We start from the raw sequence: 144,179 nt of genomic DNA on the forward strand, positions 1-144,179 counted from the left end.
AAATTTACTATTGTACTTCCTTTTACGGCCTCTTGGTTCACATAAACTATGTCGAATTCGAAAAGTAGAATTTGTCATCGGACCATTCTTCCATTCAGAGCGGCTGACTCCATCATATACTTAAGGGGATCTAATTTTGAGATTAACCAAGTCGTATGGGACAATATGTACTGCCTCAAATGCCGAGTTGTCCAAACCAAAGCACAACATAGCTTCTCAATTGGCGAATATCTCATTTCACACTCAGTGAATTTCTTACTGAGGTAGTATATCGCCTTTTCTTTCTTTCCTGTCTTATCGTGTCGACCAAGTACACATCCCATTGAATGGTCAAATACTATCAAATACAATATCAATGGTTTACCCAGGCTAAGTGGCGTTAACACCGGGGGATTAGACAAATATTGTTTAACCCTGTCAAAGGTCTTCTGGCACTCTTCGTCCCACACACCTAGGTTGTGTTTCTTGAGAAGCCGAAATATGGGGTCACATTTCTCCGTTAGTTACAAAATGAACCAGGCGATGTAATTTAGTCTTCCTAAAAATCCTCGAACTTCCTTCTAAGAGTGTGGCAGGGCCAATTGCTATATAGCCTTGACTTTGTCAGGGTCAACCTCAATTCTTTTTTCACTGAAGATGAAACCGAGTAGCTTCCCTGATCTAGCCCCGAAAGTGTATTTTGTTGAATTGAGCTTTAGCTGGAACTTTCTCAGCCTCAAGAACAATTTCCTCAAAACTTGTATGCGCTCCTTTTCAGTTCAAGATTTTGCAATCATATCATCAACGTAAACCTCAATTTCCTTGTGCATCATATCGTGAAACAAGGTTACCATGACTCTTTGATATGTTGCTCCCGCATTCTTCAACCCGAATGGCATTACCTTATAACAAAAGGTTCCCCACAGAGTTATGAATGTGGTCTTTTCCATGTCTTCAGGATGCATCTTTATCTGATTGTACCCTGAAAAACCATCCATGAAGGAAAACACTGAGTAACCTACCGAGTTGTCCATCAAAGTGTCAATGTGAGGCAGTGGGAAGTTATCCTTTGGGCTAGCCTTGTTCAAGTCCTTATAATCTACACACATCTGTACTTTTCCATCTTTCTTAGGGACGGGGACGATGTTGGCTACCCATTCCGAGTAATTCACCACTTGTACGAACCCAGCATCAAATTGCTTCTTGACCTCTTCTCCTATTTTTACTGCGACATCGGGTCTCATCCTTCGGAGCTTTTGTTGAATTGGCCTGCACTCCTCCTTTATGGGGACGTGATGCACTGCAATATCAGCACTTAAACCAGGCATGTCTTGATACGACCATGCAAAGATATCTTTGAACTATTACAAAAGTTTAATGACGTCCTGCCTTGTTTCCTTGGTTATGCAAGTTCTGATTTTTACTTCTTTCCCCTCTCCCAAAGTCACATTTTCAGTTGTCTCTTTTTGGGCCAAGATCTGTTTCTCTTCCTATTCTACCATCTTTAACAAATCCGGAGATAACCCACAATCCTTGTCATCTTCAAAATCTTGAGATCCTTCTAAACATATATCTCGCTCAAAAGGAGGTTCAGGGTCCATAACAGTGTTGTTCGCGTCATTGATATCTGGAGACCTATTGTAACACGAAAAAAATATCTGAAGAATTAATCTAAGAATGGCTTATTTGTACTGCATGATTATGAATGTAATGAGAATATGAAAGAAGATTTGCCCAGAATGAGATATAAAAATGTATTTCTTATTGAAAATAAGGATGTTTAGACATGAGCCTATTTCACAAAAGATTCTTATTGTTTTTAGGCTTAAAACAATAAATGTGTTCTGAACACTACTCTGTATTAGCTCTAAGAACTACAGGAATTTCTTCCACAGTCCAATTGTTTAGAACACTGCCAAGCTCATAAGGGCGAATACCTGATAAGTCTCTTTCCATCACTCCCTCCTCAGGTAGGGCGTTGATGCTTAAATTGCCCATCAAATCTTCAGCTGTCCCTTCTCTTGTCATCTCTGATTCTAGATGAATAATTCCTCCTGACACGAATGTATTGGATATGTGGGGAAAGGTCATTGACTCCCACTTGACCTCTGTCCCACTCAATCGTCCCTTTCGTCTATCCTGCTTCCTCTCTAACTCTTCCCTTTTTTGTCCTGCGTCTGGCCTATACCCTAAACCAAAACGATCTGCGTACCAGCTAAACCTGACACTTCATCCCGTCCGTGGAGGTATTTTTTGAATCCCTTTCCAGGCAATGCCCTTTTTTCTACCATCAGTCGTAAGCTCATCCTCGTAGCTTCGGATATTTTTGGCATTGGGATCTTGCATCCTTCGATAATAAAAGTCGCATTGAAAAATTCCAATAACCAAAAGGAATACTCAATTGCTTCATCATCATTCTCGATGTACGGCGCGTCACTAGTAACAAATATGATAATGTCTTTCTCTGCATTTATGGTTATCAGTCGACCCTCCGTTACCAACTTCAGCTTCTGGTATAATGATGATGGTACCGCTCCCGCTGAGTGAATCCAAGGCCTCCCTAGTAAACAATTATAAGAGGGCCTGATGTCCATCACGAGAAAGTCCACCTCGTATGTGTTAGGTCCGATCAGAAGGGGGATCTCAATCCTACCCCTTACTTTCCTTTCGGTGCCATCGAACGCTCTCACTATGTTCTGGCATGTCTTTATATGGGAGTTATCTATAGGTAACCTGTTCAATGTGGGCAGTGGCAAGACATTCAGCGCTGACCCATTATCAATCAATACCCCCGGTAGTGTATACCCTTTGCACCGGGTGGTGATGTACAGAGCCTTGGTGGACCCCATGCCACCTAGCGGTATCTCATCATCGCTGAAAGAAATGAAGTTATCGGCACTTATATTGCTAACAAGACGGTCTAGCTTGTTTACTGAAATATCTTTAGCGACATAAGTTTCGTTCAACACCTTCATTAACGCATTACGGTGTACCTTTGAATTTTAGAGCAGAGCTAGTACTGATGTGCGTGCAGGCTACTTGTGCAACTGTTCCACAACACTATACTCACTATGTTTTATGAACTTCAAAAATTCTTTAGTTTCATCCTCAGTTACCGGTTTATTGACCAGTGGTTCTGACCTTTTTCCCCCTGTTTAGCCATATGGGGCTTCTCTTTTCCAAGCTCAACTTTCGTAGCTGGCATACTGACCAGACCTTCCTTTCCCAAATATGTTATATTACAAGTGTACTTTCAGGGCACCCTTTTACTATTCTTGTAAGAAAAAGTTGCGGGTTTTGAATTACAACTCTCGGTGCTGTCTTCGCTCTAGCTTCATTGATCATTGGTCATGAAATGATCACCACTGGGTAATTGACCTCACAGACCCTCTCTATCATCCCCTCCTTCGAGGCACATATATCTTCTTCTTCAGCAAACTCGATGAACTCCAACTCTTTGTTATTCATTAGACCCTGTACCAGGGCTCTGAATTCATCGCATGTTTCAATCTCATGTCCCTCCTCTCCATAGAACTCACAATAGTTTCCTTCTTATTGAGATTTGCTCCCAAAGTCTCTCATGATTAAACCTCTCTCAATCATCTTCTTCAAAACCTTCCTCATCGGGGTTTTCACTTCTGTCACATCCAACTTAATTCTTTTCCCCTCACTATCAGTTATTGCGTTTACCCTATTATCAGTACGATTGAGTAATAGATTTCCTACTCCAGGTGTATCGTCAAACTTCACAACGCCAACGTCAATGAGCCTTTCAAATAGCCTTTTGAAAGAAAGGCAATTCTCTATCGAGTGTCTCACCGTTCCCGCATGGTATTCACATGGATGCTTGCATCGTACCATTTGGGATATGAGGGTTACAACGGCTTTAAGAAGACAAGGGATACGACGTGCACATCAAATAGACTTTTGTACAGCTCCCGGTATGTTATTTGAATAGGAGTGAACCGGAGCTTCTCCGTACTTTATTTTGTACTGGACTCCTATCTTTACGAAGCTTACTGGCCCGTAACTGTCGTTCTTGGTTGATTAACTGTGATTGGTTTTACATGACCCATGCTCACATTGCCAACCTCATTTTCTCTCTTCTTCGGGGCTGACCTTCTGGCGCTCTCTCCAGCCTCTATCTTTCTACACCTTATCGCATTCTTTATCATTTCACCGGACATCACTATGTCCGTGAAACTCTTTACCGCACCTCCCAGCATGTGGTTAATAAAAGTTGCCTTCAAAGTATTAATGAAAAGCATGATTGTCTCATTTTCCAAGAGCAGCGGTTGAACTTGTGTAGCAACTTCCCTCCACCTCTGAGCATACTGCCTAAAACTTTTATTCGACTTTTTCTCTATGTTCTGCAACGTGATCCTATCAGGCGCTATATTTGTTACATGGCCATACTACTTCATGAAGGCCTGTGCTAAGTTCCTCCATTATTTGACCTTGGTACGATTCAGCTGATTGTACCATTTGGCCACAACTCCAGTCAAACTGTCTTGGAAACAGTGAACTAACAGCTGATCATTATTGACATGACCAATCATCCTCTAACAAAACGTCGTGATGTGGGCCTTAGGGTAGATGGTTCCATTGTATTTCTCAAACTCTGGCATTTTGAACTTCGGAGGGAGCACTAGATCTAGAACCAAACTTAATTCCTTAGCATCCATACCACACTGATAATCAGCGCTTTCCAGCGCCTTAAACTTCTCTTCCAGCCATTTGTATTGGACTTCCAGTTGCTTGGGAGTTCTCCCTTTCTACCTCTACCATGTCATCCAGATTAGGGATGCCGAGATTTGTCGGATTGTCTCCGGTGCCTGAGCCTGTCGGGAAGTGTGTTAATGCCAAAATGCCAGCTTGATGCTGAGGACTGATATTGACAGACACCCTTGGTAGATATGTGTTAGGCTGCACTGGGTATTTGTTGGGGCAAAACCCGGTGGGTAGACAGGGTCCTCACTGTCATCGCCAATGTTGACCATAGGACTCTTCCTTTTTCCTGGCCCTCCAAGCAGTAACTAGGTTAACTGATTCATCATGTTCTTCTGCAATTCTAGCATCTGATCTTTCATATCCTACTGAATCTTGGCCAGTTGCTCTTGCATCTATACTTGCAACCGATCCTGCATTTCTTTCTGTATTTGTTCCAGTTTTTCTAGCTTTTGATCCATAACTCTAGTTTTTCTCTGTGTGTAGTAGTGATGTTCCAGGGTAACTATAAATTAAGGTTCTTTTGTGAAGTTTAATGCACATGATGTAATACAATGAAAATGCATGAGATGCATGCAAGACTAAAGAGGCGTCGATTCTGATTCAATTTCAATTAGAAAACTTTATTAGAAAATAAAAATCTTTACATAAAACAGATCATATATACGGCTTGACCTTAATGCTCAAAGTTTTAATTCTCTTAAGGAGACAAGCCAACTCACACCCCCGGTCTGACTCTAATTCATACTTCACAGTTAACACATCAGCTTGAACCGCTAAGGTCCGTAAATGATCGGCCACTTCTCGAATCTGAGCCACAGCTTCGCCCATGATATGATCTCTATCTCTGACTTAGTCTTGCGATGATAGAACTGTTCCTTCCACTACTCATTATTCAACTCAAGGAATTCAATTCAAAGTTCACAGTTCTGTAATGGAAACTCGAGTTCTTCTACCCTTCCTTTCAAATCCTCGATCCTACTCAGGCTTGTTCGTAGCTCAATGTCAAAGTTACGACCACGACTCTGATGTAGCGCCCTTTCTAACTCTACTACCCGAGCTGCTAATATCTGATTCTCATATTGGCCTTCAACCAGTCTCTTCTTCAAGGTGTTTTCACGTGCTTAAGCATCATGGTACCTCTTCTCCCACTAATCAGCTTTAGCCTTTTCTTCTTAAACTTCTTGTCGCCATTGCTCTGACGTCTTCTATAATCCCGCTATTCTCATCAACATGCGTAATTTCTTGTAACCGGTCTTTAGACTGTCTAATTCTTCTTCGGCTTTCCTCTTTCCTTTTCTTAGCTTCTCGGCCTCGAGTTTCTGAACATCAGCATCCAACCTCAGATGCACATTTTCTTCCTCTAATTGCTCTATCTTCTTCCCTAACTCTGAAATTCTCTTTTCGGAGTCTTGTTTTATGATTTCTAACTCAGAGGGGACAACTTGCAGGTATTCTTGCATCAGTCAAATGCTTTCTTGCCTTGGTCTGGTGATATTATCATTAACTCTTCTACCCCGCCAACTGTCATATTCGAGAATTGGACCTACAGCAACTCTTTTCATTCGACGAATCTGGTTCCAAGCGCTAGAAATCTCCTTAATCTTTTTCTTGTAGTTAACTCCCCCATACGTGAATTCAAATTGAGCTAGCCCATGCGTTGCCGGTATGAACTGTCTCGATCTATATTGCCTCTGTGCGAGCAAAGGGAGCATATCCAACGGCTCTCCAAATTCCAGGTAGAGGTACCTAATCAAAACTCTCACACCGATAGAGGATCTCATCGGGAACCAACTAAAGAGCTCTCCACTCAACATCCTCCTCTTAGAGATTTCAAAGGAGTGCGATCCAATTCTCCTCTGATATGCCATCTCTCCTGGGCGTAACCACTATCTCTCTTAACGGGGAATAACTCTCGGAGAAAACCCGATAGGAAACTTTATCCACCTTCTAGAAATGGCTATGAAACCAAACTAACAATAACTGCGTGCACCCTATAAATCTGCCTTCTCCAACTCTCCTGCATGCATTCAAAAATCTAAATGTCTCAGCCAAGATTGTTGGAACAGGTGTGACTCCTTTGCCAAGTCGGTCAAAGAGTTCCGAGACTGCCTCATCTACATACCCTAATGCCCTAGGGAAAATCATTAAACCATAAATGCTCAAAGCAAAAACATCAACTCTCTTCTTCGCATCAGGATGCACTAGAATCAACTCCCTCAAACTCCTCCATGGGATGCACTTACATTCACCCTTTTGCTTGACCCTTGCTGCAATCCACTACTCACTCATCCCTGTAACATTCATCAATTTCTTTACTAACGGCAAGGCATTAGCAGCCTTAGAATAAGCTCTATCAACTTGAACCTTCGGACAATGAAGTAAAGCTATATATTCTTCTATGGTAGGTACCAAATCTACCCTCCCAAAGGTAAAGTAATTATAGGCAGGATTCCAATACTGAGCGAGGGCCCGGAATAAATGCTCGTCTACCTTGATGTCAAGTAAGTAAGGCAAATCCCCATAACTACCATAAAACAACCGCTTGGTCTTCTCATCCTACTGGTCTCATATCTCCTTTAATTCCTGAAGATCATTTTACGTCACACTAACACGGGTGTAATCACACAATTCTGATGTATACCCCTCGATCTGACTGTCCCCTTTCTCTAATTACATTTTCTCTGACCATATACGGACAACCGCATTATCTTCCACTTTATCAAGAAATTAGTTTTCCATGACAAGCTCCCTAAATTAGTAATCGAACGTGAATCGACACCTCTCTAAAATGAAATGACATGCAATAATGGCCAAAATAAAACACAACAAGTCAGTATCATATACCAAATATAAAAGTCAAAGTAAATGAAAAGAGATAAGCAAGCACCAGTTTGGGCGATTGCTAAGGTTTGGAGTGGCTCTACCTAGGGTTGGGCTCTTAAGGCTCGTTATATGCGAATTGGTTCTAAAGAAAAAGGTACCTAAACCAGCAGATTCCTCGATCCTCACCCATTATAGGCTCATATAGACCGAGTTCAGTTTAGGGGAATACATTTCCTTATGGCTGTACGGAGGTGAAAATCTCACGAAGACATAGGTACGGATGTATCCCGAAAGTGATCCACTATCCTGCACGGAGGTGAAAACCTCACGAAGGCATAGTTTCTCACTCCCACTTAAAAAGGTGCGACCACAATGGTCATACAAGATGATGCGAAGGGATATAACAAAAAAAAAAGATCACAATGCAAAACACAACAAAAACCATAAAACCCATGACATGCACTAAAAGGAACATATGTTTAAAAAAACAAACTTTTAATTTTTGACAAAATGACAGAAAATAATCAATTTTACGGCTTGACTCTCTTATGATGTCCCCAGTGAAGTCGCCAAGCTATCGAAACCATTTTTATTTTGAAAAACAGATATCGACTTTAAAACAAAAATGGAGTCGCCACCAACCCTTTTTGTTTAGGTGTGATCGGGTCACCTTGTGATCAATCATTTTAATAAAACATTTTGGTTTATTAAAATAACATTTTTGGTCTACGAAAAACTAGAAGACGGGTTCGGGAATTGGTTACGCATGAGGAAGGTTTAGCACCCTCGCAACGCATTAAATTGGTACTGTATTGATCAATTAATGTCCTAATGTTGAAAATTTGGGAAAAGATTTTAAAACGCAATTCCTTTAAAACATTTAGATATCTTGAACTGGAAATTGGGATTCTCTCGCTCAGAAGGAATAAAATATCATATCCAGCACGATAGGATACAACATTTCGAACCCTCGATACAAGATCAATTATGATTTTCAAAACTCATGCATTTGAAATTTAAAAAAGGATATTTAGCTATTTGGCCAAACGGTAAATCAAAATCCAGCACGATTGGGCACGATTTAGCAAATTTCCAAACACGAAATATTGCCTCATTTTTATTTAAGAAAACACGGATGAAATTTCAAAAGGATATTCTGTATTTTAGTCGAATGAAAAATCAAAACCCAGCACGATTGGGCACGATCTCTCAAACTTCCAAACACAAAATATTGCCTCGTTTTAATTTAGGAACATGGACGAAATTTCACAAGGATATTTCATATTTCGGTTGAATGAAAAAAGTCAAAACCCAGCACGGTTGGACACGATTTCTCAAACTTCCGAACACAAAATATTTCCTTATGTTGAGAGGTTTTTTTTTAAAATGCGAGTGGTTATAAAATGAATGGAAATAGGGAAAAATATATATATATATATAAAATAATAATCGATGAGAGTGTCAAGAAAAATGTGGTAAAATAGGATCTTTAAAAGAAGCAAGTCGTGTATAGGCAAATTCATAAGAAAATACAAATATGAAACAACATGAGACTTATAATGTACGTAGACGAAGTTAATATGAATTTTGTGTATATAATAATATATAAAGCGATCAAATTAAATATCATATAAAACTACATCATATGAAGGGTTTTTTAAAACAATAAGAATAACGAAAATAATAGTAATGAAAATAATAATGAAAATAGTAACAATAATAATAATATATAATAGTAACGACAATAGCCATAATATATAATAGTAAAAATCATAGTAATAATAGTAAAAATCATAGTAATAATAGTAATAATATTAAACTTAATTAACGTGAGAAATAGCAAAAATAACTAAAAAGGACTAAATTAGATTTAAAATAGAAGTTCTGGGGCCAACTTTAAAATAATAAAAGAATATGGCCAATCTATGGACCCAATTGGAATACGCGTCGTAGAGGAGGGACTCACTGGGAAAATATACCCTATTCCCAAACTGCGGCGTCTCAATACTTGCCTTTAAAAGACCCAATGATCAAATTAAAACTGAGGCAAAATTTTGGGCCCAAATTAGAAATAGGAAAAATTTAAATTGAAAAGCCCTAAAAAAGCGGAAAGACTAAAATGGCAAATAGCCCATTAATGAAAACACGCGGATCCTCCCTGAGTCAGGTCACGCGCGCTGGTCATTGCCCTAAACGGCACAGTTTTGAGGCTTATTGCCCTAAGCCAAAACAACGTCGTTTTGGTATTAATATATAGCCCATGTTTTGAACCAAAAAAACATTTGAGCCCTCTGTTTTAAAAAAAAAACTTCAAACTCTCTTCACTTTCTCTTCCTCCTCTCTACCTTCGACTAAGACTCCAGCTATAGACCATCGCACGCGCCGCCGGCCGCCGTCGCTGGCGCCGCCGTGAAGGTAAAAATTTTCCCTTTTTTTTTGGAAATATGTTTGTGTTTATATATATAAATGAAAGAAAGAAAAAAGTAAATAAATAAATAAATAAAATAAAAACTAAAACGCAACCCACATTTGTTTTTCTTTTCACTAAAACGTAACCCACACTTGTTTTTCTTTTCGATCTTGCTCTACTATATGATTCTCGATTTATGACTGAGATTGCTCTTGGATTTTGTTTGCATTCTGTATGTATATTTGTATTTTCGTAAAAAAAAACCATCTTTTAACATTCGTTTCGGAGGCTTTTATAGCCTTTTTTTACAACTGATTCTTGCTTGTTTGCAGGTGCGTGATCAAGCACGTTTCTGACGTGGCGTGGTGGTGTCGCGCACGTCGTGGGGTGGTGGCATCCGGCGAGCAATGCCTTTGTTGAAACGGCTCAAAAGAGGTTTGGGGGCTAGGGTTTCAAATTTGCCAAAACTGTTTTAGGCTTATGGGCCAAATGGGCCGTAGATTTAGTTTGGGTCTGGGTCTATTTTTGTTGGGTTTTGGGCTGCTTGGGTAGTGCTTTTGCTTGTGTTTGGTTTTGGTTTTTTTTAATGGTTTGGGCCGGGCAATTTTCGGCCATAACAATATGGTTATTGCTATTACCACTATGAATTGATTTCTTATTATTATTATAATTGTATTAATATTATTTACTAGCATAGCATTTTTATTTTATTTATTTATTTATTTATCATTCTAACATTATCATTTAATTTTTTACCCACTAGTATTCTACTTTATTTTGCTAATCTTCATGCCATGTATCATGTTAAAATATATTTATCCATTTTTATACTATGCCCAAATGATTTAAGTGTATATCACTTTAAATGTTACATTCGTTTTACCTAACGCATAGGAAGTATGTAAAACCGAGGCAATGTTCATTATTTTTAGGATTCGAGGAGTCGTGCTCCTAACTTACGAAGTATGACTTCTTCCTAGAACCGAAGTAATCGAATATCCTATTTAAAATTTAAAAAAAAGATTTAGGTAATGATCAAATGGCGATTATTCTGGTTTTCGAGGGTTCGAAGCATCGTATCCTAACTTACGGGGCATGATCTTTTCTCTTTGATTAGCTCAAAATAAGGCCTTTTCGTATAATTTAATTTAATTAAGCGATGTTTCAATCAAATAACAACATACGAAGAGGGATCGTACTTTAAATTATCTTCGAATTTTCAATTTTCGACATCAAAACATTAAGTAATCAACTAGGTACCAATTTTGGGCATTGTGAGAGTGCTAATCCTTCCTTATACGTAACCGACTCCCGAGCTTATTTTCTTGGACTTTGTAGGCCAAAATTTATCATTTTTGTAAATATAACCTTTTATTAAAATGATTAAATTTCGAAGGGACCCAATCACACCAAATAAAAAGGATCGGTGGCGATTTGTTGATGTGGCCAAGGAAAAGGGTGATGATTTGTTGCTCTCCACATAATTCGGTTAAAGGTGGAGTCGTGTTAGATGTCAATCATGTGCCTGATTTAAAGAAGAATCTCATCCGTTTTTGGTCTTTAGGACTCAAATGCTTCGCAGAATGTTTGAGACAGGGTTAGTCACCAAAGGCTATAATTAGATGAAGAAAGTTGATGTTTTCTCTCTTGTACTGGTATTACTGGCTGTTGTTGCATTATACAACTTTGATTTGAAGACTAGGAGTCATTCAATTTCCAAGTTCAAGCACAGTCTAGACTTGGTTGACATTCTGCACAATTCAAGTTTGGCCCATAACAGACCATGAAAAAGGAGGCATGATAAATACGAGTTAAGGTGGAAATTTGTGGGGTGTGTCTCGTATTTATCAGACACATTGCATGCACCTTAGACGATAATCGATGAGCAACTAAAAAATGCCAAAATAGGCCCGATGCCGGGACGAAGAGCGTCGGCTCTTCGGGATGACGAGATAGACAACGTCATGACGAGGTGAATGGGACATCACAACATGTTCTCATATTTGGCAACCGCATTTTAGACTTCAAACAGGATTGTTTCTCCTAGTTGGACTCTAATTATTTCAGGGATATTTTAGTATGATCAAAACTCTAATCTTAACCTATATAAAGGGGCTATTGTATCCCTATTTTGATATGTCAATGAACAAGAGCTTTTCTTAATGACGACAATATATAGTCGCATATGAATTTTGGTGAGAGTTTCATGGTAATTATGGAGAGAATTTTGTTCTTGAGTTACGACTTTATTTTTGGGATTTGGTTTGTACATTTAAGTTTATTTTCTCCATATTGTATTCTTGTTTGTTTACTTATTTAGTCAAAAGTCAAAGCCTTTTTTGCCTATTGTAAGACCCAATTTCTGCCCGGGCCTAATCAAAATAGCCCAAAGTAGCCCAATTTTCCTAGACCTAGCCTACAACCATCTTCAGCACCACCATGCACCCACGTTCTCCACCACTGTAGCTTCCATGCGTGCGTAGCCTACATGCTCTACGCCAGCACACCCACGAACGGCTTCTCTCCACGCCATACACACCTGCACTAACAACCTATAGCAATTGACAGCAAAAGAAAATGGTAGCAAGGAATTTGTGTTTTCTTTTTCATTTATTTATTTTTTCGGCTATAAAATCGAATAGAATGAAATGTACAAGGGTTTTTTTCCCCTTTTACAGACAAAAGCAAAATACAAAGAAAACATTGAAATACAGAGAAATCAAATCAATTGAGGAGGTTGAGTTTATTCCTTTTCCAATTTCTCTTGCTTTTTTCCCCTTCCTTTTTAGGTGTGGTCTTGCTTTGTGATCGCAAAAAAAGTAAAAGAATAAGGAAGGGAGAAGGGTACCAGAACACGGCCTTGAATCAGGGTGAAAAGCCCATTTTTAAGCGCTGTTGGCCTCCAAGTGTGGCAGTGTTTTGGTCTTATAGTGGGGGAGAAGAACCAATCGGCGCATGGAGATTGGAATGAAGCCCTAGCAGAGTAGAAAGGGGGAAAACCTTTTTTTTCTTCCCTTTTGACTCACGACAGATAACTTTGGGGAGAGGGAGTTTTCTTTTATGCATGAACCAAAAGAGGAATTTATGTGTTAGGTTCCTCCCCATTTGCGCTGACTTTTGATTAAGCCTTGACTGCATATTATTTATTTTTAAATCATCTCTAGAATTTATGCGCTACTTCATCTAGGTCTCCTTTAAATGCTGTGTCTCAATACCAGGGATATTTGCGTTTTAAATCCTGTTTATATGAGCATATCCCTTTTTAGCCTTTAACTTTGTTTTAGTAATTTTCTTAATTCGTAAATTGTCCTTTAAATCTTATTTTGGTTTCAATTGAGTTTTTTAGTTTATGCTTTATTCTTTGTAATTTTTTTCCCTTCTAAAAAATTTGCTATATATATTATTATTATTCGTTTTAAATTTTTTCCCTTGATATAGTATTTTAAAGCTATTTCATAGACCTTATGTTGTTTTAATTGTTATTTTTCCGTTTGTATAAACTTTTAAATTGTTTTATTATAAAATTTTATTTTTATTTTGAAGTTTTCTTTTATACATATCTCTTTATTTTGGAAATTCATATGGTATTTATTTTAAATAATTTTATGCATTGATATGTTATACATTTTGGGTATATATCGTTGTTTTGTATTCTTTTGTGTATATATATTTTCTTAAATAAATTTATTTGTGTTTCGTATTTTCTATTTTTATAATCTATATATATAATTTATCCCTTTTTAAAGACCCTATTTCATTATGTATTATTGTTTATTTTAGACCTTTTATATTATTATTTCTGCATATACATATATTTTTACGATAAATTTTTCTTCATTTTATGCAAGTTATTTATTTAAGTTGGTATATTATATAGAAGGTATTCTGGTTTCCTTTCTACCTAATATTCATTTTAAAAGTCATGCATGCATTACCCTTTGATATATTATTCATTTTCCTTATTTTTTATCTTTCTTTTCATACTACTTGTTTTTAAATTTTTACATGTAATTTGTTGGCTGTATATAGATGATTTCCAATTTCTTTTTCTTCACATGATTCATCCTTTATTTATTTATTTACTTGTTACATCTTGCTTGTATCATAATATTTCTTTTAAAATTGTCTTTTAATTCATTGACCTTGAGTATTTATATTAGTATTTATATAGTATATGATATGTTGCCATTGCATGTACCTTAATTTGTTCCTTTGTATTTCCTTATTACTTTTGATTATTCATGTAATATTATTGTCACGTATTTTTATTTCATGCTCCATATTATGCTTGTATGATTATTATTATATCAAATTTTAAATTCCAAATTTTCGCCCAACATCGATTGCTTTTTACCCTTAAGTAAACCAAACGAATATATTTTGAGCCGGTTTTATAATTGCTTTTTTGGAAACTCCTCAAAACAAGACAATGTTTCGTGTTTGGAAATTCGCGAAATTGTGCCCTAACGTTCTGGGTTTCGATTTACCGTTTGACCAAATAACTGAATACCCTTTTAAGCTTTCAATATGTGAGATTTGGAAACCATGAGGTGATTTTGATTTCGAGGGTTTAAGTTGTCGTATCCTAACGTGCTAGATGTGATATTCTATTCCTTCGGAACAAAAGAATCTTAAATGTCCAATTCGAGTTATTCAAATGTTTTAAAAGAAATTGCATTTCAAAATATCTTTTAAATTTTAGAGATAAGGACATTGTTTAATCAATTTGGTACTAATTCTGGGCTTAACGAGGTTGTTAATCCTTCATCGTACGTAACCGACTCCCGAACCCGTTTTCTCAAATTACGTAGGTCAAAATTGATATTTTAATAAAATAAAATGTTTTATTAGGTGATCCGATCGCACCTAAACAAAAAGGATTGGTGGCGACTCCAAACTTTCGTTTTAAAAAGTCGATTCCCATTTTTCAGAAAATGGTTCCGACACCTATGTTTTTCCCTATTTGAGGATTCTCCATATAAAATATGTGTTCGTTCTTCTTCATTGTTATTATTTCATTGTGTATACATGTCGATTCTTAACAATAACACTTAAAAATTACACATTTTTTTCTCAAATTCTTAAATATATCAATATTTGTCTTTAGTACTGTTTGAAAATTGGAAAAAAAAAATGAAAACGATTGGAGGAAATTGTTTGAAAAGACGAAACCCACAAAGTCATAGAATTTATATGTGTAGACTGTAGAGTTAGATTCATAAAAAATTTAACATATTAAAAAATTTTAGTCGTCATTTTCGTTAACGATTTAACATAAAATGAAATTGAAAATTTTGTAGTTCAATGGGTAAAATAGAAACACATCCAAAAATTTAATAATGTTAAGAATTAAATTTAAATTTTAAATTTTAAAAATAAGATTAAATACTAAAAATAAAAATATAAAGACTAAATTTTGAATTTACAAAAAATACAAACTACTTATATACATAACAAAGCGTAAAATAGGAGAAGATGATACCAATGTATTATATATACATAACAATGATATTTATCTTTTATTATTTTCAAATTTGACAAAAAAATTGAAATTGAAATTGAAGTGTTCTCATTTTTTTAATTATCCACGTCAACTACCAATAAATTCTTCTTTTAAATTATTTAAAAATTATATATAGAAAAATAAAAATTAAGCAATTTTATTTCAAAAGTAATTTCCAAAATTACAAGCAATTATCCTATCAAATTCTAACACATTATGATGTAACATGGAATCTAATAAAACTTAATAATACAAGTTTTAAAACAAAAAAAAAAAAAAACCCCTCAGTCATTTACCTTTTTTTTTTTTTTGAATTACCATAACAGCAATGTGATTAGACTCCAAACTACATTTAGGGCAATCAAACCATATTTGAGACAGCAAATACCTTAATTATCATGCCAATACACTAGATTAAACCGTTTAACACATTCTAAATCCTTGGTTTCGATCATCTTTTCGCAAAGGAAAAACTCGACGGACTAATATCGATCTCGTGTTGTGTTCGAGCTATCCTAGGTGACATCGATACCCTTTGTGAAGCTCTAGATTCTAGAACCCTCATGTCTGCAACTTCCCTCATTTCTAATTGCGATCCACCACGACTGACTACAGGAACATCGATATCTCGGTGACTTGAAGAGTTGGCAAACGTAACGGCCGGATCCCAGTTGTCGTTCTCGAAGTCTGAATGCGCCGGAGACGTATGACCACTTTCCTCACTTTTTCGGGGATAGTTATGCAGAAGATGGACCGGAGACATCCCACGTGTTGGAGTTCCCGGCCTGCTTGAAAATGGCGTTGTATTCTCCGAACGCTTGCCGTGTTTAGTATTTTCCTTCGCTGTGTCGCGCCAATTTTTAAGTGCATCTGCAACTCTTTCATTGAAGACTGTTGGTCTCATCTTTGTTCCCATCTGTACACAAATACAAATATATAAATTAATAATATAATATTCTTTTAAACTTATAAATAGGAGAAAATCTTTTTAATTATTTAATGATCGAAATCTCGAGTTTAGACCTTGAACTCGAGTTTAGGTTTAAGGTTCGAGATAATTAGATTCGAGTTGAAATTCGGAATTCAAGATAAAATGATTATCAAAATTATATATCAATAGATTAAAAAAATTATTACTAAATAGTAATTAAGGCTAGATCAAACTAAATTTATAATATCTTCATCCAAAATTGAACCGATCTAATTTATTACCTGGTTCACTAAAGCATAGAGTGGAAGAGTGACGTAACTGCAAAGAACCTGTATAATGACCCTGAAATTTACAAATATATATTATCAGTATTTTGCTTTCATTTTTTTTTTCAAATCATTAATATATTTATTTATTATGATCTTAGCTGAAAAAGAAAAACTCACCCCATAGAGATTCTGATGACGATATCTTCAACTTTCTCATGGTAGCAAGAATTTATGCTGAATTCATACTGAATAGGATAAAAAGAAAGTGTTAGATAAGCTAATCAAAACATTTTCTCAGGAGACAAACACGGGGTTTAGGTTTTTGCTTACCGTGCTCCACACGAAAAAGGCCAGTTGAAATGCATTCTGCACAAATGAAATCAGGATATTTATACCGTGTTGTTTTTCAAATCTGACATAAAAAGCTATGTTTGAAGCGAAAATTATTACCGTAAAAAGAACGATGTGAATGAGGAGGAGGAGGAAGCTAGGGCGACCGAACCAGAAGAGTTCATCGCCTGGTTCAACCAGTGGTGTGCCCTTCACCACACCCCCTCTCTCTTGAATCCTTAGCCCCATTTTTGTTATGATAACTTGCAGTTTAGTTCCAACCATTAGAATTATCTGAAATAAACAAAAGTAATTCCCTATTTATTATCCAAATTCAAGCATTATTGTAATCCATTATGTTTTAAAATGCATAAATTGTACTTACAATTAAGGGGATAAAAGGAAGCCACAAATAAGATCTCCATCCTGTTCAGTTTCAATTTATTTAGATCGTGATAATATTTATTACATTCGTAAATGATAGATATTATTTACGAAAATTCTTACCATGTGTATAGGCAAGAAGGAACAAGACCGCAATAAACCATATGATTGGACTGCAAATTCATATGACATTATATGTTAATATTTATGTTTGAATATATTCGAATCGAACATATATTTGTATCTAACGTTTACTCTCGAATTCAAATAAAAAATGAGCACTAACCTGATTCCAACTACAACTTTAAAATCATCTTCCAATGATCTTTCTATGTATTTCTGAAAATCGAATTTTGTTTCCCTTTCTGGTGACAAATGTGCCTAAAAACATAACAAATTTAAGTTTGAATTAGCAATGAAAACTCGACTATAACAATTGCAGCATGATATTATAATCAATATTCACCATATTCTATTACAATAAAAACAATGCTACAAATAAATAAAAACTCTGAAATTGTAATCTAAATCTAGACTTTTAACTTACCATGATAAATCCATGTCTCAATGTCAAGTAATCAACCTTTGTAACTGACCCATAAAATTGTCTAAAGAAACACACCTGACAATGAATAAATAATAAAATCTTAAAATATTATATTTAAACAGATAATAATATTAATTATCATAATTAAGGTTTGAATAATTTTTTAAATAATTAAAAATTTGATTATACTTACAATCCAGACAGATAAAGTGGAGGTACTCCAAAAGTTCAAATGTCTACGTCCAAATGAAGTGTCCCTTGCAAATCTGAACCTCTCAGGATCTACATTATCAAAAACAAGAAAAAAATACTCATTATTTATTAATAAATTAATTTTTTATTCAATTTTAATTAAAATAAAAAAATATTTTTCTAAGTAGATAAATAAGTCTGGAGGCAGTGGCATTGGACCTCCAAAATGGTAAATTGATTATATAGTCCTTTCCAATTTTATGAAATAACAAGTTAAAATAAAAAAAAGGAAATTTTCATTTTAAAATACCATTGTAATATTGATATTCAACAGTCTTGGTTTCATTTTCCCAAGTCTTCCACGTCTTCATCTGCGGTCCAAAAAAATTATTTAAAATTCCATAGATAAGATAGAGATGATCTTAAATATTTTTATATCAAAATTGTTAAAAATAAATAGTTTAAAAATACCTTATAACTTCCCAAAACATAGGTGATAATGCAATACAGAATATGAAAGATTGCCAACACAAAGATGAATATATGAAGCTGGTGGATTCCATATGACGACACAAATGCTACTTTTCCCTGCAATTTCAAATTTTAATTCAAAATTAATTTTATAATTAATATTAAAAAAAATCCAAACTCTAAAAAACAACAGTATTAATAGAGATAGTCACTAATTCTAAAACATAGAGAGTAAAACCAATGGCATGCCTTTTCTCGACATTTATCAGTTTCTTTAGGAGGGTATTTAGCCTTGGAATTCTTATCACAAGGATGCCACGTGTCCGCAACGCTTTTTGATATACAAATGTCAGCTATATGGTCTTTAAATACTGTTAGTAGGAATGATATAAATCCCATCAGCATCAGCTCTGCAACACGCAAATACAAGTCTTCATATTATCAACATATATTTAATTTAATTATATATATTAAATATGAATATTTAAAATAATTAATTACCTATTTTAACCTTGTCGAGTGCTTCGTAAAGAGCTGGTTTATTCTTTTCTTCAACCACTATGTAAAAGAGTATGCAACAATGTCATATATATGAAAAAAAACTTTTTTTTGGTAAAAATATCATGAATAAATATTAACAAATTAAATAATTAATTCAATCAAATCATATAACTACAATTAAAAGTGATATCTAATTTCGTATCATCGAATTGAAATTAGAAAACTTTCAAAATATTAAAGTAAGAATAAGATTACAAATAATAATATTTGAATTTCAAATCATCGATATCATCTTTTAAGGATGACTAAAATTTGAATTGTGAAACATGGCAAAGCAGATGCTAGTATAGAGGTATTCAAATTTTAGTTAAAACCAAATTAATAGATCGAACTAATCTAATTAGGTTAATCGGTCGATTAATTGATCTAGTTTGGTCAAGTTTGGTTAAAGTTTTTTTGAAATTTCGATTAACGGTGAATTTGGTTCAAAATCGAGTAATTAACCAAATTAACTAAACTTAATAAATAATATAATATATTATATGTATTATGCTATTACTATTTTGGTTAATTCAATTAATTTAGTTAATTCAGTCAAATGAACATTATACACAGATAAATTTCGGTTAATCAGCTAAATTAATTGAAATATTTTGGTTCAGGGTATATTTTTTAAAAGAATTTGGTTCGGTTAATAGTTGAAAGATTAAAAAGTTCGGTTAGTAGTAAATTGGTTCAATTAACCGATCGGTTAACCGTTTGAACATTCTTAAATTTGGTACAAGCCTTTAATTAAATGAGATAATTTCAATTTTAATACCTCTTAATAATTACCTTTTTGATTGATAATGAAAATTCATTTTTAATCGCCTTTTTAAGGATGATTAAATGAACTGATTGAGTTATAAAGTAAAAAACTTGAAATTTAGTTATAATTTATGAAATTAAAAAGGGTTTTTAAAAAATAAAATTAAACATACCTTGCCGAGCATGTGAATGCCATGTTCGATGAAGATTGAAACAACAACAATAAATAAACACACCACTGCAACAGCCCATGTCGGTGTCTCTTCCAATGAACGTGCTAATTTTTCGGTATCAACCACCGGGGCCGGTGGCGCCATTGTTGTGCTCATTTTTCAAGCTTTCTGCAACTCAAGTTACTTCAAAAACTCTCTCTTATCTCTCTATATATTCAAATAGAGCTAATTTTCTTCTTGGATATCTTGTGTTTATCTTTTTTATTTTAAAATATTGGATCCAAAATAATGGGTTATTTATAGAGTTTGAGTTTGCTTACAATAATGAAGAGAAAATAATTCCAAAAAGAAATGACTGACTTCGTCAAAGTGAGAGTGACCTTAGACCTCAACACCTCTTCTTCATCACCATTTCCTCTTACCTCTTAGCCCTACAACATTGACCAATTAATAATAATTTATATTAATGTTGATTATTATATTGTCTAAGGTTATGTTCACATTGAAAAGAGTTACACTAAAATGGGGTAAATTACCAATAAAAGCCCCTTTTTTTTAAATTTACCGAAATAGGCCAGGTCAGAAATTATTTATCTGAATGGGCCGTTTTACAAAACGCATACGTCGGTCGTTGTCGGGGAAAAAGAACGCTTCCTCAAGGAAACGCTTTGCCTACGTGGATAGAAAACGCTTCCTTGAGGGCGCGCTTTCTGTCCACGTAGGCAAATCGCTTCCTTGAGGAAGCGTTTTTCCCGTGTTTTTATTAGGGTTTTTTGCAATTAGGGTTAGGGTTTTGGGAATTTTGGGTTTTTAAATTTTAGGGTTTTAAGGAAAAAAAATTAAATAAATTAGGGTTTAGTGTTTGTTAATTAAATTAATTACTAATTTTAAAAATTAGATTATGGTTTAGTGTTTATGATTTTTAAGGAAAAATCAAATAAATTAAGGTTTAAGGTTACTTGAGTAAATTAATTATAAATTTCAAAAAATTAGATTAGAATTTTAGGGTTTAGGGTTTTAGGAAATTTAAGAAAAAATCAAACAAATTAGGGTTTGGGGTTTAGGATAACTTAATTAAATTATTTGTTAATCTAAAAAGCTTCTACGTGGACGCTCTTTTGCTCTGATGAGTCTCGAAAAAATAAATTTGAGAAGACGTGTTCGCTCAAATAGTGTCAAAACGCTTCAAGCGGGATGCATTGTCAACAAAAATCTTGAAAGAAGCTCCCACGTGGACGCTCTTTTGCTACAGTAGTATCTGAAAAAATAATTTTGAGAAGACGTGTCTGTGCAAATAGTGTAAAAAACGCTTCAAGCAGGATGCATTGTTAGCAAAAGTACTGAAAGAAGCTTCCACGTAGACGCTCTTTTGCTACAGTAATCTCTGAAAAAATAATTTTGAGAAAACGTGTCTGCGCAAATAGTGGTAAAAACGCTTCAAGCAGGATGCATTTTCAGCAAAATTACTAGAAGAAGCTCCCACGTGGATGCTCTTTTGCTACAGTGGTCTCTGAAAAAATAATTTTGAGAAGACGTGTCTGCATAAATAGTTTCAAAAACGCTTCAAGCAGGATGCATTTTCAGCAAAAGTACTGAAAGAATCTCCCACGTGGACGCTCTTTTGCTACAGTGGTTTTTGAAATAACTTGGGCTATAAATGAGCCAAATTTTGTTCTCAAGTTGCATAACTTACAGCAAAAAAAAAAAAATAGAGAGGCTAAGAAGGATAAAAATTAAATATGAGTGAACGCATTAGTGCTGTTATTTACTATGATGGTGAGGTTCGTCACACCGAGAACGGTGTTATTTTTTTTTCGGATAATACAATACGACTGGTTTTTAACCAGAACATAGATTTGACAGAACTTCGTAAAAGGATTAGGCATAAAATATTCGAAACGACTCTAATGAAAGTGTTGTCTATTAGGTATCGATTTTGTGCTTCTATTGATCCAGTAACATATGACTCGTTCGAGATCAAAGGTGCTCGTAGCTTGGAGGCAATGTTGCAGACTCATCTTGCTAGTGGAGCACCATATATTGAGTTATATGTATAATTTTAATCGCCAAATGATACATTTGCGGCTGCTGTTCGAGAGGAATACACGACCCCTACCCGACACTCCGTTAGTGGGTTACATAACACAGAACCACCGGTTTTTGGTAGCGGTATGGAATACACAACCCCTGCACGACACTCTATTAGTGGATGGGACATGCACCTAGGTGGGTCGATGTTTGATGCTGGAAATACGTACTGGGAAACTACATCAATTTATAGTGCTTGGCAATCTACATCTAATTGGGGACGTTATGAAACGCCCAGAATAAGGGATGATGTACTCCCCATGACGTCCACCGGTGAGGGGACCTCATACGTCGTAGATGATGGTGGGTTAGATGATGAATCCGATGTGGATCCACCTCGAGAGCCAGGCCACAATGGTACAAAAGTTGGATTATTTTCTGAACCGGAGCCTATTACAACTGAACCTGAAGATGTTGAAGGGGGTTCAGATGAAGAAGAAGATCCACGATCCAGGGCATACTCGCCTTCAGCCCACATGCATAATGTTGATCTATCTGCAGATGATGTATTGGAGTTTCCAGATCTACCACACAGAACGCGTGATCATACAAGTTCGTTATTAGATTCGAGTGAATTTAAAGTTGGTAAGGAGTTTTCCAACAAGGATAGTTTTCTTGGTGCATTGAAACAACATAGCATCAATAACGGTGTTAACTACCACGTGGTTAAATCTAAATCTGATAAGTTTGAGGGGAAGTGTGAGTGCAAGACGAAAGTTGTTCATGGAAAATCTACGCCTCGTTGAGGAAAAGGACAGGGTTGTGGGAGATAAAAAAGTATAAAGGTCCATATACATGTGCTACAGGTACAGCAGTTAAGGTTTTTGAATAATACTGTTATTATGTAATGTTACATTATTTAAAGTACTTCGTTGACAAGTATTTCACAAGATCATCCCAAGATGGATTCAGCTATGTTAGCTAGCTTAATACTACCCACGGTAAAGGCAGATCCTAGGACTTCAGTGCCAGTCTTAATTGCCAATATTCGTAACCAAATGGGGTACATGCCCTCTTACCGCAAGGCTTGGATAGCTAAGCAGAAGGCTTTGGAGAATTTGTATAGTAGGTGGGACGCTTCATATAATGAAATATGGCAGTGGTGTTAAGTGCTAGAGAGATACGTCCCAGGTTGCATAACAGACCTTCAAACAGAACCTGCATACTACAACGACCGATTACTCTGTGGATGCCAAGTATTTAAGCGTCTCTTCTGGAGCTTTAAGCAATGTCGAGATGCATTTGCATATTGTAAGCCATTGGTACAAATTGACGGTACATTTATGTATGGTAGATATATCCATCGGCTATTGCTAGCAGTCGCACAGGATAGTAGTGTAAGAATCCTTCCAATTGCGTTTGTAATAACACCGTGATGACTGGGATTTCTTTCTTTCTAGGTTAAGGATGCATGTTTGCCTCCAACCTGATATATGCGTTATATCAGATCGAGGCACCGGGATACTAGCTGCAATTGAGCGACAGGGAAGTCTATGGCATCGCACACACCATCGGTATTGCTTAAGGCACATTGCTTCCAACTACTACAGGCAATATCCATCTAAAAGTGAACGACGGCAAGTGGCCAACTTAGGTATTTAACTTTATTTCTATTAATATAATTTTGTTTGGAATATTGAATTTATTTTAAATGGAAAAGTGGTATATAATTTTCGCTATCAACTTATATTGGCAGGATATGAGATAAGTAAGGACCGTTTTCATGAGATATTGGCAGTTTTCCATTCAGTTAACGAAGAGGACCATGAATACCTATGTAATATACTTTTCAAACAGTAGACACAAGCATACGACGGTAGCTTACGATATGGTCACATTACCTCAAACCTGGCCGAATGTATAAATTCTGTTCTGAAAAAGAACACGTCATTTACCGATAACATCAGTTGTGCAAGAGACATATTTTCGTTTAGCAGTACTATTTCTGAAACGAGCAGTGAGTTATGCAGGCCAAATGTAGGGAGGCCATGTATTGTGCGCAAAGGTATTGCAAGAAATTAACAAGGCGAAGGCACGGGCGAGCACTATGCACACAGTGTGTCACGATTGAGACAACTTATGGTTTCGTGTGACAAAGTTTGACAAACAGCACCAAGGTATTACTGGCAGGCAATATCGTGTACACTTAAGAAATAGGACTTGCGATTGTAGGAGGTTTGACGCACTTCGTTATTCATGCGCTCATGTAATTGCAGCTTGTCAAAATCTTCGTCTGGATCCCATGAGCTATGTCGACGACGTGTACAAATTGGAATACATGTACAACGTGTGGAGACACATATTCCCACCGGTCCTAGATAAGCGTAAGTGGCCCTCTGTATCGCTTACTCCGTTTAAGCTGTTACCGAATAGAGAGTTACGGCGTAAACCAAAGGGTCGACCTTGCTCGACTAGAATACGCAATAATATGGATATCCGAGAAACAACCAATCAACAGAAGTTATGTGGATGGTGTAGGAACCCAGGCCATACAAGCAGATCATGTCCAAATCGCAATAGTTGATAGTTGTTGTAATTGTCAATATATTGTATTATTTATATTTTATTACATGAAATAATATAAAAATATTCAAAATATTGCTTTATTTAAAATAATTTTTATTTTATTAAAAATATAAAAGTAAATTATAACTACTTTATTTAAAACAACCTTTTATATTATCACATGAAATAATATAAAAATATTCAAAATGTTGCCTTATTTAAAATAATTTCCATTTTATTAAAAATATAAAAGTAAATTACAATTACTTTATTTAAAACAACCTTTTATTTAATTACATGAAATAATATAAAAATATTCAAAATGTTGCCTTATTTAAAATAATTTCTATTTTATTAAAAATATAAAAGTAAATTACAATTACTTTATTTAAAACAACATTTTATCTAATTAGATGAAATAATATAAAAATATTCAAAATATTGCCTTATTTAAAATAATTTCCATTTTATTAAAAATATAAAAGTAAATTATAATTACTTTATTTAAAACAACATTTTATCTAATTACATGAAATAATATAAAATATTCAAAATGTTGCCTTATTTAAAATAATTTCCATTTTATTAAAAATATAAAAGTAAATTATAATTACTTTATTTAAAACAACCTTTTATCTAATTACATGAAATAATATAAAAAGATTCAAAATGTTTGTACAAATATATTAAAATAAAAATCAATGTCCGTGTCGGTCGGATTTAGTGCCACATGGAGGTCGTCGACGGTTACGCGTTGGATTCCTCCTTTGTCCAGCTTTCGGCGGGGGTTGTGCTTGCTCCGGCGAGGATTCTGGTTGTGGGTGTTGGGAGGATGACCCGCCTTGATAGAATAGTGACTGTGGAGGTGTTCGCATCATTAATGGCGGAGGTGTTTGAAACCCATAAGATGATGGGGATTGGTAAAAAGAAGAGCTCCCAGACGGCCCCTCCTGCGATCCCTCGTGCGACGACTTCCTATAGATCAGTGGTCCACTCAGAGTAATCGGAAATGGAAATGAATCGGGCCATGCATTCCAACCTACCATAGGACCAGAAAAAGGAAACATATAAGGGCTAGGATACATAAAAGGGCTAGGATACGTACCTGGCATCATCTGAAGATGCTATGCTATGGGTGTCGACGGTTGAACTGTTGGGCCCAGTGACTGTATAGGTCCTGTTGCTGGGTCGGGTGATTGTGTGGGCGTTGTTGATGGGCCTGCGTCGTCGTCCCTTCTTCTAGGATTTAAAGGGCCATGTCGTTCCCTTTGGACACGCAATTGCCGTTGCCTCTCCTCTTTTAACAGTAAATATGACTTGCCATGGATCCTAAACCATGGTATGTATTCCGGCACGCACGCCAACTCTGGAACGATGATCGATTCCCAAGTAGGTATATAATCATACCGATCTTCCCACATTTGGATATAGTGTGACCAGAATCTCGGCCAATCCATATGCAATTACCGTAAATCGATTTTGTGATGATCATCCAACACCTCAAGTGCCACAGGAATCGGTTGTCGGAATCCAAATTGCCGTAATACTCTGTCTGATTGGTGCATCTCCACAATAGCAAAGTTGACCAATGGGACCTTCACGTGCCAAGCGTTCGAAGTTTGCAAGTATTCATCTGGAATTACTGCCCGAATTGTCGGATCCTCGTATAGTTTCCATTGAAACTATATAAAAATGATGGAAATATTAGTTAAATAAAAAATACTAAATACTAAATACGAATCCACTATTTTATTATGTATGTATATATATATTTTTAATACTTACTTGTGCTTCCGACCGTTGCTCTAATAGAAGCCGTATATCTTCAAGATAGGTAGGTAATTGAGCATAACTTGTCGAATGGTTCCACCTAATTAAATAAATTTTTAGCATACGATTATATTTTAAATCTACGTAATAATTGTAAAATCTAATATAAAATTTACCTCGTTATGAGTGGGAATGTATATGGGTGGTCCACTCGAGAACGTAAAAATAGAAAGCAAAACCGTGTCTATGATTGCAGTAGTGATAGGCAACCTCCGATTTTTTCTTTATTCGGTCGCGTAGCTCCGCACATCTCCCGGTACAGTGTTGCTAACACGGCAAACCCCCAACTAAATTCACCAGCTGCTCTAAAATCAACGAGTTTCAGCAGCCATCTCAGATGTACAAGGTTTTGTGACAAGTCCGGCATCAGATAATCTCCAATTATTTGAAGAATGTATACTCGAGCATATCGAATTTTTTCTAGTTCGGTAGAATCATCATCCGGCTCCGGAAATGTGTCTCGTAACCAGCCCATCTCGATCTGACCTCCGTTAATATTATCGGGAATAGCACCCAAAAGCTCGTAGCATACCGCTCCCCAATCAGCAGAATGAACAGACCCAGTGATTGCGTCCCCGTCCACCGGCAATCCTAATTGCAAATGCATGTCTTCCAAAGTGATAGTGCACTCTCCACATGGAAGATGAAATGTGTGCGTCTCTGGTCTCCACCTTTCTATCAACGCACTAATAAGTTTCGGGTCCAACTTGCACCCCCGGCCTATCATCGCCACGTGCCAAAAACCCACTTCCCATAGGTAATCCTATATCAACGGTGATGGAGGACCAGTCATGTTACGGATATAGCATTACAATATCCGATCTACAAACTTTTATAAGAAATAATAAAATAAAAATTATTTAAATTTGCATAAATGACAAAAATCTTAAATAATATTTAAATATTAAATTTAACACTTACCATTTGCATTTGTTCGACGGATATATGTTTATCATCGAAGCCAATTAATTCTCCGGCCATTACTAACACGATCAAATTTTTTTATTTTAAAAAATAAATTTAGAAAAAAGCCAATTAAACCTTTTTTGAAAAAATTAACGAGAGTTTTGAGAGGAATTTAAGAGAAATTTGAGAGATTTGAGAGAATTTTGAGAGAATATTGAAAGATTGAAGATTGAAAGGATTTAAGTGTGAAAAAAATGAAAGGGGTGGGGGGTGTTATAGTTTTTTTTTACCGTTGGGGGGGTTACCAACGGTCAAAAAGTAGTCGTTGCTACTGTAAAAACACAGAGAAAACGCTTCCTCAAGAAAGTGTTTTCCTGCTTTTTCCCCTGACAACGCACTGACGTGGACGCGTTTTGTAAAAACTGGCCCATTCCTGTAAATAATTTCTAACCTGGCCCATTTCGGTAAATTTAAAAAAAAAGGGGCTTTTGTTGGTAATTTGCCCTAAAATGGGATTTATATGCTTATCGAGTTGAACAAAAAAATCTAAAAATAAAAATCTACTTAAAATAAAATTTTGAATGATTTATAGGATACAAGTTAAAATATTAAAGTTACTTAAATCGAACTCAATACTATTTTATTTAATTTAAATTTAAATTTATTTTATTATGTAAAATGAACATATTATATTTAAAATAGTAAACATAACTAGTAAATTTTGTGTAAAAATATTATTTTTTAAAAATCATATAAAAGTTGTTGATTATTTTTATTTACATGAAAAATTTGAAATTTTATCAAATATTATCCAAAAATAAAATTTATTTTGTGAAAATAAATTCAAAAGAAAAAAAACTAAAAATCGAACTAAATTATAATAAATAATTTGAAAAATTCAAAAATTCAATGAAATTCAAACAATCACACCTCTATTACCAAAATATATTTGAAATAATAATTAAAACTATTAAGTGGCTAAAATTCCATTTCATCTCCCTCCCAATATAATATTAATAGAAAAAAGGGATTTGTGTGAAATTAATATCCATTTTAAAACAAAGGATTCAACTTATCTAAGATAATTTATGCTATTACTTTTAGGAAACGGATTAAATTTAGTTAATTCAGTTTAGTTAGTTTAGTTGGTTTTGAAGTCAATTAATCTTAGAATATTTTGATTGGTTATCTATTTTTAGAATCGATAATTTTTTTTAACAATCTGATTTATTCTTTTTGACATAATGCTTAGAACTACCCATAGTCCCTCCCTAATCCATAAATAGGAGAATAATTCGCTTTAATGCACTTGAACTCTTGTCCTCGACTAGAATCGATAATTAAATAGATTCAACTAGTTTTATTATTGTATATTTTATATATTATATTATAAATAAAATACACATATAATGATTTGAATTTATTATATCATATAATTTATCATTTATATTATAATATTATATCTTACATATTATACAATAATTTTAATATAAAAACTTAAATATTTTATTTTTAATATCGGTCAAATTGCTTGAACTACTCGATTTTTTATTAATTTAAATTAATTCAATAAATTTTACAAGTTAAATAAATTTGTATCGGATTTTTAATATTTTTAAACCAAACCAACTAAATATATGAAATTTTTTCAAAGGGATGACTTGGCGGAATTAATTTTTATATATTGAATTAAAAGACCATATGTATCATTTTTAAATTTATTCAATTTACATGAATCATCTAACAATTTACCTTTTTTAATGTTTTATTAGTAAGTTGACCCCAAATTATAGTCTGGTTTTCAGATTGGTCCTTAATTTTTTTTTTGTTAAAAGTGTCTCTAAACTATCAATCTTTATTATTGATTGAAATCGATTAGGGTATAATTTGATAGTTTAAGGATAAAAAGTTAAAATATTATTTAGGTAATAAAAAATGTTTTTTTTAATCAACACGAGAACAGGTTTGAAAATTACGACATACTTACGTAAACGTAACTGTTTTAGATTCATTGGTAAACGTAGTCCAGTTTGCGGAGACACTGTTGAATTTTAAAAGAGCTTACTATTTGACCTATTCATCAAATAGTTTAACCTCTCTCAACCTCTCGTGTTTATTATTATTATTATTATTATTATTATTATTATTATTATTATTATTAAATTTTATTTTTGTAAAATTAAATTTGGAAGGAAAGAAAATGTGTAAATTTAACCAATATTGTTGTTTTACTTTCGGAAGGATTAGTTTTTAAAGAAAATGTTAAAATCAATTAAAAAATGAATACAATTTAATGTCTTGGTCAATATTTTTATTTGAAAATTGCATAAAAAGCCTTAATTCTTCATTTTAAAAATTTATATAATTTTATGGTGCAGGATAAATCTCAAAACTATAAATAAATTATAGTTTAATGTGTAATTATATATATGAAATTTTGATTTGATTTAATTTTTGTGAATTATTAACACAATTATTGATATAATATCATTTTATGTTTATTTATTGTATACATAAATAACTATATTTATCCAATATAAAAATAAATTAATGTATTTACTTCTTTAAATGTGTATGCTTAAATCAAAATTAAAATTTCAAGTATACATTTGAACCACAATTAAATTTCGTGTATAATTATACCAAATTAAAATTTATATATAATTAAAAAACTTTTATATACGTTTTATTTTTCATAAAATTAACTTCTTGTTACAAATGAATTTTCCATTTATGAAAAGGGTTTATTTAACTATAAATTAAAGCTTATAAGTGTATTTAAGTAAAAATTAAATATTAAAGCCTTATTTAATTAAAAATGTAAATAATACAGTTGAATTTATTTTCATCAATTTAACTATTTTTCATTAAATCCATGAAAGAAAAATTTACTGAAAATGGCATATATCTGACAAAATTGAAGCTTTATCCCCGACACAGTTGATCAAATCAGATATTAGTATTGAAAAGTACACAATATGGTCCTTACAGTGACAGCACCCGCGAATATGACGAAGTCAGAATTTTATTTTTGAAGGGAAAATTTTAAATTTTAAAATTTTAAAAAGTCAAATTATAATTTTATTTTTATATAAATTTGTTATTTAGAATTTTAAACGGATTAAATCAATATAGTTGGTTTCACACTGATTTTTGTTGTTTTAGTTAGTGCATACCATTTCAATAATAAACCGGTACAATCAACTACTTCTTCCGCACGAGTTAAAATTTCAATACTTATCAATCGCACTGATTTATTTCACCCAATCTTAATTGCACTGGCAGGAATATTGTGCATGAATAATATTAAAAATATAGAATTTCTAACTTTTATAGAAATAGTAATAAATAATAAAAACTTTTGCCGTGATATTGTGCATCCGCTCAAGCATGAATATTTTATATTTAAAATTTATTTAATATCATTCATTTAATATTTTTAAATGTTTTTATATACATATATTAAATATTTTTTCTAAAAATATTGATAAATCCAAAAATGGTACGCATTAGTTTCTATAGAAAAGTGATGCGTCTATCAATGTAGTATTAACAATCTTGATTGAGGGCCTGGGTCCTCAAAAATTTTTATAATTATAATTAATCCTTCAAATTGTACAAATTTTCACTAGACCCTCCATAATTTTTAAAAACTCTAATTAGGTCCTACAAAAGTTTTGAAATTTTTAATTGGACTCTCTAAAGTTTTCACTAATACTCTCAAAGTTTTCAAAAATTTTAATTATGTCCCCTAAAATTTTTAAAATTTCTTATTTAACCTCTAAAATAGTTGAAATTTTTAATTAAACCTCTAAAACTTAATGTCAAGCTCCACCACCGGAAAACATGCATGGCTTACAGGTTGTCTCGTTTGCAAGTAGTTTTTTAATAGGGATAAATCTCAAAACTATACATGAATTTTGATTTAATGTGCAACTTTATATAGGAACTTTGATTTTGTGTAATTTTAAACATAAAATTTTGATTTGAATCGAATCTCACAAATTATTAACACAAGTATTGATGTAACATCATTTTATGTTTATATATTGCATACACATATAATTATATTTATCCAATATAAAAACAAATCAATGTATTTGTTCTTTAAAATGTATATGATTGAATCAAAATTAAAGTTTTATGTATATATTTGAACCACAATTAAAGTTTCATATGTCTAATTGCGTCAAATCAAATTTTATGTATCAAATTATAAATTGAATCAAAATTCATATAAAATTTTAAAATTTATCCAATTTAATATATCACCTATTCATAAAAGTCGAAGACCTCCCTAAAATTTACTTTAATAGTGTCATTTTCCTAATAAATTTCTAGCCCCTTTTTTTCTTAATTTTATTAAATCCCACCAGGTCATCAAATTAGGGTTTCCGTGTTATTGATTGCCTAGTGGAATTGACATGATAACCTCCCAACTTATCAGGTAAGAGAAGAGCCATTTAATTCCTTGAAAATAGGATCAACTATTTTGTGTATGTATATAGGTTTTATAATATTTATTTTTCATAAAAAATGTAAAAATCATTTTGTTTTCATTTTCCTTTCACTTTTTTTCCTTGACAAACAAAAAAATAAAGAAACTTTCTTTTTCCTTTTATTTGAGAAAATGAGTTCCATTACACAATAACAATTTAATGCCTCCTTTTTTCTCATTTCCTTCGTTGGATTTTCTCTTTCGAAGCTTAAATTTTTTAGCATTACCTGTACATAAATAATAATTCACTTTGGAATATAGTTGGTGCAGTTTGTCAGTTGTCTGGGATTGTTGCAGCAAGTGGTTTAATATGAGATCATCAGGGGTATGTGGTTCCGCCAAAATTTTGAGGTGTTCTTAAGGAACTCCAACTAGCATGGGATCCATGTTTAGAGAAGGTGATACTTGAGATGAATAGTATCGCTATCAAAGCGATTCAAGCAAATGAAGATTAACAAACTTATTCAGCTGTGGGGCGTGCCATCATGGACCTTCTTATGGATGGTTCATGTTAGACATGTGTTTAGAGAGGAGAATAAAGTTACAGATGGCTAGGCAAAAATGGTATTCTTAAGACCTTTTGGGGAGACATATTTACATGCAACTACCGGATGAAGTGTTGTAATTATTGCACAATGATTAAGATGGAAGAAAATCATCTTCTCTAATTTATCTTTGATTTAATACGTACCAAAAATAATAATAAGTCACTTCGTTTTCTTTTAAAGCAATGGGCTTCTTATCTATTCTATTCTCTTTGAAAGTAGTGGTAGTTTTTTTTTTTTTTTTTAGTTGTGTTATAATATATACATATGATTTATCAAGGGAAGGGCACCTTTAGATATACTGGGAATATTTTTCATAGGACCTCATTGGGATAGAGTATTGTGATGGTGTTCTCAAAATTGGATTTCAAGATGATGGAGAGGATGATACGTCATTTAAGACTTATTTTTTCATGCATCATTGATGGGGTAGGTTTCTTGGAGCTTTTAGCAATGGTTTTTTGATCGATCAGAGTTCGTCATCAAGTTATCCGATTATAATGAAGTTAGGGTCCAATTATCAAAAGTCGATTTAAGTGATGTATCTCTAGATTGTTTCTAAATCCTTCTAGTATTGCGATTAGGAACAAATTGTTTTTCTCCTCATTTGGTGGCATTTGTGCATGGCAAAGAGGATTTTAAATTTGGAGGGGACAAAAATAAAAAATTTGTATTAAAATTGTTTAGATTTTAGATTATTTATTTTTCAAAAAGGCTAAAATTCTTCTCCATTTAACCAAAGTTTAGGTCTAAATTAATTCTTTTACTTTTAGAAGGGCTTAAAGAATAATTTACCCCCAAGAGGGTAAATGATAAAATCTTTCTTTAAAAAAAGATTGAATTTAAATTTCATGAGTTAATCATCTCAAAATTATCAGTTAAATAATTGTTTTGGAGTTATATACTCACAAATTAAAATTATATAAAATTTAAATATTATATGGTTGATTGAGTTGAGTGTCGTTTATCAATGAGTTTTAACTCGGTAGAAAATTATCAAATATTCAAATCATTTTATAAGATTAAATTTAGAAAAATATATACATGATAACATTTAAACTTGAGTAGGGCGAAGTCAAAATTTTTTAAGGCAGAATTAAATTATATATTTTTATGATAGAAAAATTATAATTTTACCATTTGAATAGTCTATATATTTATAATCTTTAGAGGACTAAATCAAATTTTTTTATTTTTGAGAAAGCTAAATTACAATTTTACCATTACTAATTTAAAATTTTATAAATTATAAAATGACATAAATGAAAAATTTTCAATTTTAAAGGGGTTGAACCTACGCCCCTTTAAATCCACCCCGAACTTAAGACATTATCAACTTTATATTGTAACTTTACCATTTCAACTAAAGCCTTATTTAATTGTTATATAAAATTCTTATAAATATATTTATTACATGCATATGTGGTATGTCATACTAGTAAATATAATAATTTAAAGTAAGACAAAAAAAAAACTAGAAAAACAATTAAAAATGAAGCAAAAATATAATAAGAACATGATACAAACATATATATTTTTAATTTCAATTTTTATTTACAGTATGTTACATTTTTTTATATTATAAAGTATTTTTAAGTTGGTGTCACGGATTAATTGAATATCAATTCAGTTGGAAAAAGATTAATATATTTTTCTTTTAAATCATAATCAATATTAATTTGATGACTTTTATCTTTTATACTTTTATATAATTTTAAACAAAAAAATTAAAACCACGTATCCAAACATCGTGTTTAATAAAATTTACATATAAATTCTTTAACATTCCACCTATAATTGTTACTGAATAAATTTTAAAATAAAATGTTTATTTTACCTACATTATGAGTGGCCGCATAATCTAGTAAGGCCAAATATAGTTACATAATTATTTTTAAAATTTTATCATAAATTTAAGGGTAAATTATACAATTGATCACTTTAACCTTCATAAGTTTTTATTTTGAGACCGGAAATAAAATATAATTTAGGCATTGTTGTTATATACTTTTATCATTTTAATTACTCACCGTTAATTTCTCATTAAATACACTTATTTAAGTCACCTAATTTTAGTAAATTTTCATTTTAGTCACTTATTTTATCTTTTTAATTTTCTATATTTTTTAAAGAATATTAATTATTTTAATAAGGAAAAACTTGGAAATTTACGGGGAAAATTTGGGTTTGAAAAAGCCATTCTATCTTTTTAATTTTTTTTTTCCTTTTAGAATTAATTTCAATTTTTCATCGGTAAAAGGGAAGGGAAAGATACAAGGTTTTAGTTTTACAGGTAAAAGGGAAGCGAATTCCCTGCCAACAGCTGCACTCCCTCACTCCTATCGAAAGCCAACTTTACGATGCGATCAACTACTATGTTTTTTTTTTCTAGGAATATAAACAAATTTCTATTGAGCCATTTCTAACAAAATATGCTGAATACGATAAATAAAATAAACATAAGATACAAAGTATTACAGAAGATATTATAAGTAGTGCATAAACATAACCTGCCAAGCAATTATTACTTTAACTTAACTTTCTTTCGTGTATGTTCATTTTCTAAGTTTTATTTCATTAATTTATTAAATTTTGACATTTATAAGTTAAATTATTGTTAACTATGAAAATAAAATATTTGAAAGAATTTTTTATAAAATTATGCTTTCAAATTATCAAGATTAATATTGAATAGTAATATTTAATTAAAAAATTAAAGTTAATGAAAAATTTAGTAAAAATTTAAAGTTTAATAGTAAAATTTAATCATATAAAAATTTAATGGTAAATTAAGATATAATTACAAATACCAAAGAAACTAGAATTTATAGTAAAATTAAACCAAATATTTTGTAGGACTTCTATCCATCATTCATAATTTTAAATATCCATAAAATTTGATTACCTTCATAATTTTGATTATGATGTAATGAAAATAAAATCTCTACAACCATATATAAAGTATGTAGTTTAACTCATAATCAACACTAATTTCAAAAGATCTAAATTTATATTCAAATCCTTAAATTCTTCATAATTAAATTCACGAGTCACTCAACTTTTAGAGACTTTGACTCATCTAATCTTCCAAGCCTACCATCTTGGAAATAATTATCACTAATTTCATCCATATCCTATCACATGCTTGTTAAATTTAACTTTTGACTTCATATCTTTTGTTAATTTGGTTATTATTATCTTTTAAGCTAAATTTGATCATTAACATTTTGAAAAAAAGTAGGATTGATTTTTAATAGAAATGTTGACTAAAATGTTACATTTTAAACATAGCGACTTACATGATAATTCATATATACTTCATATTAATTTTTTGAAATTTTATGAACTTTTATAATTTTTTGAATTTATTTATTTTATATTTTTAAATTATATGTTGATGTGACTTATAAAACAAATAGTGTTGTGTTAGCATGAAGTGCATGTGAACTGTCACGCAGATTGTCAAGCCAACTTTATCAAAAATATATATTGTTTAGTCAATATTTTCACTAAGACAAAATGACTTAACACTTTTTGAAAAGTTTATGGTCAAATTTAGCTTAAAAAAAAAAGAGGCAAATTGACAAAATTATGTAAGCGTTGAAAGCTAAACTTATTATTATGCCAAATTTCTAATACAAAAATTTGGTTTAATTAACCCTAGGTCCCTACCTATTCTCTTTCTATATTTAAAATTTAGTCGCTTTAATTACTTTTCTAATTTAAAATTTAAAATCTAATTGGTAACACTATTAATGAGTTTCTATCACATTTGAATATGTAGTATTTTAATATTAAAAGTTTGATTTAAAAATCAAAATTTAATTCATAACACATTAAATTTAACGTAAATAAATTAACTATATTATCGAAAGTTTATGTTTTCAAAATTAAAATAAACATAAAATAAATTAGAAAATGTTAAGTGAAACAATGTTTATGGTGAAATTTGCAATGAGTGCGAATTCTTCGGGTTCAAAGAGCGATGTCGGTCAAGAAACTAATAAGGTCTGTACAAGATTGGATTTACAGCCAGAAATGAATGGCCAGAAGGTGGATGGAAACAGACAGAATATATAGAGTTCGAGCATACCTAGGGCGTCGTACAAATCAATATTACTGTGAGCTTCACCGGTTCCTGCGTAGAATGTGTCTATGGAGGAGGATTTTGCACTCATGGATGGTGATGTGATCACGAAGATGGTGGATGGTGTTCCATCGATAACATTCTCGAATCATGTCCATGAGTACATTGAACATAAGATGACGAGAACAATCATCGTGAAATTATTGGGAAGAAGAATAGGATTTAATGCTTTATTGAGTAGGGTTTCTTTGTTGTGGAATCCCATGTACTCGATCAAATGATAGACCTGGAGAATTACTTTTTTCTAGTTCGATTCTAGGATGAGGACGATTTTGATAAGGTTTTGGTTAGGGGGGCCGCAGGTAATTTTTGTCTATTACTTGACTATCCGACCATGGTCATCGGACTTCTTGATAGCCCAAAATGAAATTGATTCTCAGGTGGTGTGGATAAGGCTTCTGGGTTTATCGAAGAGTACTACTCAGACTGTCTCTTTAGAGCAACTAAAAATACAACTCATTTTATTTCAAATATAAAAACCTCACTTTCTTCACTTTCTAATATTAGTATTAGAAATAAAAATGAAAAAGCTTTTTGTGACTTATCCTCCCTCTCACAAGCATATGTATTTTACAAATTATCACAAACCCGTAAACTGTAACAACAGTTTTTCAGTAGTACCAAAAATTCGGAACCCGTATTCCGACGATTGAGTCCGTAAATATTATTATTTAATATTTAAGAGTTTATATTAGTGATGTATTAAATTTCAGTTTGATAATTTTGAATTCCAGAGCTCCAATTATGACCATTTTAGTGAAGACTGCGCAAGCAAAAAATTCTGGACAGGATTATTATTAAAAATTACAAATTTCGAGATTTAATTCGAATTTAAACCATATTAGTTTTTGTTTTAAAACTTAATTTTGATTGTATCTGAGTACAATATTATATTTTTAGATTTTATATTTTTATTTATTTATTTCAAATGATAGATGGTAGCATATTAATCACATTCAAGTTGTTTGGATGAAGAAAGAATTGAATCTCAAGTAACCTAACAAATCCTATAACTTTATAATTTAAAAGAGTGGGTTCAATATTTTTAAAAATCTTATAATCGTTAGATTTTAATGGGTCAATATTGTGTTTTTAATAATTTTTAATATTTTTATAATGTTTTATATATTTTTATAATTTTTTATTTTTAAATAAATTTTAAAATTTAAAAGGACTTAATTGATTTTTTTTAAAATTTGTTATTAAGAACTTTTGACCCTTCAACCTTATTAATTTTAAATATTTTAATTTGCTTCCAATAAAAAGTAGGAGTCAAATTGAATAAATGCATAAAGTTGAGGACTAAATTTATTATTATACCTTATACAAACACTAAATTTTAACAAAAGTACTATTTTAGTCACTCATGTAATGAATAGAGATATTCAAATGTAATGTATAGAGAATTAATATGTCATTTATGTAATTCAAGATATAATGGAGGGGTTTTGACTTTTACCCTCCACCGTGAGATCCCCTAACCCACCAAAATTTCTCTATACACGAACTCACCGAATCATTAGCTCCCCACTCCCGCAAAAGAGTATTTCAAAAACATTCCTTCGCATGACGATAATACCCTTATCCTTTCCCCATATTTCCCACCCCACCCAAAACAAAGAAACGCTTCTTTCTGCTGTCTGTGCTTGACTTTTACAGTTTATATATTAATCTCCAGGTACTTTGAGGTTCCTGAAAATTTCATGAGCTAAAACTACCAGTTCTTTTGATGATATTATTGCATGTATAAATGAAGAAGCTATATTTCTTGAAATCTTTCTCGAGCAATGACGACATCCATGTCGATTTTTCACCTTCAGCCAACAAGCAAGTTTACTGGGAAAATACTTCGGAAAATGGATTTGATGACCAACATGGTGGCAACGAGGCCGAACACAGTTTTTTCAGTCCTAAACATTTGTCTGGTAAATCTCAAAAGCAAATATCGGATAGCCTGAGCTTTAGTAATGATTCATGTCTTCAAAGGAGTGGTTCTTTTTCATCTGCAACATTTATTGTTGATGATCTAAACAAGCTTTCTAATGTTAATCAACATCAGCAGTATGATCACTCACTGTAAGGAATTTGATTTGCTTTTTTATTCATGGAGTACAAATCTAAATGCATGCCATTCATGTTCTTGCGGTTTTCTAGGTGGATGGCTCATAATCTGGAGAAGAAATCAAAGACTAAACTATGTGAAGGGGCAGCAATTGGTTTTGAGAAGCCATGTTCTTCGGTTTCTCTGAGGTTGCACTATGATTCATCTCGAAGCTCTTCTTCTTGTTCTGGCAATGTGTCCAGTAAAGTTATTGACTGCTATATCGATGGAGAACGGCAGCCAGAACGTTACAAGTGTAGGGACTGTTCGAAAAGAAATATTGGAAATGGAGGTGGAAGGCTTCTGCCCCGCGTTCGATATGCATCCCCTTCATCTCCAACAGGTGGTGCAGAAGAGAAAAACATGTCTGATTCGGTGGAAACCGGATTCGAGCATGAGTCACCACAGATGATAAAAAAGAATGTGATTGGGAGGCTTTCTCAGACTCATGCTATTCCAATATCAAGTTCGAAAGAATTTGACTGTTGTATTCCGATCACAACTGAAGGTCTATATGATGGATGCTTGAATAGATGTCCAGATTTCTCGAGCCTGGACTTCGCTTCTGAAACAGTAGAGGATACGGATAAGGAATTACAAAGAAGATCTAAAGAAGCTGAGGCGAGAATATTGTTTCTTTCTGAAGCTCTTGAGAAGGAAAGCTTTCTTCGTGACAGTGGGTTCGCTGTTTCGTCACTTATTCAAACTGTTAGGCACCTAATGGAGGAGAAAATAAACGTGACACTTGAAGTTTTGGAACTTCTACGGTCTAGAATAGCAGATAGAGATTGTGCCAGGCAGGAACTGAGAATGGTAAGGGCTGAATTCGAGTTGCAGACAAAGAAAATAGAGAAGGAAAAGCATGTGATAAAGTTGGGTTTGGAAAAGGAGTTAGATAGAAGGTTGAGTGATTGGTCGCTTAAGCTTGAGAAGTATCAGTCAGAAGAGCAAAGGCTTCGAGAACGAGCTCGAGAGCTAGTGGAGCATAACGTTTCACTTCAGCGAGAGGTTTCAACCTTTAATGAGAAGGAAACCAGAAACAGAAGCATTATGACTTATTCGGCAGAACAATTTAAATCACTGTCTATGAAGGTGGAAAACTTGAGTAATGAGAATGAAGATCTACGGAAAAATCTTTCTCAGTTGTGAGAGAATTATCGAGCAGAAACAAAAGATCAAGATTGCATTAGAAGAAGTTTCAAAGAGAAAGATAAAGAGTGCAAGTAACTGCAGAAGTCCATTACCAAATTGTTGCGAACCTGCAGCGAGCAAGAGAAAATGATTGAAGGGTTGCGACAAGGATATCATGATGAGATCGATAAGAAGAAATCAGGTGAAAAGAATGAAGGCAAGGTGAAAAAACTGCAAATGGAGCAAATAAGGTTAACTGGAGTAGAATTATCATTGAGAAGGGAATTGGAGTCGTGTAGGCTGGAAGTTGATTCTCTGCGACATGAGAATATCGATTTATTGAATAGCTTGAATGGTACCACAAATGACATTGGTGGTTTAACTTTCAAGCTCGACAAGGAAATCCAAAATCGCATATGCTGCTTGCAGGATCAAGGACTCTCAATGCTTAATGAAAGCACCCACTTATCTTCCAAGTTAATTGAGTTCATCAAAGGAAAAGCCAGTCACAATCAGCTTCGAGTAACTCAACAAGGTTTAGATGGCCAATTTCTTATTGAATCCGATATGAAAGTATGGGGCTTTAAATGTCGAATTCAAAACCTAGCAAGAAATCTGGAGACAATATCAACTTTGGTGCACGAAAAATCCAGTTCAGTAGCCTCAAACTCTCACCTGACATCCATGAATCCTGATGTCCCAACCAAACTCAACAAGCGATCTTCAGAGGTATATGTTTATTGAAATCTACCATTGAAGCTAGTATCTATGTTTCTCAGACTCAAGTGTGAGTGTCTAACACAAGCATGTAGAAAATAGAAGCTTTCTCATGTGTTTGGGGGGTCATATCCCTGTTCTTGTATCCGAATATGTTTTGGATCTTGATACTTCAAGCAAAAAAAGTGTCAGAGCAACATAGGCTGATGTACATTAAAATCTTTCTTTTTTTCTTTATTAAGTTTTATTCACTGCTTTTGTTACACTTTACACTTTTTTAGGAGCTTACAAGGACTGAAATTAAAACAGAAAGGTTGCTAACAAGTTTATTGAGGGAAAAGCTATATTCAAAAGAGCTTGAAGTAGAACAGTTGCAGGCTGAGGTTTCAGCAGCTGTGAGAGGAAATGATATCCTTAGATGTGAAGTTCAAAACGCAATGGGCAACATTTCATGCCTCACCCACAGATTGAAGGATCTCGAACTGCAGGTAAACTTCTAAAGTAACCAGCCTTTTCTAAAGTACCCATGTCTGATATTTTTATATTGTACATATGTGGATGTTTAAAAAAATATGATACTTCAAGTATTAGAAAAACTTGAGAAAAACTAAGTATATCCGCATTGGGCACATACATGTATCCTGCACTCACCCCGAATTATAAATATGTTATCCAGACTCTTCATTTTTTGTTAAGTATATATCTCTGCTTTATATTTATTTGCGACACATATTTGGATGTGTATGAAAGTATGATACTTCAAATACTAAAAGAACTTGAAAAAAATTGAGTATATCCATGTCAGATACATACCTGTATCTGACAGAAAGTATTTTCTTATTTTGCATGTGAATAGCAGGAATAAACAAGCAACAACCTACCGAAATAGGTTTGCTTTGGGTGTTATATGTGTTATATGGGGTAAGGGAGAGGATGACAAATTGTTTACACCTATGTTACTTATATTTTTTATTTTTCTTAACATGTCTATGTCTAATGCACATGTTATACATGTTTTTGGATATGGGTATGAGATATGATCCTCCAAATATATCAAAAACCTTAGGAAAAAAAATGAGCATACTTGTGTGAGTCTGTGAGACATACTCGTATTTTGATACATCCAAATTTAATTCATATATATATGTATATGTACATACAAATTCAATGGAAACCACATGTCTGTTAGGGGTTGATATGAGTGCACCCTTGCAGTTACTTGATGTTTATGCTGCATTTCAATCTTTATGTTTCTGATACTCCGAAGTTTGAACATATATTTTACTTAAGTTTATTTATTTATTTATCTTTTTATGAAAAAGGGAGGAGTTTGTAAAAACTGAGATTTGAATCTCAAACTTGTTGAATGTCACCTCGTTAGGATAGTTGTATGAATAGAACTAAACCCTAAGTTCTGTCAGTAACTTATTTGTTGTTCCCATGCATTACTTCTCACAAAAAGATTACGTTGCTCCAACTCTTCGTTTTTCTTAAAGTATTTGTTTCTGTCACTCGTGTTCGACGCATAGTAAGACATATCTATGTTACCTTTACCTAAAATTCATTTCCAAATCCAAGTAATATAGCAAGATGACAGCCTTGTAAAAACTTGTAGACATGGTTAACTAATCTTTTCAATTCCTTAATAACATTTCAATGGTAACAGATGCTAAAGAAAGATGAGAACGAAATCTGTATTTGGAATGACTTACAAGAATCAAACATGTCAGGGTTTGAACCCCAAACCCGCTTAATGCCACCGAACCAACCGAGTTAAACCTTGAGCTCTATTAGCCACATGTTTGATTCCTTAACTACATTTTGATGTTAACAGATGCTAAAGAAATACGAGATCGAAAGCCGTCTTCGGACTGACATTCAAGAATCACGAAAGAACTAGCCATCTTGAGAGGGGTATTGCCAATGGTTTCTCAAGAGAGAGATTTGACGTGGGAAGAGGTGAAGCAATATGCTGAGAAGAACATGGTTTTGAACTCCGAAATTAATGCATTGAAGAAGAAGATTGAAGGTTTAGATGACGATATATTATTAAAGGATGGCCAAATTACAATCTTGAAAGACACGTTGAACAACAACAACAAAAGCATTGATCTTCTTGGCAGTGTTGATTCTACAATGACCATTGGCTGAGAGGTCAGTTTTGATAATCATACAATATGTTACTTGATTTCACATGAGTGTCAGCTACGAGTATATTTGATTTATACATATATGTATGTATATGTTGGATAAAAATATTTCAACCAAAAAGAAGATTCCTATTCTTATACTCTTTTATGTGTTTTTAAGGAGATTTTTTCCAGTTTTGGAGTGTGGGGAACTCCATGATTTTTTTAAAAAAAATTTGTAATCATCTTTGTGCACAAATGTAGAAGTAATTCTTTGATTCAAGCAATAAAATTTTGGTGCTTTTATTTATTTATTCATTTTGAATTTTTGGTATTCTTAATTTACTAGTGTTTCAGCATGAATATAAAATAATCATATATTTTAATTATAAGCTCATAAAAATATGAAAATGAAATCAGTGTTTAATGAAAGTTTCTATATTGGGAATAGTGAGTTAAAAATTATGATAGGTTTATTTATTTATTTATTTTAAATATCAATTAAGAATTTATTTATAAAATTTTAAAAAATTATTACCAATGTATTGAATAATTATTTTGAATAAATCAGTAAAAGATTAATTCCAAAGATTATTGCTTGATTTCGTTTTAGATTAAAAAATATCATTAAATAAAAAATATTTTGTTTAATTATTTAATACTTATTTAAAACTATTTTTAAAAATATTTTAATAAGTTAAACTGATTAAACCAATTAAGTAAAAAAATTAAACCTTTAACCAATTTACTCCATCTTTCTTTAACCTTACTCTAAAGGGGAAGTTTTTATTTTGCTAAAAATAGATAAAGCTAAATGAGTAAAAGTTGCCTAAAATATTGGTTTGTTTAAAGGCTCGAAACCTAAAAAGTCAAAGTCAAAACCTTACAACCAATAAATTAGAAGAATAAAAAGCTGAAAAAAAATTATATATAAATTAAATAAATTAAGTTTCCGATCGTTCCAAAAATCTCAAGATTTGTTTTCATAAAAAAGAAAAAAAAAATTCATTTCTTGTTTTTCTTTCTCAAATCTCTCTCCAAATCTACCTTTCAAACTTTCTTACAACCTTTTCAATTCTCTTTTGTTTTTGTCTTTGTTTTTGTTTGTTGGCTCAACCTCCTTAAAACAAATTTCCCCCTTTTTTTTTGTTTATTTAATCTTTCGAATTAAGGGTCTTTGGGTGTGTTCCTAAACAGGGCTTGTAACCTGGAAAGATTATAAGAAATTCTTCATTGTTTTGTAAGGTATGTAAGAAGAAAATCTCTGCTTCATCTTTTTTTTTTTTAATTGATACTTATGTTTTGTTTCAGTTCTTTATTTTTGTTTGATGTTTTTAAGGTGATGGGTTTTTGTCTGAAACTTCATGGTTTTCTTCATTTTTTGCAGTTTCTAGAGATTCCCTTAATTTTGATTCTATTTTATTCCCTTTTTATTGTATGTAGAGAGGTGAAGTTCAAGTATTTAAATCTAATAGTTATCGAAATTGATTATCTGAAAAATAAATATTTTGTAGTTTTTATTTAAATCCATAATTTTTTGTCCATTTTAAATCTCTTGAAGATTGGAAATGTGGAGTTTTTAATTAGGTTTCAAGTTCATGTCTTTTATTTGATGTCTTTAAGGGATAGATATTAACACATATTTATATCCAACATTCACATGTGAGTTCGCATAAACCCGGATTAGGGACTTAGATAATGTTTATTGCAACTGTGAAATTTAATATTATCTGAATTTATCTATATATGTTTGATTTCTAAAACTTTTGCTTTTTGGAAATTTAGTTGAATTGGAGCTGGCCCTGAATCCTTCTCTTCTTCCAGGAATCTGTTTTCTCTGGACCAATCCGTAGATCAAACTCGGATTAGTGACCTAGACGATGCTTATTGCCTGCCTAAGGGTTAAAGACCGAATCATAGTAAGAAGCGTCGATAGCACCTATACTGCGCGGTAAATAAGGAGGAGAGAGCATCTCATTCCTCGAAGATAAGATCCGACTAAGCTTGACGTAGAACATTTTGTCAGACTCCTTTTAAAATCCGCATATTCGGTACGAATATGTAAGTCATGGTATCAACAACATTAAGGCGATTCGTATCGCCCTGCTGGAAGCCTTCAGTCGAGGGTGAAAATTCTAGTAGAGGTGGGGTTGGTAATGGTAGGGTTGATGGATTGTTGTGGTACGAAGACTCAGGAGAACACGTTGCGGGCGAGTTTTCGATGGCGGTAATTCAAGCAAACAATCTATTGGAAGATCACAGCCAACTCGAATCCGGTCCAATCAGCTCGTTTAAATCGGGTCCCCATGGGACACTTGTTGGAATCTATGATGGTCATGGAGGTCCGGAAACTGCTAGGTTTATAAACAAACACCTTTTCGGCCATATCAAGAGTATGCAATTCTTTCTCCTCTTTGCTGAATCATATTGGAATTTATTATTTTCTTGTTTAACAAGTGGTTTATTGGTTTATTTTCATTAGTTGAATCCGGAAACTTCATATTTTTTTAGTTATAAGATATTTAGAGGTGTATCATGTACCTTACATGACTAATGAGGATAAAGTATGCATGCTTGAGTGAGGCCAGAAACCCGGAACTTCACAAGTAAACAAGCATTTATATGTTTATTTCCTTCAAAAATTGTAGAAGCAATTTTCGGAAGAAACGAAGAGAGTTCAGTTCTTGTACAGATTCAGGAACTTAGAACTTAGATATTGGAACTATATGTTCCTTAACTGCAAAGTTCTTACGAGTTTCGAAAGTCGTCATCAATATCTCATGGTTCAATGATTTACAGGCGATGACAAATGTCAAATTCGGACTTATTCAGATCCTCGTTTCCTGCCTCCCTTAAAAACATCGTAGTTATTTCCTCCCCGAGCTTTAGTTGCTGATTTTTAATAGCTAACGCATATGTTTACTGACTTGACAGCTTTTAATGGTGCAGAGTTTACAACCGAGAATCACGGAATGTCAGCCGATGTAATCAACAAAGCGTTTTTAGCTACCGAAGAAGATTTTCTTAATCTTGTCAGGGAGCAGTTCGAAACTAAGCCACAAATTGCTTCTGTTGGTTCATGTTGTTTGGTAGGAATAATTTGTAGTGGATTGCTTTACATTGCAAATGCCGGAGATTCTCGAGTCGTTTTAGGAAGACTGGAGAAAGCCTTTAAAGAGGTCAAAGCAGTTCAGTTGTCATCCGAGCACAATGCAAGCTTCGAGTCAGTGCGGGAGGAGTTGCGATCGTTACATCCTGATGATCCGCAGATTGTGGTCCTCAGGCACAAAGTATGGCGTGTGAAGGGTATAATACAGGTATTTTTTGTGGCTTCGGGATATTATTTTCTTAGTAAACTTCATATTGCTGTACAAATTCCAGCTTTCGTATAAAGGCATACGACCTGTCGCAATCCCAAGCCTATCTAATTCCTTACCATCCAAGAAACAACCTTGAAACTTTTTATTTGATAATTATTTATTTGTATATTTGATACAGATTTTATTGGAATTTGAAATTGTTCGATGAGAACTTGTATGCATTGAATTGTGCTGCCGTGAGAACTAGTTTAAGCTTTTGATTGATAATTGCCGTAAAAACTTATTTTGGGATGTAGATGGATTTTAGAGACAATGTTGTGGATTTCTACAGAGTTCGAAATAGCATAGTGATCTATACAACAAGTATGTGCAAATTGATTGTTCCATTGACCCAACTTTTTTTATGTGATAGATTTCTAGGTCCATTGGTGATGCATATCTAAAGAAGCCAGAATTCAACAGAGAGCCTCTATTACCAAAGTTTAGAGTTCCAAATTCGTTCGAGAAGCCGATCCTACAAGCTGAGCCAGCAATATCAGTACAGAAACTGCGTCCTGAAGATCAGTTTCTTATATTCGCATCGGATGGTCTATGGGAACACCTTAGCAATCAGGAGGCTGTTAACATTGTAAACACATGTCCACGCAATGTAAGTTTTCTTTTTGTGATTTTCTTTTCGGGTGTTTGTGTCAGATATGTATTTGTGTCATGCACAGTATGTTTAAATTGTCATGTTCTTTTTTTTTTAATGTATTTTGAGGTTTTTGGAGGGTCAGGGACATACCCTCAATCTAATGTCCGGATAGGCATCGGACATGGGTGCTAGACATCGATGCTTCACGAAAATGAAAAATCAGAGCAATATAGATTAAATCTTTCTATGCATATAATGCGTTACAACTGAGAACAACTTTCATGCTATCAAAACTAGCCAACCCTTCCTGGGTTCCTTTTGCTTAGTTCCCAATACGTGATAAATGAAGGAAAGGTGATCAGTTTGGGATGGCAGTGGGTTGGATCAGATTGAAATCTGATGGGTTTGAGCATTTTTCCAACTATGGTTGAGTAGTGTTGTCTTCCTTAAATGTCAACTATGAGTTTATGTCATGCAACCCAGAAAATGGTTTCTTGTCCTTCTTATACTTGATTTTTAAAAGTTTTTGTTTTTGTTTGTTTTCCACCACGAACATGAGTTATATACTGAGTTTGTAAAGAACTGATCTTTATATTGATGATCAAGTTGCCTATGGATAAACTTATACGAGACATCCATGCAGGGTATCGCAAGGAGACTCATAAAAGCTGCTCTTCGTGAAGCTGCAAAGAAGAGAGAAATGCGATACTCAGACTTGAAAAAGATTGACCGTGGGGTGCGGAGACATTTTCACGACGATATAACGGTCATCGTTTTGTTTCTGGATTTCCATCTGATAAGCAACAGCTCGTCGTGTAGACCCCTGGTTTCGATCCGAGGCGGTGCTGGAGTCTCGGGAAATAGCAAATACTAGCCACCGAAACAGGTCGTAGACCTCTTTATCGTTTTTACTCAAACCATTCCTCTCATTTTGTATTAAGAAGATATCCATAAAAGATTTGATAGAATTATTTTAGGGAATGCATTTAGAGAATCCATTCAAGTTATAAATCTTGGGGACTTTGACGTATCATATAATTGAAAGAAAGATATAAAATTCATTTAATATCTGTGGTATTTTTCCATTTTCCTTTGAGAATTTATTCACTTTTTGCCCCTAATTTCTCTTTTCATTTTCTTGAAACATCCGTATTTTATGCTTATTCAAGGGATATTTTATTAGTATTATCAATTCGGACTAACTCCACATTTGGTTGGGAGAATGGATTCTCCCTTATCCGTTCAATGGTAAACTATTTCTTTGTTTGATTGAATGTAATACTCATGAAATGGAGTAACCATTATTTTCCTATTACTTGTCTTCTCGTAATAGCTATCAAATAATGGTTATTCCATGCAACATTGAATAACAAAAAAAAAAATAATTTTCAGATTAGTCCTTTAAAATTTAAATTTAGAAAATATAAAAATAAAATATTTGAAATATTTTAATATATTTTAATATAATTTAAAATAAAATATTTAATTTTAAAATATAATTTAAAATAAAATATTCTAAATATTTTAATATAATTTAATATAAAATGATTATATTAAAATATTATTAAATTATATATTATTTTATTAAATTATATTTAGTAATAATTATATTAAAATACAATTAAATTATTTATTATTTATTTTAAATTTATTTTAATAATAATCTTATTAAAATTTAATAACAATAATCTTTTACCTACAAAATTTACATTAAGGATATTTTGTTCATTTTAATTTTTTTCTTTGTGTTATCACAACATCATCTCATTCAATCAAACACTAAAATATTATTACAGTTCTATTTTATTCCATTCAACTAAATAGTTGTATTGATTTCAAATATGTAATAGCAAACCAAATGTAGTGTAATATTTATTGCTAAATCAACATTTTTATTTTAAATTAATAAAATATATCAATATTAATATGAAATTATATTTTCATTTTAAGTGATTGTCTTTTCTAAATATTAATTGGTTTTGAATTAAATCAAATTTAAGCAAAAGTTTTGAATTAATATTATTGGTCCATCAAATCTAATCGATTTTTTAATAAAATTTTGGTATAATGATTTATTTGGTCTTTCAATTTTATAAATAAAAAAGTCAATTTAGTTCTTTATTTAATTATTTTTGGTCATTTTAATAGTTAAACTTGTGTTTTTGTCAAACCATTCTTAAATTGATAAATAATTTTTTTACTTTGCTGATGTGGCATATATTTGGATTACCACATAGACTACATGTCAAGATTTAATTAATTTTTAAATTTAAAAATTCAAAAAATCTAAATTTTTAAAAAATTAAAAATAATTAAAATTATAAAAATGTATAAAATATTTTTCAAATATTTTTCAAATTTTAAAATTAATTATATATTGACATATTATTCACATGACAATCTATGTACATGTCACATCAATAAAGTTAACAAATGTTAAATTTTCCATTCAATGGTTAAAAGAGGTGAAATTTTAAATGGAGAGTTAAAATGACTTCTTTTGTAAACTGGAGGGTCAAAAAGGGCATTATACCTAAATTTTTCTGTTTATCTAATTAAATTAATCAATTATAAAAATTCAATTTTATTTATTAAATAAATTTAATAAATACTAAAAAAATTTGAAGCCCAATTTAAAACTTCATCAAGGCCCAAATATTGTTAGCCCAAAATTCAACCCCACAAGCGGTCTATTTTGCAATTCTTTAAAAAAAACCCCTAAAACCCTAACGTCTCTCCAAAAAACATATCAAATTTCCCAAAAAATCATGAACCAGAGATCTTCGAACCTACTGGATGAAGCCTTAGGGCTAGACCAGGTCATCGAGCCATGGCCTCTAAGGTGTCGAGTAGTGGCAATAGAAGACCAAGTCGATACCAGTGGGTCGTTCGTTCTTCACCATCTACTTAAACGCTCTCTTTCTCCAAATTCCTCTAATGTTGCCATCTTCATCGCTTTCTCTCAGCCTTTCTCTCATTACGATCGTATCCTTCGGAAACTGGTAAGTATCTTCCTCCATTGAAGCTTTACTTAATTTTCTCTCATTACGATCGTATCCTTCGGAAACTGGTTACCTTTTCTATGATTTCATAAGATTTGCACTAGCACTTAAATGCATAAGTCTTGAATTAATTATATTACGGTTTCTGTTTGACACAAGGTATAAGTTCCCGGGTCCAAATTTTCAGAGAGGATACGGAGTGAGGGATGAAAACTATGTTTTCTTGGTTATCATGCAGTGGGTTTTGTTCTTGGAAATGTTGTTAATATTATTTGGTTTTGTTGTCCATTTGTTGAAATAGGGATGCAACTTGGTATCACAAAGGGATAACAGTAGATTCTTTTTCTTTGACATGCTTAAGTTGCAGTGTCCAGGTGAGAAAAAAATCTGGTAAAATGATTCTTGCATAACTTTCTGCATGAATATTCTTTGTTAAATGAGAAATCATTTAAATGCTGATATTGATTCTGAATTTGGACAAAGTATATGAGCTGAAATTTGACAGAACATATGTCTTCGATATAAGAAATCCTTTTGTTGCTTTATTTGTCTACATGTTTGTACTGTCAGATTTTAGGATTTCAAGACTGCAATAGATGGTTTTCCATTAACGTTGTTATTAATTTTACTTGTTTGCGCTAATGTTAAGTGTATAAAGATTAAATCACTCGGTTCTATGATACATGGATTGAATTACATATTCGATCATAGTTCAGTAGTTCATGGACTGCATTAATTTATCTTTTTATGTTTGTGATTTCTGTTTATCATCTTCTTTATTGTTTTATCTTGATGAGTTTTTCAATTTTGTTTAATTAGATGGAGATGAAGGAATAACTCCAGAAGGTGGACTCATTGCATTGTATGGGAAAATACATAAAACCATTTCAGCTTTGCCTGAGATTAGTTGGAAAAACGTTTCCATTATCATTGATGATTTATCTCTTATGGAGGTGGCTGCAAATGGCTCTTCAGATTATGTCTTGGATTTCTTGCACTATTGCAGCACTTTAACATCTGAGTTTGTAAGATAATACCTTGTTTCCCCTCATTTTGTCTTATATTTTTCTTGAAGTATCCTTGTTCAATACTTGTGTCCAATGCCTATTCTGAAATGGATATGGGGATTTGATCCTCTAAGGGTGCTTAGAAAAATGAGGAACCCCTCCCCCCCCCCCGGAATATACTCGTCAGAGACACATACTTTTATCCGACACTCTCACTTGAATTTAAGTAGCATAATTTTTGTCTGCCTTTCACCCTCTATTCTTAAATTTTCTCTTGTTGAATCATTGTTGTTAGGACTGTTCATTAATCACACTCAACCATGAAGATATTTATTCGAATGAAGATAGGCCAACATTTTTGATACAAATGGAGTACCTTGCAGACATTTTGATAAAGGCAGAGCCTTTGGCTACCGGTTTAGCAACCGATGTGCATGGACAGGTACCAATATGCTATTCCTGTTTCATTGTTGGATAATTGTGTCATTTCTATTATGTATTTATGTTGTGGTTTATGGTTTAGAGTAACATAGACTACAATTGGAGATGCCATTGTTTCTTGAATATAGACGTTCCTATAAAAATGGGAAAGGTCTTGTCTGTCATTTAAACTATTGATTTACTAAATTAGAACTTAGAAGTAACGAATTAGGGTCTCATCGCAAGGTTTTTCTTAAGTTCAGTTGATGGTTTCGAGTAACAAGGTTATAATTGGAAATACAATTGTTTATTAAAAGTTCCTATAAAAATAGGAAATGTCCTACCTCTGAATGTGGTTTTTATCATGTTGCAGTTGACAGTTTCGAACAAGGGTTGGAACAAGGTTAGTAATTTCCATTTCAAGGTCAAGGAAAATGTTGTCGAATGCTTCTACCCCGGAAGAAGCCGAGGTTGATGAAACCTGAAACTAGTAACAGGCTTGAAAGTTTTGGGTTTTCGTACGATATTCGTAGATGATGAAACAAAGGAAACCTTAGATGGTAATAGAGAAGATATCAGGAAAAAGTTCCCTTTGTTGGGACAAAGAAATTCAGCCCTTTTGTTGCATCTATTATTAATGTGCACCTGTTAGTTTTGCTGAAGATGTGGGTTCCGGCTTTCATTAATCCCTATTATGTTAGTGTATTTTATTGGTTTATAATCATGTCTAAGGTATTTTATATTTGTATAAATTTTGATATATTTATAATTATGATTGAGAATAAGAAAAGAGAAAATTGAAAAGCGGTTCAAACTATAGTGATCAATTCGATTTTGATTTAATTTGTATTGAATTTGATTCAGTTTTATTTTGGTAATAATTAAAAACTTTTAAAAATAAACCATGAGATGTGATATGATGGTTCTTTATTTCATCTTTTAATTATAAGGTTGGGGGATTCGATCTTTACTTAGGAAATGGAGTATATTTCATGATTTGTTGTTTACTTCTTCAAAGAGGATACGCGGTGAAAAGATTAGTCACTACTATTAGTGGTGGATGTGTTGGTTTCGATTAAAAAATATTCTTAAAACTATGATGAATAAATAATTATTTTAATGGTTAATAAAAGATAGGAGTATTTTTAATATTTTAAAAAATTATTAAAAATAGCAAAGGACTTAAATGATTAGTAGTTGTAAAGAAGAAAAAGGTAAATATAGATTTAGTATAAATTTAATTTATTTGTAGGTATATTTTTACGGGAATGGTAGTGCTTTTAAGTGGGTATTTATTTAGAAATCCAACAAATTTTAAAATTTATAAACAATTTTGGACAAATTATTAATGTTAATAATAAAGTATAAATGAGTTTTTTATTCAGATAATACAAAAAAAAATTAAATATCAAAATGATATTCCCATAACATTATTTATCAAAATGGTATGAAATAAACAGTATCAAAGGGTGGAGGGTTGCACCACCATTTTCTTCTCCACCAACATTCGCCTATCATTAGGCTACAATTTGATTGAAAAAAAAATATTTTTAAATGGTGGAGGGACAAGGGGTGACGGCACCTGTATTTTCTTCCAACAAATAGGTGAAAACTAGGTTAAAATACAGGTTGAAGTGGTAAAGGGTATGTGTTAGGCGACACCCAAGTGGAGGGTATGTGTCCAAGCCTAGAGTGGAGGGGCATTGTCAGGCAGCACCGGACTTTATTTAAACGATGTTTTCTTGAACAATTTAGCAGTTAAGAAGAGAAGAGGAAAAAAAATTATAGAAAAAAGAGAAAATAAAGAATTTTGTAAGGTTAGTACAATATGAATTGTATTTTTTTTTTACAGAGAATTTTTTTCAAATAATTTATTGAGAAATTTATTTATTTTTACAGATTTAGTATTTAAGATGGATAATCAGTTTTTCATATACGTTTATTTTGATGGAGTAATTTTAACAACAATAGTTGGATGTATATTTGAATGTCGCCAACAAATAACAATGAACTACAGAGGTGGATAGTCACTATGCGAGAGTACGTGCTAGGGACTGCCAAAAGAAGAAATTTTCACTAGATGTTCGATCCATGTGTGCGGGTCTTTCCCCATTGCAAACCACTTATGCAGGTTGATGGAACCTGGCTATACAAAAAATATACGCAGATTCTACTTATTGTGATTGCTCAAGATGAGAACCAAAACTTACTCTTGATAGCGTTTGTCATTGTGGAGTCGAAGAACATGGAATCATGGAAATTCTTTTTGACAAACTTACGAACTTATGTTGTTAGAGACGATAATATTTGCATCATATCCGATGGATCGAAGAGACTAATTGTCGTAATTAGGAGTTCCATTATTCTGCGGAGATCCATTTATAGCATCTGACACATCACCTCTAACTTCTACCCGAACTACAAAAAATGTAGACTAACGGAAACAAGTAGTGAACATCGGTAATTTTTGGTTTCAACATATTTTTAAAATGTTCTTAATACTTCCACAAATTAATTCAAAAATATAACGTGTCTTTTTGAAATATATACGCAGCGTACGAGTTAGAACAAACCATTTCAGGCAATGATTAACCAAGCTTGAGGGTGATATGTATGGTGAAACTACTACTACTTTTCGAGAATGGTTGGGTACCATGAAGTCATGGCAATGAGCTCAAATTTTCGATGATGGGTCTCGACATGCTCATATAACCACCAACCTGGCAGAAATATTTAACTCTGTCTTGAAGAGAACACGACATCTACCAATTTCATCTATTTTCTCAACTACATTCTATATGGTAACAACCTTAATGCCAATAATGGGGCTGAAACAAGTAAACCAGGTAGAGGCGGTACATGTGTTTGTCAATGAGGTTAGGAAGGCAATGAATGCGAATCGTCAGAGAGAGATGTCGATGAATGTAGAAATATATTCTCAACAGTTAGAGACTGTAACACCCCCAAGCCCGAAAGCGTCACCAGAGTCAAGCTTGAGGTGTTACTAAACTTATCTTACATTTTAAACAACTCTAAACCACTTATTTTAATTTTCAGAATAAACTGTTTTTCTGCGTCATGGTTGCTTAAAAATTCATTTCTCGAGTTTAAAAACTCAAAATTAAGCTCCGTAAATTTTTCCTGAAACTAGACTTATATATCTATCTAATAATTTTTTTCTAGAATTTTTGACTTGGCCAATTAGTACAGTTTATTAGTTAAAGTTTCCCCTGTTTCAAAACTCGACTGCACTGACCTCTTCTTACTACGAACCATGTTTCTTCCTGTACAAAATTCATATGACTAAGCCGTTTATTTCTCTTAAAACTAGATTCAACAAGGATTCTAACCATATAAATTAAACCTTCTAATTAGTTTTTTACAATTCATGGTGAATTTCCAAAGTTAAAACAGGGGATCCAAAAATCACACTGACCCTGTTTCACTAAAACTCAGATATCTCATAAAATATAATACCTTTGCCTTTTTTTCTTATTCCATAATAAAATATACATAATAAAATTTAATTTCATATATTATTCATCTTCAAACTATGTTTCTACAATTTTTAGTGATTTTTCAAAGTTACTTCATTTCTGTTACTTGAATCTGTTTTTAGGTTACTTTCACATTTTTCATAATTTTCATGTGATAATCACCATTCAATCATACATATTAATAAACATGTATATCATCCGCTATTTTATTAGTTAATCACTAGCAAGTATTTACACATCATTCATTGTTCATATTATACCAAAAGTAGCTAAGTTTCTATACATGCCATACCCAAAACAAAACGTCTAATTATACCAAGTTATTTCTTTGATAGTGTGATCGGCCTCCGACGTTTCCTTCGATCCCCGAGTGACTAGATAAGTACTATAAGAAGAATAAAATAAAGAGATTAAGCACTAGGCTTAGTAAGCTTACAAGCAAATAAATCACAACATTCAACATAATGGATAATTATGCATAATATCATCTAACATCATAAATTTCTTTACTTCTCAATTTCTATCTTCTTCTTTATTCCCTTACCTTCTTTCTTACCTGACCTTTCCTTTTTCATAAGTATAATCTACTTTTCCTTTGCTGTTAATTCACTATAATTTAACTCGTATCCTGACCCGTTGAACCACTCGGAATACTAAGGATACTAGGGTCGTTCCTGTCTATCAATATCCTGCCAATGCCATGTCTTTGACATGGACTTACATGAATTATTCCTGTCTCCAATGCCATATATAATATGGAATTACATGGCTCAATCCTGTCTCCAAAGCCATATTTCTAATATGGACTTACATGGCTCATTTCATTCATCTGTCAACCCTAATATCCTAACATTCCTAGGGTTCAACCGGGCTTTCTAACACTTTTCCTCTGTCACTTCACCTTAAATTTGACTTTAAATATTTTCATAACATAAATATATAAATGCTGGAAATAACAATAATAATGTAAAATAAAAGAATATTGCATTTATTTACTGTAACTTACCTTGATACAAAATGTGACTAAACTTTACAATTTAGTCCTTTACTTTTTCTTTTCCCCGATCTACTCCTGAATTTCGTTCTTCTTGATCTATAATAGCAAATTTAACTTATTTAATATTCACATTTATTAAAACATTCCTTGACCCAAACTTTGGCAAAATTATATTTTTACCTCTAAACTTTCACATATTTTCACTTTTGCCCCAAGGCTCGTAAATTAAACTTCATCCTATTTTCTTATGTTTTACGACATGCTGATCATTTTTCCCTTCTATGGAAATATCAAAATCACACTCTAACATATACTTATGACTATTGGTATTTTTTTTCCAATTTAAGCCCTTTTACTCGTTTTCACTTAAAACCGAGTAGCATAAGTTGTTTAACATAATTTAAAACCTCATATTCTATCATAAAACACCAAAATACACAAATTTCAGCCATGGGTATTTTTCCAAATATGAACCCTAGGTTGAATTATTGCTAGAATAAGCTTAATCAAGTTACCGGGACACCAAAAACGTAAAGATCATTAAAAACGGGGCTTGGAATCACTTACTATGAAGCTTGAAAGTTGAAGAAACCCCAGCTATGGAGGAGAGCAAAAATTGACAGAAACTAATTGAGAAGATGACCATTTTTGTGTTATTTTTCCCTTTTTAATTCATTTAATATCCAAATGACCAAATTACCCCTCCTTACTAAACTTTCAAAAATTCCTTCCATGTCCTAATTTTTGTCCATGAACTTAAAATTGATCAAATTGTTATCTAAACCCTCCTAATTAATATTCCAAAGTAATTTCGTACTAAAAACTTCTAGAATGCAAGTTTTGCAAATTATTCGATTTAGTCCCTAACCTCAACTTAAGCACTTTATGCATAGAATTTCATCACGAAATTTTCACAAAATCATGCAATCATACCATGAACCTCAAAATAATAATAAAATAAATTTTTATACCTCGAATTTGTGGTTTCGCAACCACTATTCCGTTTAGGCCCTATTTCGGGATGTTAAATTTCTCCCCCCTTTTAGGGATTTTCGTCCCGAAAATCTTACCTGTGAAGAGATTTGGGTATTGTTTTCGTATAGCCTCTTCGGGTTCCTATGTAGCCTCATCTACCCCGTGTCTATTCCATAGTACTTTCACAAGTGTAATACTTTTGTTCCTTAATTGCTTTACCTCTCAAGCTAGAATCTTTATCGGTTCTTCACCGTAAGTCATGTCTGGCTGAATCTCAACCTCTGTCTGAGAAATCACATGTGACGGATCTGAACAATAACGACGTAGCATAGACACATGAATTTCATTATGAATCTTCTCTAACTCAATCGGCAAAGCTAACCGAAATACTAATGGTCCGACTCTCTCAATTACTTCAAACGATCCAATAAAACGTGGACTTAGTTTGCCTTTCTTGCCAAATCTGAGAACTTTCTTCCACGGGGATACTTTCAAAAAAAATTTGTCACCAACTTGATATTCGATCTCTTTTCTTTTTAAATCGCATACGACTTACGCACTCGTCAAGTCGCTTTTAAACAATTTCGATAACTTTCACTTTTCTTCTTTCTTTAACTAGATCAACCCCGTAAATCGGCTTTCTTTAAGCTCATTCAATATAAAAGTGTACGGCATTTACGTCCATACAAAGCTTCATAAGGTGTCATCTTCAAACTTGACTAGTAACTATTATTATAGGCAAACTCTACCAATGGTAAGTATTTTTCCCAACTACCTTGAAATTCTAATACACAACATCTAAGCATATCTTCAAGTACCTGAATAACTCTCTCTCGACCGTCGGTTTGAGGATGGAAAGTCAGACTAAAACTCAACTTTGTGCCCAAAGCCTCTTGTAATTTCTTCCAAAACCATGAAGTAAATCTTGGATCTCTGTCTGAAATGATCGATAATGGTACCCCGTGTAGCCTGACTATCTCTGAAATATACAACTCGGCCAACTTGTCAAGTGAATAATCCATACGAACTGGGATAAAATGAGCCGACTTCGTTAACTTATCAATCACAACCCATACTGCATCTTTCTTTCTCGGTGTAAACGGCAATCCTGTCACAAAATCCATAGTAACTCGATTCCATTTCCATTCCGGAACTAGCACAGGTTGCAATAATCCTGAGGGTACCTGATGTTCGGCCTTTACCTGTTGACAAATCAAGCATCTAGAAACAAACTCTGAAATATCTCTTTTCATTCCTACCCACCAATAAAATTTCTTCAAATTATTATACATTTTTGTACTGCCTGGATGAATAGATAAAGGACTGCTATGTGCTTCCTGTAACATCTTCCGAATAAGCTCATCATTCTTTGGTACACATATTCTGTCTCTAAACATCAAACAACCATCAGAACCAATCCAGAAATCTAATTCTATGCCTGACTCACATTGAACTCTTTTAGCTTGTAACTCATTATCATCTTTCTGAGCTTCACAAATCTCTTCAAGAAGTACCAGTTTAGCTCTCAATTCAGCTAAAATAGAACCATCATCTGACATGGCTAAATTGGTATTCAAAGTTCGCAATACAAATAAAAGTTTCCTACTTAAAGCGTCAGTAACTACATTTGCCTTACCTGGGTGATAATCAATCACTAACTCATAATCTTTAAGCAATTCCAACCATCTTCTTTGCCTCAAATTCAAATCTTTTTGAGTCATCAAGTATTTCAAGCTTTTATAATCGGTAAATATCCGGCACCTTTCACCATACAAATAATGTCTCCAAATCTTCAATGCAAATACAATAGCAGCTAGCTCTAAATCATGTGTCGGATAATTTTTCTCATGTGGCTTCAATTGTCTAGAGGCATAAGCAATTACCTTTCCTTCCTGAATGAGTACACAGCCAAGCCCATTCAAGGATGCATCACTGTAAATCACAAATTCTTTACTCGGTTTCGGCTGTACTAAAATAGGAGCTTCCGTCAACAATACCTTTAACTTGTCAAAACTTTGTTGGCACTTCTCAGTCCATTCAAACTTAACATCCTTCCGTAGTAGTCTCGTCAACGGGGTAGCTATCATGGAAAATCCCTCCACAAATCGTCTATAATATCCGGCAAGACCAAGAAAACTTCTAACTTCTGATACATTTCTAGGAGGCTTTCAATCAACAATGGCTGAAATCTTGCTCATATCAACCTTAATACCTTCACCTGAGACAATATGTCTAAGAAAACCAACTTCTCGTAACCAGAACTCACTTTTGCTGAACTTGGCATACAACTGATTATCTCTCAGAATTTGTAAAACTGTTCTCAAATGCTCTGCATGCTCAGTCTCATCATGAGAATAAATCAAAATATCATCAATGAACACAACTACAAACTTATCTAAGTACGATCTAAAAATTCGGTTCATTAAGTCCATGAAAATGGCAGGAGCATTAGTCAAGCCAAATGGCATCACATGGAACTCATAATGACCATACCTAGTCCGAAAAGCAGTCTTCAGGACATCTGACTCTTTAACTCACAACTGATAGTATCCGGATCTCAAATCTATCTTGGAAAACACAGTAGCTCCCTTCAATTGATCAAACAAATCATCAATTCTAGGTAATGGATACTTGTTCTTTACTGTTACCTTGTTAAGTTGCCGATAATCTATGCACAATTTCATCGATCCGTCTTTCTTTTTCACAAATAGCACTGGTGCACCCCATGGTGAACTACTGGGTCGTACCAAGCCTTTATCTGTTAATTCCTGCAACTGAGCTTTCAATTCTTTCAATTCCAAAGAAGCCATTCTATAAGGAGCAATAGAAATAGGCGTGGTACCTGGAATCAACTCAATACCAAACTCAACTTCTCTAACAGGAGGCAAACCTGGTAGTTCTTCCGGAAACACATCGGAAACTCACATACCACAGTAATCGATTCAATTTTCAATTCGGATCTTTAGTGTTCAACACAAAAGCAAGATAAGCTTCATACCCTTTTCTCAAACATTTGTGAGCGCATACATATGAAATTATGGGAAATAAACTATCTGACTCTTCTGAATTAACCTGAAGAATTTCACCATTTTTACACTTCAACTCAATGAATTTCTTTCCACAATTCACTATCACATCATGTGTAGTCAACCAATCCATACCAAGAATCACATCATACTCATCAAATGGCAATAGCATAAGATCAGCCGGAAAACAGTAGCCTCTAATTATTAAAGGACAATTTCTACATACTTTATCTACTAATACATGCTTGCCTAATGGATTCGATACTTTAATCACAAATTCTGTAGATTCTATAGGCATACTTATACTAGGCATCAATTTCATACAAACATAAGAATGAGTCGAACCCGGATCAATCAGAGCAATGGCATTAATATCATGTAGAGAAAATGTACCCGTAACACATCGGGGGAGGATGCCTCTTCGCGTGCACGAATAGTATAAGTCCTTGCAAGGGCTCTAACATCTGGTCTCACAGCCGAATCTCTAGAGGTACCTCTGTTACTTGCTCCTACTCTCGGTTGCCTCGGTGATCTGCCTCTAGTAGGAGCATTTAGGATCTAGCACTCTGTGTTACCTCTCGGCTAGCCACTTCGGACATTCTCGTACAAAATGATCGGAGCACCACATTTATAGCAAACATTTTCGCCGCCCGACAAGGACCATAATGAAGTCTACCACACCGTGGACACCTCGATCTACCATCGACATTACCTACACTCGTAGTCGAGGTGGTCCGAGCCTTCGGATCCTTAAATCCGCTACCTCTATTTCGACTAGATTGCCCTACCGAAAAGCTAGATCTGGTAGAAAACTCTTTGGGCCTCTTGGATGTAGCCTGAAATGATCGCTCATCTCTCTTTTTGTATCTTGTGTCTCTGTCTCAACTTTGCCTTTTCTTTTTAACACTCCTCGCCTTACAGGCTCTCTCAACTAAAATAACAAACTCTTTTATTTCTAAGACACCCACTGACAATCGGATATCATCATTTAACCTATCCTCAAACCTTTTACACATGATAGCCTCTGTGGACACACATTCTCGAGCATATTTACTAAGCCTGACAAATTCGCACTCATAATCGGTTACTGTCATATTACCTTGTTTCAATTCCAGGAATTCCTTTCTCTTCTGGTCAATAAACCTCTGACTGATGTACTTTTTACGAAATTCCTCTTGAAAGAAATCCCAAGTGACTATCTCCTTTGGTACAACTGATACAAGTGTCTTCCACCAGTAGTAGGCTGAATCTCTAAGAAGTGATACTACACATTTCATACATTCCTCGGGTGTACAAGATAATTCGGCAAAGACTCTGATAGTATTTTCTAACCAAAATTCTGCTCTTTCTGCATCATCATCTTTTGTTGCTCGGAACTCTTCTGCACCTTGTTTCGATTCTATCAACTGGTGGCTTTTCTCTTACCACTGCATTGTGGATCGAGGAAGCTTGAGCTACATGGGTAGCCTGAGAATCATGAGGGGGTGGAGGTCTAACTGCTGGATTCGTACGAACGAACTCGGCAAACAAATCATTCAAAGCTTGAAAGAGAGCTTCTCGAGTCACTCCTCCCTAATCAACTATTACTGGCCTATTCTCAGATTGCGCTGCCCCTTCTGCAGGAGCAGGCACATTACTTTCTACATCATCATCACCAGCTCGTCTGGGATCCATTACTATAAAACAAAATATTTAAAAATCGTTAGGAGTCGTCACACTATCAAAATACAAGTATGGCATGTATAGTTAGAATTTTTCTCACACTAACTGTTCCGAGAACCGACTAAACCTGCTCTGATACCAATAAATATAACACCCCCACGCCCGAAACCGTCACCGGAGTCAAGCTTGAGGTGTTACTAAACTTATCTTACCTTTTAAACAACTCTAAACCACTTATTTTAATTTTCGGAATAAACTATTTTTCTGCGTCATGGTTGCTTAAAAATTCATTTCTCGAGTTTCAAAACTCAAAATTAAGATCCGTAAATTTTTACTGAAACTAGACTCATATATCTATCTACTAATTTTTTTCTAGAATTTTTAACTTGGCCAATTAGTACAGTTTATTAGTTAAAGTTTCCTCTGTTTCAAAACTTGACTGCACTGACCTCTTCTTACTACGAACCATGTTTCTTCCTGTACAAAATTCATATGACTAAGCTGTTTGTTTCTCTTAAAACTAGATTCAACAAGGATTCTAACCATATAAAGTAAACCTTCTAATTAGTTTTTTACAATTTATGGTGAATTTCCAAAGTTGAAATAAGGGATCCAAAGATCACACTAACCCTGTTTCACTAAAACTCAGATATCTCATAAAATATAATACCTTTACCTTTTTTTCTTATTCCATAAGAAAATATACATAATAAAATTTAATTTCATATATTATTCATCTTCAAACTATGTTTCTACAATTTTTAGTGATTTTTCAAAGTTATGTCATTTCTGTTACTTGAATCTGTTTTTAGGTTACTTTCACACTTTTCATAATTTTCATGTGATAATCACCATTCAATCATACATATTAATAAACATGTATATCATCGGCTATTTCATTAGCTAATCACTAGCAAGTATTTACACATCATTCATTGTTCATATTATACCAAAAGTAGCTAAGTTTCTATACATGCCATACCCAAAACAAAACGTCTAATTATACCAAGTTATTTCTTTGATAGTGTGATCGGCCTCCGACGTTTCCTTCGATCCCCGAGTGACTAGATAAGTACTATAAGAAGAATAAAATAAAGAGATTAAGCACTAGGCTTAGTAAGCTTACAAGCAAATAAATCACAACATTCAACATAATGGATAATTATGCATAATATCATCTAACATCATAAATTTCTTTACTTCTCAATTTCTATCTTCTTCTTTATTCCCTTACCTTCTTTCTTACGACCTTTCCTTTTCATAAGTATAATCTAATTTTCCTTTGCTGTTAATTCACTATAATTTAACTCGTATCTGACCCGTTGAACCACTCGGAATACTAAGGATACTAGGGTCGCTTCTGCTCATCAATATCTCGCCAATGCCATGTCTTTGACATGGACTTACATGAATTATTCTGTCTCCAATGCCATATATAATATGGGCTTACATGGCTCAATCCTGTCTCCAAAGCCATATTTCTAATATGGACTTACATGGCTCATTTACATTACGTCTGTCAACCCTAATATCCTAACATTCCTAGGGTTCAACCGGGCTTTCTAACACTTTTCCTCTGTCACTTCACCTTAAATTCGACTTTAAATATTTTCATAACATAAATATATAAATGCTGAAATTGACAATAATATTGTAAAATAAAAGAATATTGCATTTATTTACTGTAACTTACCTTGATACAAAATGTGACTAAACTTTACAATTTAGTCCTTTACTTTTCTTTTCCCGATCTACTCCTCGAATTTCGTTCTTCTTGATCTATAATAGCAAATTTAACTTATTTAATATTCATATTTATTAAAACAGTCCTTGACCCAAACTTTGGCAAAATTATATTTTTACCCCTAAACTTTCACATATTTGCACTTTTGCCCCAAGGCTCGTAAATTAAACTTCATCCTATTTTCTTATGTTTTACGACATGCTGATCATTTTTCCCTTCTATGGAAATATCAAAATCACACTCTAACATATACTTATGACTATTGGTATTTTTTTTCCAATTTAAGCCCTTTTACTCGTTTTCACTTAAAACCGAGTAGCATAAGTTGTTTAACATAATTTAAAACCTCATATTCTATCATAAAACACAAAAATACACAAATTTCAGCCATGGGTATTTTTCCAAATATGAACCCTAGGTTGAATTATTGCTAGAATAAGCTTAATCAAGTTACCGAGACTCCAAAAACGTAAAGATCATTAAAAACGAGGCTTGGAATCACTTACTATGAAGCTTGAAAGTTGAAGAAACCCCAGCTATGGAGGAGAGCAAAAATCGGCAGAAACTAATTGAGAAGATGACCATTTTTGTATTATTTTTCCCTTTTTAATTCCTTTAATATCCAAATGACCAAATTACCCCTCCTTACTAAACTTTCAAAAATTACTTCCATGTCCTGATTTTTGTCCATGAACTTAAAATTGGTCAAATTGTTATCTAAACCCTCCTAATTAATATTCCAAAGTAATTTCATACTAAAAACTTCTAGAATGCAAGTTTTGTAAATTATTCGATTTAGTCCCTAACCTCAACTTAAGCACTTTATGCATAGAATTTCATCACGAAATTTTTACACAATCATGCAATCATACCATGAACCTCAAAATAATAATAAAATAAATTTTTCTACCTCGGATTTGTGGGTTCGCAACCACTATTCCATTTAGGCCCAATTTCGGGATGTTACAGAGACTTTCTAAGTTATGGAATCCATCGGCCATTGACCCAGTATCCCACCTAGGTCTTACAGAATTGATCTCTGAAACAGACGGTGCGATATTAGAAAGTTTCAAACATTTCGTTACCATTGTACGCACGTCATTGCAGCTTGTGCTCATGCCTCAATCAATGTTAAACAATATATCAATAATGTGTGCACTTTGGAATGCACATTACTTATTTGGGGAAACGAGTTCCCTGTCTTGTGTGGTTTGTCACATGGAAAGTTCCTTCGTTGACTTTCGAGCTTGTCCTAGACAAAGGGTTACGTAGGAAGTCGACCAGGATCCATGGTGAAATGGACATGAAGGAGAAAACCAACACAAAACTTTGTGGTCTGTGTAGAACTAGTCATAATCGGACTAAATGGCCACATCAAACTTACCATGTTGGACAATCGTCTCGATCGAGTTAAATATAAATTAATGTATTCAATGTTTAGACTATTATTAAATTTTTATTATGGTGGAATTTTCATATTTATATTTTAGGAACAACACAACTATATTACATTTTACAACACTACTTAACATTATATTGTTTTCAAAAAAGTCAAAATTTTATTTTGTTGGAAAAGTCCGATTTGAAAACTGTTTTCTTGCATAGCAGAAAATTAAAATTTTGAAAATCAATCCGATTTTTTATATTTATAACAATAAACCTAAATCGAATTCATACATGTGTTTTTGGATAAACAGATCCTTGATGTTTTTTGGTTTTCAACCAAACGATCTTCTCCAGAGTTCTTGTACCATGAGCTGCTTCAAGAGTGGATTCGAACAAATTGAATCAAAACACATAACTAGAAAAAAATTCTTTTAGGGTAAAAATGAAATTCTCTTTTCTTTAATAGAAACCAATAAAATTGTTATTCTGAAAAATATGTTTATAAGTTGAGAATAAATTCTCTATTTTTCAGCAGAATAACAATCTCTCTAAAATTTGTAAATAGTTCTATCGGTATCATCTATTTATAGGAAGAAAAGGTAGAACCCTCATAGAGTTGTAAAAGTTTCTTTCCTCTAGAAAAATAATATTCTAGTTTACCTAGGATATGTGGGGCGGCAACCCTAGTTAATAATACTAGGGTTTTGCTGTCCCACCTTTTTACATAAGGGGTTTAAGGCCTCTTTTACATCGAGTCCAATTACAAGCACTTCGTAGACCTTTTTGACCCAGTACTCTATAATATGATCCAACCCGATTTAGTTTTTCTATTTCACAAAATAGACTTTAATATCTACATATTAAATAATTTTCTCATCCCAATTGTATCCTAGAAAAATTTTGACTATTTTACCCTCGGTAAAATTAAAAATTCTTTCAATATGTCACAACTCAACATGTTCACTATGACTGAATGATTTATTTTCATTTTCCGGCTTCAAAACAGTCCAAAAACATAAACTCATTATTCCATCATTTTTTAAGTAATCCTATATAGGATTATAAGTTTTCATTTTCATTTCCATTTCCATTTTTGGAAACCTACATTCATTTCCAAATGATTTCATCTCTCCATTTTGGAGAAAACCATAATCATTCCTAAATATTTCCTATTTATCTTTTTCTATTCATTCCATTCATCTCTATTCAAACACGTAATTTATCTCTGGTTTTAACGAGCTAGCAGAGAGACCGATTGGAAATATGTAGTTGAGGCTCAAATGATGTATAATCAAGTTCTGGCTTTTCGCCTATTAATTAAAAACTTATTTAGTCACGAAGTTATTCCACTATAGTATTGTGACTGGGTTCTCCCCAATGACATGCCATTACAAAAGCAACTACTTAGTGCTTGTCCAATGACATTGTCATAAGTGTGTTACCCTCATAGGATATCATTAATCTCATTGGGATAATATTCGTTCTCCCAATATGATCCTATTTTATCTTATGGTAATCATTATATCTTCTTTCATGAAAATTTAATCACTATCGAATAGTGATCAAGTCATCTATCACAAAGACGAATGATCCGTAGCTACATTTACTTTTTATCAACATGCAATGCCAATGAGAGGATATCATTTACCCTTTTTTAGGCCGGTTATGAATTCTATTATTGTAAATGACGCTACATACTATAGAAGTCATACATCCAACACATTAGCTTTCGATTCCTTATCTATTTGAACTCAGGCTTTTACTTACATCAAAATGTACGAGTCACGCATACATAGTCCGTCATCCACTCATAATTTAGGTACATCACACTATAAACGTCACAAGTGAATAAATCCATAAACAGATTCAGGATCTATTTTGCTTGGGTTTTGTCCAATGTATTGACAGTCCAGTTAGTTATATTTATGTCTATACCTTCTGGGAGTCATCCGCTCCGATGCCTAAGACAAGATATTTCCCCAATTAGACATGATAGACGGCATGTTAATCTTTCAATCAGTTTGCTTATTTTCTATTAGACTAAGGACATGTTTAGGTTCGTCTACTAATAAAAGTTGTCTTTCTGTACTACAATCTGATCATATAATATTGCTTAGTATTAGTTAAACATTTAGACAATCAATAGGCAACATTTGCTTCCATTTTACTTTGCGTGCAAAAACCATATGAGGATAATATACAAAGTATTAATATAATTCATGAATAATTTTATTAATCAATATGTTCGAAAAAATTACAAGTGTACTTAGACGAAAGTACTACACTCAGGACACCAGTAGGGGTGTGCAAATTTCGGATAAAACCGAATTAATTCAGTTAACCAACCGAATTTGGTTAATCGGTTGGTTAACCGAATTAATATGGTCGGGGGTTGGTTAATAATTTTTTGGAAGTTCGGTTAACGGTTAATTTGATTCGAAATAGATCGGTTAACTGAATTAATCAAATTTAATAAATAATATTATAATATATAAGTATTCGGTCGGTTCGGCTAACTTTTTGGAAATATAAATTAATCAGTAGGTTAAGTCGGTTAATTATTTATATGTTTCATACTTGTATTAACCAATATATATATATATATATAAATTTTGGTTAATTCGATTAATCGACTGAATTAACCGAAAAAGTTTGGTTCGGTTAATTTTTTTGAAAATTTTTCGGTTCGGTTAAGGGTTAAGGGTTAAAAGGGTCGGTTAATTCGGTTAATGGTAGTTCGGGTCGGTTAACCAATTGAACACCCCTAGGCACCAAATCCAACGTATTAAAAAAAATAAGTCAAAAAAATTATATGTTTCCATTTCGTAATCATTAAAAATTTAAAAAAGATTTAAATTATTAATTTACTATAATTCAATTAATAAAAACTTGAAATTTTAAATTACAATTACAAACCACATCCAATAAATATAATGTTACAAATGCTAAAATTGATGGTTTGATGGGGTCATCCAAGGGGTAAACCGTTGTGGTGCCCAGCATTGGTTTTGAGGGTGCTCGCGGCGGTCATTGTTATACTCACTCAGAACATTGTTCATAGCATCCATCGGTGAACCTTGGGGTATGCTAAACATACTTGAGAAATCGTATGTGCCAAAGGTTTACCTAAGAGGGGTGGAATACTATGTGGTAATGGGCTGAAGATATCAAACATCATCAATGATATTGAATTCAAATTATCAGAATTGGAACCAGGAATCTCCGACTGATCTGCGTAGCCTGACGAGCCCAGAAAATAATTACCTACCCCCAAGTCTGGATGATAAGAACTATCACCAGACTGTGTATAAGATCGCTTAGGTTCGAGTGCTGATTCCGGCTCAGGTGTAGGAGGCGATAGTGGTAGGTGGTGGGAAATGTGCCCTAGTCATTGCATTTGTAGAGGGACTAGCATCATTTGCCCACCAAATAAATATGATTTCCCATTCTCGATGTACCAACGTTGGTACTCCTTTGAGGGTTGCAAATCAAAAGTAAAATCCATCCGAGTTCTCCATCCCATCCGATCGTTTACTTATTTCCCAATTATTGATGTTCTAATGTCCAATTCTTTGCTTGTTCCCCCATTTTATTAATTTTGTGGACATCCCTCAAACTCTATGGAATATCCAAAATATATTGTATGCACCTGAACTATCATAGTGCTCGATCTACATTGTACTACTCAACTATTGAGAAATTCAGCAGGGGTGTGTTAATACACCACAAGTGTGAGTGGATGTGAGTAGATGAGGGAATAATAGTCGCAACGTCTGGGAAGGAATATGACATCTAGATGAACTACACAATTAATAACATGGTTATAGTAACACGAGTCAAATAACATAAATAAAGTAATTACATGTCATGAATATTAGAAAAAATACCCCCTTCCCGACATGTGTCTTAATCATCTGTCAGTAAATTGGGAGTGTATATGACTTCCCAATACCCAAAGAAGTACTCCATTTACGAAAAAATTAAACCTGTTAGAACAAATTTTCATAAAAAAACCAAAATTCTTGATGTAATGTTTAAAATTTATCACCTATTCACAAGTGGGAAAACATATGTTTGGTGACTAACTGATATTAAAAATGGCATCTTGTAAAGTGTCCGATACTAGAACAATGGCAGGCACTCGCTTATGTCCATGGTACGGTGTTTTGTCCCTTGACAAAGCTCACGATACAATGTAGCTAGTACTACTGAGCCTCAACTGTACAAACGGACAACTATTAAGTCAAATAATAGGGCAAGTACATCAAGTGAACCTTGTTGTTATTTGCATCTGGCATGAGTACACCCCCTATCAGTTGCATTATATATGCTCAAGTGGCGCACATCATCTCCCGCTCAATGGTTGTACTCGATAAAGTTTCAAAATTTCCCTTTAACTATGAAAATCCCAAAGTCGTAAATTTATCTCCATCATCGAACAAGTGTCCTAGTAAGTCCTAGTAAAGTGCCGTTGGTTCAGACACTGTACTTACACCCGTGACCTCACTACCGTTAATTGGGAGCCCAAGTTGCAATACAACATCTTCTAGAGTGATGATGCACTCCCCACAAGGTAAATGAAATGTGTGGATCTCTAGACACCACTGCCCGACCAAAGCGGATATCAAGTTGTACCTTAAATCAAACATGCGGATAAATACCGTTGATCCAAATCCGGATGCCTCCAAGTATGGTATAAGACGTTCATCCAACAGATAGCCCACACCGTTGACCTGACTCCTCAATACGCAGTATGGACCCTGACCATATTAAATTATTGTATTAGTTAATATATCCCAATTAAATGATGTGGATAATAAATAACAATTTTATTACTAGCACATTAATCTTATTTGTTGGGTAATCATTTTATGTAATCAAATAACCCATTTGGATTTTTGCAGTTTCAAAAAAAAATTGATTTCACTTAATTAGTATTCAATCAATTTAACGTAACATTTTTCTTATAAAAATCACATTAATAATTTCTCTCCTTTTAAACAATTATTTTAGTTTATATTTGACCCTTTTACCCCAATAATTCAAAAACATAATAAAATATCAAAATAAATCATCCTACTAATTTGTAGCAAATGACCCATTTCGATAATTAAATTGTAAAGTGACTCATTTTGATATTTAATTATTTTTTATATTATTTAGGTAAAAAGGTTGTAGCACACGCAATTTCTTCTCTTCCAATGCATTCAAACAAATAAATAATAATTATAAAATAATAATGTTGAACAAATACAAAAATGAAATGCAGAGAAACACAACAACACAACTAATAAATTCAGACAAATAATAAGAATTACAAAACAAATAAATAATAACGTAATTACAAAAAAAATGCACGTCTAAACCTTAATCTACTGCAGTCCCCTCTCCTTCCAAAATCACAAAATAAGACAAATAATTAGAAAAACAAAACAAACAAATAAATAATATTTGCAAAAAATTAATTAAAAATATTCCTTTAAAGCATAAAAGGTAAAATAACCCTAAATACTAAACAAATAAATGATAAAAAATACATTTGACTCCCTATGCTGTTGCTACCTCCTCTTCTTCAAACATCCCAAATCTTTCTTCTCTTCTCTCCTTTTCTCCTTTCTTTCTTTCAATAGCCACAGGACCAAAGTCCTTATATGGGGTAAAAATTACCCCTAAAAAGCCCCAAAAATTGGGTTGATTGATTGAAAATCAGTCAGAAATCTTTTTTTCCGTGATCGTCAAGTTACGTCTACCAGGGATGCCGCTTGCCACCCCTCCTCCATCCAATTAAAAAAATAATAAACCCTTAACCCTTATTTAACTTGGTATAATTTCTATATCGGTGTCGTATGTCTACCCTCCACCACTAAATATATATTTTTAAATTCATAACGGTCAAATGATTGGCTCAAAAAATTAGGGTGGTGCCACTACCTTCTCAAGCAACACTACCAGTCACTGCAGCGTTCATACTATTTTCGTAATTAATCAAATTGGAATATCATTTAAGATATATATATTTTATAATATTAGGGTTAAAAGGCTATAAACGGATAGTGATGCAAGCTCTTACGGTAAATGCTGTATGTGTTTTAATAATTCAATTATTTTTTTGCCCTAAAAAATAATTAAAATTTGAATATTTAAGACTAAAATGATTAAAAAAGAAAAGAAAAGAAAGAAGGTCAAAATGACAAAATTGGTAATTAACCATATGGGCTATTTAACGGTGTTATGCTTTATCTTAACTAAATGTTTAAGGTTTAATAAATATTTTATAAAAATGATATAAACATTTCAACAATAATATTTATTTATAGTTTTTAATTTTAATTTTAAAATTTTTCTAGTCGATGTTGAATTGATTCGTGATATTAATTTAATAAGTAATTTAATATTGGTATTAAAATAGATGTAGATATGAATTCAAATTTTCATTTCTATAATATCAAAATGTTTTTAGGGAAAAATGTTTTATTTCAAATGAGTGAAAATCATATAAAAGTTTATAAAAGATATTTATTAAATTCTAATTTTTTTATTTGTTAAATTCTAAATTTTTTTATTCACCTTTATTTCAGTTAACTTGGTTGATGTTGTAAAAAATTAAATCAAAACATGATTTATTTTTCATAATTTCATTTTGCTAGTTTTAAAATATTAAAATATTCATTAAAATATTAAATTTTTATATAATTTTTTAAATTGAATAATTTTAAAATTATTAAAATTTTTATATCATACTTAGAATTACTTACACTTCTCCTCAACTCTTCAATAGAAAAACAAACATGTTTCAATGTGTTTAAATTCACATTCTCCTATACTAACAATAATATTGATGTTAATCAAGTTAAAACTCAATAGACAAAAAAATTTAAGGTTAATAATTAATATTTCGATTGGTATAGATATTGTTGTTAATGTAAGAGGATGTGATTTGAGTGCGCTGAAGCGTATTATTCTCTTATTTATGAGTTTGAGAATAGACTATGGGTAGTCTAAATATTGTCTCAAAAAGAGTAGATATGATCAAAGAGATGTTTTAAAAAAAAATTAATATCTATATAAATTTAAAATATTTTAAACACAATAATCATATAATAAAATAGCAGCATGTATTCCTTAAAAAAAAAAAAAAGCTTTACGTATTAGACGTACCAAAAACGCATCATTCTCAATCTATAAAGAAAAAGAAATAAAAGTTCCCAAACCCTAAAATTGGGTCCCACAAAGTTCCAATACGGACTCAAGTTCGACCCGATATCCGATTTCGAGCCCCTTGGCTTTGAAGAGCAAAGCTTCACTTTATTTTTTATTTTTATTTTCTCGGTTCTTCTTCAAAAAACAATTCGGGTTGGTTTCCAGAAAAATTTTCTTCCAGGGCCTCATACACACCTCCTTTCCCTTCCACTCTTTTCTTCTTTACTTTTATCATTCTTAGCTTCTTCCTCAAATTTTCAGGTCAAACCCTAACTCTCTCTTTCTTTCCATCTCTCTAAGATCCACGGAAATTTTAACCTTCTTTTTTTTAAAAAAAAAATCAGATTGAATTTTTGCGTATGTTTATGATTTGAGTGAACTACGAGCCTATGATTTGAATTTTTTGAACGATTTAGTATTATCATCATTACTATGAAATGCTTTTAATTGGTCTACTGAAGTTGTAAGTGAGAAGATTTGGAACTTTTAAGATAGGTTATAGGAGTAATTATGTGAATTTTCTTTTCTTCTCTTTTGTTTTTAGTTATCAGTTGACAATTTGTTTATCTTTCTTGTTTGGAAAGAAGTTATAAGGAAAGGAATGAAAATAATTTTGATTTCATTTTTAGTTTTCCGAGATTAGGAAAGTGGTAAAAAGGGGAAATGTGGTTTTAGAAATCTGATTATAAATCATTTGTTCTGTATTCTTTCTATGGTTTAGCGCATGTATTTTGAATGGTTAGGAAATGGTTTTCTTCGTGCTTACATGCTGTTAATTGTTGGTGAAGGAGGACTCGTGTTTCAGTATCTTGGGTCCTTTTTAGAGAATTTCTAGTTCTTTTAGTTTTCCCTAAGGTTTTTATGTATTTGAATGCCTTTGGAGGATCATATCTGCATGCCAACGTCTGGATATGATTTGGACACGGGTGTTGGACATAGATATTTCAAGTAAAATGAAGAGTCAGAGCAACACAGATTTACAAAGGAGTAATTGAAACTAAATTGTGTTATGGTGTTGAATACCTTGTTTGTGCAACATAGCTAGGGGGTACTAATGCTAGCTGAGGTTGTGATATTTAACATGGAGGAGAGTTATTTATATTGGTACTACCTCAAAATGCATTACTCTGGAAAACTTAGAAGAAGATCTTGTTAGTTGGTATTTTTGTTTTTTTACTTTCTTCCCATGCTATGTTCAAGTATTGCTTCTTTAACTATTGTTATAACACTTTTTGAAGGTTCTGTTTAGCTCCTTATTATTCATAATTTTAGTGTGTGTTTCTTGATTATTTATAAATCAGTTTATTTATACAGGGATTATTGTGGCTATAAGTATATGAGATGGATAACCAAGAGGATGAATCTCGGGCTGGAGGTGAACACCATGGAAAACAAGATGATGAGGTAAGATTGATGGCCTGGTTAATTTCACGTGAATGGATGAAAAAGGTTTACTGTCTGGTCATTTTTTCTTTTCCTTGGAGTGGTTTTTCTTCATAGGAAGTTACTTTGATATAACACACATATATGTTTTGTTCCAATTGCAGGAAGCTGTTGCACGTCTTGAGGAAATTAAGAAATCTATTGAGGGAAAAATGGCTCTTCGTCAAACCAATTTGAATCCTGAAAGGCCTGGTTAGTAAATTTTACCACATTTCGGGGGTTTTATATGGCTATTGCTGGTTATGGAAATGGTTAAATTTTTTAACTTGATTTGTTTATTTTATAGTGATTTTAGCCAGTGCTGGAAATATTTTTGAGGAGATGTAAATGCTTATAGTTGGTCTATAATGACTATAGCTTATAGTATGTTTAGTAACAAATAGATCAGTCCCGAGATAAGCTTTAAGTGGCTTGTGAACTTATCATATCAGATTCTGTTGAAGGATTGAGGTTTGCATGTTAGAAACTCAGATATTGAAGCTTGTAGAGAAATTGTGTCTTAGGATTTAGAGCATTCAAATATCAAATTATTGTTATCATCATTGTTTAGCATTTTATTTCTTTTGACCATTTCATCCATGAGATTTTTGGTTTTTTCCTGTTCTATTCTCCTTTCAACTTGAATCAACTCAGACTTTCTATTCGGTGCCATGGGCCTATTATTGCAAATAACCAAACCATCTAAAACAATGTTCCTTTATGTTTCCTACTATGGTGCTAACTCAAGTGGACCTGATAGCTCTTTAAAGTGCTGGACAGCTGGCCCTTCTTTAGTTTTGTCCCTACTATATTTTGTTTCTTTCCAATTCATCTGAATTGGTTGTTGTTATATATTTTATACTGGTTATCTATGGAGTCCCTTCTTATTATATAGCCACGGAAGCATTTAATATCTATCTTTTTAACATGAAATCAATTTCTATGAATATTGGTACTTAAATAACTGTCACATAAATGTTTTTTTTTTTTTTTCTCTCTTGGTTCTAGATTCTGGCTTCCTCAGGACTTTGGATTCTAGCATTAAGCGCAATACAGCTGTTATTAAAAAATTAAAGCAAATAAATGAGGAGCTGAAGGAAGGATTGATGGAGGAGCTACGTAGTGTCAATTTAAGTAAATTTGTTAGTGAAGCTGTATCTGCTATTTGTGATGCCAAACTTAAGAGTTCGGATATACAAGCTGCAGTGCAGGTAGCTTTCATGAATGAGTTTGATCTACAAATTGTATGATTTTATGTTTCAACACATGTTTATTTAGATTATATGGTTATACATATTGTTTTCTCAGATAATTTGCTATGAGGACATTGTCTTAAAAAGATCTATGTTATTCCCTACCAAGACATGCAAAGTTAATAGTAGCATTTTTTGTTTAGATTTGAAATGTGAAGTTTCTTATGTTCTCTTCAGCTGAAAATGATACGTGGTTTCACGAGCCAAACCCAAAGACTTGAATGAATCATAGCTGTGTAAGCAAGGTGATTAAGCAGAATTTTAAATAAGAAAGAAAAAGAACCTATTCGCTTTTTGTCCAAATGGGTTGTAGTAGCTTCTTGAATCATTATTTACCTCCTTCAATGCCCTCGTGTGTAATTGTTGAGCTTTTGCTAGCAGACCCAAGTTTTAATGAGGATTCAATAATATAGCTATTAAAATTGTTTATTCCATACGATTCAAAGATTATAGAGTATCCTAGTCTGATTCCTCTTACTATTTTAATTATACATATACATATACATATACATATTCATATACATATTCATATGCATATACATATACATGTACATATACATATACATATACATGTACATGTACATGTACATGTACACATACACATTTATAATAAGCTGCCCTAGTTTATGTTAAGTATAACAGAATTTCTAGTTTGAAATTATCCATGACCTTCCCAGTTTCTTCTTATATATTCTCATCATTTTTGATAAAGTTGCTTGCTCAATATTTGTAAATGTGATTATGGATGTAGGTATGCATTCCTTGGTATCATTAATGATGCACATATCTATGACATCTGTATCTGCATGTGTATTAAGTTTGCTGGTTTTTTAATATTGAGTTCTCTTTCATTGCTATGATTGTTGAAGTCACCTGCTTGAAGTTTTTACATGCGTTAACGGATTATTCGGATTTGTTCTCTGCACTGATGAGAATATACTTATTAGCAACATTGTGCGTCTGTACGTTTGTTAGCTTTTTATTATACACTGAATCTTTTAGTCGTTTTAAGTTTGTTGGTATCTTACTATTGTCTCTCTGTCAAAGATCTGCTCTCTGCTTCATCAAAGGTACAAAGATTTCTCACCAAGTCTGATACAAGGGCTCCTGAAAGTCTTCTTTCCTGGAAAATCTGGGGATGATTTAGATGCTGACAGGAACTTGAAGGCAATGAAGAAGCGTAGCACTTTGAAACTTCTTCTGGAACTTTACTTTGTTGGAGTTATAGAGGACAATGGAATCTTTATCAATATCATTAAGGATCTTACTAGCACAGAGCACTTAAAGGACCGAGATGCTACTCAGACAAATTTGACTCTTCTTGCTAGTTTTGCTCGACAAGGGCGAGTGTTTCTAGGACTTCCAGTGTCGGGTCAAGAAATTCAAGATGAGGTACGTTGATTTTTGTTCTTTAGATGGCCTGATATTTTCATCTCATTTTATTTTTATGTAAAGCTATTATGACTGTATTTCTTATTTTAGAGTATTTGTAGTATTAATTTTGATAATGACAGTTTATGGTTTGACATAGCTTCTGTTGGCAATTTGCTACAGTTCTTCAAGGGCCTTGGTATCACGGCGGATCAAAAGAAAACTTTTAGGAAGGCATTTAATCTATATTATGATGCTGTAACTGAACTTCTTCAGTCTGAGCATGCGGTAAGCTTTTGCAATTGAAAATATTATCTTTTAGGGGCGATAAGTCATGAGGTTCTTATTTGGACTTATCTTTAGCCATATCTTGTGTCGTGTAATAAGTTTGAATGCTTGATTCTTTCATTATCCTTTCCTTTGTTTGCCACTTCCCCTAATTGATGGGGTTTTTCTTTTGTAGTCACTTCGCCAAATGGAGCATGAGAATGCCAAGATTCTAAATGCTAAAGGAGAGCTCAGTGAAGAAAATGCATCTTCATATGAAAAGCTACGCAAATCTTATGATCATTTGTACCGCAATGTCTCATCGTAAGTTGCTTTATGATGTCATTTTCATGGACTTTTTATTTAGTGGCAACTAGATTAATGGTCAATTAATTGATATCAACATTTCTGTAGTGAATATAGTATCATTTAATTTATTCTATATATAATCATAGATGTTTATGTATAATGCCTGAACCATGATTGATGATGTTATGATTGACAATTTTATGTCTTTATTAGCATTGAGTAATGATGGAGTTGCATTTTGATATCTTTGCTCTCTGCAGATGAATGGATGTGTGCTAAGGACCAAACATCTGTTACATAACTACCGATCAGCATAAATATAACAGTATAATTGTGGAATTGCCACATTCATACCATAAGCATTTAGTTTTTCCATTTTCTATTTTAACAGAAAATTTTTGAAGACTGAGCCTCTTCTAATACTACTAATTGGCTTGAGTGGAACCAGTTGTACTTCTTCACATTTCAAAACCAAAATTTTTTAACTGCTACTAGTTGTTACGTGCACTACATATGTACTATGATTTGTCTTTTAAAGTGTTTGTTGGGAAAGTTGCACATTTAATTTGGTAGAAATCTTTGGATGCTCAGTGGAGAGTTTGAGATCACTTATTCTAAGGATAATATGTTTAGGATTTCTATTGTTTCTGAAGTGCAAAAGCTGGTATCTGTGATGACAACCTAAAAGAATAGGTCTACTGGTATGGTTAGCTTCAATTTGAGTTCTTGAGTTTAGTGCCCCATGTGGTAAACAAAGATGATTTCTGGTAATTTCAAAGTAAGACTGTTGCTCCTGAGTTTGGAGTGATTGCTCTTATTCCTGAATTTGGAGATCTGTATCAGATTAATGGCTATCAAGAGTGTGATTGTTGGCAAAGCATAAACTGTAATCGACTTTTTCTATGATTTCTTTGGATATTAAATGCTACTCAGATAATTGTAATTGTATGTATCCTGATACGGCTCTTGCATCACTGAGTCTAGGAACTAGATCCCTTATGAAATTGAGATCCGCCTAGTACTACACTCTCTTCCTTCTGATGGATGAGCAGTTCTATCAAGAATTGTGACATATGCTGTTTTTGGACTCGATTCAATGGTCTCTTCTGTGAAATTTTGTATTTACTGATATGGTTGTACAAAGTTTGAAGTGAAATAGAATTGTGATGAAGTGTTGTCCTATTTGTCTAGATCAGTGAAGAATCAGTTGAGTTATTTATCACTTTTTTGATAAAACGTTAATTATTTAATACTTAACAGCAACTTTATTACGTTGGAACTCTGTACCCTGCTTTTATTGGGGTCTCTTTGGTCTCGCCAAAGTCAGTGACTAACTTGTCCCCGAGAAAAAAAAGAAAGAAGAAAACAGAAGTTGGTGTTACTAAATTTGCTTGTCTAGCATGCCTCTTGCATCAGGAATAACTTTCATATGAGGTTTTATTACTTACAAAAGAAAATCATACATAACTGATTTTGCCTCTTTCTCATATTGATCGTTCAATTATTTTAAATTATTGTATTGCAGTTTAGCTGAAGCACTTGATATGCAGCCTCCAGTCATGCCAGAGGACAGTCACACAACTAGGGTAACTACTGGGGAAGATGCTTTATCAACATCCGGAAAAGAGTCTTCAAACCTTGAAGCTATATGGGATGATGACGACACTAGAGCTTTCTATGAATGCTTACCCGATCTTAGGTATGTTGTGGCCATTATTCAATTAGTTAAAAAGAGACTTCATTAATAGGGCCCTTCATTGATGGTGTTTTTGGAAATCAAAGATGTATTTGCTTGCTGTTAAGAGCATTGTGTACATGTTCTTCACAGAGCATTTGTCCCAGCAGTATTATTGGGAGAGTCTGAGTCCAAAGCAAGCGAGCAAATGTCAAAGGCCCAAGAGCAACCAATTGTAAGTAGATCAAAATTTTGAACATTATTGTTAGCTCAATTAGATTCCTTCGGGCTTTCATCTGTGGTTTTGCCCTGCCAATGATACATTATCCTTTTTTGTTTTACATATTAAGTTTTTGGTTGAGTTCAATTATCGGATACTGCTGCTTTGCTCTGACATGGAATTGCTAAAAAAAGCTAAATTGAAGAAATAAAAATAAGAAAAGTGAAGCATTTTGATCTGGCAAACCATGAAGGCTGAATGAATCATTTCTTAAATCCTTAGCATCCGATCTGATGCCAGAAACCTATTACTTATTTTCTTTTTTGATGGCATGGTAGGGCAGAGAGAGAGTAATTTTCTGGACTTATTGATTGTTTGATTTGGTGTTTGTGTTCTGACAGTGCTGGTTTAAGACCCCTAAATAGTCCTCTCTATTTAATGTTTATCTAAATTGTTTTTTGGTTTACCTTTTAGGAATCCTCTTCTGAAGCAGATCAAAGTACACCAGTTGCACAAGATGCCGTGGACATTTCTGCAGACTCTGGCACTCTGCAAGAAGGGAAGAGTGTAGAGAAAGGGAAGGATAAAGAAGAAAAGGATAAGGAAAAAACCAAAGATCCAGACAAGGAGAAAGGGAAAGAGAAAGAGAGAGAGAAAGAAAAGGATACAGATAAAAAAGGAGAAAATGAAAAGGAGAAGCTCAAAGGTAGTGAAGGGACAAATTTGGATGCTCTACTGCAAAGACTCCCAGGTTGTGTGAGTCGTGACCTTATTGATCAACTGACGGTAATTAAACCTCTGTTTTCTGTCCTACTGTTGAATGCCACTTTTCGATGGGTTTTTATGCAACTCTAGAAGATTATTGAATTGTATTTAAAATTTCAGGTGGAGTTCTGTTATTTGAATTCAAAATCAAATCGGAAAAGACTTGTGAGAGCTTTGTTTAATGTACCAAGGACTTCTTTGGAGTTGCTTCCATACTACTCTCGCATGGTTGCAACATTGTCAACTTGTATGAAGGATGTTCCCTCTATGCTCTTGCAGATGTTGGAGGAAGAGTTCAACTTTCTAATCAATAAAAAGGTTTGCTTCCTTACAAGTCCCCTCGTTCTCTTTGTAACTGTCTTCCATCTCTACATTCATTTCCTTTTTGCTGGTAACTTATTTCTTAAAATTGAAATTCACTGCAGGATCAGATGAACATTGAAACAAAGATCAGGAATATTAGGTTTATTGGAGAACTTTGTAAGTTCAAAATTTCATCACCTGGCCTTGTCTTCAGTTGTCTGAAGGTATGTGCAAAGCAGCTAACTGACAAATGTTGAATTCTATCCAGTTTTTGTTCCTGTGATGATACTTCCATCTCATGGGAGTTTATGAGCTTTTTGAAACAAATAGAACTATTAGAAATGAGGAGCAATCGGTTTGTTGCTCTCATTTTCATTGTCTTATAATTTGTGCGCAATAGATGCAAACCTATTTCATATGCTTTCTTATTCTAATATTCTTTTTGTAACAGACTTGTTTAGATGATTTCACTCATCATAACATTGATGTCGCTTGCAATCTTCTTGAGACGTGCGGTCGTTTTCTGTATCGTTCTCCTGAAACTACCATAAGAATGGCTAACATGTTGGAGATCTTGATGCGCTTGAAAAATGTAAAAAATTTGGATCCTCGGCACAGCACACTTGTGGAAAATGCTTACTACCTATGCAAACCACCTGAAAGATCTGCACGGGTCTCCAAAGTCCGTCCTCCATTGCACCAGGTATTATTTGCTTTTTCTGTCAAATATTCTACTTGTTTTGGTGTTAAACCATTTTACTCAGTTATTTCAAACTTGTTTGCAGTACATTAGGAAATTGTTATTTACAGATCTTGATAAGTCTTCCATTGAGCATGTGCTGAGGCAACTTCGTAAATTACCATGGAGTGAATGTGAATCATATCTCTTAAAGTGCTTCATGAAGGTTCACAAGGGGAAATATGGTCAAATTCACTTGATTGCTTCTCTCACTGCTGGTTTGAGTCGCTATCATGATGAATTTGCTGTTGCTGTTGTTGACGAGGTTTGCTTCTTGAATTTAGAGCTAGTTCTTCTTGAGTTGATTTTTATTTTTCCTATATCTATGTTATCTGGTTTTTTTAAAGGAATCACTACTGTATATCATTGTGTTTTTATTTGTATGGTCAACTTTGTATTCCCTTAGCATTCACAATTTGCTTTGATTCTGTGTTGATATGGTGAGAAATGCTGGTGTGTAACTTATGAATCTGTGAAATACATTCTTCATAACATATTAAAATTCTTTTTGGTGTATACCTTTTGTGAACAGTTAAAACTATGGCAGTGATTTGAACAAAAAAAATCTGCCAATTAGGTTCTATTTTTCAAGTTCAATGTATTATTTAAACTGTAGAACACCTTTCCTTTTAATTTTTCCATAATGTATCGGCCTTGGATTTCATCTAAGGAGAAATTCTCCTCAACATGATATGATGGTCTTCAGGAGGTTTCACTGCATTATGCTTGAAAGACTTTGTTTTTTTTCCCTTAGGATTGCAGGATGCCAAAAAAAAAATAGATTGCTCATGGCCTGGACCGTTATTTTGTTTTCCTCCCCATGATTATATTTAGTTATTGCTCTGTGAAATCCTTTACTCGTTTGGTAAATATGCTTGGAGAATGCTGCCTTTTGAGAAGGTTTTGATATTTTAGGATTTGACTAGGCCTTCATGAAATTAAATTTTTTTGCCCGACCAAGTGTAGATGACTCCAACATGAGATTCTTATTAACCAAGATGGAAATATATTGGGATGCTATAAAAAGTTAGCTTCTAACATCAGAACTTACTATTTCTATTAGGTGTTCCCTTTTGTTTTCTGAGATATTTGTGCGCATTTCGTTCTGGTATCATCTTTCCCCTTGATGATTATGGCAAAGTCTTTCAACATAATCTTCCTTGCAGATAAGACTGGAAGCATACATACCTATAATCCCAACCACCCCCCCGCCCCCCCGGGTTTATGTTCAGTTTTTATATTCTGTACTTTCAGGTTTTGGAGGAGATTAGACTTGGCCTGGAGTTAAATGATTATGGGATGCAGCAGAGGCGCATTGCTCATATGCGTTTTCTTGGGGAGCTATACAACTATGAGCATGTTGATTCTTCCGTCATCTTTGAAACACTCTATTTGATTCTTGTTTTTGGCCATGATACAGCAGAGGTATCTACATATCTAATTTATTGATGTTATATGGCATACTTGCTAGGTTCAGCAATGTGCTTTCTAGGCGCTTAACCTCCTCCACCCCCTTCTCTCTCTCTCTAATAGATTCTTAGGGGTTTTGTTCCTTGAACTTCTTTACCAATGCACTCAGAGAGAGGAGTTAGTGTTAAAGAACATATCTGCTGATGCTGCCTATATGGGGGCTTATGGTGGGTTAGGATTTAGGAATTTTAGGGTCAAAGGCTATGAGGGTTAAGGTTTCGGAATTGTTCAGATTTGAGATTTGATCTCTTAAAAGAGGGCTGGATTTCAAGAAAATTTTCAATTAGATTTCTTGTTAACTGAAAATCTAAGGTATATTGTTAGATAACTGGCGGAAATTATTTTATTACCTTTGAAGAGTAAAATACAGAACATTCTTATTTTGTGGTTATTAAGTGTTTGCATTAGATGTCGTTTAATTCATTTTTTTTAGTAATCTGATTTGATTGTCTCTGTTGTTAGCAAGATATCCTCGATCCACCTGAGGATTGTTTTCGAATCAGGATGGTTATTACTCTTCTTCAGACATGTGGGCACTACTTTGACCGAGGTTCTTCTAAGAGAAAACTTGATCGGTTCTTGGTACATTTCCAGAGGTACATTCTTAGCAAAGGTGCCTTACCACTGGACATTGAATTTGATTTGCAGGTGAGCGAGGTGGAACTATTGATTTTATGTTTTAGAATTTGTAATTTGGAGCTATATAAATGTGATAAGTTGACAAACTGACAAATATGTAGGACTTATTTGCCGAATTACGTCCCAACATGACCCGGTATTCGTCTATGGAAGAAGTTAATGCAGCTTTAGTAGAACTTGAGGAACATGAACATAGTGCTTCAACTGACAAGACAGTTAATGAGAAGCACTCTGATACCGAAAAGCCTTCTAGCAGGACAACTTCCCATTCAATCTCAACTGACCAACCTAGCATTTTGAATGGTTCCGAGGAAAATGGTGGGGTTCACGAGGAAATTGGTGACAGTTACAGTGAATCAGGGAGTGAAACCATTGAACCAGAGGGACATAATGAAGATGATTTGGATGAAGAGAATCATGATGACGGATGTGATAGTGATGAGGAAGATGAAGATGATGGACCTGCTTCGGATGAGGATGATGAAGTTCATGTCAGGCAGAAGGTAGCCGAGCCTGATCCTCTAGAAGTAGCCAGTTTTGATCAGGAGCTCCGGGCTGTAGTGCAGGCAAGCTTTTGTTTTGTTTTTAATTATTGTTGTTGCATTTATAATTTCTTTTCTGGAAAAAGGGAAATTATCTGGTTTCTTACGGTTGATAATAAAACACAAAGGCAAGACTCGATGGGTTTCCAAGAAATCAGCTCTATTCCTACATTCTCCTCTATCAAAATCCAATTCAGTTTTAATATTGATGTACTATTTCTACTTGTTGAAATATCTGCTATGCTAAGGTTTTGAAATTTCTGTCTAATGTGATCGGTCAGTTCAAATTGAGGTCACAAGAAATACTTGGCTTGCTATCCATTTTGATTCAATTTTTTAATTACAGGAGAGCATGGAGCAACGCAAGTTGGAGCTACGGGGCCGACCTACATTAAACATGATGATACCAATGAATGTATTTGAGGGTTCTATCAAAGATCATCATGGAAGGGTAGTGGGAGGGGAAAGTGGTGATGAAGCATTGGATGAAGAGGCTGGAGGAAGCCGGGAAGTACAGGTGAAAGTTCTCGTGAAGCGGGGGAACAAACAACAGACGAAACAAATGTATATTCCCCGTGATTGTACGCTAGTCCAAAGCACGAAACAGAAAGAAGCCGCGGAGTTTGAAGAGAAACAAGACATTAAGAGGCTGGTCTTGGAGTATAATGACAGGGTAGAGGAAGAGAATAATGGACTCGGAACACAGACATTGAATTGGCCAAGTGGAAATAGCAGAGCTTATGGCCGTGGAAACTCATGGGAAGGATCCAGTGGCAGGGGTGGAGGATCACGTCATCGCCATCATAGTCATTCAGGAAGTGGATCTTATTATGGCAGAAAAAAGTGAGATTCATGGTAGAATAATGGAAAATTCTGAAGACTGGGCATCATATTGAGCCTCCATTTCAACACATTAGAGAAAGTTTGAGAAAAACATTGGCTTGGGCTCTCAGAGCACCGCCAGATGATTGAATGATCTCTTTCTGGTCTGATTTGAAACGGAAATTTGATGTTACATTGCCCTGTAACTGCAAATCCGCAATCACGCCTTCCTGCAGTATGGCTAATGTTGCATCGATTTTCTCATATAGGCAAGGTACGTAATACATCTAACCTGCTGCTTTTACTAGATGTTAGTCTTTAATTAGGAGTACGTACAATGGATTCCGATGTGTGACGAAGACCTGAAAATAAGCTTTACAGAGTCCGGAAATGATTGGCATTCCCATCTTTACTGTTGTATTATCTGGTAAAAGGGAAGAAGTGGATTTGATTAAAACATGGTTTTGTTACCCTAAGTGAAGGTTTCTAAGTAAATTCTGTTTGATATAGAAAAGCATGAATGCACTTATTTGATGTGTATATTTTATTTTATAATCTCCATGCTACATTTTCTTCTTCCTAATTTAGCTTTTGAAATCTAAACTTTTATTTTTTATGTAACTCTCATCATCAATATCTCTTACCCTACCATTAAACTTGTCCAGTTATCTGCTTGGGTTGATAGGCCCGGTCTCTTCGGGCTTTGAAATATATCTTTTTTTTATCGAATAAAAAGGGTTGGTATTTGAGTTTTTTTTTCTGCGATTTGGAACTTTGATATTTGAGTTTTGACTTTAATGTTTTACTTCTCGGATTAAAAGACATTATGTGGTGGCTCAATAAATTTTTAACTTGTGCTCGAGTAAAAAAATATATTACCTCAGGTACAAAATTGAATATCAAGGCTAAATTCGAGTATTTAATTCGGAAAAAAATATTAATTTAAAAAATTTCAAATGCCAAAGATAGGTTAAATTTAGATATCAATTGAGAAAAAATAATTCGGATATCAACGTAATTTACTTTTTAATTATTTCATATTTTAAATATAAATTATTTGTTTTAAAATACTTTTAAACTATTTATTTTCTTAAAAAAAAAAAATTACCCTACGTAAATGAGTGCCAAGAGATCTTTTAAACAACTTTAACGTAGAGAAGCAGTCAACACTGCAAGTTAATCGTTTTGAATCAATTGAGCAAAACCTAAATTTTGATATCATATTACGAATGGTCTATTTCAGGAATTTATTATTGTACGATGGGTTAACAATAAAGTTTGAATTTATCACTTAAAATGTATTTTTAATTTTTAAAATATATTTTAGGATAAATTATATTAGTAGCTATCTAATTATTATTAAATTTCTTTTGGCCATCCAACTATAACTAAATATCTTTTTGGTAACTCAACCATGGAAAATTATAAAATGATTACCTAATATTCAATGTTGTCTTTTGGTCATCATTCAATATAGTTGAGTGGCCAAAAAGACAATTGAATAGTTGAGTGATTATTTTGTAATTTTTTTAGTTGGGTGACTAAAAAGAAATTGATTAATAGTTGAGTAACTATTTTATAACTTTTAAAATAAAATTATAAAAATTATTAATAGTTGAATGATTATTAGTGTCATTTATTTTATATTTTAATAAATTAAATATTAGTGAAACCTAAAAGGATAGAATAATTTCATTAGTTGAATAAATCATTTTAACTTTTAGATTTTTTTATTTAAAAGAGGGTAACTTGTAAAATGATATTTTCACTTACATTCACTTTTATGATGGTCTCCCAATAGAAATGAAGGTGAATTACATAGCAAAAAATTTTCAATTATTTTCTTCGAATCTAAACAAGTAAAAGTTGTTGTGCTTACCTAATATGCTAGTACATTTATGGACAATCCGTAAGCTAGAAAAAGTAAATGTGGCCTCCCATATTATTATTATGTCGTATCTACAATGTAAGTGAAAGAAAAGCAGAATATTTAAAAGTATATTTATAAAAAATTGTTCAACAAATAAATCATTAATAAAAGTTGTAAAATGTTTTTGATTAAATCTTCATCAATATTGAGTTCAATCTCTAAACAAAATATCATCATTATATTTGTTGACAATGGGAGTCAATAAGGAGGAGTAAAGGGGGATAGTGGTGGCGGTTCACCCTGGAATGGGGGAAAGAGTCGTCTATATTTGTTAAGTGGTGATAGGGGCAGCAGATTAACACATATTCAAATTGTTCAACTCTGAAAAAAATATTTGGATTTGACTTGAAAGAAGAAACAAACAAATTTAGAAACAAATAAAATGAAAACAACTAAAAGAGAAATTCAAGAATTAAAAAAAAAATGAAAACATAGATAAATAAAAAAAATGGAAATTAAAAGGTGGAAGATGAATCGAATAAACCGATGGATATGGATAGAAAATAGTTATCTAACTAAACTCTTTGAGATATAAATCCCAACAAATTTAATTAATTACTCTAATCAACCTTCAAAGAAAAATGCTTGGTAAATTGAATGATGAATAATGAATTTTCACGACTCCTTGAAGAAAATTGACAAGAAAAAATGCTTCTAAAAATTACAAGAAAACAATCTTGTACGAAAGAAATTAACTTCAAGAGTTGAAAATTTTATTAATAAATAAAACAATGCCTTTAATGAATAATGAAGAGGCATTTATATAGGCTAGAATTACATCCAAATAAAACTCTCAAGTATAATAAAAATCTAATCAATCTAGATAAAAATAAGAAGTAGTTTTAGTAGAACTAAACTTTCTTGTTGACTAAATATAAAACTCTTAAACAACTTTAAATACTTAAAAATATCCTAAAATTCGAAATAAATAGATAATAAACTAATAAAACCTAATAGATATAGTATTGGTCTCATATATAATCAAAATTAGGCTTTAAACTCGAACCTAATATGATTTAAACTTGAATTAAAGCCCGAAACTCGTAATTTCCCATAATAATTCCATCCAAAAATTATGCTCCTCCAGTATTTAGTAAAATGTTCATAACTTGAGCTCCCAGATTCGAAATCGAGTAATTCAAAGTGCATTTCAAAGTTAAGAGATAACTCTTCAAACACTATGCAGACATTTCAATCCAAAAATGCCTGGATTTTATCCAAAAATTTGTTGCAATTCGACTGGTCTTCCAAACTTGAAACTTGGCAGCTTGGTTGAATTGACTCTAATAAATTTCACCCTATTCGTGCATGTATCAAGTGGTGGAAGAAATGGTTAAGAGGAAGGGAGAAAGTACACTAGGGGAGAGAATATGCTTTTGTAACATCCATAATCCGATTTCGTCACCGAACTAGGGTTACGACGTATTACCGTACAATTTAGAACAATCAATAACAGATAGCAACATGTTGCCAAATTAATTTAACAAAATTTCATAATTGTTCAGATAAGAGTAATACATACATTTATGGGCCTTAACTTGAGCTTATGTGGCCTTAAAATTAATTTATAAACAATCAAGGACCAATTTGAAACAAAATAGAAAGTTCAGGGAAAAATTAAAAATTTTCAAAACAGGGGTTACACAGCCGTGTGACTTAGCTCAGGCAGTGTGGTGCAGGGGCACACTTGTGTGCAACACACGGCCGTGTGACAGCCCATGTCTTAGGCCGTGTGTGCCTAAAAATGTCCAAATTCATTCTTATATCTCACCCCTAATGCACAAGTACCTAAACCAATTTATGTTACAAGTTCACAGTCTATAAGTACACTTTAGGACAGCTAAAATATATCATTTTTATTCATCAAAACACACTAAAGTATCACATACCAATCACATTATAATGTTCATAATTTTCATTATCAAGACAACCATTTATAAACCATACCAACTTAACATGTTACTTCTAATTCATGACCCCTTTACACAAACCTACTTAAAGTTTAACAAATAGCCCATAAAGACTATTATTCAAACATCATACCAAATTTCCATTTATCTATGAAATATAGCATTATAACCTTTGCCCTATTACATCACACAACTATATCACTTGCACCTAAGTTAGTACCATACATTCATGCATCAAGTAGTTATAAATATATCAAGGATATAAGCATATCAAACTATACTACATAAGCAATTATGCATTTTTACACACCCAAAATACTTTGCACTCGATTTCACCAACCATATCTAATTCATGCTAATTTACCATTTCATGTTCATCCATTTACTTTATCTTGAGACTAACATGCATACCACATTAGTTACTCATATCACAACATCAAAGCACATCACATACTCATTACAAAATTTTTGTGAACCATTACAATCATGACCAAATGTTCCTATTACATGCCATATAAGCCAAGATGTATTCAAAAGCTACCAAATAATCCCTGGATAGTGTGATTTCTTCGTGCTGATCCAATCTCCCGATTCATGAATGTATATACAAAAAATAAGACAATTGATATGAGAAAGCTTTTGTAAAGCTTAGTAAATTCGTCGATTGAACAATAAATCTTACCAAATTAAGCATAATAATTCAAATAATAAAATTTATAAATAGTGTTCCCGACAATAACGTTCTTAACAGAGTTCCTGTCAATAACAACTTACAATAGGTGAGTGATGCTCAACCAATAGTACAAATTAATTTCCACATTTCAATAGCATTCAATAATCATTAAAACAATGCCCGATGAATGATATACGAATATGAGTACATGGTTAGCCATCCAACACACCAGATGCTCATAAGATCCAATACCATCCAGCACACCAGGTAACACTATAATAAAACACGATAGTCCACAACAAATGTAGGACCTCAGTATATCCAGTGAATAGAGAATAAACATAAATCATCTTCACTACTCAGATCAATCCCGTACCGCACACATTATAACCTATTGGCATGCTGATTGTACTCTATCCTAGGTTCATCAGTTTAGGGCATTCCATCACAGAACAATACGTAAATATCACATATCTCATATTCCTTATGCAAGCATTAGTTCAGCAACCAAACATTCATCAGCTCAGAATATCTCAATCAGTGTTCAATGTCATATCAATTCATTATTTTTATTTTCAATTACATGCATCAATAAAATTAAACTTTATACAATTAAGTTCATATATTACATTTAAACATGTATTAAAATTAAACTGAACGAACTTACTTGACTAATTTGCAGCAATGGCAAAAGTACAGAGACTATTCGATAATTTTCTTTTTTCTTCGATTTTGTACTCGTTCTTGATCTAAAATAACAATTTCATTCAATTCACTAATTCCAAAAGTAAAATTAAATAATTTTATGCAATTAAGTGCTTTTTGACATTTTTAAAAAATTCCCCCAACATTTTACTTTTATACAATTAAGTCTATAAGCCCAAAACATGCAATTTAAGCAATTTTAAGTAAAACCCAACCTTTTCGAATCATGTATAACCTCGCTACAGTCCATTTTTATAGCTAATTCACATCAAGTCCTTGAAATTTTACCATTTTGACAATTTAGTCCTTAAATATTCAAATCATCAAAAACTACTTTACAAAATAGTTCTATTCAATAACCAAAATTAATAATATAACATAAAAATTCAAGAATATTCAAAAGTCATCAATGGAAAAATCCCTAATCTTTTACCGTTTTGAAAACGGAGATACGTGTTAGTTGGACCTAGTTGCAACAATCTCAAAAATATAAAAATTACAAAAAACATGTTAAAATTGGCTTACCAATTTGAAGAAAAAGCTTGGCCGAAGCTTCCCCCAAGTCTAAAAATGGTGTTTCGGCCTTTTGGAAGAAGAATCAAGAAGATAACACATTAATTTGACTTTTATTTTAATTACAATTTACTTATTTACTTAATTACAATTTTAATCTTTACATTATGAATTATAAAATAAATAAAACATGTCCATATTTGTCCATCATATAAGAATATGGTGTAATTACAATCTAAGGATGGTTTAATTGCACAATTGGTCCTTCAGTTATTTTAAATTTTAACTAAATAAGCTCATTTTTCAATTTAACCCTAAACTAATTAGGACTTTATGAGAAAATAGGCCAAAAGTTAGTGGATTTAATCATATCCACCATCACTTGGACTTTTTGACCATGTTTTAATTACCATTTTGGTCATTTTACTATTTTAAATCTATAGTAATTAAGTTTTACCTATTTTACAATTTAATCCTTTTACCTTAATTAAGTAGTAAATCATCAAAATTATTGGGCCAAACTTCACTTCACATATAAATACGACTTTGTAAATAATTAAGGCTTTAAATTACGGAAACGATGTTCTAATACCTCATTTTCAATAACCACTTGCCTCTTGAACTAAACCACTTATACTAACTTTTAATTCAATTAGTTAAAATCCTCAAATCAAAATTCATTATAAAAATTATTATTGACTCAAAAATTTAATTACTATTTATACGAACTCACTCGTCAGATTTGTGGTCCCGAACCCACTATTTTCGACACCACTAAAAAATGGGCTATTACAGCTTCTACGTTTGAATGGTGTGCCATGTGTAAGAGTCCCACTAGCGACAACGTTATACTATGTCTTCTTGCAAGGGTGGAGATGTGACCATCGAGATCAATGACATGACATTTTAAGATGACTAAACATCAATGGGCGTAACATTTTATGCATTCTTGATGAAGGTAGTCTATGACGAAGGTCCATTAGTTAAGTGATCCACCATAGGGTAACTTGATATTGGAGGTCCGACCAATATGAAATTTGTAAAAAAGGGGACATGTATAGGTGCCTGCAAAGGTGGCATAACAATTGCCTTTGTAACAACCCTCCTAGTGTAGATCATACCGATATGCTACTAGCGTATAATTGAGTAAGCCAAAGTTGTAATAGAGTGAATTATCAGTTATAGTGCCGGGATGGCGAGTTGCGTGAATTTATTAGTATGCCCTTGTGAGGGGCGTCTTGCTGGAATTTGCCATTTGGCGAACTCTAAGGTTGGTGAACTTAAGTGATTAACGAACTCTTTTATGACACGATCTGCCAACCCCAGATATTCTGGGTGAACTTGTTAATTCACGAAGTGATCGAATTGTTTTATGTGGAAACAATAGCTAGGTGAGCATTGTTAGAGGTCAATGGAGACCTAGTTGGAATTGAACTAGAGTATTATAGATGACAACTTGATATTTTTAGGCAACTAAATGACCTGTTTAGTTGGTTGCTTTAGTGTACGAGCAATGTTTTACCAATCTGATTAGTGGTAGTAGCTGCATTTAGTAAAACATTAGATTTCAAACCTTATTAGGAAAGCTTAGTCTCTGAATTCAAGGACGATAGTGGGATTTCTGCCTTCCCACTAAGCTTATTTCCGTTTTTTGTGCTATAAAAAAGGGTGCCTATAGCCAACATGTTTCACTTTTGCTTATCTCTGTGTTCTCTTTTACGTACTTAAGAAATTTCTTTTTAAGTTATCTTCTACAGAAGAGACTAGGAAGGTTTCCAGGAGCTTGTAAAAATGTCATTGATAAGTACTAGCTGACTGGTAATTTATGGAAAAGTTTAGGTTGATGTCGAGGGAATTTACATCTTTACATATCAATTTATAGTAGATAAATGGTTTGATAATTACGATTGTTTCTTATTTAGCTCAAGAAGCTAGAAAAGGTCTAAATGATCAAGGCAAAGAACTAATGGAGTAGATTCTATCCTGAAGGTTCTGTTGAGTTCCTTTTTGCTTCCTTTGGGTTTTAAAACTCTATGATATGGAGATGTGTAAGGTAAGTTGTCTCTGCTGATGTGTTGTGGACTAACGAGTCAATGTTGTGTGTGTACATGACCATTGTCACGGTTAATACCTACTTTATGTGCAAGCTCAGTACCAAACTACTTCCGATATGTGAAAATGTAGAAAGAAGTTCTATTTATGATGCATCCTGTAGAACAACTTTATTGCAAATCGAATTGACAAATCACAGCCCAACTTTAAGGGAGAACACATTTTAAATTTGACAAGGAATATGAATAATGATATGATTATGAATGATATGTGATTCTGATTTTTGAAGTATGGGTACGAGGCTGGCACAAGGTTGGGTCTCATGTAAACATATATGATTGAGAGAAGTGTGGATGAATTATTGGTATGTGTCTACTGAGGAGTCTACATAATATAATTGTGATATGTGCGCTAGTGAACTGTACTAGAAGATTTGGCGTAATGTACTAGGGTAGAGTCTCGAAAAATGTCTTTATCTTTGAGTTGATTAGGGATAACCTGATAAACACGTGTTTTTTGGGAAATCACTAAGTTCAAATGAAATTACTCCATTACTTTTCCTTCTCAAGAGATTGATTAGTACAAGAAGAAATAAGTAGAAGGGGACTACAATAGAGTTGCATCTGTAACGCCCTAAACCTGACCCGATTCAATAGGTTGGATCTCGGGTGTTACTAAACAATACAAAACATTTAATGAGAACATATTACATTTTCTCATTTAATTTAAATCTGTTATTAGAAATTCCAAAATAAAAACTTAACATTTGGAAAGTTAAGGTAGAATATATGATAAATAACTTATTACATCAAATTTTCTACAAGTCTTTACAAGTTAGAAACTATTTTAAGACAAGCTCAAAGGTGTGTTCAAGACTGTGCCACTTATCCACTGTATGCATTATAGCCCACTCCGCCACCACCTTGGCGTACTCCCGGCGTTGTCCCTCCAGGCAAAGTCTCTTCTTAACATACCTGAAAAGAAATGACAAACCTTGTAAGTGCAAAAGTACTCAGTGAGGTCATGAACCATACCTTGATGGATGCTTTGTAATCTTGTAGGAATTTCTATGAGTCAGCTTCTACTCTGTAGTGAACAGACACAGACTCTCTTAACAAACTTCTCATGCATTGAAAAAATCTAAATTCAACCTTTTACTTCACTAACATACACCCAAATAGAACACACATCTCATAACATACATTTCAGACATATACATACTCAGCCATAATTTAATGTATCGATACCCATACAACAATCATCACATATTATACTCTTTATGTCTTTAGATGTAACACCCTTTAACCCCAAACTGTCGCTGGAACAGGATTACGAGGCATTATGTAACACCCTAAACCCAGCCTAGAAGTTTAGACCAAATTCAAAATGCTACATTGATCACCGAAGTGACTGCGAGAAAATATTATAAAATCATCCTTTATTTGATTTTCAAAAGCATTAATATCTCGTATTTAAAATCAGAATAATAAAACGATTAAATTGCAAAACAACATCATACCACAGTGTTTAAAAACCTTACATTCGAAAATAAATAACAAATAAAAGTCTGAAATCATAAGCTAATAATTTATTTGCCTCAAAACTGCCTGAGTCCTCCACATGCCGAGTCCAGCATCCAAAATCCCAAAATGTACCTGAAAAGGGAAACAGAAGAGGGGGAAGCTATACGAGCTTAGTGTGAGATCAAACTAACTAACTACTGAAGCAGAAACATATACAGTAAATGTGAAAATAGTTCAGGAGTGGAACATACTTACAGAGCGACTATAACAAAACAGACCATATGTAACTTTATAGTCATATGGCTTTGTTAGACACAATATCGAAAATTTCTAGTAGTCACAAACTGGCCTAAGCCCTTTTCTAGAATCAAAATCGGTTGGGCCTTAGCCTTTCACACATGGTTCCTTTAGACACGAGTGCCTTTCAGTCGAATAATATGATCAGACTTCACAGTCAATCAGACAGTTAAATATTTTAGCAAATAGTCAAACAGATACTATAGTTGCAGAATCACACAGATGCATATGAGTGCAAATGAGTTATAAAATAACCTACCCATCCAAGCAACACACCCCTACGTCCAACCCTACACATCCTGTGGGGATTTAATCGACCCACCCTTTTCTGCACTCCAAACAGGACCTTGAAAAGCCCATCCAACCTTATACTCCATAGAACGTCATCCTGGGTTGCCCAGCAACGATGATCATCAATATTGTCCTCAAACCTCAGGGAATTGGGACCGCCCTCGACCCTCTGGGTATTAGGGGCTATCAAAAGCTGTCTGATGCCATGCGGAAGATGCGATGCAGTGCACGCAGATGAATCGCCAGATCGAGATATATTACGCGATAAAGCTAGCGTATAAGTCGTATTATGCAATACGGTGGCGTAGTACAGACGTGCGATATAAGCGCGGATCGATAATGGTACGTAGCGTAGCTAATGTACATGTGGTACAGTGCAAGGCAGTAATCCGCTACACCATTATCAGTAATGTTCACGACCCTCAGGGTATTGAGAGCACCCATGACCCTCTGGGTATTATTAAGAGCTTTCAGAATGCAGATAAACTGCCAAATCGTAAATCTCCCTTTTCTTCAACATCCCACCCAAAAGCTTTGTATGCAAATGAATGTATGCAGATATACAATGTATGCAGATGTATATATACGGATGCATCAACTCAGAAAATCAATTCCAGATATTCAATCAAAAACAACCATTCACATTCAGTCAGACATTACAGAATCAGACATGTGCATACTCATAGCTCGAATTTAGTATCAACCAAGTCACACATTCACTCGCAAATAACACATATAAATTGAAGCCAGATCAGAGTCACAGTTACCCTTACTAAAGCTTAGCCAAGGGTTGAATCATACAAAGGTCATGATTACACTTAAATTGACTAAATTCAAAACTTGGCGAGGTAGGGCCACACGCTCGTGTGCCCTGGCCGTGTGGAGCAAGGCAGGCCGTGTGGGGGTCCATACGCTTGTGTGAAGGGTAGCACACGGCCGTGTGACAGAGGCACACGCTTGTGTGGTGCTGAGGCACGGCCTTGTGATCAGGCCGTGTAAGACACTGTCCAAAATCACTAAATTCAAGTGCAGAGTAAACACAACTGTGTGGAGGTCTCACAAGCCCATGTGGCCACCAGACATGGCCATGTGTTCCAGAACACACGCCCGTATGGAATCCCTAATTCCCATATCAGTCACACGGTCGTGTGGCTAGGCCATGTGACCCCAAATCTCAATCCTTAATTCCCAAGCTCACACGCCCGTGTGGACCAAGAGACACAGTCGTGTGATTTTCGACAAAAATCCCCTAAACAGCACACGGTCGTGTGGCACTAAAATTGGCCAAAACCCTAATTTCCCAAATCCACACGACCGTGTGCCACGATACATGCCTGTGTGGCTGTCGGGGAGGTCACGAAACCACCCCCAAAACAGCCCGAAACCACCATATAAGCCACCGGAACCATCCCTAATACTTTCCCTATCAACAATATATCAGAAAGTGGTGATTTCTCACTACCTCTATCAACTAGCAACTCAAAATCAACAGCTTAGCATAAAGCCAAGAAAAGCCAAAACAATTATTTAAAAATGAATAGAAAATTAGTCAAAGTTCGAATCCCACACCTGTTTGCGATCGGAGAAGACGACAGAGGAGCGAAATTCCCGAAGCCAACAAGTCAAACTGAAACTAGAATGTTATTAGCAAAAGAAAAAAGAAGCAGAAGGAAGAACGGAAGAGTAAGAAAAATAAGAGATCGTGAAAAAAAATAAAACCCAGAATGAAATAAAAAAATAAAAAAAAACCAATAACAAAATAATTACTCACTTAAAAAGAGCAAAAATAAAAAGGCTCCCTAAATACACACACAGCAACTCGAACTTAGAACCTCAAGGTTCACTAAACACCCACCAACCCACCAGACCAGCAGGCCCATTCTGGCACTAAACTGCACATCCACACACATGTGTGCAACCTTCCCACTATCCCTACACTCAAAACCCAGAACTTCTAGGCCCAAAATTCGAGGCGTTACACATTACCAGACATATCGAACAATTTACAAATAATTCTTAAATAAATAACAAACATGTTATAGAATAATCATAAATTCATATATATTTTTACTAATTGACTTCATTCATTCATTTTATTATTATTATTATTATTATTATTATTATTATTAAATAAAAATTCAATATAACCCCTTTTATAAGTATCTAACCTTCCTTGCAATTTCAAATCACAACCAAACCAATTCCAATATTTCAACCAATGCGTTTATATACTCAAATATACTTGAATCATACTTAACATATTGACTGAACAACTTAGTAATGAAAACCCTACTATCATTTTTAATTAGCTCTTAAAACTATTCAAACCATTTCAATTCAATATCAATGCTATAATAAGTTCTACCATTTCACTAATTTAATCATCAAAATACCAAATACCTTTCTTTACAACAAAAATTATATAACATACCAAAATAACCATTAAAATCCTTATGTACATGCCACTTTCACTTAAGGGAAAAAAACATCACCAAAATCTTTTTGCTGGAGTCGGGATCGTTCGGATGCTGGACCGGGACTCTGGACTTCTATTAACCTGCGCACGAAAACAACCGTACGCTAAGTATTTCATACTCAGTGGTATTACCATAATTCAAATTATAAATATAATAATCATATAAATTAAATCATATAACTATAATATTTACTGAACCAATTCAAACATAAATTTGCCATTCTCAATATATTCATACAATTTAATTTAGCTATTCATCAATTGAAATCATATACATTCATGTTGAGCCATTATCTAATTCATGAACCATTGGTTCATGCTTTCTATTCTCATACTCACATTCAAATCACATTTCAATTCATGTTCCATTTTCACATTTCTTTCAATGGCTCAACCAATTCTTTTTATTCAACTTAATTTTTCTTTTAATTACCCCTATTAACAGACTCGGACTTTGGCGGATACACGGATCCAACCAAACACACCAGTTCGGCACCCAGTGCCTCATCGGATAGTTCGAAGCAAAGTTGACACCCAGTGTCTCATCGGCCTAGCCGAAGTAAAGTGGTACCCAGTATCTCATCGAACCTATCCGAAGTAATAGTATGACACCTAGTATCTCATCGACTCGAGGTTAAAGTAACCCTTGAACACTTCCAATCCTATGGCATGCCAACTATATCCGACTCAGCCCGACTAGTTAATAGGGTTTCCGGATCACATATAAATCTCAATTCAGTCACAATTTCTCACATTTTCAATGCAATCATTTTCCACTTTTCAATCAAATTTTCAATTCACATATTCATAATTCAATACACTTTCTCAATTAAATATGCATTTCAATTATTCACATATAGTCTCAATTCAATTTAATTTCATACAATTCAATACTAATACTTACAATGCATATTAACTTAAAATTCAGCAATTAATAATAATTAAATTGAATTATAACAATACTAACACGTATTTCTCATTCAATTCAATTTTCTAAATTCAATTCAATAAAATTACTTACCTTAATATTTACTTACTATAAAATAAATAAATTTAAAATTAATACTTAATAATAAATAACTTGAATTATAGTAATACAAACTGAATTTTGCGATTACTCCTCGTGACCTTCTCCTTCCCTTTTTGTGCTGATAACTCAATTCTTTATTAGCTACGAAAATTAAATAATTATACTATTAATTACAACACTAATTTTACAATAATAATTGAATTTCTATCCAATTTATACCCTAATTCCAATTTAATCCTAATTAACTCATTTACTTTTCTAACTCAATTTATACTTTATTTCTATTCAATTTCCTTCCATATTCTACTTAACTATCTAATGTTCATAAATAAACCCTAATTTAAAATTTCTTTCAATTTAATCCCTACAACACAAAACTTATAGCCTAATTTACAATTTAATCCTTTAATCAATTCTAACTTAAAAATTCATTTAATTAAATCCCCAATTCATTATTTTGTTCAACATGAACTATGTTCAAAAACCTAAAAACTTCCAAAACCTCAACTTAATTTCAACAAAACTTTGTTCTAAAGCTTCTAAAACATCAAAATTAAGAGAAAATGACTTAATTGACTTACCAATTAAAGCTTCAAACCATAAACCCTTAGTTTTTCCTTTTTCTTTTCTTTCTTTGTTTTTCCTGCTCTGTTTCGAATGCCTTTCCGTTCTTTCTTCTTTCTTTTTTTTATTTTGTTTTATTCTCTTATACTTATATATATATATATATATATATACTTTATGTTATAATAATATAATATATAATAATTATTTAATAACAAATATCTTTTAGCTTAAATTATACGTAAATATATATATTTATTTTACATTTGTACTAATAATTTTATTACAATTGTCATAATTTAATTAATAAGTATTTTTAACTTAATATTAATAATTAATAAATATCTATTTTCCAATTTAAATATAAATATTACAAATATAAATATTTTATTCCATCCACTTGTCTTCATTTTATTTCATCATATAATATTTCATCATCACCCTACATTTATCATGTTTTACTTTATTTACCCTATAAAAATCTCATAATATAATTAATATAAATTATAATTTAATAAATTAATAATAATAATACACTATAATAAATATTTTTAATAACAAGTATAAATACTACAATTGTACACATATATTTTTGTACATTTATATACTATTATCACCATCCATTTGGCAAAATTTTAATTTATTTATCATACAATCTTTATTTTATTTATTTCATAATAATAATAATAATAATAATAATAATAATAATAATATCCTTTTACTTAAATTTTAAGTAAATAACTAAATATATTACAAGTGTACCTATTTAATTATTATTTCAATATACTTGTATACTTCATCACCCTACACTTGACACATGATTAGATTTATTTATTTATTTATCTATAATTCATATTATAATTTAAATAAAATAATAATTATATAATATAATAATTAATAAATTAAGAAAAATCTTAGATTTTTCTTACACTTATGCAGCCTCAACCATTAAGAATGGTTTATTTGCCATTGTGATCCCCCTTTCTTTTTATTAATCTATAAATAAACTTTTACCCTTAATTCAATTTAATCCTTTTTACTATTTACAATAAGTTAGGCTAAATTCACTTAATTAAATCCTAATTAAGCACTTGACTAAACTCATAATTACTTATAATTATTTATGACTCATTTACTAAGATAGAGGCCCTATAACTCACTTTTTCAGTCCCCGTGAATTTTGGGTCATTACATTTCTCCCTCCTTAATAAATTTCGTCCTCAAAATTTACCTGAGAAGAGATGAGGATATTGTGTTCTCATCGTTTCTTCCAGTTCCTAAGTTGCTTCTTCCACCTTATGATTTCTCCATACCACTTTTGCTAAGGGAACTCATTTATTTCTTAATTCCTTTACCTCTCGTGCCAAAATCTGAACCGGCTCCTCTTCATAGGACAAATTCGATCGAATTTCAATGTCTTCAGTGGAAATGATATGTGAAGGATCTGACCTATATCTGCGAAGCATAGAAACATGGAAAACATCGTGAATCTTTTGTAGCTCTGAAGGCAAAGCTAATCGGTAGGCAACCGGTCCAATTCTTTCCACTATTTCTTATTGCCCAATAAAACGTGGACTCAATTTACCTTTCCGACCAAATCTCAAGACTTTCTTCTACAGAGAAACTTAAGAAATACCTTGTCCCCAACTGAATAGTCAATGTCTCGTCATTTTAAATCAGCTAAGACTTTTGTCTGTCGAAAGCTGCCTTGAATCTATTTTGTCCAACATACCGGTGATCTACACCTTCGACCATATAGTGCTTCATACGGGGCCATTTGTATACTAGATTGAAAAATATTATTGTAGACAAATTCATCTAATGGAAAATAACGTTCCCAACCTGATTCAAAATCAATTATACAAGCCTAAAGCATATCTTCTAATATCTGAATTACTCGTTCGGACTGTCCATCTGTTTGAGGATGAAACACCGTACTAAAGTTAAGTCGAGTACCCATTGATCCATGTAGCTGTCTCCAAAATCTCGATGTGAATCGAGGATCTCAATTCGAAATTATTCACACCGGAATACTGTGTAATCTAACAATTTCCCAGATATACACTTCTGCAAGCTTTTGTAATGACCAATCTGTTTTGACTGCTATAAAGTGAGCGGACTTGGTATGTCGATCAGCTATCACCCAAATAGCATTCTTTTTGCTCGCCAACATTGGCAATCCCGTAACAAAATACATCGTGATATGATCCCATATTCATTCGGGAATATTAATAGGTTGAAGTAATCCAGTAGGAACCTAATGTTCCGTTTTTACTCGCTGACATGTCAAATATTTACTAACATACTCAACTATGTCACTTTTCATTCCAGGCCACCAATATAATTCTTGTAAATCACAATACATCTTCGTACCTTTGGGATGTAAGAAAAATGAACTATCGTGAGCTTCTCGAAGAATTAACTATTTAAGCTCAGAAGTAGCTGGAATACAAATCTGATTTCGGAATCTCAAACAACCATGATCATCAACACTAAAGTTTTCTGCTGTGCCATTTTGTACCATCTCTCTCTTTTTCAACAACTTATCATCTTTCAACTGTGTTAATCTGATCTGATCAAACATTACCAGCTTTACTCTCAACTCGGCTAAAAGATTCCCATCATCACTGATACTGAGCTGTGCAAACATTGCTCTTAATTCAATTGCAACTTTTCTACTTAGTGCATCAGCTACAACATTAGCTTTTCCCGGATAGTAATCTATAACACAATCATAATCTTTTAGGAGCTCTATCCACCTTCTTTGTCTGAAGTTCAATTCTTTTTGGGAGAGGAGATATTTCAAATTTTTATGATCGATATAGATGTAGCATTTCTCACCCCACAAATAATGTCTCCAAATCTTCAGAGCAAAAATCACAGCTGCTAGTTCCAAATCATGAGTCAGATAGTTACGTTCATGTGACTTCAATTGACGAGATGCATAGGCTATTACTTTTCCATCCTACATTAGTACACAACCCAGACCACTCAAAGAAGCATCACTATACACTACAAAATCTTTCCCCGACTCTGGTAATGTCAGAACTGGTGCCTCTGTTAACATTTGCTTCAACTTTTCAAAATTTTCTTGGCATTGATTATCCCACACAAACAATACATTCTTTTGTAGCAGCTTGGTCATCGGCAAAGCTATCTTCAAAAATCCATTTACAAATCTTCTATAATACCCAGCTAAACCAAGAAAACTACATACTTCTGATACGTTTCTTGGTGGTTTCCACTGTACAATCGCTTCAATCTTCTTTGGATCAACTCAGATTCCATCTACAGATACTACATGTCCCAAAAATACAACCTCTGACAACTAAAATTCACATTTGCTGAGCTTTCCATACAACTATTTTTCCCGTAATATCTGTAGTACAATCCTGAGATGCCGATCATGATCTGACTCTTACTTCGAATAAACCAGTATATCATCAATAAAAACTACTATAAACTGGTCTAAATACGGTTGAAAGATACGATTCATGAGATCCACAAAAGTAGTTGGAGCATTTGTAAACCTAAATGGCATTACTAAGAACTCATAGTGGTCATACCTTGTAAGGAAAACTGCCTTTGGAACATCGTTTTCTTTTACTTTCAACTGATAGTAGTCTGACCTTAAGTCAATCTTCGAAAATACAGAAGCTCCTCTTAACTGATCAAACAAATCATTAATGCGAGGCAGTGGATACTTATTCTTGATTGTTACTTTATTCAACTGTCGGTAGTTAATACAAAGTCGCATTGATCCATCTTTCTTCTTAAAATATAATATCGGAGCTCTCCAAAGTGATATGCTCGGTCGAATAAAACCACGGTCTAACAAGTCCTGCAACTGTATCTTTAGCTCATTTAACTGTGTGGGTGACATTCGATATGGGGGTATACATACTGGAGCTGTACCCGGATATACCTCTATAGCAAATTCAACTTCCCTATCTGGTGGTAAACCCGGTAGTTCTTCGGAAAATACATCAGGAAACTCACAAACTGTCCAAATTTTACTGCACTGGCTTCCAACTGAATCTGAATTAATAACGTATACCAAATATGCTGAACAACCCTGCTGAAGTAATTTTCTAACCTTTATTGCTGAAACAATTCATGCTGGCCCACTTGTACTAATACCATTTACTTCAACCTGATCTTCACTCTCTGTCTGAATGCTGAATCTCCTTTTATAGCAGTCCAAAATCACTCCATGTTCAGATAACCAATCCATCCCCAGTATTATATCAAAATCCCCAAATGGCATAATCAAAGATCAACAGGAAAATTTTTATTTTGTATAATTAACGTGTAGCACCCCAAACCCGGCCCAGACGTTATGACCGGATCCGACATGCCACATCGAAACGTTCAAAACATTTTATATTGTTGATCCAGAAAAACTTACTTAGTGTTTTAAAAGATAATTTCATTATAGGTTAAAGTGAATGGAAGTTGTGCACCGGTAGGAAACCGGAAAAGAGGTGGTGAGTCCATCTGATCGCTAATACCAAGCTCCTTCGGATCCAATCCTAGACATGCATACCGCCATTGCCACACCTTAACGTCATGGATATTTCTAGGAAACCGATTTGATTAAGTCATTTTTAGGAAAAGTGATTAATTTTGGAAAATACTTTCATTACGGAAGCTTTGCTTGTTGTCGTGTTATTTTGAAATCAATTGTTGTTTTTAAAAACGCGCCCTAAAGCTATCCAATTTCAACAGTTAAAATAAGTAATACCTATCTTAGTAATACATATGAAAACCATCAAAAACAATTAAGCGGCCTTATTACATTTAAAAACCCAAAACTTTAACGTAAATAAAAGGATGTCCAGTTCACCAGAAGAAAATCAAACTTTCAGAACGGGTGGCCACTCCGAATTCCCTCACAGCTCCAAGCCCACTATGGTTGGGGATTTCCTGTGTGGATGAAAATAAAAAGGGTGAGTTTGGGGAAACTCAGTGTGTAAGGAAAACCCATTCAAAGCCCAAGTCAGCTCAAGCCCATTGGGCCTAAGCCCATTCAGATATCAGTGGTCTTGGGCGAGCCCTTTTCAGATTACAATAAACGGGCCTTAGCCCTTATTCAGATAACAAGATGGCCTATAGGCCCATTTCAAAATACATGCAACATCAAGAAACATATGCAAGCCCATTTGGGAGACTACTCAACCCACCAACCACTACACTCCACCGTACCACCATACACTCCATGTGGGAATAGCTTAACCCACCCAAATTTAACACTCCACATTCTGACCTTGTCGCTTAGTTAATAGTAAATTGAGGCAAAGCCTCCAAGATCGTGGACAAGCCACTTTCAGTACTTCCTCCGTCAATATCCCGGTCCCATGCATCGATAATAACAATATGGCATGCATAAATAACAACGATCAAACATGCATTTAGGTCAATTTAACCCTATGGGTATTTCGGTAATTTATCTTCTAGGGGTAAAACTGTAAATTTTTCACTTTTAAAGGTATTTCAGTAATTTATCTATTTTAGGGTTTTTCATGCATATTCCTACCTTTCACGTACTAACAGAATCACCACTGAGGGTTCTTACCGAATTGGGCCCGTTGGCCCATCATTCCAATTTTGGTCCATTAAGCCTAAAAATATCAAGGGCACAGAAATCATGCACTTTGCAGTCCAAACATTGCAGCTTACCAAAAACATTAATCGATTTACCTCACGAGCATTCGCATACTCGCAAATCTACAAAATATCGATTTTTGGCATTTCGGCTTTTCTACTTTTGCCGATCTAGACTAAGAAATAGGGTGTTAGTTACACACCTGTTTGCGACGATATGCTGACGAGATCCACACACGAACAGCCTACAATTGGATTACTAACACGTTAATCTAACTATTCAAATGCAAACTACGTATTAGCCCCTTACAATATTCGGCCAACCACACCTACAGATTATAGTACGCTTATAAGAAATCAATAAGCAACTCATTAACAAATTTTTGTCAATGTTTACCACATAATCATAATTTCATTGCAAGCTGTCTTCCTGAGCAACAGTCACTAACTCATTTATAACTGGAGATACGAAACTCCAAATCAAGTGCCGTTAATTTTCCTTGAAAATAGACTCATATATCTTATATCCATAAAATTTTCAGAATTTTTGGTTTGGCCAATCAATACTAGATTTTTCTCAAAGTTTCGCATGTTTCACTGTTTGACTAATCTGACCACTCTTCATTACGAATCAAATTTCTCATTGTACAGAATTCAAAATATATTCTTGTTTATTTCATTTGAAACTAGACTCAACAAGATTTAATTAAATAATTTATGCAGCTTCTAACTCATCTCCCAAAATTTATGGTGACTTTCCAAAGTCACGTTACTACTGCTGTCCCAAGCAGATTTATTACCAAATCACTCTTTCACACCTAACTTGCATGCTTGTTATTTAAACATGTATATCACCAATCAATTATCACATATATATGATTTTACTTAAGTATAATCTCCATTTCATCATTTTAAAGCACAACATGTTAGCCGATTTTTCCCCTTAGCATCTAAGGCACATGCATGCTCATTTGTTTGGCTAAACTTCACCTATCTTCCATTTTTCATCAAAAGAACATGAAACAACAACCATTTCCTTCATTTTAATTCATGACTAAATGCTCACAACACAACTAAAAACCAAAATATGCTTCAAGAGTTAAGGTAGAATCAAGAAGAACTCATGAACATCAAGATAGAAGAAAACTACCATGAACTTACCTTCAATTTTCTTCCCCAAGTGACCAAACATTCAAGAGCTTTCTCCTCTCCTTTCTCTTCTCTAACTTTCGGTTATGATGAACAAAGATGGACAAAATTTTGTTCTTTTCACCCCTTTTTCTTTTAAAAAAATTTCATATTTCATCCATTTAATTCTTTAATACAAAAGACATGAAATTCCCATCATGGAACATTTACCTAACCCATTATCATGGAACAGTTACCTAACCCATTATCATGGAATATTTACCTAATCCATTATAATGGAACATTTACCTAACCCATTATCAATTTGTACCATGAATTATGGATATCAAGTGCTCTTATTGTCTACAACAACATAATGGATGGCCACTTCATGTAAAATGGGAGGTTTGTCATGCAAATCCTCCTATTTTGCACTCCTATTTATTTGGCCACTTCAATTTAGCCTATAGCATTTTCAAACATTTTCACATAGGTCCTATTTCATAATTTCACCCCCTTTTTCTTATGGAACAAAAATTAACTAAAATTACCGGGTTCTATCTTAAGCTTGGGCCTTCTAGAGGCCCACTAACATAATTAAACCTATGCCAACATTCACAGAATTCCCGAAAATTGGGTTTCTTCCCCAAGTGACCGAACATTCAAGAGCTTTCTCCTCTCCTTTCTCTTCTCTAACTTTCGGTTATGATGAACAAAGATGGACAAAACTTTGTTCTTTTCACCCCTTTTTCTTTTAAAAAAATTTCATATTTCATCCATTTAATTCTTTAATACAAAAGATATGAAATTTCCATCATGGAACATTTACCTAACCCATTATCATGGAACATTTACCTAACCCATTATCATGGAATATTTACTTAATCCATTATCATGGAACATTTACCTAACCCATTATCAATTTGTACCATGAATTATGGATATCAAGTGCTCATATTGTCTACAACAACATAATGGATGGCCACTTCATGTAAAATGGGAGGTTTGTCATGCAAATCCTCCTATTTTGCACTCCTATTTATTTGGCCACTTCAATTTAGCCTATAGAATTTTCAAACATTTTCACATAGGTCCTATTTCATAATTTCACCCCCTTTTTCTTATGGAACAAAAATTAACTAAAATTGCCGGGTTCTATCTTAAGCTTGGGCCTTCTAGAGGCCCACTAACATAATTAAACCTATGCCAACATTCACGAAATTCCAAAATTGGGTTTCTTCCCAAGTGACCGAACATTCAAGAGCTTTCTCCTCTCCTTTCTCTTCTCTAACTTTCGGTTATGATGAACAAAGATGGACAAAACTTTGTTCTTTTCACCCCTTTTTCTTTTAAAAAAATTTCATATTTCATCCATTTAATTCTTTAATACAAAAGACATGAAATTCCCATCATGGAACATTTACCTAACCTATTATCGTGGAACATTTACCTAACCCATTATCATGGAATATTTACCTAATCCATTATCATGGAACATTTACCTAACCCATTATCAATTTGTACCATGAATTATGGATATCAAGTGCTCATATTGTCTACAACAACATAATGGATGGCCACTTCATGTAAAATGGGAGGTTTGTCATGCAAATCCTCCTATTTTGCACTCCTATTTATTTGGCCACTTCAATTTAGCCTATAATATTTTCAAACATTTTCACATAGGTCCTATTTCATAATTTCACCCCCTTTTTCTTATGAAACAAATATTAACTAAAATTGCCGGGTTCTATCTTAAGCTTGGGCTTTCTAGAGGCCCACTAACATAATTAAACCTATGCCAACATTCACAGAATTCCCGAAAATTGGGGCGTTACATAACGGGCATCTTGGACAGACTTGATTCACTAAGACAGTTTACCCCAATGGACTCAACACCTCTATAGATACTCTAGACATTTCTGATTTTAATTTTCCCGATTCAACTAATTTTGAATTAATATAAGAATGTGAATATTCAGGATCAATTAAAGCATGCACAGGCTTAGAATATAGTAAAAATATACCTGTTACTACGTCGTGGGCATCACCTTTTTCTCGAGTTTTGACCACATAAGCTCTGGCTGGTACTCTGGCCTCAAACTGTTGAGTAATAATGTCACTGCTTTTCCTAACATTACCTCCTCTAGAACCTGAATCACCTCTACCGGATCCTTTGCCTCTAGCTGTGGATACTGATCTCTGTAAAGTCACTGGTGTAGCACTATCAGTTTTTGGACAATCTCTGATGAAATGGTTTGTAGAACCACATTGGGAGCAGCCCCTAGTCAATTTCCAACATTCCCCTCTGTGTTTCTTCCCACAGTACTGACAATCTGGAATTTCTAGACTTCGAGGTGGACCTCTCACACTGCTAGTAGATACTGTTATTTGTTTCCCTCTGCTTCTACCGCCTCTATCTGATCTAAAACTAGATCTCCATCCACCTTGAGATTCCTTTTATCTTTTTGGTTGCGGATTTGAGCTGGTAGTTCCCGCACGTTTCTCGGTTAGTCTGACACTTTTAGTCTTTTTATCGAGGCCCAATACTTGATCTACCATTTTGGCTCGCTCAATTAAATTCACAATCTCGGAAATACGGTGAGATACTAACTGTACGTTGATCTTATCTCACAAGCCTCGTAGGAATCTTTTACAATTATTTGCTTCAGTTGGAATAACCTCGGAGGCATATCTGCTGAGTCTGGAGTATTCCTTCTCATAATCTATAACTGACTTGTCACTCTGTTGCAACAATAAAAATTCTTGTTTCTTGTCTTTGATATACATCTCCCCAATATATTTCTTTTGGAATTCCTTCTGAAATAGATCCCACGTTATCTGATCTTCCAGTAGATGTCGAACCACTGACTCCCACCAAAGATAGGCTTCCCCTTGTAGTAGAGAAACGACACAAATCAAGCACTCTCGTGGGGTACATTCTAATTGCTGTAAAATTCTCTTGGTTAGCTCCATCCAATTTTCAGCAGTTGATGGATCGACTCCTTTTAGACCCATAAATTTTGTGGCACTCAATTATTTTATTGGGTCCCGTCTTTGAGTAGGTGCAGAGGTCATAGCAGGAATAGTTCCTGCTACTCTTTGTAAAGCATCGGCTATCACTCTTAATAAATCAGAATCTTCTCTATCATTTCTTCTATCAACTCTAGATGGTTGATTTCTTACAGGATTTATGCTAGGTGTTACCGACTCAGTTTCATCTAGTCCATACGACTCATCATCACCAGTATACATTTCCTGATCAGTATCTTTTATTCTTTCATCTGACGTCTTTAATCTATAAAACAAAAACAAACAAATAGGTCAGCATCCAAAAATCCCGACTCAGTTTCGACTCAAAAGTGGTATGTACCTCTAGACTCAATTTTCGAGCTCGATTTAGTCCGAGAATAGGCTAAACTTGATAGCTCTAATACCAAAAATTGTAACACCCCTTTACCCCAAACCGTCGCTGGAACAGGATTACGAGACATTACCAGACATATCGAACAATTTACAAAAAATTCTTAAATAAATAACAAACATGTTGTAGAATAATCATAAATTCATATATATTTTTCTAATTGACTTCATTCATTCATTTTATTATTATTATTATTATTATTATTAAATAAAATTCAATATAACCCCTTTTATAAATATCTAACCTTCCCGCAATTTCAAATCACACTCAAACCAATTCCAATATTTCAACCAATGCATTTATATACTCAAATATACTTGAATCATATTTAATATATTGACTTAACAACTTAAGTAATGAAAATTCTACTATAACATATTGACTTAACAACTTAAGTAATGAAAATTCTACTATCATTTTTAATTATTACTTAAAACTATTCAAACCATTTCAATTCAATATCAATGCTATAATAAGTTCTACCATTTCACTAATTTAATCATCAAAATACCAAATACCTTTCTTTACAACAAAAATTATATAACATGCCAAAATAACCATTAAAATCCCTATGTACATGCCAATTTCACTTAAGAGAAGAAAACATCACCAAAATCTTTTTGCTAGAGTCGGGATCGTTCGGACGCTGGATCGGGACTCTGGACTTCTATTAACCTGTGCACGGAAACAACCATACGCTGAGTATTTCATACTCAGTGCTATTACCATAATTCAAATTATAAATATAATAATCATATAAATTAAATCATATAACTATAATATTTACTGAACCAATTCAAACATAAATTTGTCATTCTCAATATATTCATACAATTTAATTTAACTATTCATCAATTGAAATCATATACATTCATGTTGAGCCATTATCTAATTCATGAACCATTGGTTCATGCTTTCTATTCTTATACTCACATTCAAATCACATTTCAATTCATGTTCCATTTTCATATTTCTTTCAATGGCTCAACCAATTCTTTTTATTCAACTTAGCTTTTCTTTTAAATACCCCTATTAACAGACTCGGACTTTGGCGAATACATGGATCCAACCAAACACACCAGTTCGGCACCCAGTGCCTTATCGAATAGTTTGAAGAAAAGTTGACACCCAGTGTCTCATCGGCCTAGCCGAAGTAAAGTGGTACCCAGTACCTCATCAAATCTATCCGAAGTAATAGTATGACACCCAGTGTCTCATCGACTCGAGGTCGAAGTATCCCTGAACACTTTCAATCCTATGGCATGCCAACTATATCCGACTCAGCCCGACTAGTTAATAGAGTTTCCAGATCACATATAAATTTCAGTTCAGTCACAAATTCTCACATTTTCAAGTCAATCATTTTCCACTTTTCAATCAAAATTTCAATTCACATATTCATAATTCAATACACTTTCTCAATTAAATATGCATTTCAATCATTCACATATAATCACAATTCAATTTAATTTCATACAATTCAATACTAATACTTACCATGCATATTAACTTAAAATTCAACAATTAATAATAATTAAATTCAATTATAACAATACTAACACATATTTCTCATTCAATTCAATTGTCTAAATTCAATTCAATAAAATTACTTACCTTAATATTTACTTACTATAAAATAAATAAATTTAAAATTAATACTTAATAATAAATAACTTGAATTATAGTAATCTGAGACCCAAATTTTGCAGTTACTCCTCGACGACCTTCTCCTTCCCTTTTTGTGCCGATACCTCGAATTCTTTTTACTTAAATTTTAAGTAAATAACTAAATATATTACAAGTGTAGCTATTTAATTATTATTTCAATACACTTGTATACTTCATCACGCTACACTTGACACATAATTAGATTTATTTATTAATTTATCTATAATTCATATTATAATTTAAATAAAATAATAATTATATAATATAATAATTAATAAATTAAGAAAAATCTTAGATTTTTCTTACACTTATGTTGCCTCAACCATTAAGAATGGTTTATTTACCGTTGTGATCCCCTTTCTTTTATTAATCTATAATTAAATTTTTACCCTTAATTCAATTTAATCCTTTTATTATTTACACTAAATTATGCTAAACTCACTTAATTAAATCCAAATTAATCACTCGACTAAACTCATAATTACTTATTATTATTTATGACTCAATTTACTAAGATAGAGGCCCTATAACTCACTTTTCCGGTGCCCGTGACTTTTGGATCATTACATTAGATCCATAGTTCAACCAATTTTCTATAGATGACTCGCAATATGAATAGTAAACATGCATGAGTCAGTGTAGAACTCACTTGACACCCGCGTACAACATCTTGAACTCCAGATTCAAACTTCCATCATTAAACCGCAACGACCACTGCTTACAAAACATAGGAACACCATTACTACTCTTATACATGCAAGTTGTTTATCATTTCAATCACTTACCCTGATGCAAAGTAACTACTGATCATAAAGGAACCTTAACCTCTAGATCATCGAGGTAGGATACATTCAGATTTAAGGAAGGTTTCAGTAGATAACACTTTGGGAAGAGAAAGAAGAAGAAAAAAGAACCCCTTTCAGGATATTCTCACATATAAATATGACCCATCTTGTTTAGTGGAATTTAATAAGTGTCATACATATCAGAACTTGCCTTCATATTGGCCTATAGTTTTTGAGAAAAATATAAATAAGTTCCCTTAATCAAACTTATCAGACTAAACAATGCATTTGGTTTCTAACCATATTACTTAAAGCTAGCACAATATTCCATACTAATCAGGTTCTTTGGTGATTACTCATCCGATGCTTCCCTTTTATCCGTTAACATGAACATATTCTTAACACATGGTAAAATATTAGAAATTCAAATTCTACTTACTCTTGTGGCAGTTACTATACGCCCACATGTATACGCTAGATAGACTCTTTACTGCTATACGCCAAAACTTTGGATCGTCAGATCTGGGGTGTTATAGCGTCTGCAAGTGAACCACTTGACTAATTTTTGTATCTTGCATAGTTGTTCGATGAAGGGCGTATACATACATTTTGTGTTTAACTTTTGCTTTTAATTCACAATTGTATTGTTTTGTCTTATAAGGTATAATTATCCCTAGTTATAATTGTGATCACCAAATTCCCCTGATTTGCAGTTTCCAAACTAGCTTTTTTTTCTTCTTCTAAGTGCATTCGTCTTTGATGGTTGAGTTTGATTAATGGGCAGTTTATGAATTTCTATTACTCTCTTAGAAGATGCAATACAAATTGAGCAAAGGATAACAATTTCAATGAAAAAGGGGAATCTTTATAACTGTTTTGTAATATCCTGAAGGCCTAATCGAAATAGTGGTTTCGTGACCAAAAATCTGAGATAACGAGATAGAAATAATTATTTTATAATTATTTTGATGTTTATGATATGATTGCATGATTTTGTGAAAATTTCGTGATGAAATCCTATGCCTAAAGTGCTTAAATTGAAATTAGGGACTAAATCGAAAAATTTGCAAAACTTGCATTCTAGGAGTTTTTAGTATGAAATTGTTTTGGAATATTAATGAGGAGGTCTTAAATAGAAATTTGGCCAATTTCTAAGTCTATGGACAAAAATTGGACATGGATGGAATTTTTGGAAAGTTTAGTAGTAAGGGCATTTTGGTCATTTAGTTATTAAAATGAATTTAAAACAAAATTAAAAGCCAATTTTTGTCCATCTTCTTCATTAGGTCGAAATTTCAAGGGTTCTCCATAGTTAGGGTTTGTTTCAACCTTTCAAGCTCCATAGTAAGTGATTCCAAGCCCCGTTTTTAATGTTCTTTACGTTTTTAGAATTTCGGTAGCTCGATTAAGCTTATGCTAGCAATAATTCAACCTAGGGTTCATATTTGGAAAAATACCCATAGGTGAAATTTGTGTATTTTGGTGTTTTATGATAGAGTATGAGGTTTTAAATTATGTTAGACAACTTGTACTACTCGGTTTTAAGCGAAAACGAGTAAAAGGGCTTAATCGATAAAAATACCTAATAGTCATTAGTACATGTTAAAGTGTGAATTTCATGTTGCCATAGAAGGGAAAAATGATCAGCATGTCATAAAACATAAGAATAAGGGATGAAGTTTAATTCCTAAGCCTAGGGGCAAAAGTGTAATTATGCAAAAGTTTAGGGGCAAAAATGTAATTTTTCCGAAGTTCGTATTAAATGCTGTTTTGATGAATGTATGTATTAAATAAGATTAATTTGGCATTATAGATCAAGAGAAACGAGATTCAAATCGCGATCGAGGGAAAAATAAAGTTTACGAAGAATAAACTCGATTGCTAATAATTTTGTACCAAGGTAAGTTCATGTGTAAATGTAGTAACATAATTGTCATTTTAAGCAATTTAATGTTGTTTATATGATATGATGCTGATTATTATCATGAAATATTATGCTTTGTGGTTATTGTTGAATAATATGTAATTATGTGAATTACTTGATGAGTATGAACTATCACCGAAGTATCGATTTCAATATTCCGTGGAAGATGGAAAAGATGCGTGATCGAGGAAAATGCCCATTTGAACCTTGGGAATAGATTAGAATACAAGTGACATTTCACTAGGATGGTTGAGTTCCGAACTCGTTGAGTTGAGTCCGAGTTCGTGAGATGTAACTAGGCATCCGAGCTCGTTGAGTTGAGTCCGAGTTCACTTATGGGCGGGTTACATGGTAGCTTGGCTACATGAGTTCCGCAGGTTATTGAGTTTGTCTAGCTGCGGGTATGACACTTACGTTCATGAAATCCGTGTATTCGAATTATATTCCAATGTGTTCAACGGGTGAATCTTAAGTGAATAAGGAGAAGGCCTAAAACGAAGGTGACATGTTGGTAAGTGTGGTAAATGAGAAAATTTGACAGGTATGTGCTTAAACTCTCAGGTTGAAAACTTGGTATGATGAAATCGTAGAAAGATATTAAATGTAAATGAAACATGAATGTCTTGGTGTTGTTTATGCAAATGATGTTTTATGTGAGATTGTGTGATTATGTTACTTGCTATTTGCATGTGAACTTACTAAGCATTTGTGCTTACTCCCTCCATTTCTTTCATTGTAGTTTTGACAAGCCGGCTTGAGAATCGGGATAGGTCGAAGACTCGTTCACACTATCCGAAGGCTTAAATTGGTAAAATGGCTTGTGTATTTTGAATGTGGCATGTATGGCAAAACACTCACTTTGTGTAATTGATCTTATGATATGGCTATGGTTTGGTAAGAAAAGGGTTTGTAAATGATTAGCCATTGGAATGACCAATCTAAGTCATATTTGATGTTATGTATGTTTAAAATGCTATTTAGTCCATGAAAATCCTTAGTAAAGTGAAATTTGCCATAAAATAGAATCTGACAGCAGCAGTGATATAAATTTGAAAAATCACTGAAAATAGTAGAAATGGAATTAAATGATGAGTAAGTTATGAAATTGAAGCTTAATTAGTCTATTTTCATATGGATTGAACAAAACAGGTATATAAATTATATTTTATGAGATATTTGAATTTTTGTGAAACAGGGCCAGAGTGATTTCTAGATCCCCTGTTCTGACTTTAAAAATTCATCATAAATTGTACAAAAATAATTAGAAGTCATGCTTTATATGTACAGATTCCTTATTTAGTCTAGTTTTAATAGAAACAAACTTCATAGTTATTTAAATTCTTTACAGAGAGATATCTGATTCGTAATATACAGAGGTCAGAGCAGTCAAACCCTGAAATAGGGGAGACTTTAACTAATAAAATGTACTAATTGGCTAGACGAAAAATTCTAGAAAAAAATTAATAAATAGATATATGAGTCTAGTTTCAGGAAAAATTTATGAAATTTGATTTCGAGTTTCAGAACTAGAGATATGAATTTTTAAGCTACTGTGATGCAGATTGCCAGCTTGACTGGAAATTTTAAAAATAAATTGTTTGAGCTGTTTAAGTAATGAATTAAGTCTGTTAACACCTCGTGTTCGACTCCGGCGACGGTATCGAGTACGGGGCGTTACATGTTTTCTCAAAGAAACAAGTCAAAAGATTTAAATTTGTCAGTAATGCCTCGATTTGTCGGGCGATTTATTTGGCTATTCAATACATGCCAAATCCTCTTGACAGGCTAAGGGGTGTTACAACCCCCCAGATGAGGAGCGATTATACAGTGACTTCCATTGAGTGTACTATATGTAATGGGAAGGTCCATCAAGACCTATTGAAGTTCATTGCAGTTCTTTATAATTGCGAGAGTTTATAATTTTGAAATTGAAAATTTGAAATTACAATTTAAGGCAGGATTTGAAATTAAATACGAAAAAATTTTATAAATGTGTATGATAAATAGTGGTGTTCCTTTATGGTAACCGAGATGATTAGTAAGGACTAAGTATGACGTAACTGTGCCACATGTAACACCCCAAACCCGGCCTGGACGTTATGACCGGATCTGATGCGCCACATTGATGCGTTCAAAACATTCTGTATTACTTAGTTTGGAAAAGCTGGGTTGGTGTTGTAAAAGACACTTTTAAAGGCAAAGTTAAAGTGAATAGAAGTGTGCACCGGTAGGAAACCAGAAAAAGAGGAGGTGAGTCCGTTGATCGCTTAAGTACCAAGCTCTTCCGGATCCAATCCTAGACATGCACACCACCATTGCCACACTCTAACATCTCGTATAATTTTGAGAAAATCGTTTGATTATGTCCGTCTTAAGAAAATGTTTAAGTTGAAAACGTTTGTTTAAAATATTTATTTCCTTGAAAAACATTTACTTTATGGAAACTTTGCGCGTCATCGTGATCTTTTAAAAATCAAGTAGTTTTTATAAAACAAACCCTAGTGCTAACCAGTTTAATAATCCCCAAAATAAAAATAATTAAAAAGAGCGGCCTTATTACAACTTTAAACATAATAAAATAAAATAATCCAAATTAAATGCTAAACTTATTTAAAATTGGCAATCCATCTTCATGGCCACTCTGAATCCCTTGACTCCAAGTCCACCAACTAGGGCTCACCTGTAAGGAAGGAAGAGGAAGGGGTGAGTTTGGAAAACTCAGTATACTGAAACCCATCCAAAGCCCAATTCAGCTCGAGCCCATTGGGCCTAAGCCCTATTCAGGATAACTTGATACAGATGGTCAAGCCCTTTTCGAATCACAAGAGCAAGGCCTTAGCCCCTTTTCATAACAGTGTGGCCCATAGGCCCGATTCAAGAACATGAGTATCAACGAAATAATGAATGCAAGCTCATCCTGGGAGACTACTCAACCCACCAACCGCTACATCGCCTGCACCAGCCCTACACACCATGTGGGGAATATCTCAACCCACCCAAATTTACACACCACAGTTAAAGAACGCACTCAAATTCAGTCGATTGAGGCAAAGCCTCCAAGACGTGGATGAACCACTTTCAAGATTTCCTCCATTAATACCCCAACCCCATGCAACAGATATTAATAAAAGCATATCATGTAAAATACAACATTGATCAATCATGCGATTCACCAATTTAAAACCCTAGGGGTATATCGGTAATTTTGCTCTTTAGGGTAATTTGGTAATTTTGCTCTTTAGGGTAATTTCGTGATCTACGCCATCGCACAAGCTAATTCAGTAATTTTATCAGTTTTATGCAATTTGATTCCACCATCTACCTAACGAGCTAATTTGCCCATCTCTTACCCATATTGGTCCAGTAAGCCCATTGGGCCCATTTTGGCCCATCAAGCCCCTTTTTCGAAATACGCTAAAGCATCACGCTGAACGTGCTTACCACCTTATGTGCAGATCTAACAATTCCTCTATGACTTGAGAGCATTCACATACTTACATGACCATGAAATGCCGGAATTTCGGCATTTCGGCTTTTTTCTTGAATTGAACTAAGAAAGGGTGTTCAGACACACCGATTCATGACGATCGCTTCGAGATCCCTTCGATGTCTTACAATTTATTAGCACAGTTCTTATTTACAAACCATAATCACTAAACCCCAAAACTTACTTATCCATGATCGAACCATATCCCTAAAAACCTTTGAAACCTTACCTTTTGCCAAAATCGATAGTTAGCTCGAATCCGATTGCTCCAATGAACCACGCCTTAGATTCAACGCTAAGAAGACTCTAGTCACCGAAAGAAAACATCGTTAAAGACTCTTAGAGCCATATGCCCAAATCGATGACCTCCCTAATTTTGGGACTTGCTTTTCTTAACTTTGCAAAATAAGAACAGATCTGAGATGATACGTACTTACCCCTTACTCCCACTTGATTTCCACGCAATCTAGTGTAGATTTATCTATCAAACGACGGTAGAACTCGATTCCCCAAAGTCTTGAAGTTTCGGCTATAAGCCCCCAAATCTATGGTTTTTCGGCTTTTGTATGATGAAGAAGATGATAATGTGGGGCTACAACCTTGAAGTAGAATTGCGGTCAGAGATCTAGGATTAAGAAAAGATAATTGCAAATTAATAAAAACAAAAGAACATAGGAGAACCTGGCTTTGAAGAAATCGGCACAAGCAATGATCACAGGATTTTGGCTTTTATGGATTCGGCAAAAGTATTGATGAATAGTAGGTATGATGAATAGTTTTGAAGAAGAAGAAAGAAAAAATAGAAGAAGAGGAATAGGGAGGTGGTAGTTTCGCTAGAGAGGAAAAAGAGAGGAAAAACAACCCTAAGGTGTTAAAAAGGAAGAAAACGGCACCACTCAATACCCTAAGTGCCGAAATACTAACAACATAGCCCCCGCCGATTTTCCCTCTTCAATTCCCATAATTCGCCAACTCCTAGCCTCATCCAAATCCCTTAAATCTCTCCCTTATCCCTCCTTAATCCAAGCATTTAAACTGATCCAACTCTCCTTTAGCGTAATCCACGAACTCCAACACTTACCCTCCCGCACTAAAAAATAAATGCATCTATTTGCCAACACAGGAATCGATCCCTTGCCTTCCCAAAGCTCCACACGCCACTTTTCTAGGAGCCTAGTGGCGCCACCCTTTCCACTTAACCAAGGCTCTTTTGTGATGCAATTTACCCATCACTCCACTTAAGGCCACTTAGCCGTAACCCCTAACTCCTAAGTCTAAAATTCCAAAAATTCAACTGGTTTTGGCCAACTCATGGGCCTTCTATAAGCCCATTTACCTACTCAAAATACTAATTCCACATCCAAATACAAAATTTTAAAAATCTTTACAAAATATTAAAAATCGCGAATAAACCCGAAAATCAGGATGTTACACCACACGTCCTTTTTTAATATTTTTTTTTGCATGTTATAGTGAAATGTGCACAAGTGTGGCGCCTGTTTGCTTAACTGTCATGCAATGACTATATACCAAAATTCATTCTTGTATTATAAAAAGGATGAGTTAGCATAACAACATATTTTCAGTGGTTTCAAAAATGGTGGTTTTGGAATCCTGTTTTTCGAAGATTGAGTTAGTAAATATATTTATTAATATTTACGAGGCTATAATAGCATTATATTATATGTTGGTTCGGTAATTTGGTTGATTGAATGGTTAATTAGGGTATAAGGATTAGATTAATAAAATCAAAATACTTAATCGCTATAGATTTTTATTAGTTAAAAGACTTAAAAAGTGATTGTACAAGGGTTTAAGTGGCTATTAACAAAAATTTAAATATAGTGGAAGATTAATGCATTATTTATTAGTAAATATATGTTAAAATAATGTTAATATTAATGTTTTAACTAAAATAAAATACGTAAAAGTAAAATCGATCTGTTATAATTTGTTGTAGCAAATTAAACTATTTTTTGTACTTAATGAGCTCATAGGAAAGTAATTTAGTTATGTTTTTGTTTAGTTTTCAATTTTAGTTTATAAATAATAAAAAGAGTAATTTTAGTAATTTATATGACCTTAGGGGGCAAAGTAGGCCTAAAGGTAGACTAAGTCGATGAATGTACAAGACACCATTCGAAGTCATAAAGATAGAAGACTTCCTACGATGTTTCCACACGGAGCTTTAATGTCATAACATAGTGAAAACACCTAAAAGGAACGATCCGTATTCAGTGTTGCGACATAGCCATAGGGTGTCGCGACACAACCATTTTTAATGCCTTCAGTAGGGCAGGTGCATTACTAACCAGATTGGTAAATCACGACATGTAGACATGTGTAAGACCATGTGGTAGAGACCCATGACATCATATGACAATGAAACTACTCATGGTGATACCTCCCGTAAGATGTAAATCGGACTGGCAAATCATGACATGAAAACATGTACAAGACCATGTGGGAGAAACCTATAGCACTTTCTGAGATAGTTGGTTGGGAAAATAAACACATAATGTTTTGTAAAGCCTGTGTGGCGTCGTTTTCAGTAAAGCATGTGTGACATATTTTGTAAATCCTTTGTGGCGTGTTTCGTAAAGTATTTGTGGCGTATTCTGTAATGCCCTTGAGATGAAATCCAGATAATCGCTTTTATGGTGAAATTAGGGTAAGTTTAGAGACTACTTCACTAGATAACTCTATGGTAAAGATCTGGATAAGTTTGAAAGCATCTCTGTTTGAATAGCCTTGTGATGAAATTGAATTTGACTTAAAGGCAATTCCTGAAAGAGTTCTCAAACAATTTTTCTGAAGGACGAATCCGCCATAGTGGTCTGTCAATATAGGTAATTGGACGTATTCATAATTATGAATAGTCTAAGAATTTTTCAGATATAAATTGTTTATGCTATCCAAGAAAGTAATCTGAATTATCTAGTATTCACCAAATTTGAATGTTTCACGCTGTATATATAAAAAAGTTATCTAAAGTATAAGTTATCCGTTACATCAGAGTGTTGTCATGATATATAACATGGCTGTATGGGATTCCAATGGATGACTTAGAAGATTTCATTCATTAGAATAAGTGGTAATCTGGGTTGATTTAAGACATGATCTGACTGGAAATCTGATAACTGTCAATTCAATATAAGAATCTGTCAAAGGTAGGATCTGTATGAAGTTAATTTTAAAAGATCAGTTAATATAAGTATCCGCCAATAATAGTATCTTTGGGTACCTTATCCTGGGGGGTATTTAACATTCGTAAGTTTTATATGGATATTCTTCTGAGAAGTGTATTCATTTCTCGAAAAAGGAATGAGGTATGTATTGAGTAGTGAAGTTTAGAATATGCTCAATGGGTGAACTGTGTGTAGTATGGTTAAGTATGGAAGTTGGTGTATATGTATACACTCGATATTAAGAAAGTGTATGCAAAGAATAGAAAGGAAATCTAAAATCTTAAAGATGAGGAATTAAACAACAAATGCTTCAAAGTAATCTGGGTTAAACTCACTAAGTTCATTTGAACTTACAAGTGTTTATGTTTTAGGTTTTGCTTTAAGAATTTGTACGATAGGAGGGACCAAGCCAGGATTGTGCCAAGGTGGCAGTTTGAGTTACGATATTATGCATACAGATGGCACCATAAAAGTATGGCATTTATTATACTACGCTATGAAGAGTCTGTCTTTAGCAAAGTTTTGAGTTGTAATGTTTTATGTTTATTTGAAAATCTAATGTATTCTTGAAAATTTTCTTTATTTAATCTTTTGTTCTGAAGACAGTTAATAAAAAAAGAAATAAGAAGTATGTTTTTTATTGTTCGTCTGCTAATTGTAATGTTTTCGAGTAGAGGGTGTTACAACCGGCCTCTCTCAAGGTCAAACTTTTTAAGCTTATCTACTTGAATGTTTGCCAACTTAACACTTCAACTGCATTGCCTATGTCTATCAAGATTCCCTTGACTTGAAAACTTGCAGTCATAGTCATTACAACCGATAGGTTATTACATTTTGTATGAAGTAACTCCCCTTTGTCTTACTCACAGAAACCCAATCGTCATGCCATAGAGGAACAAGGCTTTCTCGATGGAGCAACTATTGACATTACACAACAAAGATACTTTTTTTTTCTATTAGATCTTGCCCACTCTTCATTAGAACTTACTATGAAGTTGATAACTCCTCTATTTACCTTAACCTCTATCATCTCTAATGGCACCCTAAGTACATGCTCCTCTTCATATATACTCTCATAACTTTCACTTATCTTGAATGAACCAAAAACTACTTGAGTTGATCGCTACACACCGCAAACTCAATTACGTCATTCAAATGAATATAATTTTCTATTTTGTAACTAGGTGCATGGTGAAACTGTCACCTTTCATTTGTTTTTTAGACCTTGTTGAAAAAAATCTGATTTGAAAATGATTTCTTATATACAAACCGATTTGTGATATTTATAGCACTAAACATTTTACTGAAATCACACATTTCTTTTTTACTAGACAAATCCTTTTTGTTATTAGCTTTCAATCGAACAACATTTTTCACTATTTTGATACCACAAACTACTTCGAGTGTGGGCTCGAACGATTCAAATCAACCACAAAACCAAAAATAGTTTTCTTTACTTTCAATGTGAAAACAAAACTTCTCTTAATAAAAACTGATAGAATTGTTATTCTAGAATATAGAACTAATACTTAGAGAATAAACTCTCACTATTTTTAGGCAAAATAACAATATCTCAAAGTTCTGTATTTAGCCTTACAGGTGTAATCTATTTATAGGGATAAATTTGTTCTCCCAATATGATCCTATTTTATCTTATAGTAACCATTACATCTTTTTTTATGAAAAGTCAATTACTATCAAATAGTAATCAAGTCATTTATCACAAAGAAGAACGACCCCTAGCCATCTTTACTTTCCATTAACCATGTAATGCCAATGAGAGGATATCATTTACCTATGTCTCGGGCTATGAATTCCACTGTTGTGAAAGATGCTACATACTGGAAAAGTCGTATACCCAATGCACCAACTTTCAGTTCCTTATCTATTTAAACTCTGGCTTTTACTTACATCAAAGTATAAGAGTCACACATACATTGCCCGTCATCCACTCAGGATTAAGGTATGCCACACTTTGAACGTCAAAAGTGAATAAATCTATAAACGGATTTAGAATCTATTCTTCTTGGGTCCAGTCCGACGTACTGTCAGTCTAGACAGTCACATGTATGTATTTATCTTTCGGGAGTCATCCGCACTGATAAACCGTAATTTATACATATTTTTACCTGATATTTAATGCATTTTATGGATGATTTCCAATTACAATTGGTGAATTCGATGCTCCTAATGCTTTAATTTCATGTTTTATACTTAGGAGAGCATAGGAGAGCAAAAAAGAACGAGAAACGAGCAAAAAACAAAGAAAATGGGCCAAAGTACGAAATCAACACGGCCTGGACCTCCTCACATGGGCATACCACACGGCCGTGTCAATTTGGCAGGCTCGAACACGGCCTGAAGTAATCGAACACAGGCGTGTCCCTACCGAGCCCAAGTTGAGTCCAATTCAGAAAAGGCTAATTTTGAGGGCTCTTAGGCATTCCAAAGCCTATAAATACACCCTAGAGGAGGGAGAAAGGGGGACACACAGAGGAAGGAGTAAAGAATTACTCCAAGGAAGCCGATTGATCCATCTCAGATGCCAGACTCACCATCAAGACTAAAGATCTCTCCTCAATTTCCCGTCAGGAGTTTTGGGTTTTCTTTATGTTTTGTATTATTTATCATTCTGAGATGTTTTCTTATTTAGTTACAAACTAAAACCCCTAAATACCTAAGGGGAATGAAACCTAGGACGAATCTTGTTATTATTTTCTGAATCGTATGATAAATATTTAACTTGTTCTTAATTATGTGTTCCTAATTCTTGTTTTGATATCCCAGGATACTGATTCAAGATAAGCTCTTATTCAGAGGAGGAATAGACCCTGTCTAAGAGTACATTTGTCATAATTAAGCGGAGTTGATTGCGCGCCTAGACATAGGGTGACAAGATTTTGCCGGATTAGGGTGAAACCTAATAAGGGGATCCATAGATCAAGTTAATGCAACCCTAGAGTGTTAATTAGAGAAAAGTCTCAATTATTCAATCTAGGGATTAGACGTTATTAGACTTGAATAGGGATAATAACATAACTTAGGGATCTCTACGGAACAAGTTAGATGAATAAATCGTCTGATTCGGAGCCAGAATAACAAGTACAGTCTAGGTAGATTTTTCCTTAGGTATTGCCTTCATTCAACCGATTTTCCCAAAAGCAATTCCCCAATTCTATTCTCTGTGAGTTCTAGTTTAGATAAATTAGTTAATTAAAATAAAAACCTCTTTATTCTTAGGTTAGATAATAAAAAGACAGTCATTACTAGTACTTTTAGTTCCTTTGGGTTCGAAAATCCGGTCTTGCTAAAACTATACTACTGTTCGATAGGTACACTTGCCTACATCGCGATAATAGTTAGTTCAAGAATGAGTAATTATAAATTTTTAAAACCTATCACGAAATCACGCGGTCAAGTTTTTGGTTCCGTTGCCGGGGAACTAAGATATTAGCAACGCTCAATTTTTATTACTTTAGCCATTTATTTTTTTTTGCAATTTAATTTAATTTTATTATTATTATTATTTATTAATTCACTTTTTCTTTCTCTTGGCAGGTTTTTATAGTTTATGACTAGAAGAAACCCGTCAAGACCACTACTTTTTGACGAAGAAATCGATTTTATAGTTCGCTGAAATCAAAGAGAAATAAGGTGAAGCTTACGATACACAGAGAACGAGCAAAAAGACGATACTCAACCCCCAACCGAAAAGATGGCTGAAAACCAAGACAATCAGCTACCTCCTGCAATTGCGGCTAATCAAAATCCTGTTCTACGCACTATGTATGATTATGCTAAACCTTCTTTAACAGGAACTGAATCAAGCATAGTTAGACCTGCTATAGCTGCAAATACTTTTGAATTAAAACCTAACACTATTCAAATGATACAGCAATTTGTTCAGTTTGATGGTTTGCAGGATGAGGATCCTAACGCTCACTTAGCAAACTTCCTGGAATTCTGCGATACATTTAAAATCAATGGCATTTTTGATGATGCCATTCGTCTTCGGTTATTCCCTTTTTCATTGAGGAACAAAGCTAAACAGTGGTCGAACTCGTTACCACGAGGGTCAATTACTACTTGGGAACAAATGACCGAAATATTTTTACTAAAATATTTTTCGCCAGCTAAAATGGCTAAATTACGTAATGATATCTCTTCTTTTGTGCAGATGCATTTAAAAAGATTCTACAATGCATGAGAGAGATACAGGGATCTTTTGAGAAGGTGCCCTCACCATGGGTTACCACTTTGGCTTCAAGTTCAAATATTCCATAATGGTCTGAATCCTTCAACTCGGCAAATGGTTGACGCAGCTGCTGGCGGAACCATCAGCAATAAAACACCTGAAGATGCCTATAAGTTTTTAGAGGAGATGTCACTGAATAACTATCAGTGGCAAGTCATGAGGACTAAGCCAACTAAAGCAGCATGCATTTATAACGTCGATTCGGTTACTATGCTGTCAAACCAGGTAGAACTTTTAAATAAAAATATTGATGGTTTTCTTAGTTCTTCACAGGTTCACCCAGTGATGCAGTGCGAAGCAAGTGGCGATGGAACAAGCTATTCAGAATGCCAACCTTATGGCCACAACATGGATAACAAGCAATTAAATTACAAGGGTAATAATCCTCGACCTCAAAACAATCCATATAGTAACACTTACAATGCAGGTTGGAGGAACCATCCCAATTTCTTGTGGGGCAGTGAAGGTAATCAGAGACCACCTCCAGGCTACCAACAACCACCTTACCAACAGGAAAAGAAGCCGAACCTTGAAGAGATGCTCTCAAAGTTTATATCGGTGTCAGAAACTTGTTTTCAGAACACCGAGATAGCAGTTAAAGATCAACAAGCGTCGATCCAAGGGCTCAAAACTCAGATAGGCTAGCTTTCCAAATTAATCTCCGAACGACCACAAGGTAGTTTGCCAAGTAATACTGAACATAACCCAAGGGAACAACCCAACGTGATTAATGTTCAAGATGAAGAAGGATTTGTTGAGCCTAAGCCAGAACCGAGGCAAGAAACTGTGGTAAGCAAAGGTAAAGGTGAGGTTGATCACAATACAAACAAATCGGTGAATGTCGAATATAAACCTCGTGTGCCATACCCCAACACGACAGAAAAAGACCGCTCAGATGAACAATTTGGTAAATTCTTTAAACCCTTAAAAAATTACACATTAACTTACCGTTTATTGAAGCCCTGTCGCAGATGCCAAACACAATGAAATTTTTAAAGGAGCTTTTAGCAAACAAGCGGAAGTTGGACGAGGCATCGCATGTGGAGCTAAACGCAGTGTGCTCAGCTATTCTACAAAATAAGCTACCAAACAAACTAAAAGATCCAGGGAGTTTTACGATTCCTTGCTTAATTGGTAGTTTAGATGTTAATAATGCATTAGATGATTTAGGGGCTAATATTAACGTCATGCTCTACAAAATGTTTAAGCAACTAGGTCTCGGGAAACCCAAATAGACTAGGATGAGCATTCAATTAGCAAATAAAACTATAAGATTTCCTAGGGGTATTATTGAAGATGTACTAGTTAAAATCGATAAATTTATATTTCACATTGACTTCATTGTTTTAGACATAGTGGAGGATAACAACACTCCTTTAATTCTAGGAAGGCCCTTTTTAGCAACTGCAAAAATGATTATTAATGTTGGCACAGGTGAACTCACACTCCGTGTGGGAGACGAAACAATCACCCTTCAAGCTTGCAATTCTGGCAACACATCAGAAATTGAAGGTGATCGTTTAACACATTCTACTAAAACTGATAATAGGGTACACCCTACTTTACAGGAAATGAGCCTGAAGGAAGCACATGAGTCACTCTCAAGAAATCGTAGAGGACCTAATCATAAAGAACAAGGGCTGTAAATAGAGGAGCTAGATGAATGGTGAACACATAAATCGAGAACACACGATAAACTGAAAATACGCCAGAACGAGCTCGATACCTCTCTAAATCAACTTAAAGTTGGAGATAAAGTCTTATTAGATGTTGCAGATCCCCACATTGTCACTACCACATTGAATGAAGAAATCCCTCTTATGGTACTCAACATTTTTCCATTCGGTACGGTGGAGGTGAGTCATCCCAAGTTCGACACTTTTAAGGTAAAAAACACCGGTTTAAAACCTTATTTTAAGATTGATAGCAGGAATGAGGAGCTACGACTCTACAAACCACCCTGAATACACTAATAAGGTAACAATGGAGCACTAACGGTTTTTAAATTATTTAAATTTCAAGTTTTAGAACATTTAGGTCACTAACAGAGTATTTGAAGCACAGGTTACCAACTCCACATGGCCGATCACACGGACGTGCTTAAGGCTGTGTGACCAACATGAACGGAAACACGGCCGTGCGATACGACCGTGCGAAAACAAGGTAAAGTTATCTTTCCCAACATGGGATGCGATAAGTGGCCATGGGCGTGCGACCTAGCCGTGGTCAAATCTGCCAAACGAACACGGGCGTGTGACACGCTCGTGTCTAGCACCCGTGGACAACACTGTCAAAATGACACGGGCATGCGAAGACCTACACGACCGTAGGAGAAGCGAACCACATCACACACGATCGTGTAACATGATTATAAAGATACATGCACTATACACACGGGCGTGGCCGAGGGCCATGTGATGACATCTCACTTCGCGACAAACACAGGCGGGACACAATCCACACGGGCGTGTGAATCGGTCGTGCCACGTAAAAAAATTTAGATTATCTATCCTATTTTATTTTATTTTATTCTTTTTATTTTATTTTATTAATTTTTGAAGATTCTTCTGTTTTTAAAAACGGCTTATCTTTATAATGGCTACCAAATTATTTCCCCAATCCTCCTATTGTTCTTCAGAATCATATTTGTCTTTCAGCTTTATTTCCAACGACTCGCTCTCGCTAATCCAGGATTCCATCCATTTTTAACTCAGGAAGTTTCACTTCTCTCCCTCTCTTATTCTTATACTCTAATATCTATCTTTGTACATTGGGGGCAATGTACGTCTTAAGTGTGGGGGGATATTTATTTCATTATCAGAAAAATCCCAGAATGGTTGCCTTGTTCTCTTGAAAAGCTTTCATATTATATTTAGGATAAATTTTGATTGATTTATGATTTTGATTGATATATCTTGAATTAAAACATAGGCATTTATGCATTGATTGTTTTAATCTTAAGACATTAGAGAATCAAGCATGATAAGTTTATTTTTGAGAATTTAAAATCTTAGGTTGTTTCCCCAAAGTTTAGGTATTACTTTGAATTGGAATTCACAAGTCTTTAACATCAAAAAGCTATAATTTTTCTGAGATTTTTGAGCCTTTTGAGCATCTACTAATTCTTTCATGCTCACTTTTATTATTGCTTTGAGTGCATCAGTATTGAAATGTTATTCTAGAACTTGCTTGATTATGCATGTCGAGACCACACCATTTGATTTGATATGTCAAAATGATTGAAGCACTTAAGATTAACCCACTCATGCCATGAAAAACCTACTTCCACGATTAACCCCTAGTAAACCTCCTTGAGCCTAATAAGCCTTTTTTTGTATTACCCTTAATATTAACCCTTAACCCATTATTGTTGAAATCCCCTAAATTAATCCCTATTTTTGTTGAGATTTGAGTTAAATGGATTGCTTAGCTATGTCATGCTCTTAATAGTTAGTCTATGTTATTTAGCTTGTTCTTAAAAAAAAAACAAAAACTATGTATACATATTAGTAATGCCATATTCTCACTGTTGTACGCAAGTGAAGATTAACTCTTTTTCTAGTGAGGAAATTTTTAAATTCACTCTCCATTCTAACCCTTTCTTTCAGCTTGTCACCACACCCTTAACCAAGCCTCATTACAACCCTCTAAAGACCTTTTGAGTGATGTATCATCGTAAATTATAGTGGTGGAGATTTGATTTTCATGCAAGCCTATGGTAATGACTTTTCATTATTGACTATTGAGTACTTCATTTATTGTCCTTAAACACCTCAAGTGATTTGAGTGAATCTTTAGTGAGGATGTAAAACTTTGTGATATTCTGAATCAAAGGTAATTAGTTAGATAAGGGGAGACACCTATGTTTGCATGAATAAAATGCTCAACTTGGAATGTTTGAAACTTTTATGTTCTTTTAGTTGAATTTCCAATGTATGATTACTTATGGATTAATGTGAGATATTATCAATAGAAATTATAAGTTGAGAAGAATTTATTTTGATTATGAGTCAAGAAGTTTGCTTGAGGACAAGCAAATGCTTAAGTGTGGGGGTATTTGATAAACCGTAATTTATACATATTTTTACCCCATGTTTAATGCATTTTATGGATGATTTCCCATTAGAATTGGTGAATTCGATGCTTCTAATGCTTTAATTTCATGTTTTATACTTAGGAGAGCATAGGACAGCAAAATGAACGAGAAAACGGAAAAAAGGGGCCAAAGTACGAAATCAACACGGCCTGGACCTCCTCACATGGCCATACCAGACGGTCGTGTCAATTTGGCAGTCTCAAACACAGCCTGAAGTAATCGAACACGGGCGTGCCCCTGCCGGGCCCAAGTAGAGTCCAATTCGGAAAAGGCTAATTTTGAGGGCTCTTAGGCATTCCAAAGCCTATAAATACACCCAAGAGGAGGAAGAAAGGGGGACACATAGAGGAGGGAGTAAGGAATTACTCCAAGGAAGCTGATTGATCCATCTCAGAAGCCGGACTCACTATCAAGACTGAAGATCTCTCCTCAATTTCCCGTCAGGAGTTTTGGGTTTTCTTTATGTTTTGTATTATTTATCATTCTGAGATGTTTTCTTATTTAGTTATTAACTAAAACCCCTAAATACCTAAGGGGAATGAAACCTAGGACGAATCTTGTTATTATTTTCTGAATCGTATGATAAATATTTAACTTGTTCTTAATTATGTGTTCTTAATTCTTACTTTGATATCCCAGGATACTGATTCAAGATAAGCTCTTATTCAGAGGAGGAATAGACCCTGTCTAAGAGTACATTTGTCATAATTAAGCGGAGTTGATTGCGCACCTAGACATAGGGTGACAAGATTTTGTCGGATTAGGGTAAAACCTAATAAGGGGATTCATAGATCGAGTTAATGCAACCTTAGAGTGTTAATTAGAGAAAAGTCTCAATTATTCAATATAGGGATTAGACGTTATTAGACTTGAATAGGGATAATAACATAACTTAGGGATCTCTACGGAACAACTTAGATGAATAAATCGTCCGATTCAGAGCCAGAATAACAAGTACAGTCTAGGTGGATTTTTCCTTAGGTATTACCTTCATTCAATCGATTTTCCCTAAAGCAATTCCCCAATTCTATTCTCTGTGAGTTCTTAGTTTAGATAAATTAGTTAATTAAAACAAAAACCTCTTTATTCTTAGGCTAGATAATAAAAAGACAGTCATTACTAGTACTTTTAGTTCCTTTGGGTTCGACAATCCGGTCTTGCTAAAACTATACTACTGTTTGATAGGTACACTTGCCTACATCGCGATAATAGTTAGTTCAAGTACGAGTAATTATAAATTTTTAAAACCTATCACGAAATCACGTGGTCACGCTCCGATGCCCAAGACAAGGCATCTCCCCAATTGGACTAAATAGACAACATATTAGTCTTCCAACTGGTTTACTCATTTCTGATTAGACTAAAGACATGTTTAGGTTCATCTACTGATATAAGCTATCTTTTCGTATTACGATCTGACCACGTAATACCACTTAGAATTAGTTTAAACATTAGACAACAAGTAAGCCAATATTTACTTCTATTTTGCTTGACATGCAAAAGCCACATGAGGAAAATATACAAAGGGCATTAATGTAATTTATGAATAATTTTATTAACCAATCTGTTTGAAAAAATTACAAATCTACATAAATAAAAATACTAAACTCAGGGCACCAAATCCAACAGACCTTTGGTGCCTCAGTGAGTTGTTTGGATTATAAGCTTGTTGCCTCCATCCAAATATGGTTGGCTCGAAAAATCTCTCATTGGTCTGTCACTAAGCAATGGTCTTCCTTGTCGCTAAGGTTTACGGTGGACATAACTATTAACCCTTTGAATCTCATCACTCTTTGTGAACTTGTGGGCCACTTTGTAAAGGGAAAATAACTTGGAGAGTGATTTACTTACTAATTTGTACTTAAAAAATGGATGATTGGTACTTGACATGAATGCTTGAATTGTAAAGTCATCTAAAACATCCTTAGTGATCATTGTTGAAACATTCAATCTTCTAATAAAATTCCTTAAGGATTTGTCTTCTTATTGTTTAATTGACATCAGGTACTTTAAAGATTGCTACAAAGTTTTATTATCTAGGAATCTAGTCATAACTAACTCTATGAGCTACTCGAAGTTGGAGATAGAGTGTTGTAGGAGTAATCAAAAATACTCTATACCTCACTTCATCAGCAACACCCTTTGCCAAAATTTTGGATCTCTGCACTCGTCATACAACATCTTGAGGGAATTTGAACGTTAAGAGGACATGATGTCAAAGTTGTAATACCCCTTACCCAACCCAATCGTCGGGTTCGAGCTATAGGATGCCATATCCATTTTCGAAGTAACTGTCGTCAAATATACTGTAAATACATCATTCAAACATATGTTCATACTTTAACCACATTCATAATATGATACACAATTAAATCCGAGACTTAATTGAGCTTATAGGCTCTATACCTCCTTCATCAGCAACACCCCTTGCCAAAATTTTGGATCTTTGCACTCGTCATACAACATCTTGGGGGAATTTGAATGTTGAGGGGACATAATGTCAAAGTTGTAATACCCCTTACCCAACCCGATCGTCGGGTCCGAGCTATAGGATGTCACATCCATTTTCGGAGTAAGTGTCGTCAAATATACTGTAAATACATCATTCAAACATATGTTCATACCTTAACTACATTCATAATATGATACACAATTAAATCCAAGACTCAATTGAGCTTATAAAAGCTCTTTTGTTGACCCGAGCATAAAATAAGACAAATTTGTAAAGTTTTAAAATTTTAGGGTCGACGCCATGACATCATTTCCTCTATGTTGTGATGTAGCCAAAAATTTTATCACGTCACGACGTTAGGTCACTCGACATCGTAACATCACATACTGTTAGACGATGTTGCGATGAGAATGATTACTCGTCGAGACATGGACTCTGTTTTTGGTAAAATTTTAGGCCACTTGCTACCTATTTTATGTATACCTTACAAACTTCTCATTTGGTACATACTTGCACAACTTTCCTACACAAAATCTTCCCAAACACATGCCAAAACATGTATAAACATCCACAATCATATTTGCATCAACTATACTACCAATTCAACCATTAAACATAACATTCCAGTACCATGGCATTCAAACCAATCCATTTGAAAATTTCCAAGAATTTACTTATATCAAAGCTTCTGAAAACATGCCAATTTACATTCAAAAGGGCCATTTCAAATGCTTCATACTCATACTAAACCATTTACCTAATCATACCATTTTCAACTAGACATTTACATTGCTAAAATCAAGCACTGGAAAGGTTTGAAGCTAAACTATCATCCAAGATCCAAGAAATAATTAACACTTATATTCATGCCACAAAAATGAGGTTTAAAACAATTGAAAGAATATTGAATCAATAATGGGATAGTGTGAGCTTTTCGTCGATCCGCTAGACACATTTTGGAAGTTTTTAATCTACAAGGAAAAAAGGGAAACAACGGAATAAGCATATTGAATGCTTAGTAAGTCCATAAAAAAATTACTTAACTTACCATGACATTACAACAAATTAAGTAATTAAAACACATTGGTATATAAATTGGAATCCTTTGGCATTCTTACACTTTCATATGAAATTCAATCATACAACTAATAGGTTAGTTCATCTGCATAACAAGAACTTATAACTCAAATTATATACATATACGACAAATTCCATCTTATATCATATACTATCCAATTCATGTTCAACCATTTCATTTCCATTTAGTTATCATTTTCTATCTCGAGAGAACCTTAGTAACCGAAATCGGATAGACGGGACTATAGTGCTCACACAAGCTGACAATGATCACGGTTGCTCACATAAGCAAATAATTATGAATTTGCTCACACAAGCTGAAGTCGTATTGAGGTTACTAGTCCAGGCTAAACCAAAGATACATATAAACTAAGAATCTGTAACAAATGTTGGATCTCATATAACCATGTAAATCCCTGATCGTTGCCATATTTGACCCTAATGGCATGTCATATGTATCTTAATCCTTTACTAAGTTCACACGGGCTTTATTACTGTAATCATATCAATTCAATCCCCGTAACAACATATGCATATCATTCCAATATTATAAACATTTCATATACATTTTGGTACCTCGTACCTATTCACAATTGCCATATATTTCATACTTTACAATTTAGTCCAATTGATGCAAAAAATCACTAATATTACATTTATATAAACTAATAATAAAAACAAACAATTCAAACATAACATGAAACAAAATAGTAAGTTCCATATGAACTTACCTGGAAAAAAAACAAACGAACAATTCTTTAAGGACAAATAAGCAATTTTACCTTTTCCTCGATTATCTTTGATTTGGTTTAATTCCTGATCTATACAATAATTTAGCTCAATTTATCAATTAAAAACATCTTATAACATTTATAAATTAAAAACATCTTATAACATCCTATTATATGCATGGATTAGTTTAATTTCATTTTTTGAATGCCCCTAAAATTTTGCATTTTATTCGATTTAATCCCTAAAACCAAAATTACAACATCTTTCAAATTTGAGCTTCGATTTCTAAACCAATCTCAATTACATCCTTTTAGGACCCTATATTATCTAAAATTATATAAATTTTACATCAATTTCGAAATCTATACACTTTTGTCCTTATGTTCAAAAACTAGCAATTTATACTTTGCAATCTAGTCTTTTTTCACTTCTAAGCTTAAAATCTATCAATTTAACACCAATTTCTTTAAGAAATAAACCATGACAACTTTTATAAACTTTATAATTTTGTACATGGGCAAGGTAAATCCCATGACTTCATAAAAATAAAAATTACAAGGAAATGACTAAATTGAACTCACCTATTAAGAACCAAAAGTTGAAATGCTTAAGCCCTATTTTCTCCTCTTTGCTTCGTGGAAAAGAAGAAGATGAGAAAATGTTTTGTTTTCATTTTATTTTTTCCTTTTATACTTATAACTAAATTAATTAATCTTAATTAATTAATAAAAAATTAATTAATAAATATTTAAGGATAATTAACAAATTTGGTGGATGCTAATTTTCATTCACCACTATTTGGCCATATAAAAATGGTCCAATTGCTCATTTGGTCCTTCAGCTAATTAAAAATCCATAGCGATAAACTTTTACAACTTTTACGATTTAGTCATTATATTATAATTAACTATCATTTTGAAAAAAATTAAGGGATCAAAATTTAATAAAATCTAATACCAAACTTGTAAATTTAAATATTAATATTTACGAACTTAAACATCAGAAATGGGGTTCTGCAATCGTCGTTTCTGACACCACTGAAACCGGGCTATTACAAGAGTATTTCTAGAGTCAAAGGCTCGTTTGTATAGTTTCTAGGCAAACCAGATAGCTCTTCCTTCTTAAAATCTTGCATCTTATTCCTCAATTGTTGCATTTTCTCTTCAAAAATATCTTCATCATACTACTGGCATTGGCTTCTGTAATGGTTTACAAGGTCACCATCGCTTCAAGTACTATGTTGTTGCCTGTATGTAGAATGAGTCGTCTTATCTTCTTGTTCTTAGGGATCTAGCCTTTGAGGCTCCCTAGTTTCTTTTGACTCCTCGATAGTCTTTTTGTTTCTTTCATTCTTCAAGTCCATGCGCCTTTATTTTTCTAGTTGCTCTTGAAGAAACTTATGTTGTTCTTGGTACATTCTTTGTTAGGAAGACAATTGTTCTTCAAGTGCTTTCATATTTTATTACATCTTTTTAAAAAACTGTAGCACCCCAAACCCGGCCCAGAAGTTATGGCCGGATCCGGCATACCACATCAAAAACGTAAAAAAAAATATTTCATTCTAAGTCCAGACAATTGTACTTGATGTTCAAAAGATTAATTCATTAAGGGTTAAGGTGAATGAAAGCTGTGCACCAGGTAGGAAACCGGAAAAGAGGTGGTGAGTCCATCGGACTGCTTAAGTACCAAGCTCCCTTCGGATCCAATCCTAGACATGCATACCGCCATTGCCACACCTTAACGTCATGGATATTTCTAGGAAACCGATTTGATTAAGTCATTTTTAAGAAAAGTGATTAGTTTTGGAAAATACTTTCATTGCGGAAGCTTTGCTTGTTGTCGTGTTATTTTGAAATCAACTTTTGTTTTTGAAAACGCGCCCTAAAGCTATCCAATTTCAACAGTTAAAATAAGTATTACCTATCTTAGTAACACATATTAAAACCATCAAAAATAATTAAGTGGCCTTATTACATTTAAAAGCCCAAAAACTTCAAACGTAAATAAAAGGATGTCCAGTTCACCAGAAGAAAATCAAACTTTCAGAACGGGTGGCCACTCCGAATTCCCTCACAGCTCAAAGCCCACTATGGTTGGGGATTACTGCGTGGATGAAAATAAAAGGGTGAGTTTGGGAAACTCAAGTGTGTAAAATAACCCAACCATAGCCTATATCACTCAACCCACGTAAACATAATAAGTTGGCCTTAGCCTGCAATGTAATTCGAATAAAGCCCATAGGCCCATAACAGAACAAAACAGATTTTACATGTTTATGCAGAAACCCAACCCAGATTCATCCATAACACCCCCGTACCAACCTTACACCGTGTGGGGAGACAACTCGACCCACCCAACCGCTACACACCACAGAATTTGCAGCATGGCTGCTGTAATGTATAATGTGACAGAGTCACCAGATACAGATAATCGTGGCAGAGCCACCAGAACAGATATATGTGGCAGAGCCACCAGATCAGATATTTGTGGCAGAGCCACCAGATCAGATATTTGTGGCATAGCCACCAGAACGCTTCCTCCATAATATAACCCATGTCCCCATGCAATAGATATATAATCATGGCATACATCATACAGAATCAGATCGTCATGCTTTTCAGTCAAAATTAACCCTAGGGGTATAACGGTAATTTTGCACCTAGGGGTATAACAGTAATTTTCCATACATAGGGGTATTATAGTAATTTAGCTACTTTTAGGGTTTTCATGCATATCCTAACTATTTACGTACTATCAGAACACTTACACAAGATACTTATCAATTGGGCCCGTTGGCCCATGAACCCGATCTTTGGCCCATTAAGCCCAAATTATCAAAATGTACTAAATCGCTGCATCGCAGTTTATTACTTTAGATTACCAAGTATACAAACCCAACTATCTTACAAGCATTCGCACACTCGCAAATTCCCAAAATACCAACTTTTCGGCATTTCGACTTTTTGGCTTTTGCCAATCTAGTCTATGAGAGGTGTTACATACACACATTTATGACGATATGTCGACGAGATCCACATACGAACCGCCTACAATTGGATTACTAACACGTTAATCTAATTATTCAAATACAAACTACGATTAACCCCTTACAATATTCGGCCAACCACACCTACAGATCATAGTAAGCTTATAAGAAATCAATAAGCAACTCATTAACAAATTTTTGTCAATGTTTACCACATAATCATAATTTCACTGCAAGCTGTCTTCCTGAGCAACAGTCACTAAATCATTTATAACTGGAGCTACGAAACTCCAAATCAAGTTCCGTTAATTTTCCCTGAAAATAGACTCATATATCTTCTATCCATAAAATTTTCAGATTTTTTTGGTATGGCCAATCAATACCAGATTTTTCTTAAAGTTTCCCATGTTTCACTGTTTGACTAATCTGACCACTCTTCATTACGAATCAAATTTCTCATTGTACAGAATTCAAAATATGTTCTTGTTTATTTCATTAGAAACTAGACTCAATAAGATTTAATTACATAATTTATTCAGCTTCTAATTCATCTCCCACAATTTATGGTGATTTTCCAAAGTCACGTTACTGCTGCTGTCCCAAGCAGATTTATTACCAAATCACTCTTTCACACCTAACTTGCATGCTTGTTATTTAAACATGTATATCACCAATCAATCATCACATATCTATGATTTTACTTAAGTATAATCTCCATTTCATCATTTTAAAGCACAACATGTTAGCCGATTTTTCCCCTTAGCATCTAAGGCACATGCATGCTCATTTGTTTGGTTCAACTTCACCTATCTTCCATTTTTCATCAAAAGAACATGAAACAACAACCATTTCCTTCATTTTAATTCATGACTAAATGCTTACAACACAACTAAAAATCAAAATATACTTCAAGAGTTAAGGTAGAATCAAGAAGAAGTCATGAACCTCAAAATAGAAGCAAGGTACCAAGAACTTACCTTCAATTTTCCTCCTCCTAATGACCGAATACTCAAGAGCTTTCTCCTCTCCTTTCTCTTCTCTAACTTTCAGCTATGATGAACAAAGATGGACAAAACTTTGTTCTTTTCACCCCTTTTCTTTTAATAAAACTTCATATTTCATCCATTTAATTCTTTAATACAAAAGACATGATATTCTTATCACGAAACATTTACCTAACCCATTATCATGAAACATTTACCTAACCCATTATCATGGAACATTTACCTAACCTATTATCATGAAACATTTACCTAACCCATTATCATGGAACATTTACCTAACCTATTATCAATTTGTATCAATTTGTACCATAAATTATGGATATCAAGTGTACATTTTGTCTACAACAACATGATGACTAGCCACTACATGTAAAATGGGAGGTTTGTCATGCAAATCCTCCTATTTTGCACTCCTATTTATTTGGCCCCTTCAATTTAGCCTATAGCATTTTCAAACATTTTCACATAGGTACTATTTCATAATTTCACCCCCTTTTTCTTATGGAACAAAAATTAACTAAAATTGCCGGGTTCTATCTTAAGCTTGGGCCTTCTAGAGGCCCACTAACATAATTAAACCTATGCCAACATTCACAGAATTCCCGAAAATTGGGGCGTTACAAAAACTGAGACCTTGACAAGGGGTTTTGAGAATTCTGATCAAGTAAAGGGCCACTAGCATAGCTTTAAAGGTTACAGTTATAGTACCATTGTTGGTAAGGGTTGAACTGTGTATGTTGACATTCTTGAATGGCTTATGTGGTGCTTGCTTAGGGCTAGCCACGACCAGTATTTCTAGAAGACGCCTGGTGATTGGCACAGGGACTACGCTTAGTGGTTGGTGGAACATTGTTATCTAGGTTTCTCATTGTGATCCATGCTCATAACACCAATTGTTGATAGTAGGAATCAACAAGGGGGAGTAAAGAGTGACATTGATAGTGGTTCTCATTGGTAGGGCGCTAGTCTTCGTATTTGTTGAGTAGGAGTGGTGGAAAAATGGTTGAAAGGAAGGGAGAAAGTAAAGTGGGAGAGAGAATGTGTAACACCTTTAACCCCTCTCCGTCATCGAATTAGGGTCATGGGCATTAGTAACCAATCAAAAGAAATTATCAATCATAATTAAAATGCATGCTAACTCTTAACATTATATTATACAGGGACAAGTCACGACAATCTAATACTTTCATACTAGAGTCTTAAACATTTGATTAATGATTCATGCTATGCAATACTAAACTTGGTTTTCTATTGTTTACACTCTGATCACTATTTATTCCCTCTTGAAAGCTAAAAATTGGATACATAACAAGACTATTCCAATTATTAGCATCAGAGTATTGGTCCATACTTCGACTATTACTACCTTCGATGATGTTAGTAGAATTTACTTTATTCAGGTTTGCTAATTCATTCCAATTCAGAGTAAAAGTCACTCTTACAGCCTCTATTTTGAGTCTACAGGACCCTAAAAATAATTTAAAAACAAGTAGGGACTAATTTGGAAAAAATTTGAAAGTTTAGGGTCATTTTTTAAATTTCCTAAAATAAGTGACACACGACCATGTGGAATGCCCCAAGCCGTGTGACCTTTGAAGTTGGGACACACAGCCGTGTCCCAGCTCGTGTAACTCACTGACTTGAGACCCACGGCCATGACTCAGCCTTTATAACTCACTGACTTAGGTCACATGCCCGTGTGTGACACACGGCCATATGCACCTAAAAGCACCTTAAAACTGAAGTTTACCATTTCCTACTTGCTTGGACACTAAGCAACTCAATTATCAATCATTTAACCTACTCAAAACATGATTAAATATGCTTAAAACGAACCAAAAAAACAATCCATTTGAGTGCCTAATCAATGTACCTTCATTGGTACCACATCATATATCATTAACACACTAGCAAAGTTATCAACCAGTCAAGCTTGCCTTCATGCCAAATTTCACCAAAATTGGACTAACACTTAGCTACTTAAACTACTAAACTTTAAACTAACACATACCAAAATATTGAACTAAGCTATTATACCAACATAGCCTCATTCACTACCACATTTACATATGATCATCATAAACAAATCAACAAGTACTCCCTAGGTACATGCCATTACAAAATAAGATATCACCATACTTGAGCACGGGATTTGTTGTTTGATGTTGAGTCAGCGATAAGTCGAAAAGTACCTAGCCTGTGCACGGAAAATAAAACTGCACGCTGAGTATAACTCACGGTATTTTGTTAATTTGAATAATATAAACTTGATATAAATAATTAAAATACAAAATGTAACAAGTAAAGCTATGTACATGTGTTTCAAATCAATAATATAATTTTGCTCATCCCTTATTCACATCTACTAAAATTTCCACATGTTCAAGCACATATTAATGACATTTCATATAGCATTTGCATATTACAACTCATGCAATGGCATGATTCATCTCTTTGATCAATACTTGAACTCATTTCAAGTTTCACATCTCATTTCATTATTTCATATTTCATTTCTCATCTCATATTCATTTCTCATCTTTGCCATTTCAATAACAATCACATAAATTATTATTTTATTTTCCCTTATTAACACGACTCGGACTCGGATAGATACACGGATCCAACCAATACACCGGTTTGGCACCTAGTGCCTCATCGGATAAATTTGAAGTAATACTTGCGCCTAGCGCTATAAAAATTGACATCCAGTGTCTCATTAGTTAAACTGAAGCAAATTGGCACCCAATGCCTCATCGACTTAAGGTTGAAGTAATCCCTGAACTCTTCCTATCCTATGGCATGCTATCTATATCTAACTCAGCCCGATATAGTTAATATGGTTTCATTTCACTTGTCAATACAACCAATGTCTCAATTTCACATATATACACATTATCACATATAAACATAGATTCAATTCAATCTCTATAAATATTCAATAAATTCATAATTTAGCAAATCAATCCATTTCGATCGAATATGAATTCACTTTAATTTCAAAGTACAAAAGTACTCACCTCAAATGTAACAATTCAAAATGCAATAATTTATAACTTAGTTCGGATTATAGAAATACAAACCGTGAATTCCGAGCTATTCGACGTTGATTTTATCCTTCCCCTTTTTACTCGAGGATTTTGATACAACGTTAACTACAAAATAAAAAAATTAAAATACATGAATATTATACAATTCAATTTCACGTTAATTTTCAATTTTCACATTATATTTTGCTTATTCTTCAATTTAGTCCCTAAATCGAGACTAGTTTTTAACCTTCACATTTAACTTTATATTTTTATACTAATTTCACTCTAAACTAAATTTAGCTCCCTCTTTTCCAATTCAATCCCTATTGCTCAAAATCAACAATTTATTCCACAATTTAGTCTTTTTCCATTTTTAACTTAAAAATCTATCTATTTAATCCCTAATACTTAAACTATTCAACAATGTCAGTATCTAAAATCTTGAACAATACTAAAAATTAAAACATGGGTCGAGTAGCCCTAGGTTCCGGGATTCCAAAAACATAAAAATTACAAGAAAAAGACTAAATTGCACTAACCAATTTGAACTTGAACCCTAAAATTTTCTAGTCGTGCGTCCATTTCCCTCTTTTCTTTCTTTCTTTTAACTTGCATGCACTCATCTCATTCTTTCCACTTTCTTTTTATTTTTTTATTATGTTTGCATTTTATTATAATTATTATTGTAACACCCTAAACTCGGCCTAGACGTCCAGTCCAAGTTTAGGAAGTCATATGATCAATACTCAAATACCATACATATAACACAATAACACTAAACCATACGTCGCATAATATTCATCACAATGATTAGTTAAGTATATAATCTTCTAGAGTCCTACAATCATAGTCTATAGAAATTCCTAACGTAGTATTTAAATGAAAGATAAAAGCTCGACCGAGCTTTCGCGGTGCCGACCCGTTCAAAACTGAGAACCAACTGAAATCCAACCAATAATAAAGTATGTGAACTCTGTGCATAAAGAAGTTTATTCACATAAACACATTTACCAAACAAGTGTCCGTATTCAAAGATTTGATCTGATGATAGAAGCATTTTTAGTTCAGATCTAAGATAGATTAATTTCAAATGCAGAAACAATTTCAGTTTCATATATAGAATAAATCAGAGTCAAATATAGATATTCTTAACCCTCGTCCACTATATATCATCTTCAGCCATCCCAACACTCTGTTAAGGGCGTTCAAGGCCCAACCAACCCTACACACCATAGAGTGTCTGTCTGGCACGTTTACAGAAACGCAGCTTAGCTGCTAGATTGTAATGTGACAAAACGCCAGGATCAGAGTTATATATATGGTGGCTTAGCCATTAATTTAGAATAGATCACTTCCTTCTTCCTAATATCCCAACCCATGCATATGCAAAGAACCAATATCCACAATATGTATTCAGTTATTCTAAATTGATCGACAAGTAGTTAGCATAGTTCAATATTAGACTAAGTATCACAGTGCACATACAAGCATATAATTCATGCATATATCATAGAGTATCAGAGAATTCTCATTTAGTCAAATTCAGATTCAAACCATGGGGACGTCAATATCAGTCTTAAGTAACATTTACAGCCTGAAAAATGATTTTTGGGTCCTTTTCTAAACGCCACATGTCCTGGACACACGCCCGTTTCCTTGCCCGTGTGGTTCACACGGCCTAGGCACACACCCATGTCCTTGCCCGTGTGGTTTTAAAACATAAATTAGAGAGTTACAAGGCCTGGACACAGGGCCGTGTCCTTGCCCGTGGGACTCACATGGCCTAGGCACACATCTATATGGTTGCTCGTGTTGTCTTAAGGCACAAACAGTGAGTTACACGGCCTAGACACAAGCTTGTATCCCTTGCCTATGTGAACCCTGCACTAATATTATCACACACGGCCTAGACACATGCTCGTGTGCCTTGCCCGTGTGGCTCCAAATTGATGAACAGTAAGTTACACGACCACCTTTATGGCTTGCCACAAGATTGTGTGGCGTCGACAACCACCATTTTAGGCGACCGAAACTTACAAAAATTAAGGTTTTCAATACGCACCTAGTCTCACTTTGATGGAAAACAATGTAGAGACTACCTGGAACCTAATTAACCATTCGAAAATTAATCATTTGACTAAATGACTAAATGACACAACGTTAATACTCAATCAATTATGTCAAATAAATCGACACTAGGAAACTTTCAACAACAAACGCTTACCAACAATTCAACTGTACTAATTCAGCACAACACGTGAAAGATCACTTCCCTCCGTACTCATGCCTAAGGAAACAAAACGACTAGTTATCAGAAAGTTTAAGTGAAACAATCAGATAATTCCCAATTTAACAATACAATAGAAATCTAACAAAACTTCACAGAAGTTGAAGGATTCGCACAGAACTTCCACTGAATTCTTCTAATAACTTAAGGGTCTCACTAATTTTCAATATTCACTTGTTGAATGCATTCGAAAAGTAGAAATCAAAGAAGTAAAAAAGAAGAAAGAAAGGAAAAAAAATGAAAAAAATGAAAAGAAGAAAAATTTTTAGAACGTTAACAAATTTTAATGACAGTTTTGTCTTGACCACCCACGTACTTCCGACAACAAGTAAAAATTCTGCTAACGCATACGGCGAGATTCAAACTCGGGACCAGACATAGTACTGACAGATGCTTAACCAATGAACCAGTGGGTTCATTCTTGACATAGATTTATACAGAATTGCACTTTACCATATACCGCATGGATAGGGGTTGTTCAAAAAGGATAAAACTTTTAACGATACAAGTCGGACTCCAGACCTTAAACACAAAAAGTAGAACACAAGACCAAAGATACGAAAATTTAATTACTGTAAATTCTCATAATTAAATTTATAAAATTATGGGGCGTTACAACTCCTTCCCCCTAAAAAAAATATCAGCCTCGAAATGTACCTGACTCAAACAGATACGGATACTGTCGTCGAATTGATTCTTCAAGTTCCCACGTGGCCTCCTCAGTACCATGGTTCCACCACAGAACTGTTACTATAGGAAAAATTTTCTTCCTCAATACTTTAACATTGCATTCCAAGATCTAGACCGGTTCCTCCTCAAATGTTAGATTTGGTTTCAACTTGATCTCATCGATAAGGACAATATGCAAGGGATCAGATTGATATCGTCTCAAGATCGAGACATGAAACACATCGTGAATTTATTTTAATTCTGACAGTAATTCTAACTGATACACAATAGGTCTGACACGCTTCAAAATATGGTAAGGTCCAATGAACCTCTGGCTCAGCTTGCCCTTGTGTGCAAATTGGAGAACCTTTTTCCTCGATGATACCTTTAGAAAGACTTGATCATCTACAGAAAACTCAATATCCATTCTTTTTAAATCTGCATAATACTTTTTCCGGTTAGAGGCTACTTTCAAGCGATCACGAATCATTTTCACAGTACTCTCAGTTTCAGAAACCAGCTCAGGATCCAATATTCGGCGTTCGGTTAACTCTGTCCAACATGATAGAGTACGGTACTATGACCATACAAGGCCTCGTAGGGTGCCATCTGAGTACTAGACTAGAAGCTGTTATTGCATGCAAACTTAGACAACTGTAAATACTCCTCCCAACTACCCCAAAAGTCTATCACACAACTCCGAAGCATATCCTCCAGAATTTGAATGACTCACTCAGACTGTCCATTGGTCTGTGGGTGATATGAAATAGTAAAATTAAGCCGTGTGCCTAAGGCCTCGTGAAGTTTGTTCAAGAATTGATATGTGAATCGTGGGTCTTTATCGGAGATAATTGAGACTGGAACCCCGTGTAGTCTCACAATTTCAGCAATATATTGTTTAGCTAACGTCTGCAGAGAGTAATCTATTCGGATAGGAATGAAGTGGCCTGATTTGGTCAACCGCTCAACAATGACCCAAATTGAATCTTTCTTAGTGGGGATTAAAGGTAACCTACTAATAAAATCCATCGTTACCCGCTCCTACTTTTACTGAGAAATTTTGAATTGCTGAAGCAATCCGGAAGGCAACTGATGTTCAGCCTTAACCTTTTGACCCGTCATTTAGTGGGATCAAAAGTGACTATCTCTCGTTTCATTCCGGGCCACCAATAAAGCTTTCGGAGATCCTGAAACATTTTGTTCCCACTAGTATGCATCGCATAGGTACTACTATGTGCCTCCTGTAGGATCGAATGCCTCAACTCTTTATCATTAGGTGCACAAATCCAACCTTTGAAGCACAACACATTATCCCTGTTCAAGCTAAAATCGGAAGTCTCGTTTAAGCCAACATATTGCAATCACTGAACTAAGGACTCATCGCTAAACTATTTAGCTTGAATCTGCTCCCCCCAAATTGGTTAAACCTGTAATTCTGCTAACAACCCCCCATCCTCAACCAAACTCAGACGAGCTAACATTACTCTCAAATCAGTCATCGCCCTGCGGCTAAAGGCATCAGCTACCACATTAGCCTTACCGGGGTGGTACTATATCGTGCAATCATAACCTTTAAGTAATTCAACCCATTTGCGTTTTCGAAGATTTAACTCTTTTCGAGTCAAAAAATGTTTAAGACTCTTGTGATCAGTGTTAATGATACACCTTTCACCATACATATAGTGTCTCTAAATATTTAGAACAAACACAACCACATCCAGCTCAAGATCCTGCGTAGGGTAGTTACCCTAGTGTGTCTTAAGCTACTGCGAAACGTAAGCGACCATCTTACCATCTTGCATAAGCACACATCCTAACCTGACATGTGACGCATTACTCTATACCATCTGACTTGATTCCGGTTGAACTAAGAATGGACTTGAGCTTATTGAAACTAGACTACTAAGCCTTAGACCACACAAATGGAGCACTCTTGCGTAGCAGCTTCGTTAAAGGTGATGCAATTAGAGAAAATCCCTCAACAAACAGTCGGTAATAACTGGCTAAACCCAAAAAACTACGAAGCTCAACTACATTTTTTGGTTGCTTCCACTCAACTATAGCTTCTATTTTCTTGGGATCAACTTGGATCCCTTCCACAGTTACCACATGACCCAGTAAAGCGACTTCTTATAACCAAAACTCGCACTTAATGAACTTAGCATACAATTGTTTTTCTCAGAGTATTTGAAGTACATTACGAAGATGATTACCATGTTCAATTTCAGTTTTGGAGTAAATTAGTATGACATTGATGAAAACCACTAAAAATTGATCTAAGTACGGTTGGAACACCTGATTCATTAAATCTATAAATGCCACCAGAGTATTCGTCAAACCGAAAGGCATCACCAGGAACTCGTAATGTTCGTAACGAGTCCTAAAGGTGACTTTATACATATCAGCCTCCTTGAATTTGAACGGATGGTAACCAGAGTGCAAATAGATTCTAGAAAAGGAGGATGCTCCTCGAAACTAGTCGAACAAGTCGTCAATCCTCGGTGACGAGTACTTATTCTTGATTATCAACTTGTTCAACTGTCTATAATCTATTCACATTCTCGTTGACCCGTCTTTCTTCTTAACAAGCAATACCGGTGCCCTCCACAGAGAAACATTCGATCGAATAAATCCTCTACCGAAAAGTTCCTGAAGCTACGCTTTTAGCTCGGTCAATTCCTTTGGTGCCATGCAATAGGGTGCAATGAACACCGGAGCCATACCTGGTAACAAATTAATACCGAATTTCACCTCCTAATCCATACGTATCCCGAGTAATTCCTCAGGAAAAATATCCAGGAATTCCCACACAGTACTGATATCACCCACAGAAAGCCTTGCGGGAATGGAATCGGATAGATAGGCAAAGTGTGCCTTGAACCCCTTTTGGACTAACTTATCTACTACAAGAGCAAAGATTACATTAGAGAGGTAATCTCGATGCTCACCGAACATGACCGCCTCATCATTCTCATCCATTTTTAGAGTAACTTTCTTGGTTACACAATCTAAACTAACCCGATATTCTACAAGCTAGACTATTTCTAGAATCAAATCAAACTCACTAAAGGGTAATTCCATCAGGTCAGCTGGAAATACCGT

The 144,179-nt window shown here is 33.7% G+C and overlaps 4 protein-coding genes, 2 long non-coding RNA genes, 1 other non-coding gene and 2 pseudogenes across 8 annotated transcripts; 4 read left to right on the forward strand and 5 right to left on the reverse strand.

The window, feature by feature from the left end:
* Nucleotides 1–15,831: 15,831 nt before the first annotated feature.
* Nucleotides 15,832–20,313, reverse strand: LOC108485584 (MLO-like protein 6; annotated as a pseudogene).
* Nucleotides 20,314–26,107: 5,794 nt separating this feature from the next.
* LOC128293757 (serine/threonine-protein phosphatase 7 long form homolog) lies at nucleotides 26,108–27,201 on the reverse strand. Its single transcript, XM_053029263.1, has 3 exons — nucleotides 26,756–27,201; nucleotides 26,430–26,514; nucleotides 26,108–26,326 (listed from the first exon to the last, which is right to left on the reverse strand). The coding sequence occupies exons 1-3, from the start codon at nucleotides 27,199–27,201 to the stop codon at nucleotides 26,108–26,110; spliced, it is 750 nt and encodes a 249-aa protein (XP_052885223.1).
* An 11,119-nt stretch (nucleotides 27,202–38,320) lies between these two features.
* Nucleotides 38,321–42,670, forward strand: LOC108485185 (uncharacterized; annotated as a pseudogene).
* Nucleotides 42,671–43,548: 878 nt separating this feature from the next.
* LOC108483987 (probable protein phosphatase 2C 38) lies at nucleotides 43,549–47,668 on the forward strand. Of its 2 annotated transcripts, none has more exons than XM_053030138.1 (5): nucleotides 43,549–43,893; nucleotides 44,473–45,041; nucleotides 45,598–45,965; nucleotides 46,381–46,617; nucleotides 47,246–47,668. In XM_053030138.1, exons 2-5 carry the CDS (start codon nucleotides 44,717–44,719, stop codon nucleotides 47,474–47,476), a joined length of 1,161 nt encoding a protein of 386 aa, XP_052886098.1. In that variant the 5' UTR covers nucleotides 43,549–43,893; nucleotides 44,473–44,716; the 3' UTR covers nucleotides 47,477–47,668. The 2 variants fall into 2 exon arrangements, with proteins under 2 accessions (XP_052886098.1, XP_017643063.1); XM_017787574.2 differs by having other exon boundaries at nucleotides 43,562–43,893; nucleotides 44,434–45,041.
* Nucleotides 47,669–49,323: 1,655 nt separating this feature from the next.
* Nucleotides 49,324–51,845, forward strand: LOC108484578 (elongator complex protein 6). The gene is made up of 5 exons (XM_017788404.2): nucleotides 49,324–49,604; nucleotides 49,906–49,978; nucleotides 50,424–50,629; nucleotides 50,907–51,053; nucleotides 51,405–51,845. The coding sequence occupies exons 1-5, from the start codon at nucleotides 49,371–49,373 to the stop codon at nucleotides 51,504–51,506; spliced, it is 762 nt and encodes a 253-aa protein (XP_017643893.1). The 5' UTR covers nucleotides 49,324–49,370; the 3' UTR covers nucleotides 51,507–51,845.
* A 2,855-nt stretch (nucleotides 51,846–54,700) lies between these two features.
* LOC128293707 (uncharacterized) lies at nucleotides 54,701–63,520 on the reverse strand. The gene is made up of 3 exons (XR_008283884.1): nucleotides 63,439–63,520; nucleotides 55,535–55,621; nucleotides 54,701–54,913 (listed from the first exon to the last, which is right to left on the reverse strand). It is a non-coding gene; the product is annotated as an uncharacterized LOC128293707 (long non-coding RNA).
* Nucleotides 63,521–71,546: 8,026 nt separating this feature from the next.
* LOC108486160 (regulator of nonsense transcripts UPF2) lies at nucleotides 71,547–83,829 on the forward strand. Its single transcript, XM_053029542.1, has 18 exons — nucleotides 71,547–71,779; nucleotides 72,833–72,922; nucleotides 73,066–73,153; nucleotides 73,949–74,151; nucleotides 75,241–75,585; nucleotides 75,748–75,852; nucleotides 76,028–76,155; nucleotides 77,666–77,839; nucleotides 77,969–78,050; nucleotides 78,510–78,821; nucleotides 78,921–79,118; nucleotides 79,226–79,327; nucleotides 79,555–79,806; nucleotides 79,889–80,107; nucleotides 81,097–81,267; nucleotides 81,775–81,960; nucleotides 82,053–82,517; nucleotides 82,840–83,829. Exons 2-18 carry the CDS (start codon nucleotides 72,860–72,862, stop codon nucleotides 83,338–83,340), a joined length of 3,594 nt encoding a protein of 1,197 aa, XP_052885502.1. The 5' UTR covers nucleotides 71,547–71,779; nucleotides 72,833–72,859; the 3' UTR covers nucleotides 83,341–83,829.
* Nucleotides 83,830–101,943: 18,114 nt separating this feature from the next.
* LOC128294222 (uncharacterized) lies at nucleotides 101,944–135,210 on the reverse strand. The gene is made up of 3 exons (XR_008284536.1): nucleotides 135,063–135,210; nucleotides 103,087–103,128; nucleotides 101,944–102,205 (listed from the first exon to the last, which is right to left on the reverse strand). It is a non-coding gene; the product is annotated as an uncharacterized LOC128294222 (long non-coding RNA).
* LOC128294320 (small nucleolar RNA R71) lies at nucleotides 122,632–122,738 on the reverse strand. Its single transcript, XR_008284633.1, has one exon. It is a non-coding gene; the product is annotated as a small nucleolar RNA R71 (small nucleolar RNA).
* Nucleotides 135,211–144,179: the final 8,969 nt, after the last annotated feature.

Source organism: Gossypium arboreum, chromosome 6, assembly GCF_025698485.1.
Source record: "Gossypium arboreum isolate Shixiya-1 chromosome 6, ASM2569848v2, whole genome shotgun sequence".
Taxonomy (NCBI): domain Eukaryota; kingdom Viridiplantae; phylum Streptophyta; class Magnoliopsida; order Malvales; family Malvaceae; genus Gossypium; species Gossypium arboreum.

What these genes read in the sequence shown, in the direction of transcription:
- LOC108484578 (XM_017788404.2), top strand. Translation starts at nt 49,371, where the DNA reads ATGAACCAGAGATCTTCGAACCTACTGGATGAAGCCTTAGGGCTAGAC. An exon ending in GCACTTTAACATCTGAGTTT is followed by an intron (nt 50,630 to 50,906) that starts GTAAGATAATAC and finishes CATTGTTGTTAG; the next exon opens with GACTGTTCATTAATCACACT. An exon ending in CAACCGATGTGCATGGACAG is followed by an intron (nt 51,054 to 51,404) that starts GTACCAATATGC and finishes ATCATGTTGCAG; the next exon opens with TTGACAGTTTCGAACAAGGG.
- LOC128293757 (XM_053029263.1), bottom strand. Translation starts at nt 27,201, where the DNA reads ATGATAGGCCGGGGGTGCAAGTTGGACCCGAAACTTATTAGTGCGTTG. An exon ending in GCTGGTGAATTTAGTTGGGG is followed by an intron (nt 26,515 to 26,755) that starts GTTTGCCGTGTT and finishes TTATTTAATTAG; the next exon opens with GTGGAACCATTCGACAAGTT. An exon ending in AGCAACGGTCGGAAGCACAA is followed by an intron (nt 26,327 to 26,429) that starts GTAAGTATTAAA and finishes ATTTTTATATAG; the next exon opens with TTTCAATGGAAACTATACGA.
- LOC108486160 (XM_053029542.1), top strand. Translation starts at nt 72,860, where the DNA reads ATGGATAACCAAGAGGATGAATCTCGGGCTGGAGGTGAACACCATGGA. An exon ending in GTCAAGAAATTCAAGATGAG is followed by an intron (nt 75,586 to 75,747) that starts GTACGTTGATTT and finishes AATTTGCTACAG; the next exon opens with TTCTTCAAGGGCCTTGGTAT. An exon ending in TTGGCCATGATACAGCAGAG is followed by an intron (nt 81,268 to 81,774) that starts GTATCTACATAT and finishes CTCTGTTGTTAG; the next exon opens with CAAGATATCCTCGATCCACC.
- LOC108483987 (XM_053030138.1), top strand. Translation starts at nt 44,717, where the DNA reads ATGGTATCAACAACATTAAGGCGATTCGTATCGCCCTGCTGGAAGCCT. An exon ending in CCTTTTCGGCCATATCAAGA is followed by an intron (nt 45,042 to 45,597) that starts GTATGCAATTCT and finishes TTAATGGTGCAG; the next exon opens with AGTTTACAACCGAGAATCAC. An exon ending in TAAACACATGTCCACGCAAT is followed by an intron (nt 46,618 to 47,245) that starts GTAAGTTTTCTT and finishes ACATCCATGCAG; the next exon opens with GGTATCGCAAGGAGACTCAT.